The sequence below is a fragment of the Chiloscyllium punctatum genome, chromosome 2 (genome assembly GCF_047496795.1).
Source record: "Chiloscyllium punctatum isolate Juve2018m chromosome 2, sChiPun1.3, whole genome shotgun sequence".
NCBI classification, from domain to species: Eukaryota; Metazoa; Chordata; class Chondrichthyes; order Orectolobiformes; family Hemiscylliidae; genus Chiloscyllium; species Chiloscyllium punctatum.
Genome location: NC_092740.1, coordinates 117,413,422 through 117,557,600, shown reverse-complemented (window position 1 = coordinate 117,557,600; position 144,179 = coordinate 117,413,422). Strand labels below are relative to the sequence as shown.

Below are 144,179 nucleotides of genomic sequence, written 5' to 3'. Positions count from 1 at the left end.
AAGGGTGTTGTCTGGTGTGGAAGGTGCTAGCTATGAAGAGAAGTTGTGTAGGTTAGGATTGTTTTCATTAGAAGAAAGAAGATTAAGGGAGAACTTGATTGAGGTCTACAAAATCATGAAGGGTATAGACAGGGTGGATAGAGACAAGCTTTTTCCCAGGATGAGAAGAGAAAAGTTCAAGGGGGGAATACATGTGGAAAGGACATTACACAAAGGGTGGTAGGTGCCTGGAATGTGTTGCCAGCAGAGGGAGTAGAGGCAGACATGGTAGATTAATTTAAGGTACATCTGGACAGATGTATGGGGAGCAGAGAGATACAGATCCTAAGGAATTAGGTAATAGGTTTAGACAGTGAATTTGGATCGGCACAGGATCAAGGTAAAAACAATGACTGCAGATGCTGGAAACCGGGGCCTGTTCCTGGGCCGTAAATTTTCTTTGATCTTTGTTCTAACAAGCTGCACATGGACAGAATCCTAGAAACCACCAGAGACAGATCACCAGATTTCACCTTTAATCAGGTAATAGATAAGTGAGGTCACAGGCTTATAATTACTTACTTGAAGTTAATAAAGTTTGAATTATTGTTTCAGTGTTAGATTGTTTGTGAGATTTCTTAATAAGTAGCTGAATTAAAGGTAACTTATAATGACTTACCCACAACAGAAGTCCATGCATTTATAAAAAAACAGAACTGCCAGATATCCTGATGGAATAATTACTTTGCACTGAAGAGGCATTTTTTTAAAAAATGGATTAATCTGTTGTGTTAGGCTGCAAATTATAATCATCGAATGTTTCCATGAAAATTCCACTCAATGTGCTTCTTGGACAGTGTGCTACACTTTTCAAAATAATTTGTTGCTTTAAAAAAAGGTGACTTTATTCAAAACTATAAATAAAGTAATTTTAATTAAACACTGTTGTGGTTCTGTTCGCTGAGCTGGGAATTTGTGTAGCAGATGTTTCGTCCCCTGTCTAGGTGACATCCTCAGTGCTTGGGAGCCTCCTGTGAAGCACCTCTGTGATCTTTCCTCCAGCATTTATAGTGGTTTGTATCTGCCGCTTCCGGTTGTCAATTCCAGCTGTCTGCTGCAGTGGCCGGTATATTGGGTCGATATATCGATACCCAGCATGAGAAAAACCAATGTAGTGTACAAAATCCCATGCAAGGACTGCACAAAACACTACATAGGACAAACAGGAAGACAGCTAACTGTCCACATCCATGAACACCAACTAGCCACGAAACGACATGACCAGCTATCCTTAGTAGCCACACACACAGACGACAAGCAACATGAGTTTGACTGGGACAACACTACTATTATAGGACAAGCCAAACAGAGAACAGCCAGAGAATTCCTAGAGGCATGGCACTCATCCACAGATTCAATCAATAAGCACATCGATCTGGACCCAATATACCGACCACTGCAGCGGACAGCTGGAACTGACAACCGGAAGCGGCAGGTACAAATCACTATAAATGCCAGAGGAAACATCACAGAAGCACTTCACAGGAGGCTCCCAAGCACTGAGGATGTCACCTAGGCAGGGGACGAAACGTCTGCAACACAAATTCCCAGCTCGGCGAACAGAACCACAACAACTTGCACCTAAGGTACAAATCTTCTCCCAAACTTTAATTAAACACTATATCAAAACATTACAGACTCAAAAAATTCCATAATAGATTTAACAACTAATGAAATATTATTAATGAGTAAATAGTGCTTTTTGAAAAGCTTGCTCACCTTCATTGATTTATAACCAGTTCTGAAGATGAGTTATATTGGACTTGAAATGTTAAGTTTGTTTCTGTGTCCACAGATACTGCCACACCAGCTGAATTTCTCCAGCATTTTCTTTCCAACATACACAAAATTGTGCTTTTATTTGAAAAGATTTTGTGTTGTTATGGGCACTACTGCTGCTACAATGACTGATGATAAAACAAGTAAATATAGATGTCAACAAATGATAATGTATTTGCATTCAAGTTTCAGCCCTGCCATCCTACTACGGACAGAAGGTTTATTTTTTCTTCCTTATTATGTCTGGATGCAGTCCGGGGATCCATAGCTGGCTTAGAAGGAGTCTGTTCCTTAGTGAAGCCTGTTGGCTTTGGAATTTTACCAAGATAACCTCAAGGTTTCTTTTGTGGCTGAAGGGCCCAGTCATGCTGAGTGTGTCCTGGCCAGATGCAGGATCACCCTGTTTGTTTGAAATCCCACTGGGTTTGGGATTTCGGATAGGGTGAACATGGAGGGACCAGATATGCACTCCCAAATCATGAGAGCTCATGGAGAGAAACTCTCCGATATTGACACTTCACAGATTTTTGGTAAAATTTAGCCCCACTGCATTGGTGTTACATAGCTTTTCCAAGAACTCAGAATGATGTACATCTTGGTAAAACATTCGTCAGTAAACTGAAGAGTATAATTCTACTTTGTAGGTTGTACTTTGTACAGATAGTGAAGGCAAGTGTGCCAGATTACTGACAGCCGGTTTAACGACGAAGTGTCTGACTTTGGTGTCATAAAGGAGAGGAAGCTATCATTTAGATGAATAGGATGAGTCAGTAACAAATTGCAGGCCAAGTTTTCACTCTTTGATCAAGCAAGATCAAAAGCAAGCTTTTCATGTTTATTTGGCTTCTCATTTGTGAATCTAAATTCCTTTCAAAATCAAGATTTTAAGTGAGCATTGACATCAGGGACATGTATTAGATTGAAGCCAAGATAGGATTTATAGCACATTGTCCGTTGTATGACCTGTTTACTCAGCTAAAGGGAACGTCCTCTTGATTAAGTTCCTCTACATTACAGCAAAAGGTCTGTTATGCAGTAAACAAACACTAGATTTCAGAAATTTCATACCTGAAACTAGATCAGCAACTCTCAATGAAAGTTAAATTATTTCTCTGGCAAAATACATTGAATATTGGATAGTTACATGTGGGTAAATGTTAATTTCTTCAGTGAGAAAGGTGGTTACATTTTAAACATTCCATCTGATGAAGAAGCAGCGCTCCGAAAGGTAGTGCTTCCAATTACATGTTGTACTATAACCTGGTGTTGTGTGATTTTTAACTTCGTACACTCCAGTCCAACACCAGCATCTCCAAATCATGATTAGCATTTTTAAGCAGACTGGGCACTACAGTTTAGGAAGGATATATTCACCTTGAGGAAGTGCAATGCAGATTGACTAGAATGACACTTGAACACCAAAGATTAAATTATATGTCGGGTAGATGAAGGCAAACTATTGTAGTTAGTTGTGCTGCCTGGGACACAAAAGCATAAAACTATAGGCAGACCTTCCAGGAATGAAATGAATAAACTCTATTACACAAGAAGTGATAAAAGTTTGGCACTAACCTTTTATCAATGATACAGGAAAGGTATTCTCATGATGAAATACTAACTCTTTCTCAGTGCATTTGCCAGGTGATCGACTGAGTTTTTCCAACATCTTTTTTAGATTTACAGAAACTGCAATAAAAGTTTTGAAATGCATTCTGCAAATAAAAGTTGATGCTAAATCAATTTGTATGTTTTAAGTCTGAGATTGCTAATGCTTTAGATGCAAATAAAATCGATATGATATTATGAAATTATGCCTCCTTTGTAATAAGATTGGGTCAAATGAAGAATAGGAAATATGCAAGATGCAGATATGTGAACGTTAAGCAAGATTTAATGAATGTAATACTGTACCTTATGCAATAGACAGCAGCACATGGCATATCTAAGAGCTTAAAATCTCGGACCCCATGTTGGGGCGGACTGACTAAATGAATCACTCGACACTCAGAGTCAGCATTCTGAATCAAAGAGTTTATTGATGTTACACCAATAAGAAGAAACCTCTGGGAGTCCAGAAACTTCTTCAAAGAACAAAGAAAAGGCAGAAACTTTCATACATTTCTTTGAGCCTGCTGTTAACAATGACAAACTAATTGTGTTATTAATTGATTACATACATATCCAATCAGGTTAATCACATGACTACACAGTCAATACTAGACAAATTTATGAACAACACTAGATCTTCCCACGATCTCATGATATTTACCAGACACCCTGATCACTTATCCTTGGGCTTTCAAAATATATCTAATTCAACCACATTCCAATACTGATGATTTCTACTTCTGTTATTCAACCCTCCCCACCAGCAGAATGGGGACTTCTCCTTACTGTCTAGAGCTGTCTGTTCAAAGGAATTCAGTTAAACCCCTTAACGTTAGTTTCTTGGTTGCATTCAGAATTTATAGGCATGTACAGTGTGTAGTTACAATTGCCTAATGAGTCTTAATTATTGTGGGACTTTTTCTAATCTTTATCAAACTTTGAACTAGCTGTTAAAAAGAGCTTCTATTAAGGTTTTACAAGGATATTTTTTCCTCATTATCTAAAGCTGACAGTCTACAGAAATCCAATTAAAACCCTTGTTGTGGTACATCAAAACCATTTTATATTTACTTGTGTATGTAAATGTGTACATAATTACAATCAATTAAAAGGTCTTAACTAACGCGAGTCAAACTTTTCCCCTTCTATCCCATATCAAACAGCAAACTTGAAATTAGCATGAAGGAAGGACTTCTTCTATTGGTGCTTCCCTATCAAAAATATCTCAGTGCAAGCAATAACTACATTTTTGCTTCTTCTTAATAAGACCATATTGTGTGATTTCTATGAGAAACCTATCTGGTCATTATGAGTACGAAGACCATGATTCTGACTGCAAATTACTGCTTCCGCTAATAATGTTTTTCAGCCAATTTATGTCAACTAAAAACCACAGCAACCATTTTAAGTTAACTGAGAACTATGGACAGCCCTAACACTTAAAGAGGAGAAGGAAGAATAAAAGTTTAAAAAATGAGGGAAATGTTTATGTCTGGAGAGGAGTGTTAAATCATTGTTCCATACTTTCAGAATGACAGTGGTCCTTTTATTAAATTTAGTGCTCGCATTGATTTCATTTTTTGACCTAATACCCCAATTCCATTTTAACTCTCAGCATCATGCTATGACCGATAACATGCTCTATTAAGTATCTTAGTATCCAATAATACTACACCTCCCTGTAGTATTTCACCCTATCCCTTTTAAGATTCAAGATTTCACCATCAATCTCAATGGGCTCTGCCTAAGCAAATTTTTAGACCTGTATGAATTTTTCCCAAACTTTAAGCAGTTTTTATAAAATTCTCTTTCTGTTAACTATTCATCTGAACTTCTGCCAGTAGCTCACCAATGTTTGAGAGCAATTCTCAGATATTTTCATTTCTCTTCAATACTTATAAATAGTCACTGCAATTGTTTGGTTCTCATAAGATGTTCCTTAGCAGTTTCTGATGCTTCCTTTTTCGATTTGTTCTTGCTGTGTGCAATCACAATCCTGCTTTTCATTTAGAAATACTATTTGTTCAAACTGGAATTCCTCACTTTTTAATTATGAAGTTATTTATTCTTTAACAGCCCCTTGTCAAAAGGAAGAATTTCTAATTGCAATACTTCTGTGCTAATGTTGTTTTCAAAAAGTGTAGGATGATCAAGGACCTCATTTTCTGTCAAATTGTTACTAACAGGGGCATTTATATTACCATATATTCATTCCACAAAGAAGGTCTGTGGGTCTATCATGTCCTCTTCTAATTGATCATCTTCATGCCTGGTGTACTTCAACTTTGCTGGATCTAGACATCCTTCCAAAAAATGAATGGTTTACAAAATCCAACTGTGGTCCGAGGGATGGAGAGTCCTTCGTTACGCTGAATGACGAAGATCCAAAGCAATGCAAGCATTTTGATTTTAGCAACAATGATGATTAGAAATGGCATACAAGCATGTCAGTGATCTCTCTCCCATCTTGGCAAAGAGTAGCAGTTATCTGTTTTCATAAGCTAACTTGAATAGATTTTTGTCAATGAAGCTGAATATTAGATGGTTGAAGAAGCTTATGATCCATCTATGGTGTGAAATCTGAAAGAACAAGCAAAGCAGCCATTGACTCCAAAACAAGCTGTATTTCCTTGCTGTTAACCATGATGTTGACAACCAGTATTTGCCTTGGGAGCCTATGGAATCAATGGAACTGAAATTTTGTAGAGTGTTGTTCTACTTGCATACTAATACTCCTCATCTAGTGGACCTCTTAAAATTGTGTACCAATAATCCTCATCTAGTGGGGTTGTTATATCTGTGTACCAATAATCCATTTCTAGTGCGTCTGTTTTATCTATGCACCAGTAATCCTCATCTAGTTCATGTCTGCTACATCTGTGCAGCAGTAATCCTCTTCTGTTGTGTGGTTGTGTTGCTCAAAAATAATTCATTCTGTGCCCTGACATCCTCCCAAATGCCTGAACACTTGCAGGATGTTGTAATCTATTTTGTTACATTTTTTGTGCTGCTAAAACTGTTTGAACTGATCTCTCCCCTGACACTTATGACCCTCTGCTACACTGGACAAAGCTCTTGCTAATGGGTTTCTTTAAATTGGATGTGATGTTTTCACTCGCATGTTTCCTGCTTGCAGACTTACTGGATATCTTTCGATCTCTGTAAAGTCTCAGATCTGCAATCATCTATTACTCACTGTTACTGACTAATATTGTCGCCATCTGCAGTCTCAACCAGGAACGTTCGATATGTTGTGACAGTTCTATTTTGCTAATTTCACCAAATGTCAGTTTGCTACCCCCTGAGTTTGTTGCCCTGTATGTGATGGTATTTCCTGTGCCTGTTGTCATTGTTCTATGTGGCAGAAGTTGCATGCTTTTGAAGTTGCTATTGAAGGAGCCTTGCAAGTTTCTGCTGTGCATCTCGTAAATGTACACACTGCAATCATGGTGTACCCATGGTGGAGGGAGTAAATGTTTAATGTGACAGATGAGTGCCACTCATACAGCCTGCTTCATCTTGCATGATTTTTATCTTCTTGATTGTTCATCCAGGCAAATGGATAGTGTTCCAACTCCCTCCTGACTTGTGATAGGTAGATCATGGTGACAATTGGAGACAATATTTTTGGAGAAACATTGATTAAAGATGCTCAGAGCTGCTGACTTGCTGTGCAGTTTAAATGGTTAACTAGGTACTGCCCACAGTGAAAGCGAATTTGTGTCAGTGTTTCTGTTATAAAATAGCAGCACAGATGAGTAAAATACCTTAATGGTCATGTTTGGATTTCTTGTTCAAGGCTTAAAACCTAGACAAGGAGAAATGAAATCAGTGTTAATTTCGTAATATTCTTTAGTTAGAAATCAATTCTTGAAAAGACACAAAAGGATTGGTTATAAGTTGATTTGTCTCCAGCAAACGGCTTTCCAGGCAGGTTCTTCTGATTTCAAGAATGAAGAAGGATCCCTCCAAGGATAATTTCTCTTTAATTGGATGGAAATTTTCAGTGACACATTAAGAACACTAAGGTGGCAAATAACTGAGTGAGTCAGCACGATTAGACTTTCCAAAGATCAATGCTAAAGGATGTAAAGTGTATTTGTGCTGCTCTGAGTGTCTCAGAGAATTACAAATCAATGAACACTGGCCATAGCATAATCAATTATGCAGGGTCACCACAAGGCCAGCTGTCTCAGCTTTATCCCTGAGCTTTCTTAGTCTTTGTCACAGAGGAATAGAGTAAGAAAGGAATCATCATCTATGCATTGCATTTTGAGCAACCAAAAATAAATGATTGGCACTTAATTTGCTAAATAGTTTTCTTGATTCCCTCAAGTTTTAATGTGTTTTTATTGTACTTAACTGGAGGAGTTAATAATCAGGCAACAGGGCACCTGCAAGCTTAGTTAAGGATAGAATCACCATTTTATTCCCTTCACCAAAGATGCCTAAGAATTAAGAAAGAGGACTGGTTAACAGAGAAGGAAATAATTGAATTAGGGTTAAATTTCACAGAAGCTGCATACAACATATAACACAAAAGCACAAAAGTAGATCATTGGGCCCCAATAGTTGACTCTACTTTATTACAGAAAAAGAATTTAAAAGACTGAAATAAAGATTGGGTTAAGAAGAATTTACCAGTTGTAGAAATAAGACTCCACAGATTTTCCTGTTCCCTTTCTAGGCTGAGGTTCCGATGCAGCATTGAAGGAGCACAAACTGATCATTACAAGTGACCTGATCTTGTTTAATATTGGCCCTAATTTACTGTAGTGAACTTAATCAACAAGTACAAATGTGCAAGCTTCATAAAATCCATGGAACAGTTGAGGGAAAGCTTCCATTTTTTGTGAGGCTATGGCTTAAATCATCCAGTAACAGGATGTCTGGAGGAGAGGGATCTGGATTTATATATGCTAAGATCATTGAAAATGACAGGTCAGATAAAGAAAGCAGTTAATATTGCTTAGTTTATCCTGGGTTTTATTAATGTAGGTATAGAGTAAAGAACGAGTAGGTTACTTTAAATGTGTATCTTACACTAGTCAGACCTCAGCTTGAGTATTCTGTACAGTTCTAGACACCGCACAACAGGAAGGATATGTATACGTTGAAAAGATTGCAGAGAGGTTGACAAAAAATGGTTGCAGGGATGAGAGAAACTTCAATTATGTGAATAGATTGAAGAAGTTGGAAGTGTATTCCTCAGAGAGAAGAAGGCTAAGAGGGGGTCTGATGGAGGTTTCCAAGCTCACGTAGAAGGCAGGTAGAATATTTCAGGAGAAAACACACCCACTCAAAGAAGAATCGAGAATAAGAGGACACAGATTTAAAGTGATTTGAAAAAGAATCAAATACTGAGTGAGGAAAACATTGTTTACACAAGCTCTTCAAGTCTGGAATGCACTGCATGAAAGTGTTGTGGAGACAGGGTCAATCAGAACATGCAAGAGAATATTAGGTGATTATTTATACAGAAAAAAAATGTACTATTCCATGTGAGAAAAATAGAAGAATGGCATTTGAAAAGTCGGTGCAAACATGATGAGCCAAATGACCTTCTACCACACCATAACACCAAAGTAATAATTCTATGAAAATTTAACTTGCTGTTATATTCCAAGCAAATTGTAGACCATTTGTTGCCAGTCCATGCTATTATAATGTCCAGCAATGCGGCACTGCCTTAATGATGTCTTTGAACTAAGCAGTGTGTTCAGTCATCTCAGAACTAGTTCATCGCCATCCTTCATCTTTTATTTCATCCTGACAAAGACATATTACAATCATTCCTATGGAAAGAAAAAAGGGGTAAATGCATTAAAGCTGGTTCTGGTTAGGTCAAAGAGACTCAATGCACTCAGTCTTCATCATATAAAGGCTGCTTAGAAAAAGAAAATACTGCAAAAAGGTTTTGTGAATTAATACTGTGTGTGTCATGAAGGATTGGCAAGATGCACAGAGACTAAGGGCAGCACGTTGCCTACCAATCAGACCAAAGGTGACAATACTTATGTGTAACCTATTCACCTACATGTTGGTATTGTATCGAAAGTGATTAGGATAAGACTGCAAGGAAGAATTACTTACGATGTGCAATGCAATTTTTTACCTGAACAAATCATTCCATCTGAGACCCATATTAACTTGGAAGGAAGAATTATGATGCCTGGACACACCAATACCTACATCCTTGAGATTATAAACAGTTAATAAACTTATATCAAATTATATATTTTTTGTTTTCAATGTTGGCTGTCACTCAATGAGATAAATGCTTATATATTAGTCAGAAGGTACTGGCTTCATGGCCCAGTCTCAAAACATGAGCATCAATTTTTGGCTGAGACAGTAGCATAGTGATAATAAGAAAACATTTAGATGCACAGATTAATTCCCTGGGGAAAACAGTTTACATTCCACAATGATAAATTCAATTAATTAAGTTTGGGATATAAAGTTATTAGTTAACATCAATAATGGTGACTATCATAGATGTTTATGTTAAAAAAATCATTTAGTTGATTGCTATGCTTTAAGGAAGGAAATCTGCTTTCCTTACCTGGTCTGGTCTGCATATGACACCATATCTACAGAAATGTGGTTGGTTCATAAATGACCTCTGAAGTTGCCTATCACTCAATTAATTTATTAGGAATTGTGAATGGTATCAAATGTTGGCCTTTGCAGTGACAACCCATGAAAGAACAAAGGAGAAAAATAGTTCTTGGAAATATGGTGATTTATTAATGACACATCCCATCACTAACATACATTTTTGCTGGCAGATTTAATTAATATAGGGATACAGCATGGATTCAAAGAAAACCTCATGCTTAACCTCCCTTTGTTTTTAAAAACTTGCCAGATTCGCATATGGATTGCTCATTAAACACTTTGTAGAAAGTTAGAACTTATAATTATTAGTTAAGTATCCTTTCATTAGCATGGTAATTGTTAATGAAATGTCAATCAATTTTCCAGGCCAAGAAGGGAACAATGAGATACTGAATTTCATTTCTGTGGATAATTAGCCATTGTCAGACATTCAAATTTTACAACTTTACATTTGTTGCATAACTTTTATTTCATTTTCAGCCCTCTTTTTGTCTATTCTTTCTTTCAATCTCTTCTGTATCTTTATGATTTGACTGTACTTCATGAGTCCCTCCTCCCCAAGCATCTCTATATTTCTTTTTATTTCATTGTAAATCTTAAAATATCAATGTTTAAAGGGATGGACTGTTGCTCACATCATTCACCCAGCTCCCAGATGCTCCTAGATCATCCATTATCAGCTCGTACCACCAGAAAACCATATCACAAAATTATATTTGGTGTGAGGAAAGGGATCTAATGACATAGCAACAAGTGGCCCATTCCTGCCAATGTGTCTCAGGATTAAAGTCAAGGCTTATGGACAATGAAACAGAAGGGGTGTGGGGTGCTGGGTGTAGTTTAGAAATGACTTTTCCCTTATTTCATTTTGTGTGATATTGAAATGGCAAGTAGGAAAACATTACAGAATTAAACAAATTCTTCTGGTCATTTATCATTCATCCAACAGGCAATTGTCTCTTGATACATGCTGGCGTCAATTAATAATGGAACATTTGTCTTCATTAAAAATAACCCTTTCCTAAAGAGAAATAAAATCTATGGATTTAATAATCTGAGTTTCTCACAAAGTACCTTTCTGTTGGATCGATTAGAGAAAAATAGTATATGACATTAATTTTCTCAACTGATAGACAATGAATGATTATCTTGGCTGGGATTTATGAAAGTGGTATGCAGCCTTGCCACTTTCAGTATATAAGACAATTTTCAGAACAAATACTGAAGATTCACTATCTGTAGCAAAAGAAAATGCATGACAAATTACAGTCAAAAAGTGCTGGAAAAGCATAGCAGGTCAGGCAGCATCCAAGAAGCAGGAAAATCAACATTTCGGGCATAACCCCTTCATCAGGAATGTGCATACTCCGATGCTGTGTTTTTCCGGTATCACACTTTTTGACTCTGATCTCCAGCTTCTGCAGTCCTCACTTTCTCAGAGTCACTGTAAATTGCAGTTAAGTGGGATTGGTGACCAAAAGATACTCCTGAGGGATTCGGTTGTAATAATCATGACAGCAAACTGATTACTTAACGTGGTTGCTGAAATGGGAGTGTTTTGATTTTGGCCACTCAGTCTCATCCAGCTTTGTCATTAGCTGCATGTAGATCTCCTGAACTGGTCTCTTAGGTCATACCCAGCATTTCAATTTAGATTGGTGGATCTGACATAAGGCTGAATTCTGATCCTGACGCTGTGCCTGAATATTTTCACCCTTGTGACATGCAAATATAAGAATTATGAGTCGGAGTATGTTATTCGGACCCACCAATCTGTACTTCCATTCAATACTGATAGTGAATGATCTGATTGTAACTCAACTGTACACACTCATATACCCCCAATAACCACTACCCCTTCTTGTTAATCAAGAATCTATCCACTTCTGCCTTTAAAATATTCAAGACCCTGCTTCCACTGTTCTCTGGAGAAGAGGTTCTGAACACTCTCAACCCTCTAAACGAAATGAATCCTCCTCATCTGTATCTTAAATGGAATACTCTTGATTTTTAAAGAGTGGCTCTTGGTTTCAAGCACTATAATAAAGGAGATTCTTTTAGCATCCAACCATTTAATTCTCTTCAGGTCTTTTATATCTTAAAAATAGCAATGCTGTGTTTACAAATGTAAATCCACAAATTGGATGAATTTGGACCCTTCCCACATTGTCTCAGTGAGTAATTTTTGAATCATGTTACACTCCAGAGACTTGAAGACAAAATCTAGGATGACCTTTGAATCTGGTACTGAGGAAATGTTACATTATTGGAAGTGTATCTTTCAGGTATGACATTAAGATAAACTCTCATTTTCTCTCTAAGGTGGCTAGAAAAAATTCTAAGACAGTGTGAAAGGTGAAGTAATCAGGAAATTCTCCCTGGTGACCTGACCATTAGTCACAGGAAATAATTTATCTGGTTGTTATTGCAAGATGTTTTGCAGCCTTCCTTTGTGAAAACTGGCTGATGTATTTCCTGCATTACAGTAGTGCTAACATTTCAATCTACTTACTTGGCTATAAAATGCTTTAGGAAATCTTGAGATGATTTTATAAGTCACTATTTAAATATAATTGATTTAATTTTCAATTGCCACACACCTTAAGAGTCAACTTGAATTTTCCACTAACTTCCCACATTTCTTGGGAACGTGGAGATCATTGTCCATTCTGCCTGTTCAAGGATATCAAATGGATCAAGGCTCCCGATGTCCTTGGATGTCTTTTCTAGTCTGGATGCCAGAACTTCACAATGAATCTCAATGACGGAAATTGGCTCAGAGCTGGACCGCTTCAAAAGATCTTCTTTTGTTCAATAATCACACTTCTGACAACTTGATAAAGTGAGTCTGGTGAATATTCTTCCTGTCTGCTTTCATTAAAAATTCTTTCACAGAGACATATAAATGAGGATTTTGTGTTTATAAAACCAGATGGGATAGCAATAGTTTTTTTTGTTGTTTCCTTTATTCTCTTTAACATTTTTATTGATGCAAAACATGACCTTGAGAGATTAAAATTTTAGGCAATTTCAGTCTAACTCAAAAGAATGGATTCAGATTCATTTTATATTTACTAAAGATCATTGAATATAAATTGATATTTGGAAATTACAAAATTGAACACAATTTCAGATCTTTGTGTTTGAAACAGATTAATATTACTTTTTTTGTTTTATATCAATTAGATTACTTCAGTTTGAAAGTCTTTTCCCTTCTTGACGGTTCCATTATGTCCCATTTTTGCAATCTCTTATGACACTACAGCCTTCATTAAATATTTCTGCGTTGCCAGTTCTGGACTCGTAGCATTCCTGATTTTAATTGCTTCACCATTGCCAACCCTTAGATGCCTAGTTATTAAGTTCTGGTATCCCTCCTTCTGTCTGTGTACCATATTTTCCTTCTTTACCATGGTCCTAAAATCATGCCATTTCAACCAAACTGTTGATAATTGGCTTTACGTGGCTCAGAGTCAACTTAATGCTCTTCTCAATCATCTTTTGACATTTTATTATATTAAAAGTGTTATATATCTGCAAGTTGTTATTGCTATGAACATGATCTAGTTGACCTCAGCTACCAATGAATAATGTACACTTTGTCTTTTTCTGTGTTTTGTGGATGGTATTTTATTTTATTTATCTTCACGTGTATTTTATTTATCTTCACAGACTAGTATCTTGTCTTTAGCATTGAACTCAAAAAATCTCCATCTTAACATCAAATATTCATTTACCTCCATTACTTATATTTTGATGCATGAAATCAAATAGAGATGTGGGTTTCACAGGGCCAGGAATGGTTGCTTGATGTTCCAGGGTTTAGAACGTTTAAAAAGAACAGGGAGGGTGGAAAAAGAGGAGGGGGTGTAGCATTGCTAATCAGAGAGTGCATCACAGATACAGAAATGGACGTTGTTGAGGAAGGTTTGTCTACTGAGTCAGTATGAGTGGAAGTTAGGAACAGCAATAGAACAGCCACCACATTGGGGGTATTCTACAGACCCCCTAATAGCAGTAAAGAGATTGAAGATTTCATAGGCAGGCAGATTCTGGAAAAATGCAAAAGTAGCAGGGTTGTTGTTATGGGTGATTTCAACTTTCCTAATATCGACTGGAACTTCCTCAGTGTAGATGATTTGAATGGAGCCAATTTTGTCAGGTGTGTTCAGGAGGGTTTCCTTACTCCGTATGTCAACAGACTGACAAGGGGAGAGGCCATTTTGGATTTGGTGCTCAGCAACAAGCCAAGACAGGTGTCAGATCTTGCGGTAGGAGAGCACTTTGGTGGCAGTGATCACAACTGCCTCACATTTAGCATATTTTATTTTATTTTATTGGAAAGTGAAACCTTGGAAAGTGAAATGACCAATTACTGAAGGAAGATATTCAATTGGGGAAAAGGAAATTATGATGCCATCAGGCAGGAGTTGGGAAGTATAGACTGGGAGCAATTGTTCCACAGAAAGGGCACAGCAGACATGTGGAGACTATTTAAGGAGCAGTTGTTGCGAGTGATGCACAAATTTGTTCCTCTGAGGCAGGTAAGAAGGGGTAGGATTAATGAACCTTGGATGACGAGAACAGAGGAACTTCTCGTCAAAAGGAAGAAGGCAGCTTATGTAAGGTGGAGGAAGCAAGGATCTAGCACAGCTTTAGAGGATTACAGGCTTGCTAGAAAGGAGCTCAGAAATGGACTAAGGAGAGCCAGGAGGGGTACGAGAAAGGCTTGGCAAGAAGGATTAGGGAGAACCCAAAGGCGTTTTATTCATATGTGAGGAATAAGAAGGTAGGGAGAAGGTAGGACCGATCAGGGATAGCGGAAGGAACTTGTGCATGGAGTCTGACCAGATAGGGGAAGTCCTAAATGAGTTTTTTGCTTCGGTTTTCACCAAGGAAAGGGAACTTGTTATAAATAAAAATTTAGAGGAGCTGGGATACAGTCTTGATCAGATCAAGATTGATGAAGTTGATGTGCTAGAAATTTTGGAAAACATTAAGATTGATAAGTCCCCAGGGCCAGACCAGATTTATCCTAGGCTGCTCCGGGAAGTGAGAAAGGAGGTTGCTAAGCCGCTGGAAGGATATTTGCCTCCTCACTCTCCACAGGAGCCGTACCGGAGGATTGGAAGGAGGCGAATGTTGTTCCTCTTTTCAAAAAATGTAATAGGGAAATCATTGTCAATTACAGACCAGTCAGTCTTATGTCTGTGGTCAGCAAAGTTTTGGAAAGAATTCTGAGGGATAGGCTTTATGACTATTTGGCAAAGCATAGCATGATTAAAGGCAGTCAGCATGGCTTTGTGAGGGCCAGGTCATGCCTCACAAATCTTATTGAGTTCTTTGAGGAGGTGTCAAGACAGGTTGATGATGGTCGAGCAGTGGATGTGATGTATATGGACTTCAGCAAGGCATTTGATAGGGTTCCCATGGTAGGCTCATTCATTAAGTCAGGAAGTATAGGTTACAGGGAGATTTGGCTATCTGGATTCAGAATTGGCTGACTGACAGAAGGCAGAGAGTGGTTGTAGATGGAAAGTATTCTGCATGGAGGACAGTGTTGAATGGGGTCCACAGGGCTCTGTATTTGGGCCTCTGCTCTTTGTAGTTTTTATAAATAAGTTGGATGAGGAGGTTGAGGGGTGGGTTAGCAAATTTGCAGATGACACAAAGGTTGGAGGTGTCGTCGATATTATAGAGGGCTACTGCAGGCTGCAGCGTGACATAGACAGAATGCGGAGCTGGGCTGAGAAATGGCAGATAGAATTCATCCTGGATAAATGCAAAGTGATGCATTTTGGAAGGTCGAACGTGAACGCTGAATATAGAATTAAAGACAGGATTCTTGACAGTGTGGAGGAACAGAGGGATCTGGGTGTGCAAGGACATAAATCCCTCAAAGTTGCCACCGAAGTGGATAGGGTTGTTAAGAAAGCATATGGTGTTTTGGTTTTCATCAACAGGGGGATAGAGTTTAAGAGCCATGAGGTTTTGCTACAGCTCTACAAGACCCTGGTGAGGCCACACTTGGAATATTGTGTCTAGTTCTGGTCGCCCTACTATAGGAAAGATACAGACGCTTTAGAGAGGGTGCAAAGAAGGTTTACCAGGATCTTGCCTGGACTGGAGGGCTTGCCTTATGAAGAAAGGTTGAATAGGCTTGGACTTTTCTCTCTAGAGAGAAGGAGGAAGAGAGGAGACCTGGTAGAGGTGTACAAAATAATGAGTGGAATAGATAGAGTCAATAGCCAGAGACTTTTCCCCAGGGCAGGATTGACTGGTACGAGAAGTCATAGTTTGAAGATATTAGGAGGAAGGTATAAAGGAGACGTCAGAGATAGGTTTCTTACACAGAGAGTTGTGAATGCATGGATTGCATTGCCAGTGGTGGTGGTGGAAGCAGAGTCATTGGGGACATTTAAGTGACTGCTGGACATGCACATGGATAGCAGTGAGTTGAGGGGTACATAGTTTGTTACTATATCTTACATTAGGATTAAATTTTGGCATAACATCATGGGCCAAAGGGCCTATTCTGTGCTGTACTTTTCTATGTTCTATGTTCTAAATGCTTTGACATGTCCATTATTCCAAGATGTGATTCCAAGAGTGATGTCCTGCTACAATCTCTTCATACTTGTGTCTTTCTTGAAACACAGTATTAATAGCTTTTTTTTTGGCTTTGTCCAGAAGGATTTTGAGCAAGGATATGAGGATATGATTGGTTCCTTAAAATTTGCCTTGGTGCATCATCATCTTTCTATGAATTGGTTGATTAGCTGTGGTTGGCATGACATTTGAAATCGACTTGAATTTAAAGTTGATTTTCTAACATCTGGAAGTTTTGTCAAGATCTTTTCTGTCATCATCAGAGACCTGAAAATGTCATTCTTATTAACTCTTCAGCGCCGACAAATTGTGGTTTTACTGCTCATCATTATCTGCTGATCCATAAAGTAAAGATTGACTGTTCTTCAAGTCAATGAAGTTCTGATGGAATGCCAATGAAGTGCAAATCCACGGTTAGGTTTTTGCATTCTATTTCATTGTTCATTAAAATGCTGGTGTAAGAATCTGTATTGCGTAAAAATGTTTTCTTTCTATGGTTTTGTGAGCTCCTTCACTTTTATAAAAATGTTGTTACCTCTTTAAGAATTGTATGTTTCCTTTTATGCTGATTTAAAAAGAAAACTGGAAAGCAATTGAAGTCTTGACAGTGATAAGGTATAAAAATTGTTTGTTTGATTTTTTTAAGCATCATTTTCCTCTAGGAACAGGTTGGAGGTATTCTTTCTGGATGAGATAAAAATCTCATTTTATTTAATTGGATTAGCAGCCACTTATATTTGCTTTTCTTCTTGAAGAAAATGAGTGAAAAGGAGTACACACCGTACGTCAGTACAGGTTTGCAGCCTTCAGTTTTAATTGTATCAATTTAGATTTGGTTGTAGTTGTAACTTCATCCTGAAATTGGGCACATTATGGATGATTGTGTGAGAAAAGAAAAACACTTCTCACAACTGACAGTTTGCTGTCAAATTTTTAAGCCTTTAGCATCCACTTACTTCCATAGACTAATCCTCATGGTTAGCTTTGAGGGCCCACTTACTACCATCATAATGCAGTTTGTGGTTTGTTCTTATTGTGATGATGCTGCTCATTTAACAAGGTTATGTTGCCCTTGGCATTTTTCTTTCAGACAAGTTGTAAAAGCAGCGATTGGGAAAGGTCTAGATTGGAAGGGTTTTAGGACCAGTTTGATTATAGTGAACAGATACTGCCTCAAGCAAAAGGCTTTCAAGCTTTTTAAAAAACCTGTACAATGAACGGGGAGTAGCCAGTTTTCTCAGCTCAGTTTTACTCCGATTTGGTTTGACTTTTAGCGACGTGACTGTTCACTGAAAACAGAAGAAAGTGAGGACTGCAAATGTTGGATGTTAGAGTCAAGAGTGTGGTGCTGGAAAAAGTACAGCAGGTCAGGCAGTATCCGAGTAGCAGGAGAATCGACATTTTGGGCATAAGCCCTCCATCAGGAATGATAAAGGGCTTATGCCTGAAACATTTATTCTCCTGCTCATTGGATGCTGCCTGACCTGCTGTGCCTTTACAGCACGACACACTCAACTGTTCACTGAAAGCAGTCAGTCAATTGTGAAGCTGCTGGAAGCAAAAAAGCAGTCCATGCTGATCCTCCTCCCTCTGACATCTCTCCTGTATGACCGTGTGTTTGATTTTACCTTTTGTGCCAAGGGGTGTTTATGGGGATTGTTACAATTATTTGGAACAATTATTTGGAACAGCAGTATTAAATTGGGTTAATCTATTGGGTTATCTGATAGGTTAAATTATTCTATATGCTGCTCTCTTTTGTTTGTATTTCATTCAGTAATTTTGTAAATAAATTCTGTTTTGTTTAAAACAAAATGGTTTGACCAGCTGCATCCCTCCTGGAATATCCACAATACATCTGTTTAAAATAACTAGCAAAGTTAGGGTCCGGGCTACTTTCTTGAAAAGTTTTGAGGGGACATGGCCTGGTCCATAACAAATATAGGGGTCTATGTGGGATTTGTTCGGTAATGCTAAATTATGTGTAGGTTTGTTGAAGTCAAATGCTGCGAGTGGCAGGTGTTAATGTCTTTTGTTCTGGATGTTGAAACCAGTGCTTGGGATAGCAATGGCTCCTTCAATCACCAAGAGTTTTCTGGGGGTGGAAGAAATGACTTTGAGTGTTTTACAAAAGGTGATAAAGGCCAAGCTGCTGGAATTAGCAGACAAACTGGAGTTGGAGCTGCCTCCTTCTGTGAGGAAAAGAGATATAATTACAGCAATAGCTCAGCATTTAAATTTACTGGAAACACCATCAGAATCTTTGGAGATGGCTAAGATTCAATTGAAAACGAGCAGCTTGAGTTCGAGGCAAAAGAGAAGGAAAGGGCAACCGAAACGAAACAGCTTGAATTACAATTAAAAGCAGAGAGAGGAAAGGAAGACAGAGAGGGAATTTGAACTTCAGAAATTGGCACTGAGATGGAAAAGTCAGTTTAAAAAGATGGAGACGAAGGCTGAAGCTAAGCTTAGTGAGGAAGAGAGCGAGATTGAGCAAACCCATGGCAGCCAAAGGCCTGATAAGAAAATGTTTAAATATATTCAAGCATTGCCTAAATTTGACGAGAAGGATGTTGAAGCCTTTTTCATCTAATATGAAAAGGTGGCTAAACAAATGTGGCCAGTAACTATTTGGGGTTTGTTGATCCAAACAAATTTTGTAGGTAGAGCTAGTGAGGTATTTGCATTACTATCAGAGGAAATATCTGAGCGGACGAGGAGGTGAAGAAATCCATTTTAAGTGCATATGAACTCTGCCTGCATTCCTGATGAAGGGCTTTTGCTCGAAACGTCGATTTTACTGCTCCTCAGATGCTGTTTGAACTGCTGTGCTTTTCCAGCACCTCTAATCCAGAACCAGAAGCCACAGACAACATTTCAGGAATCTAAGGAGGGGCCTTGGTTGAACCTACATTGAGTTTGAAAGGATCAAACAAAGTAATTTTGATAGGTGTATAAGGGCATTGAAAATAGAACAAACCTATTACGCTCTTAGAGAGATGATTATTTTGGAAGAGTTCAAAAATTCACTTCCTGAAGTAGTGAGAACTCATGTGGAAGAGCAGAGAGTTAAAACAGCAAGATTAGCAACTGAAATGGCTGATGATTATGAGTTGGTCCATAAATCAAACATTGGCTTCCAACATCAATTTCAGTCCATGAGGGATAGACATTAGGGAAAAGAGAAATCCTCACATGGAAAGGGAAAAGTAGATCTCGGTGAAGATCATATAGATAACTTACCACAGGGTGAAAAGGACACCCTTGAAGGGGAAAGAAGTTAAAAAGCTCTGGTGTTTTCACTGCAATAAAGTAGGCCACATGAAATCACAGTGTTGATGGGTTAGGAAAAGTACTGGGAAGCTAGATGTCGATAAACAGGATAAGCCAGTGAATTTTGTTAGTGTGGTAATGGAAAGCAGAGTGGAGGCTAGAAAGCTGCACCAGAATGTGCAAGCTGGTTGGAGGTTGGTTAAGGAGGAAGTGCCAGATCTTCATAAACCATATACTTGCAGAGGTAAAGTTTACTCGCATAGGTCAGAGCAGCAGGTAAAGAGATAGCAATAGTAACTGATACAGCATCCTCTTAATCTATTCCATTGAACGATGAGGAGTTATATACCACTGAAGGACTATTGCCAGAAAAAGTGCTAGTAAAGGGAATTCACGGCGAGACATAAAGTGCTCAATTATGCAGAGTGAGGTGAGAGTGTTAAGTGAAGAATGGAGAATTTGTGGTTGGAGTATTGGTCAAACTCTCAGCTCCAGGAATACAATTTGTCCTTGCTAACAATATAGCTGGTCCACAGGTAGGAGTGCTGCCTACTGTGATTGAAAAGCCAGCAGAAACTCAGGCAACTGAACTATTGCAGGACACATATGCTGGGACCTTTCCTGACTGTGTGGTACTGGGATCACAAAGTCACCAGCTGAAACGGGAGAGATCAAAGAGTATAGTAAGAAAAATGAAGTGAAATTAGCAGAGACCCTATTTGACCAAAGGTTGAAACAAACCCGGAGCAGATTGATGACAAAGCAAACATCTTTAGCTCAGATCAATTAACTAAGTTATAGCAGAAAGCTGAAAATTTAAAGTGATTGTATAAAAAAGGCATACGGGAAAAAAATCAAAATATATCCCTGAATGCTATCTTAAAAATAATGTCCGAATGAGGAAATGGAGACATCATATATTTAAGCAGATGAGCAATGCTAGTGGGTTAAAGAAAGGAGATGAACTATTTGATAAGGATTCCAAAATCTCACAGAGTGTGTCATGTTAATATGCTCAAAATGTATTTTGACAGGGTAGGAAAGCCAGAAGAGACTGTTATTAGTTACACCACAGAGTGAAGAAGCAAGTTCAGCCAATTCTGAACTGGATATTCCTCAAATTAAATTGGACAATGAGGAGGTTGTCAAGAATTCAGGTAAATTATTGAGTTACCTTCCAGAGGAAATTGAAATGACCTAAAATTACAATCACATGGGGAGGTATGTGGAAATAAGCCAGGAAGTACTAACCTAACTATGCATGATGTAGATACAGGAGATGCTGTTCTAATTAAGCAACACTCTATAGGCATAACACTCTAAAGTTGGCAGAGGTTCAAAGGAGCTTGAACGCATGCTCAAAGATGTCATAATTGCAGTGAGTTCATTTCTGGATTTCCCAATTGTGTAGTTTACATTGATCATCGGGTGAATTTTAGTCACACATGGAAGGAACATTTGCAATATTTATCAGACATGTTCAATCGATTTTGGGAGGCAGGCCTGGTGATAAACCTGGCTAAGATTCACCTTTCAAGACCATGTTATTGGACACGGACAAATCGCTCCACCAGGTGCAAAAACAAAGGTAGTTGGGGGGGGTTCCCTTATCACTGACAACAAGATCAGTACTATGATTCTTGGGACTGAATGCATTTGCAGAAAATTCATACCAAATTTTAGCAGTGCGGCTGCTTCACTCACCCGAATTGCTAATGAAAGGCAAGAAGTTATAATGGACAGCAAACTGTCAGAAAGTATCTCACAGCCTGAAAGCTGTGTTAACCACTGCCCCCGTATTGGCCACACCTAATTGCACAAAGCCATTGAAGGTGGCTATCGATGTGAGTGATGTGGGTGTCTGTGCTGTGCTCTTACAGGAAGACGACAAGAAAATAGAAGGACCTATCGGGTATTTCTCCAGGAAATTGAACATTCACCAGCAGAAATATTCGAGATTCGAGAAGGAGACTTTCAGCTTGGTGTTGGCGTTACAACATTTCAAAGTTTATGTTACCAGTAATGTACCTGAGACAATCATATGCACTGATCATGACTTACTGAAATTTGTGGAGAAATTTAAGGACAAAAATGCCATACTGCTTAGATGGAGCTTATTGTTGCAGCCATTCAATTTGAAAGTTGTACAGGTGGCAGGAGGAGAAAATGTGATTGCTGGTGCATTGTAAAGTCTTGAATGAGAAAAGGAGGCATTCGGTGACAGGAGTAAAACAGACTGATACAAAATGTAGTAGTACATGTTTTCATGATTATTGTCAGTAGACAATAGACAATCGACAATATGTGCAGGACTAGGCCATTCTGCCCTTTGAGCCAGCACCACCATTCATTATGATCATGGCTGATCATCCTCAATCAGTATCCTGTTCCTGCTTTGTCCCCATAACCCTTGATTCCACGATCCTTAAGAGCTCTATCCAACTCTTTCTTGAAAGTATCCAGAGACTTGGCCTCCACAGCCTTCTGGGGCAGAGCATTCCATGCACCCACCACTCGCTGGGTGAAGAAGTTTCTCCTCAACTCTGTCCTAAGTGGCCTACCTCTTATTTTTAAGCTGTGTCCTCTGGTTTGGGACTCACCCATCAGCGAAAACATACTTCCTGCCTCCAGAATATCCAATCTTTTAATAATCTTATACGTCTCAATCAGATCCCCTCTCAGCCTTTTAAACTCATGCATATATAAGCCCAGTCGTTCCAATTTTTCAGCGTAAGATAGTCCCGTCATTCCAGGAATTGACCTCGTGAACCTACGCTGCACTCCCTCAATAGCCAGAATGTCTTTCCTCAAATTTGGAGACCAAAACTGCGCACAATACTCCAGGTGCAGTCTCACTAGGGCCTTGTGCAGCTTCAGAAGGGCCTCTTTGCTTCTATACTCAATTCCTCTTGTTATGAAGGCCAGCATGCTATTAGCTTACTTCACTGCCTGCTGTACCTGCATGCTTCCTTTCATTGACTGATGTACACAAGAACACCTAGATCTCGTTGTACTGCCCCTTTACCTAACTTCACTCCATTTAGGTAGTAATCTGCCTTCCTGTTCTTGCCACTAAAGTGGATAACCACACATTTATCCACATTAAACTGCATTTGCTATGCATCAGTCCACTCACCTAGCCTGTCCAGGTCATCCTGTATTCTCCTAACATCCTCCTAACATTTCACCCTGCCACCCAGCTTTGTGTCATCAGCAAATTTGTTAATATTACTTTTAATACCTTCATCTATATCATTAATGTGTAATGTGTATGGTTGTTGTCGTGTACTAACAAGTTAAGGTGAAGGGGTTTTAAAATGAAGCCATCTTTGGATATTGATTTTTTTGTATAAGAGGGGAAGATGTAATGATGCTGCTCCTTTAATGTATTTATACTGACCATAGTTTTTTTTTCAGAGAGGTCGTAGAGACATGGATTCACAAAAGCCTAAAGTTGAAAGGCTTTAGGGCCAATTTCATTATAGATAACAGATACTGCCTCAGACAAAAGGCTTTCAAGTTTAAAAGAAAACTTGCACAATGAAAGGGGGGGTAGCCAGTTCTCCCAGCTCAGCTTTCTTTCTGGTTTAGAACAGAGCAGTTATAGACCCCTCGGCCCTCAATGTTGCACTGACCTGTGGAACCAATCTGAAGCCCATCTAACCTACACTATTCCATTTTCGTTCATATGACTATCCAAAGACCATTTAAATGCCCTTAAGGTTGGCGAGTCTACTACTGTTGCAGGCAATTCCCCTACTATACTCTGAGTAAAGAAACTACCTCTGACATCTGTCCTATATCTATCAGCCCTCAGTTTAAAGCTTTGTCCCTCGTGCTCGCCATAACCATCTGAGGAAAAAGGCTCTCACTGTCCACCCTATCTAACCCTCTGATTATCTTACATATATCAATTAAGTCACCTCTCAACCTTCTTCTCTTCAAATCTCAAGTCCCTCAGCCTTTCCTCGTAAGACCTTCCCTCCATGCCAGGCAACATTCCAATAAATCTTCTCTGAGCCCTTTCCAAAGCTTCCACATCCTTCCCATAATGCGGTGACCAGAACTGTATGCAATACTTCAAGTGTGGCCACACCAGAGTTTTGTACAGCTGCAGCATGACCTCATGGTTGTGAAACTCAATCCCTCCGTTAATAAAAGCTAACACACTGCATGCCTTCTTAACAACCCTATTGACCTGAGTGGCAACTTTCAAAGATCTATGTACATGGACACTGAGGTCTCTCTGATCATCTACACTACCAAGAACCTTACCATTAACCAAGTGTTCTTTATTCCTGTTGCTCCTTCCAAAGTGAATTACCTCATACTTTTCCACATTAAACTCCATTTACCATGTCTCAGCCCAGCTCTGCAGCTTATCTATATCCCTCTGTGACCTACAACCGTCTTTGGCACTATCCACAACTCTACCAACCTTAGTGTCATCCGCAAATTTACTAACACATCCCTCTACATGCTCATCCAAGTCATTTATAAACCTGGCAAACATCAGTGGACCCAAAGCAGATCCTTGCTGTACACCTCTAGTAACTGAACTCCAGAATAAACATTTCCCATCAACCACCACCCTCTGTCTTTGTTCAGCTCTCCAATTTCTAATCCAAACAGCTAAATCATCCTCAGTGTCATGCCTCCATATTTTGTGCATAGCCTACCATGCGAAACCTTATCAAACGCCTTACTAAAATCCATATACATCACATCAACTGTTTTATCCTTATCCACCTATTCGGTCACCTTCTCAAAGAACTCAATAACGTTTGTGAGGCACAACCTACCTTTTAGAAAATCGTGTTGACTATCCCTAATCAACTTATTCCTTTCTAGATGATTTTGAATCCTATCTCTTATAGCCTTTTCCAACACTTTATCTACACCAAAGTAAGGCCCCCAGAACTATAATTTCCAGAGTTGTCTCTACTCCCCTTCTTGAACAAGGAGACAACATTTGCTATCCTCCAGTCTTCTGGTACTTTTCCTGTAGACAATGGCAAAATGAAGATCAAAAACAAAGTTTCAGCAATCTCCTCCTTGGCTTCCCAGAGGATCCTGGGAAAAGTCTTATAAGGCCCAGGGGACTTATGTATTTTTACACTTGCGAGAATTCCAACACCTCCTCCTTATGAATCTCAAAATTCTCTCGCCGAGTAGCCTGTATTTCAATATTCTCCTCAACAACATTTTCTTTTTCCACCTTGATTGGCCCTAATCTTACTCTAGCCATTCTTTTATACCTGATATACCGATAGAAAGCTTCAGAGTTTTCCTTGATCCTATCTGCCAACAACTTCTCATGTCCCCTCTTGGCTCTTCTTAACTCTTTCTTTAGTTCTTTTCTGGCTAACGTGTAACGCTCAAGCACCCCAACAGAACCTTCACATCTCATCCTAACATAAGCCGCCTTCTTCCTCTTGACAAGAGATTCAACTTTCTTAGTAAACAATGGCTCCCGCACTCAACAACTTCCTCCTTGCCTGACAGGTACATACTTATCAAGGACAATTAGTAGCTGTTCCTTGAATGAACTCCACATTTCAATTGTGCCCATCCTCTGCAGTTTCCTTCCCCATCCAATGCATCCTAAATCTTGCCTCATCGCATCGTAATTACCTTTTTCACAGCTATAACTCTTGCGCTGTGGTATATACCTATCCCATTCAATCGCTAGAATAAACATAACCAAATTGTGGTCACTATCACTAAAGTGCACACCTACCTCCAAGTCTAACACCTGGCCATGTTCATTACCCAGTACAAAGTCAAATTTAATTTGGTTTGGTTTTTAACAGTCTGGCTGTTCACTGAAAACAGTCAGTCAATTATGAAGCTGCTGGAACCAAAGAATCAGGTCCATGCTGATCCTCCCACTCTCTGACATCTTTCCTGTAAGATCCTGTGCTGGATTTTACCTTTCGTGCTAAGGGGTGTTTATGAGGATTGTGACAAGTATTTGGAACAGCAACGTTAAGCTGGGATAATCTGCTGGGTTTTCAAATAGGTTAAGTTATTTTACACTCTGTTCTCTTTTGTTTCTATTTCATTCGGTCGCCTTGTAAATAAATTGTTTAAAACCAAGTGGTTTGACCAGCCGCATCACTCCTAGAATATCTGCATTACACATGCTTAACATAACTAGCAAAGTGAGGGTCTGGGCTACTTTCTTGAAATGTTTTGAGGGGGCTTGGCCTGGTTCAAAGCATTATGTTATGTATAATATATACTACAGGTAGTTAGGTTTTTTCAGATATCTCGAAGTTTATAACAACATTAACTGTTCACATGGCTATAATATCAAAGCTATACACACAAAGTTTAGATTATGTGCTTGCTGATGTTACTCTACATTGCACAAACACAACAAAATGGCTGCACTGATTCCATTACACACTGAGAGTGACTGAAGACAAATCAAGTTCTTTTATACTGGAATGTCACAGGTTATGATGTGATGTAAGGACCTTAACGATTAAAGCCTGTATAATCTGGAATCTATGCCATTATATACCAATGGAAAGGCCTGCCTTGCTAAAGTTGCACCCAATGTAACCTGGCCAGATCATCTCAGCCATCACCATTCATACTTGGATCTCTACTTCTGAGCAATGTAGAGAACTCAACCTTGATATTGAATAGTATTACTATTGCTGATTCCCATACTATGAACATCCTGTGGTTTACCATTGACCAGAAATTGAACTGGACAAGACATTAAAATAGCAAGATACAAGATTAGGTTAGGGCATGGGAATTCTGCTGGTGAGTAAATGAACTCTTGACTCCACAGAGCCTGTCTACAATCTACAAGGCACCAGTCAGGAGTGTGATGGAATGCTTCGCACTTACCTGCAATGACACAGTTTCAAAAGCACTCAAGAAGCTTGACACCATCCATTGCTTGAATATTTTTTACTTCCCTTCACCACCGATACAATGTGGCAGCATTTTATACCATCTATAAGATAAATTACATTATAGCAACTCTCCAAGACAGCACTCCCAAACCTGTGACCTCTACTGCTTAGACACCATCATTTATAAGTTCTGCTCCAAGCCTGACTTCATAGAACAGAAAAACAACAACATTCTCTCATCTTGTTATGTCAAAATCCCAGAACTCCCTTCCAAATTGCAGCCTGAGTGCTCTATATATCTAGGACTACAGTGGTTCAATAAGACAGGTTCAGCATTATTGTCTCCAGGGCAATTACACTTGGGCAATGCATATAAACTGAGGTAGCAACATATACACCCCAGGAACAAATAATACAAAAAAGGTTGCAATCCCTTAATATATTTAATGCCTCAAGATACCTATTTTCTTTAACAAGGCAAATACATGATCAAAAGAAGGCAGTGATGCATAGTATCAACAGTGGAATTATGATTCAGGGATGAAGATAAAGGATCCAGGTATGACAATGCTTTCAGTTTAAAAATATTATTTTGTCCTTGGTTTTTTTTAAAGCGAGGTCAGCAAATTATTCCTGACTGACTTTTTCTGTGAAGTCTCTTTGGATGTTGTTCCCTCCTGCCTGCAAGAATCTGTGTTTCAATCTACCTGTTTGCCAATGTTTAAGAACAAAGAACAAAGAAAATTTGCAGCCCAGGAACAGGCCCTTTGGCCCTCCAAGCCTGAGCTGATCCAAATGTATTGTCTAAACCTGTCGGTCAATTCCTAAGTATTTGTATCCCTCTACTCCCCATCTACTCATGCATCTGTCCAGATGCATCTTAAATGAATCTACCATGCCTGCCTCTAACACTTCTGCTGGCAACGCGTTTCCAAGGGCCACCACCCTCTGTATGAAGTACTTGCCACGTGTATTCCCCCTTAAACCTTCCACCTCTCACCTTGAAAGCATGACCTCTCGTTATTGAATCCTTCACCCTGGGAAAAAGCTTGTCCCTATCCACCCTGTCTATACCCTTTATGATTTTGTAAACCTCAATTAGGTCCCCCCTCAACCTCCTTTTTTCTAGTGAAAATAAACCTAACCTCAACCTCTCTTCATAGCTAGCACCTTCCATACCAGGCAACATCCTTGTAAACCTTCTCTGCACCCTCTCCAAAGCATCCACATCCTTTTGGTAATGTGGCGACTAGAACTGTACACAGTATTCTAAATGCAGCCGAACCAATGTCTTGTACAATTTTAACATGACTTGCCAGCTCTTATACTCAATACCCCAACGAAGGCAAGCATACTATATGCCTTCTTGACCACTGTGAAGTTATGGGATGTTATGGATTGGAACAGCTCCTTCTTTAAGTTACTGTATCAGGTCAGTTAAGCATTCCAATACTTAAGTTATTCTAAATTACGTTCTCTTTTGTTTCTAGATAATCCAAGATAGAGGACAGAAACATTTCTGGCTGTAACAGCTGCTCCTTTTTTGAGGTATTTTAGGTGTTGGAGGTGATTTAATCGAATTCCAGGAGCAGCAATTACTGTTTAATATGATGTTGCATTGTTTTGGAACTTTGGGGGAAAAAAATCAAAACAACAGAAGTTTTAAAAGGGAGAGGAATAGACAAAGGAAGCACAGGGTGAGATCAGTGCAGGAGAGAGAGAGAGAGAGAGAGAGAGAGAGAGAGAAAGAAACCCACATTGTTATGACACAGCAGTGAACCTGCGCAGTTACTGCCTTTGCTGTTTGAATTCATGTATCGCTGGACATCGGAGTGTATCTGGGAAAATTAACAACTAATCTTGTGAAATTCACAACTAATCTTGGAGGAACCTGTTTGGGAGAGGTCACAGCACAGAAACAGAGAAGTGAATATTTAAGTGTGGCCTTACAGTTTGCCATAGTGAGCAGAGTGGGTTCTTTCTTGATTATATGCTTTATTGAAATATGTCACTTGATTAATCTTAAAATATAAGCCATAACTATTAATTTAACCTGGAGCAGATTTTGTAAATGGGGTTATTTTCTGGGTATCTAGATTGTGAAGGAGCAAAAATGGCCTTTAATCAAGTGATATGCTCTTGTGGTCAGATGTGGGAGTTTAGGGAGAGTTGATGGGTTACTGAGGATTATATTTGGATGTGAATCATATCAGATCTAATAGATAGATTGGAGAGAAGTTAGAGGCAATGAGGAATTTACAAGAGCAAGGGGATGTGATGGATGGTAGTTATAGGAAGGGGGAAAAGTCGCAGATACAGTCACACAGATGAGTTAACTCCAGGAAAGGTAAGAGAGGTAGGCAGATAGTGAAGGAGTCTTCTGTGGCCATTTGAAACAAGTATGCTGTTTTTGAAACTGTAGGGAGTGATGGATTCTCAGGGGAGCATAGCATGAACAGCCAAGTTTCTGGTATTGAGACTGGCTCTAAAGCAATGAGGGGTACATTGGGTTCCAAGAGATCGAATGTGTTCGGGGACTCTCTCGTCCAAGGTACAGCAGTTTCTGTAGCCAGCAGTGAAAAATCAGAATGGTGTGTTGCCTCCCTGGTGCCAGGATCAAGGATGTCTCAGAGAGGGTGAAGAATGTCCTCAAGGTGGAGAGGGCAAGCAGGCAGTCATTGTCCACATTGGAACCAACAACATAGGAAGGGAAAAGGTTGAGATTCTGAAGGGAGATTACAGAGAATTTTTTTTTAGATTGCCTACAGTGTGGAAACAGGCCATTTGGCCCAACAAGTCCACATCGACCCTCTGAAGAGTAACCCACCCAGACCCATTTCCCTCTGACTAATGTACCTAACACTACGGGCAATTTAGCATGGCTAATTCAGCTAACCTGCATATCTTTGGACAGAAATTTAAAAGGGAGGTCCTCGAGAATAGTAATATCTGAATTACTCCCTGTGCTATGAGCTAGTGAGGGCAGAAATAGGAGGATAGAGCAGATGAATGCATGGCTGAGGACCTGGTGCATGGGAGAAAGATTCACATTTTTGGATCATTGGAAGTTCTTTTGGGTAGAGGAGATCTGTACAAGAAGGACAGATTGCACCTAAATTAGAAGGGAACTAATATACTGGCAGGGAGATACCGTTAGAGCTGTTCGGGAGGATTTAAACCAGTAAGGTGGTAGGGGAGGGGGTGTGTGGTTGTGACCCAGGGAGATAGTGATGAAAGAGATCAATCTGAGACTGGTACAGTTGAGAACAGAAGCAAGTCAAACAGTCAGGACAGGCAGGGACAAAGCAGAGAATGAGATAGGACTGATAAATTAAACTGCATTTATATCAATGCAGGAGGCCTAACAGGGAAGGCAGATGAACTCAGGGCATGGTTAGGAACATGGGATATCACAACAATTACAGAAACATGGCTCAGGGATGGACAGGTCTGGCAGCTTAATGTTCCAGGATACAAATGCTCAGGAATGACAGAAAGGGAGGCAAGAAAGGAGGGGGCATGGCATTTTTGGTAAGACATAGCATTACAGCTGAACTGAGGGAGGATATTCCTGGAAATACATCCAGGGAAGTTATTTGGATGGAACTGAGAAATAAGAAAGGGATGAACACCTTTTCAGGATTGTATTATAAACCTCCTAAAAGTCAGAAGGAAATTGAGAAACAAATTTGTAAAGAGATCTCAGTCATCTGTAAGAATAATAGGATGGTTGTGGTAGGAGATTTTAAATTTCCAAACATAGACATAGATGGAGAGGAATTTGTTAAGTGTGTACAAGAAAATTTTCTAATTCAGTATGTGGATGTGCCTACTAGAGAAGGTTCAAAACTTAACCTACTCTTGGGAAATAAGTAAGGGCAGGTGACTGAGTGTCAGTAGGGGGGCATTTTGGGGCCAGCGACCATAATTCTATTAGTTTTAAAGTAGTGATGGAAAAGGATAGACCAGATCTAAAAGTTGAAGTTCTAAATGGGAGAAAGGCCAAATTTGATCGTATTAGGCAAGAACTTTCAAAAGCTGATTGGGGGCAGATGTTCGCAGGTAAAGGGATGACTGGAAAATGAGAAGCCTTCAGAAATGAGATAACGAGAGTCCAGAGAAAGTATATAGGTTGAAAGAAAAGGGCTGGTAGGTAGAGGAAATGCTGGATGATGAAAGAAGTTGAGGGTTTGGTTAAGAAAACAAAGGAAGCATATGTCAGGTATAGACAAGATAGATCGGGTGAAACCTGAGAAGAGTATAAAATCAGGAGGGCAAAAAGGGGACATGAGATAGCTTTGACAAATGGAGTTAAGGAAAATCCAAAGGGTTTTTACAAATACATGAAGGACAAAAGGGTAACTAGGGAGAGAATAGGGCCCCTCAACTATCAGCAAGGCAGCCTTTGTGTGGAGCTGTAGGAAATGGGGAAGATACTAAATGAGTACTTTGCATCAGTATTTACTGTGGAAAAGTATGTGGAAGATATAGAAAGTAGGGAAATAGACAGTGACATCTTGAAAAATGCCCATATTACAGAGGAAGAAGTGCTGGATGCCTTGAAACTCATAAAAGTGGATAAATCCCTAGGACCTGATCAGGTGTACCCTAGAACTCTGTGGGAACCTAGGGAAGTGATTGCTGGGTCTCTTACTGAGATATTTGTATCATTGATAGTCACAAGTGAGGTACCAGAAAACTGGAGGTTGGCTAACATGATGCCACTGTTTAAGAAAGGTGGTAAGGACAAGCTGTTGCAGGGAATCCTGAGGGACAGAATGTACATGTACTTGGAAAGGCAAGGACTGATTAGGGATAGTCAGCATGGCTTTGTGCGTGGGAAATCATGTCTCACAAACTCGATTGAGTTTTTTGAAGAAGTAACAAAGAGGATTGATGAGTGCAGAGTGGTAGACGTAATCCATATGGACTTCAGTAAGGCTTTTGACAAGGTACCCAATGGAAGACTGGTTAGCAAGGTTAGATCTCATGGAATACAGGGAGAACTAGCCATTTGGATGCAGAACTGGCTCAAAGGGAAAAGACATAGGGTGGTGGTGGAGGGTTGTTATTTTAGACTAGAGGCCTGTGACCAGTGGAGTACCACAAGGATCGGTGCTGGGTCCTCTACTTTCCATCATTATATAAGTGATTTGGATGTGACCATAAGAGGTGCAGTTAGTAAGTTTGCAGATAACACCAAAATTGGAGGTGTAGTGGACAGGGAAGAAGGTTACCTCAGATTTCAACAGGATCTTGATCAGATGGGTCAATGGGCTGAGAAGTGGCAGATGGAGTTTAATTCAAATAAATGCAAGGTGCTGCATTTTGGGAAAGCAAATCTTAGCAGGACTTAAACACTTAGTGGTAAGGTCCTAGGGAGTGTTGCTGAACAAAGTGTGCAGGTTCATAGCTCCTTGAAAGTGTAGTCGCAGGTAGATAGGATAGTGAAGAAGGCGTTTGGTATGCTTTCCTTTATTGGTCAGAGTATTGAGTACAGGAGTTGTGAGGTCATGTTGCAGCTGTACACGACATTGGTTAGGCCACTGCAATTCTGGCCTCCTTCCTTTTGGAAAAATGTTGCGAAACTTGAAAGGGTTCAGAAAAGATTTACAAGGATGTTGCCAGGGTTGGAGGATTTCAGCTATAAGGAAAGGCTGAACAGGGTGGGGCTGTTTTTCCTGGAGCGTCGGAGGGTAAGGGGTGACCTTATGGAGGTTTATAAAATCATGAGGGGCATGGACAGGATAAATAGACAAAATCATTTCCCTGGAATCGGGGAATCCAGAACTGGAGGGCATAGGTTAAGGGTGAGAGGGGAAAGAGAGTGGAACGTCTATAGATTGAGCTGCCAGAAGCAGTGGCAGAAGCTAGTACAATTTGCAACATTTGAAAGGCATCTGGATGGGTATATGAATAGGAAGGGTTTCAAAGGATATGGGCTAGGTGTTGGCTGGTGGGACTAGATTCGGTTGGGATATTTGGTCGGCATGGACAAGTTGAACCAAAGGGTTACCATGCTGTAGTCTCTATGACTCTAGATCTATAATGTTTAAATTAATTCTGTTTTGCTTAAAGCCAAGTGGTTTGACCAGCTGCATCACACCTGGAATATCTACCTCACATCTGTCTTTAAAATAAGAAAAAAGTTCGGGGTCAAGACTGCTTTCTTCAAATATTTTTGAGGGGGTTTTTTCTGGTCCAAATTCAGGGACATGGGTTTCAATCTCACCACAGCAGAACTTATGCAATTTGAATTCAATAAATCAATTTGGAATTAAAGGCAATTCTGACAATGATGGCAAACACCTTCTCAATTTTTATAAAACCCATCTGATTCATGGATGCCCTTTAAAGAAGAAAAATTGGTGCTCCCACCAGGTCTGACCTACATACGATACCGAATCCACAGCAATGTCGTTGATTCTTAACATCATACTGGAATTGCTTCACAATAGGTATATAACCACTACAAAGTCTGATGAAAGGAATAAAGCCAGACATATCACCCAGCATCCACAAAGGCATTGGATACAACAATGACATGTGCAGCTTGATTGACCCTAAAAGGTTCTCCTTACTTAAGATCTTGGGACTTATGTCCAAACTGGGAAAGCTGTCGTAAAGCAATACAGCATGGAAGCAGACCCTTCAGGCAACTCATCCATGCTGACCAGATATCCTAAATAAATCTAGTACCATTTTCCAGCATTTGTCCCATAATCCTGCTAAACTCTTCTTATTCATATACCCTCCAGGTGCCTTTTAAATGTCATAATTGTACCACCCTCCACCACTTCCTCTGGCAGCTCATTCCATATGCACACCAACTTCTGTGTGAAAAAGTTGCCTGTTAGGTCTGTTTTAAATCTTTCCCCTCTCACCTTAAGCCTGTGCCTTCAAAGTTTGGAATCCCCTACCATGGGGAAATGACCTTGGCTATTCGCCCTATGAATGCCCCTAATGTTTTTATAAATCTCTATAAGGTCACCCCTCAGCCTCCGACACTCCAGGGAAAACAGCCCAAGCCTGTTCATCCTCTCCCTATAGCTCAAATCCTCCAACCCTGGCAACACCCTTATCAGTCTTTCCTGAGCTCTTTCAAGTTTCACAATATCCTTTCTATAGCAGGGAGACCAGAATTGAACATAATATTCCAAAAGTGGCCAGTACAGCCACAGCATAACCTCCCAAATCCTATAGTCAATGCAATGACCAATAAAGGCAAACATACCAAATGCGTTTTTCATATCCTGTCTACCTGTGACTCCACTTTTAAGGAACTATGAACCTGCACTCCAAGGTCTCTTTGTTCAGCAATGCATCCCGGGACCTTATTATTAAGTATATAAGTCCCACCCTCATCTGCTTCCCAAAATGCAGCACTTCATATTTATCTAAATTAAAATTTATTTCCCACTCCTTGGCTAATTGGTCCAAGTGATCAAGGGCCCATTGTAGTCCGAGGTAACCTCCTTCACTGTCCACTATTCCCACAGACTAGTCAAGTAGCAGCCTGATATACTCATTCTCACAGATCCAAGCATTACTGTTAAGGTCCTAGATGCCTCCATCAAAATCTCTGCATAAGTCCATGTAACCAACTCCATGTGATAGCAGAGTGTTATATAGTCAGGAAAGTGTTGCTGTTGAAGTCCTCAGCATTGACTCTGGACCCCATGAAGTATTATGCCATCAGGTCAGACAAAGATAAGGATATCTTCTGCTAATTATTAGCTCTTGCTCCCTTTCAGTTGATGAATCAATACTCCTCCATATTGAACAAACCAATTTAATAACCTTCTCTCATAACTGTTAAGTCTATGATGATAGTTTCCACTAATTAACTTATATCTCAATTTGCTTTTGAATTAATTTCTCATAAATCTCTTACCAGAACAACCTTCTCCAAAGTACAGAATTAGTTACCATAGCTACTCGTTCTGGTGTCCATGAATTATAATATTTTAAATAGATGAAATATTTGTCTCTTCCTTAAAGTTGCACCTAACTGTGTGAAAAAATCTACAGAGTTGTTGTGCAAGAAATAAATGAGTTTATCATGAAGCTGTTTGCTCTTTCTGCAGAGAGCTGCTTCTAAGAAAATTGATGCAAACCACTTCAAAAGCAAAGATTTTACTTTGCATAACCATACCTCATTTTCTGTGATAAAATCATCGAACAGCAAGAACACAGAAGGAGGCTATGCAGCACATTGTGTCCATGCAAGAATTCCTCTGCACAAGCAAGTCCTCTATCGCCACATGTTTTATCCCCCGTGGTAAAGAATATGTTCCATTTTTTTTTACTCTTTCCTCTCTTTTGAAGGACTGAATCTATCTTTCTCTTTCATATGCTCAGGTAATACATTGCAAATCCTATCTATCTCTGATATTAAGAAAACTTCAGTTGCTTTAAATTATTTCCTCTGCTTTTCGATGCATCTGCCAACAAAGATAATTTCTCTTTACCTTCTTAGTACAGACCATTCATGATTTTGAACACTTACATCAAATATCCTCTTCAACATTTTTCTCCCCAAAGAGAATGGTTTCACTTCTTCAAGCTAAGTTATTACTACGAGCCCCTTATGTCAAGAATTAGTGCCATCACATACTTATTAAAGTATGGTTACTAATGAGAATCATTTCACATAAATATATCCAGCTCCAGACTGAAAACAAAAAATTCTGCAAATCACAGTGGGTCAAGCAGTATCCATGGAGAGAGAGCAAGCTAATGTTTTGTGTCTCAATGAAGTTTTATCATCAGCTCTGATGAAGAGTCATGTAGACCTGAACTGTAAAATTAGTTTGCTGTCCCTCCAGGGATGCTGCCTAACTCGCCATGATTTCCAGCATTTTTTGTTTTCAGTACAGATTCCAATATCTGCATCAATTTGCTCCTACAATCAGATTCAAATGTGATTTGGTCTGGTAAAGAATATGTTCCATTTTTATTCTGATCACTTTCTTTTGAGGAGAAGACGGGAGAAAAGAAAAAAATTGGTCACCTGATGCATTTGACAGAAAGTTAGTCACTGTTGTAGTGTAGAAAAATGTCGTACACTACCAGGAGACTGAAAGATCTACATTTTGATGTGGGTATGTAATACATAGCAGAATTAATCAATAATCTTTTGATGGCTGCAAACTCCTCGTAAAATTAAAACTTACTTAAAAGAAAATAATGATTTCAGATGACCAAGTTAAGCAATATCACTTTTCAATAAGTAATTTATTTTCAAACCTGGCTTAAAGAACCTTTTGATAGCTGAAGTGCCTCTCCTGAGTGAATAACCATGCACTTAACATTCTAATCAGCTTGATAAAGAAATCAGTCGAGTGCTCTCCTCAACTAACCTTTATTATGATGACAGACTTTTTTTTCTTGTTCAGGAATTGAAGAGGTAATTTAATCCGACCTTTAAAAAGTAACCATGAGTAAATGTGTTATATTGCTTAAGCATTGCTTTGGGATGATTAAGTCCTCTAGATGACATTCCAGAAGATTTAGTTAATCATTTGGTTATTATAATAAAATTATCATTATAATTAAAGTATTGAGGGGGTACTGCAACTGTCAAAGGTGGTTTGTTTTAGATGAGATGTTACACTAAGGCCCCATCTACCTATTCAAATGAATATGAAAAGTCTAATGGCACCATTTTGAAGAAAACTGAGGGAGATGTCCTCAGTGTTCTGGTCAATATTCATCCGTCAATCAACATGACAAAGACAAATTATCTGACCTTTATCACAATCATGTTTGTGGTAGTTTGTTGTGTCCAAAATTAGCTGAAGCATTTTCTCCATTAAAAGTGTGACGACACTAACACTGTGAAATATTTCAAAAGCTGTAAATGGCGTTCAGACTTTTGGCAGTTGGAGAAAGCACTATGGAAGTGTATGCCTTTTTTTTAGTCTCGACACCTCCCGCCTTTCAACCTCCTGACATTATCAATGGCCTAGTTTTAGTGTGCTATTTAAAGGAGAACAGGTAGTACAGAAGCAGAGGTAAAAGGAGAAAAATCTAGACTTCATGGTCCAATAGTTGAATGTGCAGCCACCAAGACAAGGTCTAAGGAAGTTGAGGGTGCACAAGGAATTATAATTGGAACATAGAATCATTGGGTTTAGGAGAAGCGTCAGGCCAGTTAGCATGAAAAAATCAATTTTGCTTAATGTAAGGATTAACCTACCTTCACACAACAGATTTGTCTCATGAATTACAACAGTAAAAATACACGCAATCCAACAGTTACAGTTAAAAATACCATAAACACTTTGCACCTGATCAGAATGATCTTGATTCCTTCAGAGAGGTCCTCCAGTAGTCATTACATGTGTTTTAGGATTTCAAAAACTCTACATCACCACACAATATTAGCGTTGAGAATGATATACAAATTTCCTACAGTTTTCACAGTAGGAGGCAGATGACAATTGTTTCCTTTCCAAAACAAAAATGGCCAATACTTTGCAAGCCAATTGTCGTCATTTAGAGATGAAAATCTGTCCAAAGAGGACCTACCTCAGTTTCAAGTTCTCATTGATGTACATGGCTCATGATGGGAATTGAATTGAATTTTGGAAATAGTTTCCCAATCTCCCATTGCACTGGATATGATTGAACCATGACAATTGCCAAGACAATCAGACTATTTCTTTTGTTGCCATCAAATGGCATTTCTTATATTTTCAATATCTGCTTTCTTCCTGCCCTGCCACTAAAACTTACTCCAGACATTGCAATAACTATATAGATCTCAAAAGCCTAAGATATTACATTTCCTTACTGATTCCAGTCCTTGTGCCTGTAGTTCACTACTCTTGTCTTTTCATAATATTCTATTTTTGCAAATTCAACTTTCGCATTATTCTAGCTTCTGAGACATCTTCTTGTAATCTGAAAAAAAGCAAGCTTGACAGATCAAACAATCTTTTTTATATTAGTGTCTTAAACTCTTATTCAAATTGCTTTTCAAGCTGATAATCATAATTGAAAAAAATACAGAATACACAATAATCAGTGCATATCCTGAACAAATGTGAAAGTATAAATTCCACATCAAAAACAATCCAGTGGAAGCAATAAATAATTCATTCATTTTATTGTCTCTGCCTTGCTTTCAACATTGTTGTTCTATCACAATTTGAATTATATCACTGGTTAAGTTGCTGAATTGTGGGAAAACTATAATTTAGTTTACTCATGGGAAAGTATATGAGTAATTGAATTTTTCTACTTTAAAACATGAGACCATGAGTTAGACATTCTTCCTTGTGCAATGTAAAAACTGCATCTTTTATTAATTTTTTTTTGTATTTTCAATTGTGGGCTGAAATTTGGAAAGGATTGTTTTAAAAAAAGGATTATTGCACTTTTAAAAAGGAAGTTACGAAAAGTCATTGGAAGTGGTATATATTCCATTGCTTTGTTCAAGCCTTGATCCATTTATATAGTTAAATCAGATAAATTTTGTGAACTTTAACAAAATCCTTAACTTTTGTGACAATTCCAGGAATAGTGGGGTTTGACTTCCTGCACACTAACCCAGTAAGGCTTGACAACAAAAGGGGTGATAAAGAAAGACTTGAATACATATAGCATCTTCTAAACTATAGGACATTAAAAAAGCTTTTTCCTGGCTAAGGAAATTCTTTTGAAGTGTTCATACTTGCGCACATCAAGCTTCCACAATCAGCAATTTAGTAATTATTAGATAATGCATATTTTGTGATGGTTTTGGGATAAATAAAACGAAGATGTTTACTTTGAAATAGTAACAATGGATTGCTCGGTTCCAGCTGAGAAGTCAGATGCAGCATCAGTTTAACATCTCATCCAAAGACAGCACTTTTAACACTTCTGTTGTTCTGCACCATGGTAGATTTCAGAACTGAAAGTGGGATTGAATTGTTCTGCCACAGAAAGAAACATGTTTCTAACTTATCCTTAGCTTAAACCTCTGTGAGCAGATTGTTAATTTTAAATCTCTGTCCATTTGCTTTCCATTGAAATAAAACTAAGAACTGTGAGTGCTGGAGGTGTGAAAGAGAAACGGAAATTGCTGAAGGATGTCAGAACTTTTGACGAAGAGTTTTAAAACATTAATTTTGCTTTCTCTCCACAGATGCTGCCAGATCTGCTGAGTTTCTCCAGCAATTTCTGTTTTAGTTTTTCTTTCCATTGGATTCAACTGAGGTAAAACTTGAGAGAGATGTAAAACAATCCCTCAATCATTATCATCCATTTTGTACTATCTTAGGAAATTAAGAGCTACCTACGTTTGTGCACATCAGTTTATGCAGTGAAACTGGTTACCATTCTGCAGCTGAAGAGTTTGAAATATCTTGACATTCAATTGTGAAGAATGAAATTCATCTTATTTTATTTTAATATTTATCTAGCCAGTGAAAATCTGTTGGTTCTATTCTGAATTTTGGAGCAAGATCAAAACCAAGGGAAAATATTCATTGCATTTCTGCATTGGTTTACTTTTTTTTTTATTTTTTTATTTTTTTTTAATTCAATTTCCACCACCAGGAAGATATGAAAAACACCCAAGTGGCCAGTGACAAGCACTGCCCTTCAAACCACAGGGCAATGCTGTGTGAGCAAAACAGTGAAGGGGAGGGTAGGGACTAAATCAAAATAGAGTTGGAGGGAGAAATGACGCACTCCACTCCCTGCGGCGTGCATTGGTTTATATGAGATTATGATTTTGATTCACCATGTTTGCTGCAAATTAGTTTACTTTGAAGTTTATGAGAGGCAAACCAGTAAGCATGGATGTAGAAGGAAAATGTTATATTGATAGTCACAACTAGATTTGGCTGTCAATTATGAGTTTGTCACCAATCCTTTCTGCATTCTACCTGGTTACCATTCTCTTGGGTAGTTTAGAAACAAACTACATGATGATTTGATTTATTCAGCTTTCCAATTCTAAAGACATTGAATTTTGAAGTTGTTTTGCTTTAGCAGCTAATATTGTGCTTCAAAGCACTGGACATTTCTGAAAGGTCTAGGCTTAAGCATTGAAGGAATTGTTTTTGTTTTCTAACCCATCCTCCTATACAGAGCTTTAGGATACTTTTCAGTCAGTCTAATAGGCCTTTGAGAAAGGAATACTACATACATGAAGAACTTCAATAATTATGGATCACTAAGACAATAGAGTTATCAGTGATCCTTTGTTACATTATAACCAGAAAAAAAGAGACAGAGGAGATGAGATGCAGGACATTAGCTTCTTTGGCAGCCTTCGTTGGCAATGCATTCTAATATCTGTCTTTGAGATAGAAATGCAATCTGGTAGCATTGTGCTTCCCGGCTTGTCGTGGTCAAGTGGCACTGACTGAGAGTTGTCATCCTGCAAGCAGTCCGAATAAATGAAAAACAGGCCAGACATGTTGTCTTGACAGCTTGAAACATGATGTCAGAGTGGAACCGAGATTAAGTCTTGAAGAGCTGTAAAAATAGAGGAAAATGTTCAGAGTTATGAAAGTTGCCGCAAACAACTCAAAAATCCTGAAAACGAACAACAAAGAAATTCTGGGTTAGACAATGGCTTCGGGCCTTGGATAGAGGTGAAGGAGGAGGTGTGGGCACAGGTTTTCCAGTTCCTGCGGTGGCAGGGGAAAGTGCCAGGATTGGAGGGTGGGTTGTAGGGGGGCGTGGACCTGACCAGGTAGTCACGGAGGGAACGGTCTTTGCGGAAGGCGGAAAAGGGGTGGGGAGGGAAATATATCCCTGGTGGTGGGGTCTGTTTGGAGGGGGCGGAAATCTCACCTCTATCCAAGGCCCTAAAGGAGCCTTCCACATCCATCAACATTTTATTTGCACATCCACTAATATCATTTATTATATCCGTTGCTCCCGATGCGGTCTCCTCTACATTGGGGAGACTGGGCGCCTCCTAGCAGAGCGCTTTAGGGAACATCTCCGGGACACCCACTCAATCAACCACACCACCCCGTGGCCCAACATTTCAACTCCCCTTCCCACTCTGCCGAGGACATGGAGGTCCTGGGCCTCCTTCACCACCGCTCCCTCACCACCAGACACCTGGAGGAAGAACGCCTCATCTTCCGCCTCGGAACACTTCAACCCCAGGGCATCAATGTGGACTTCAACAGTTTCCTCATTTCCCCTTCCTCCACCTCACCCTAGGTCTAAACTTCCAGCTCAGCACTGTCCCCATGACTTGTCCGGACTTGTCCTACCTGCCTATCTCCTTTTCCACCTATCCACTCCACCCTCTCCTCCCTGACCTATCACCTTCATCCCCTCCCCACTCACCCATTATACTCTATGCTACTTTCTCCCCACCCCCATCTCTCCATGCTTCAGGCTCACTGCCTTTATTCCTGATGAAGGGCTTTTGCCTGAAACGTCGATTTCGAAGCTACTTGGATGCTGCCTGAACTGCTGTGCTCTTCCAGCACCACTAATCCAGAATCTGGTTTCCAGCATCTGCAGTAATTGTTTTTACCTCGTTGATTTACACTGATGTGGACAAACTGACTTCAATGGCTGTAATGGCATTTCTGACATTTTGACGTGCAACAGTGTCCCACACTTCACAAGTAATGTTAAGCCACTTCATTAATGACTGGGAAATCCAATACCATATATCATCTCCACACTCCAAAATGGAAAGATGAGTTTAGCAGTGAAAATTGACAAAAGAATCACCAATCAGTCAAGCAAATGGACATATACAATCAAACCTTGAGTGGAGAAACTCAACTATGAAGGCATATGGCACAGTCTGGTACAAAGACTAATGTTACTGGAGTGATTGGAATGAGGTTCAGGTGGATCTCATTGACTGTGAGATCTCTGATTGGAGTCATTATCCTGGGTCAATCAGGGTGCCTTGGCTGTCAGGGAACAGGAGATTCAGACAGCCTCCTTAATATTGGGACTGGCTGTCAGCTGTCTGGTCAGAACCCATATACTGTGCACATGTAATAAAGGGTGACTTGGTGACAGGATAACAACCTCTGTGATGTTACTTCAGTCATGCTGCATACAAATTACTCTTCTAGTACTTCCAAGTCCCTGTCTGCAAAGTGGGATGCCAATTTTCCCTTATCTGCCATTACCTGAACTATGCAGGACTGCTCTGTGCTACCATCATTTAATTTGCTGTACCATTTCATTTTACATATGGAACCAGCATCACAGCTTCCAGAATATCCCAGCAGTAGCAGATACTTCCTGCTCTGACAATGGGAGAATCTGACCAGCAGTGAATGGGCAGGACACCATAGGAGCATGTTACCTAGTTAATAAAGTGATTTTGAGAAGATATTTTCATTTCTGTTTTTCAGCAGCAGCAGCAACTCGAAGGGTGGGAGCTTGCACCAGGGACCTGCTGGGAGAGGTGAGCAAACCAGCAGGGATGGCAGTACAGGGAGAGCAATGTTCTTCCTGCATGATGTTTGAGGTGAGGGACGCCATTAGTGTCCCATCCAAGTACATCTGCAGGAAGTGCACCCAACTCTCACTCCTCCAAGACGGTGTTAGGGAACTGTAGTGGGAGCTGGATAAACTTCAGATCATTCGGGAGGCAGAGGTTGTGATAGATGAGAGTTACAGGGAAGTAGTCATTCCTAGGCATGAAGAAAGCTGGGTGACTGTTCGAAGGGGGAAAAGACAGTCAGTGGAGGGATCCCCTGTGGTCGTTCTCCTGAAAAACATGCATACTGTTTTGGATACTGTTGAGGGGGACAACTTACCAGGGGTTTGCAGTGGGGCCCAGATCTCTGGCACAGAGCCTGTCCCTGTTGCACAGAAGGGAAGGAGGGAAAGAAGGACAGTGTCAGTCATTGGAGACTCGATAGTTAGAGGCTCAGATAGAAGGTTTGAAGGGAACAAACTAGACTCGCAGCTGGTGTGTTGCCTCCCAGGTGCCAGGGTCCATGATGTCTCAGATCGTATCTTTGTGGTCCTGAATGGAGAGGGTGACCAGCCTCAAGTCATTGTCCATGCAAGTACCAACGACATTGGTAGAAAGAGGGATAGGGATGTAAGGCAGGATTTCAGGGAGCTAGGGTAGAAGCTGAGTGTTAGAACAAACAGAATTGTTATCTCTGGTTTGTTGCCTGTGCTATGTGATAGCGAGGCAAGGAATAGGGAGAGATATCAGCTGAATACGTGGCTGAAAGGATGGTGCTGGAGGGAGGGTTTCAGGTTCTTGGAAAATTGGGGCTCATTCTGGGGAAGGTGGGACTTGTACAAATAGGATGGTCTTCTTCACTTGAACCAGATTTGTACTAATATCCTGGGTGGGAAATTTGCTGGTACTATTCGGGTTTAAACTAGCTCAGCAGGGGGATGGGAACCGGAGGTGTAGTTGCAGTGCACAAGAGGATGACAGTAGGAAGGACAGGGACAGGATTTCAGGATCACAGGAATGCGCCAGCAGACAGCAAAATGGTTTCAAGTATGTCTACTTCAATGCCAATAGTATCTGAAATAAAGTAGGTGAAATGCAGGGGATGCAGACAATGGAAATGTGGAGCTGGTTTAAGGAACAGATATTGCGTGTCCTTGATAGGTATGACCCTGTCACGGGGGGAGAAAGTGATAAGGTAAGGGAACTGTGGTTTACAACAGAAATTGCATCTCTTGTTACGAAGAAGAAGGAGGCTTATGTGTTACTGAGGCAAGATGGTTCAGATGAAGCGATGGAAAGTTCCAGATCAGCTAGGAATGATTTAAAGAGAGAGTTAAGAAGAGCAAAGAGAGGACACAAGCAGTCTTTAGCAAATAGAATAAAGGAGAACCCTATAGCTTTCTATAGGTATGTGAGGAATAAAAGGATGATTATGGTAGGAATAGGGCCAATCAAAGACAGAAGTGGGAAGTTGAGTGTGGACCCTGTGGAGATCGGAGAGGTGCTAAGTGAACATTTCTCATCGGTTTTCACTCAGGAAAAGGAGAATGTTGTAGAGGAGAAGAATGAGGCACGAGATATTAGACTAGATAGGATCAAGGTTAGTTACAAACACGTGTTATCAATTCTAAAAGGAGTGAAAGTAGACAAGTCCCCTGGTCTGGATGGGATTTATCCGAGGATTCTCTGGGAAGCTAGGGAGGAGATAGCAGAGCCTTTGTCTTTGATATTTGAGTCGTCATTGACTACAGGTTTGGTACCAGAGGACTGGAGGATTGCAAACGTTGTGCCCTTGTTCAAGAAGGGCAGTAGAGATGACCCAGGTAATTATAGAGCAGTGAGCCTTAGTTCTGTTGTAGGAAAGGTTTTAGAAAGGATTATAAGAGATAAGAGTTATCATCACCCAGCAAACAACAATTTGATTTCAAATAGTCAACATGGTTTCACCAAGGGCAGGTCGTGTCTCACAAACCTTCTTGAGTTTTTTGAGAAGGTGACCAAGCATGTAGATGAGGGTAGGGAAGTTGACATGGTATACATGGACTTCAGTAAAGCCTTTGATAAGGTTCCACATGGTAGGCTGTTGGAGAAAATGCAGAGGCATGGGATTGAGGGTGATTTAGCAGTTTGGATTAGAAACTGGCTTTCTGAAAGAAGGCAGTTAGTGGTCTTTGATGGAAAGTATTCAGCCTGGAGTCCGGTTACTAGTGGTGTGCCACAAGGATCTATTTTGGGACCACTGATGTTTGTCATTTTTATAAATGACTTAGACGCAGGCATAGGTGGATGGATTAGTAAATTTGCAGATGACACTAAAGTCAGTAGCTTCATGGACAGTGTGGAAGAATGTTATAGGTTGCAGGGGGACTTGGATAAACTGCAGAATTGGGCCGAGAGGTGGCAAATGGAGTTCAATGCATCTCAATGTGAGGTGATGCACTTTGGGAAGAATAACAGGTAGGCAGAGTACTGGGTCAATGGAAAGATTCTTGGTAGTGTAGATGGGCAGAGGTTCTTGGAGTCCATGTACATAGATCCCTGAAAGTTGCCACCCAGGTTGATAGTGCTGTAAAGCTGGCATACAGTGTGTTAGGTTTCATTCGTAGAGGGATTGAGTTCTGGAGCTGCAATATCATGCTGTAACTATACAAAACGCTAGTGCAGCCACACTTGGAATATTGCGTACAGTTCTGGTCCCTATATTTCGGGAAGGATGTGGGAGCATTGGAAAAGGTGCAGAGGAGATTTACCAGGATGTTGCCTGGTCTGGAGGGAACGTCTTATGAGGAAAGGCTGAGAGACTTGAACCTGTTCTCATTGGCAAGAAGAAGGCTAAGAGGGGATTTGATAGAGACATACAAGATGATCAGAGGATTAGATAAGGTAGACAGTGAAAGTCTTTTTCCTAGGATGATGATTTTAGCGTGTACGAGGGGGCATAACTACAAATTGAGGAGTGATAGATTTAAGACAGACGTCAGAGGCAGGTTCTTTACGCAGAGAGTGGTAAGGGCATGGAATGCACTACCTGTTAATGTAGTCAATTCAGCCACATTAGGGAGATTTAAACAATCCTTAGATAAGCACATGGATGATTTTGGGATAGTGTAGGGGGATGACCTGAGAATAGTTCACAGGTCAGTGCAACATCGAGGGCTGAAGGGCCTGTTCTGCGCTGTATTGTTCTATGTTCTATGTTCTAAAATTCACCAGGCCTCATGGAGAGAAATTATCCATGAAATGCGATGAAAATAACACCTAAGTAATTTCTGGTAAAATTTGCCCAATTGTGTATAAAGCACATGCATGGTCTGATGAGAATAACCAACTGAAACTGCATGAGAAGAGGCACCTGTGATGCTGGTGCCATATGTAAAAGGAAATGGTACATCAAATGAAATGCTAGTAGCCCAGAGCAACCCTGTATAGTTCGGGTAATGGCAGATAAGGGATTATAGATGTTTTGTAACACAAATTTACATAATAGCGCATAATTTCTTTTTGACTTTTGAATGAAAAGCGAGATTTTGGGATAGAAATACTTACTGTTACAATATGACTTCTGGGATACTGATTGACCTGTAGAATGAGTCACTAACAGTGTAATACCATATTGCAGCCAACTTCAATTAAGTCACAGGACAGGCTAGCCGTGTTGGCTCAGGAGCTCAAGAAAAACCCATACTGTTGCCAAGCAGAACACGGTCAACATGATAAGACCACTATTTGCAAGTTCCTGTCCAAGTCCAGACTATCTTTGTACACTGAATTCCTGGTTTCACTGAACTTATACTTGGCTTGAAATTAAAATTCCAGACAATATATGGATTACAGAGACATCCTTCCATTTATATAGTATTTTCAATGACCACCACACATCACAAAATGCTCTACATCCCCAATTAAGTACCACTTAATTCTAAGGAACTTCTGTAATGTAGCAGATGCAGTCATCAATGTATACTCAGCAAACTCCCACAAGCATAATGTGATAATAAACAACTATTCTATTCTTGTGGTAATGGGATAAATATTTGCCACAGATAACTCTTCCGCTCTTCTTCAAAATAGTTCCAGGAAATTTATAACATCCCCTAAAAGGACAGAGCGGTCCATGATTTAAAGTTATACCCAAAAGAAGGCACCTCCCTCAAAAGCAATTCATTTTGGAATAGGACTTATATTTGAACCCTGTGATTCTAAGGTGAATTTGACAAAACATAAAAATGAAAATAAAAGTTGACATAATACATAGCCTAAAAATTTGGTCAAAATATGTTTTTCTCACAACACCAGGTTATAGTCCAACAGGTTTAATTGGGAGCACACCAGCTTTCGGAGTGACCCTCCTTCATCAGGTGATAGTGGAGGGCTCAATTGTAACACAGAATTTATAGCAAAAATTTACAGTGTGATGTAACTGAAATTATACATTGAAAAATTGATTGTCTGTTAAGCCTTTCATCTGTTAGAATACAGTGATAGTTTCACTTCTTTCATGTGTAAATCACAAAACCTTTTTTTTAAAAGTTGCATTCTCGGGTTAGCTGTTAACAATGGTGATAGCTAGACAATATGTTGAAGGTGTTAGCCTCCTGTGTTCTCTGTCTATGCCATGTTGTTTAGATTGATTCTAATCTAAAAAGTGAGATAACAGAGTTTTACATAAATTCATGCAGTTTTTGAGTTCAGAGTTCTACGTGAATGCATGCAGCTTTTGAGCAAAGTACAATGTAACTCTGCAATTTCAAATTCACCACACAAAATATATGTGTGCATATGGGTCTTTGTCTCTCTGTCTGTGTGTGTGTCTGTCTGGGGTGTGGGTTGTGAGTGTGAGAAAGTGTGTGTGTGTGTGTGTGTGTGTGTGTGTGTGCGTGTGTGTGTAGTGAGTGAAGAGTGTCTTCAGTCTGTGTGGGTGTGCATGCATGAGTGTGGGAGTGTGTGTGTCTATAAGGGTGCGTGTGGGTGTCTGTGTGCGTGTCTGTGTGTACCTGTGTCCATGTGTCTGCTGCCTGTCCCGAAGTCCACCTTGGAGGATGGTCACCCAAAGGTCCGAGGCTGAATGTCTTGGACCACTGAAGTGTTCCCCAACTGGGAGGGAACCCTCCTGTCTGTTGATTGTTGTGCGGTGCCCATTCATCCGTTGTCATAGCCTTTGCTCGGTTTCCCCAATGTACCATGCCTCCGGGCATCCTTGCCTGCACATGGTGTGCTTCCAATTAAACCTGTTGGACTATAACCTGGTGTTGTGTGATTTTTAACTTTGTACACTCCAGTCCAACACCGGCATCTCCAAATTATGTTTTTCTCAACTGGCACAGACTGATGTCATGCCTCTTGATTTTTTATTCAAATGAAACCCTCAAATAAAATCTGATTTTTTGAAATGAGGCCAATGGAACACAATTTTTGTATATTATAATGACATTGTCAGATTTGAATCTTTGTCTTTTTTAATCATGCATGTAATGATGTCCCAAATCACTCCCTACTCCTTACAGTAACAATATTTGTGGCAATGGCTGTGTTGCCAAGTTAGAGAGCAAGATGCTTATTTTAGTTTTATCCTCCACACTACATTCACCTCATTGTCATCCTTCATAGATTTGTCATCAGACACTTTATTTTGCTTAATGATTCACTGGACTATCACATTGCATTCGATAGATATCACATCGAAAGGACTACATCTTCATAAAGAAAATTAGACTTAATACAAATAATTTGGGGATTTTTTGAAGAAAAACACATTCGAATCATCCAAAAAGTTTCTGCAAATACATATTACACTTTCAGAAAGTATTTGATGTTGTCTGCAAGTGAGGCATAAGGGATCTTTCTTGCTGAGTTCCAGAGAAGAGGACATGACCAGAAAAGTGAACAATAAGCTAGTCACATCAATTAAGACATATTTGGAAACTGAATGTTAAAACTTTGCCCAGCTTGAAAGGTTGGCGTTTGAAACTGGAATCCCATTATTTGACTGCAGAATATCACATAGCACAAGCCAATGCTTGGAAGAATGCACTGATAATCAAGCTTCATATTCCTCAAGCCATGGTAAATGTATCTGAATCCAATGAAATCATAGAAATCAATTTAGCTGACTAACTGTAATTTGGAACCAAAAGTAAGCCATGCTAGGTTTCTTCATGAGCAGGAAAAGTAACTACTTACTATGAACACTTGGTACTTCAACAAACTGAAAAAAAAAGATGGATTACTAATTACTCAAGTACCACTATTAAACTTAATCTATACCTTGTTTGTCCCAAATATATACTAATGCACAAATAACAAGTAAGGCAGTCAGGTTAAGACAAATGCCGTGGGTAGTGAAAAATCTATAGTCAGTGGAAACACACTTCCAGATCACTAGTCTGGACCACAAGCACAAAATAAGTTGTTCTCAGTATGTTGACTTTTATTGTTAATAATACAATGTTGCCTGCAAAACTGTAGACAATCTTTAATTCACTTGCAATTTGGCTGGATCCAGTGTCTTGCATTTTCTTTTGTCTAAGAGTGCTTTTATAAGTGTCTCTGAATGTAGTTTTTCCTACTTTTTTGACAGAGACTGGGAGACAGCATTCAACAAAAGCAGGAACAGAAAGATATTGCTGTAACTGGCTCTTTGAAGTTTTTAATTACATTCCACCCACAGGGTCCATTTTAAGTTTTACCAGACCAGTCAAAAAGCAGTTACTGAGCTGAGATCTCCTGACCTTACAACATATGGTGCCAATTTGCCTTGACTCACTGTATCAAAAATGTAATGATATCTCACATTGATCAACTTTTTTTTTCAAGTTGCAAACTGACTCCTTGTACAATGAAACAAGTATTCTATCTTCTCATTCCTTGGTCCTCAGACCAAAATAAAAGGATGTCATCTTTACACACAAAAGGAAATAAAAGTTCTGCAGATTGCAATCCATTGCACTCCAATACAAACTTATCCAGACAAAACTGGGAAATGTTCCTCAAAACTGTCTGATGAGCTTGTCTTCTCATTACACAAGATGCAAGATCAAAAACACCCATTCAAGATATGACAACACATGTTTCCATCTAATACCCTGGGAGGGGAATGAGGGGAATAAATTTTAAAAATATATATGCCTTTAGTTATCTCTTGATTTGAGTTGATGTAAACTCTGGCCCATGCATTTCTGCTAAGGGTCTTCATGTGACTGATCAGGCAAATTTTTGACTACACAAAAAACAATCAAACTGCAGATGCTGGAAATCTGAGACAAAAACAGAAATCGCTAGAAAACCTTATGAGATCTGGTACATTCGTGGAAAGAAAGCAGACTCAACATTTTGCATCCAGTGATCCTTCTGGAAGAAAGACACCTGAACCTAAAACATTGACTATATTTTCTCTCTGCAGTTATTGCCAGACCTGACATTTCTTGACTAATAGGTATTTGGACTCATGAGGTCAATGTCCGATCAGGTAGTGGGATTGGATGTGCAGAATTCTCTTCCTTTACTTTCCTGCCTTCTTTATTGTGCAGTCTGTATTACCACAAAGACGTTGTGACTCAAAGCTGGGTGAATCTACTTGGACAAGTTATCCATTCAACCCCTCCTCACTTGATGATGACATGAAATAATGAAGGAAAATGGCACGCAAAATTAATTATTCCCGTCCTCCAATGGACACAACTATCACATGCTATGAGATCCAAGGAGGAGTCAGCTGTGGGTTTACAAAGGGACAGAATCAGAAAGATTGCATTATGACAAAATCAGGACTTATGTAAATGTTTTCAGTAATTTTGAAAGTGATAGGCATGAGGTAGAATTGAGTGGAAATCCAAAAGCAATATATTTGATTTGATTTAAGCTGCATTGTCATGTGTACTCAAGTACAGAAGTACAGGAGAACAGTGAAAAGTGTATAATGTCACCATACACAGCACCATCCTTGGTATGAAGCTAACTAGGTATAAAACTTAGGTAATAGTGGTAACAAATAAACAAAGTTAAAAGTAAAGCATCATCATTGTTCTCAGTATAAGTAGAAAACTAAAGAAATAAAGTTAAATGTTAGCATTACAATCCTTTGTAGTATTAAGTGGAAAAATAATGGAATAAAGATCAAAGTTCAACAGTCTTTCTTAAATGAACTCCTTGCCAGGGCTCAATCTCCTCTGCTTTGGCCAGCCCTCTGGGAAGCCTTGGATTTCCAGCTCTCGACACCACAGATGCTGGGGGACCTCCTCATTGACACTTTGTACCTACTCTGACCACGTTAAGCTCAGGCCCACAGACACTTCCATGCTCCAGATCACAAGCCAACACTGCTCAGGAGCCATGGCCGCTGCTACACTTCCCGTGAAGCCATCGCCATTGCTGCCTCTTCCCAGAACTCCAGAAGGCGAATACAAAAACGACTAGCAGGAGACAGGAGACAAAAAAAAATCCAGCAGGACTGGAGTAGATAGGCTTACAGTGCCGGTGCCGCCATCTTGAATTGCTTGCTTGCTCTCTCTCCTCCGTGCTGCCAGGTTCCCTCACTCTCACTGCCACTGCCTTAAAAGGCCTTAAAAAGGAAGGAGAACAAAAGTGAAAGGAAAAATAAAAGAGAAAAATGAAAACAAAGAAAGCAGATGGAGGTAGACAAGCCCCAGACCAGAAGCTCAAAGGCAGTGCTGCTAACACATTGCCATCATCTTGTACATTCAATAGAACTATAAAGTACCATTGCAGCTATAATTTAAAATTGGCAATAATAATGATAAACAAACATTAACATGAGTCAGATCATTAATTTAGTCTAGTTGTCGACTGATTCATTTAAAACATACTGAGCATTTTCCAGCTCTACAGTCAGCAATAATTTCTGCTCATATATGGGTTAATTTACTCAAGCAATTACACTGTTGGTTTGAGGTATAATTTAGATTAAGTTGTGATGGATCAAGAGGTAAGAATGTGCATTGGTTTATGGTATGTAGCTACGTGCTTTAAAATTGGAGACTCATAATTGCTTAGGTTCATTGCATGACAAGTAGTGAAAGATGCAAAGCGTGCTCAAGTGATAGAATTGTGAATTGTGGTGTGAATTGCTTGCATTAGTATTCTGAGATACCACTTCATGTCTTCTGAATCTATACTGGAAACAGTTTTTATTAAGCTAACATGAAGAAAAACAATGCATCTACATAGCACCTTTCATCACTGTATGCTATATAGCCAATGATATATTTGAAGTCTCGATATGAGCTTGAACCCACAGCTTTCTTTCAAAGGGGAAAAAGTGTTTGCAGATGTGGCTCAAATCAAGTTAATAGTCTCAGTCACCTCTTTGCATTGAATTTTAAGAGTAAACATGAGGTCTGTCTTCCAGGGAAAAAGGAAAAATCTGATTATGAGTTACAGGGGAGGCAATGACTGAGTGGTTGAATTGCTAGACTTTAAATCCAGAGATTCAGCACATGTTCTGGGGACCTGAGTTTGAATCCTTTCCTGTCAGTGGTAGAATTTGAATTCACTTAAAGCAGTTGGAATTATGAATCTAATCATGAACATGAAAGCATTGTTGATTATCAGAAAAGCTCACCTTGTTCACTTACGTCCCTTAGAGAAGAAAACTGGTCTGGTGTGTATGTGGCTCCAGAACCACTGCAATGTCGTTGCCTCTTAACAGTAATTAAAAATGGGCAAACAAGGTCACCTCTCAACCTCATAAGGTCCAGTGAAAAAAGGTTCCAGCCTATACAACATATTTTTCCAACTCAAATCCTCCATTCCTGGGAACATTCTGGTAAATCTTCTCTGAACCCTATCCTTTCTATTACAGAGCAACCGGAATTGCACACAGTACTCCAGAAGAGACCTCACCAACATCCTGTACAACCTCAACATGATAGAGTCATAGAGGCATAGAGATGTACAGCATGGAAACAGACCCTTCAGTCCAACCCGTCCATGCCAACCAGATATCCCAACCCAATCTAGTCTCACCTGCCAGCACCCGGCCCATATCCCTCCAAACCCTTCATATTCATATACCCATCCGAATGCCTCTTAAATGTTGCAATTGTACCAGCCTCCACCACATCCTCTGGCAGCTCATTCCATAAATGTACCACCCTCTGTGTGAAAAAGTTGTCCCTTAGGTCTCTTTTATATCTTTCCCCTCTCACCCCAAACCTATGCCCTCTAGTTCTGGACTCCCCGATCCCAGGGAAAAGACTTTGTCTATTTATCCTATCCATGCCCCTCATAATTTTGTAAACCTCTATAAGATTACCCCTCAGCCTCCAACGTTCCAGGGAAAACAGCCCCATCCTAATCAGCCTTTCCCTGTAGCTCAGATCCTCCAACCCTGGCAACATCCTTGTAAATCTTTTCGGAATCCTTTCAACTTTCACAACGCCTTTCCGATAGGAAGGAGACCAGATTTTCAAGCAATATTCCAATGTCCTGTACAGCCGCAACATGACCTCCCAACTCCTGTACTCAATACTCTGACCAATAAAGGAAAGCATACCAAACGCCTTCTTCACTATCCTATCTACCTCCGCCTCCAACTTTCAAGGAGCTATGAACCTGCACTCCAAGGTCTCTTTGTTCAGCAACCCTCCCTAGGGCCTGACCATTAAGTGTATAAGTCCTGCTAAGATTTGCTTTCCCAAAATGCAGCACCTCGCATATTTATCTGAATTAAACTCCATCTGCCACTTCTCAGCTCATTGACCTATCTGGTCCAGATCCTGTTGTAATCTGAGGTAACCCTCTTCGCTGTCCACTACACCTCCAATTTTGGTGTCATCTGCAAACTTACTAACTATACCTCTTATGCTCGCATTCAAATCATTTATGTAAATGACAAAAAGTAGAGGGCCCAGCACCGATCCTTGTGGCACTCCACTGGTCATAGGCCTCCAGTCTGAAAATCAGCCCTCCACCACCACCTTCTGTCTTCTACCTTTGAGCCAGTTCTGTATCCAAATGGCTAGTTCTCCCTGTATTCCATGAGATCTAACCTTGCTAATCAGTCTCCCTTGGGGAACCTTGTCGAATGCCTTACTGAAGTTCATATAGATCACATCTACTGCTCTGCCCTCATCAATCTTCTTTGTTATTTCTTCAAAAAACTCAATCAAGTTTGTGAGACATGATTTCCCATGCACAAAGCCATGTTGACTAGCCCAAATCAGTCCTTGCCTTTCCAAATACATGTACATCCTGTCCTCAGGATTCCCTCCAACAACTTGCCCACCACCGAGGTCAGGCTCACCAGTCTATAGTTCCCTGGCTTGTCTTTACCACTCTTCTTCATCAGTGGCACCACGTTTGCCAACCTCCAGTCTTCCAGCACCTCACCTGTGACTATCGATGATACAAATATCTCAGCAAGAGGCCCAGCATCACTTCTCTAGCTTCCCACAGAGTTCTCAGGTACACCTGATCAGGTCCTGGGGATTTATCCACCTTTAACTGTTTCAAGGCATCCAGCACTTCCTCCTCTATAATCTGGACATTTTGCAAGATGTCACCATCTATTTTCTTATGGTCTATATCTTCCATACCCTTTTCCACAGTAAATACTGATGCAAAATATTCATTTAGTATCTGCCCCATTTTCTGTGGCTCCACACAAAGGCTGCCTTGCTGATCTTTGAGGGGCCCTATTCTCTCCCTAATTACCCTTTTATCCTTAATATATTTGTAAAAACCTTTTGGATTCTCCATAATTCTATTTGCCAATGCTATCTCATGTCCCCGTTTTGCTCTCCTGATTTCCCTCTTAAGTATACTCCTACTTTCTTTATACTCTTCTAAGGATTCATTCAATCTATCCTGTCTGTACCTGACATATGCTTTCTTCTTTTTCTTAACCAAACCCTCAATTTCTTTAATTATCTAGCATTCCCTATACCTATCAGCCTTCCCTTTCACCCTGACAGAAATATACTTTCTCTGGATTCTTGTTATCTCATTTCTGAAGGCTTCCCATTTTCCAGTCGTCCCTTTACCTGCGAACATCTGCCTCCAATCAGCTTTTGAAAGGTCTTGCCTAATACTGTCAAAATTGGCCTTTCTCCAATTTAGAACTTCAACTTTTAGATCTGGTCTATTCTTTTCCATCACTATTTTAAATTATGGTCGCTGGCCCCAAAATGCTCCCCCACTGACACCTCAGTCACCTGCCCTGCCTTATTTCCCAAGAGTAGGTCATGTTTTGCACCTTCTCTAGTAAGTATATCCATATACTGAATCAGAAAATTGTGTTGTACATACTTAAGAAATTCCTCTCCATCTAAACCTTTAACACTATGGCACTCCCAGTCGATGTTTGGAAAGTTAAAATCCCCTACCATAATTACCCTATTACTCTTACAGATAGCTGAGATCTCCTTACAAATTTGTTTCTCAATTTCCCTCTGACTATTGGGGCATCTATAATACAAGCCCAATAAGGTGATCATCCCTTTCTTATTTCTCAGTTTCACCCAATTAACTTCCCTGGATGTATTTCCAGGAATATCATCCCTCAGCACAGCTGTAAAGCTATCCCTTATCAAAAATGCCACTCCCCCTTCTCTCTTGCCTCCCTTTCTATCCTTCCTGTAGCATTTGTATCCTGGAACATTAAGCTGCCAGTCCTACCCATCCCTGAGACATGTTTCCGTAATTGCTATGGTATCCCAGTTCCATGTTCCTAACCATGCCCTGAGTTCATCTGCCTTCCCTGTTAGGCCCCTTGCATTGAAATGAACGCAGTTGAATTTATTAGTCCTACTTTGTCCCAACTCCTCTGCTCAAAGGTCTGTGAAATGTAGCTGGCACATGTACATTGTGTGAATGGGCATACATTGCTAGAAATGGCCTGTTGATGGGACTAGTATTTTATCCAGGCAGCACCACAAATAGCAATGACCATTGCTGAGGCTACAACACAAGGGAGATTGCCATTGCACCTCATCAAACATTGGGCCTAATCCATGGTGGGGAATTCATTGAGCAACAATGCATGTTACAGCTCATGCCCTGTTGAAGGTTTTGAACTCCCCATGATTGAAGGACTCTGAACTGAAACTGCAGGGAGACGATGGTGGTGTAGTTGGAGATCTTCCCATGCTTTCCTGATATGGGTAAAATGCTAACATAGATGAAAATTGTTTCTTAAAGGGTCATTTGGCAGCTGGACATGCAATTGGGACACTACCTTTCACTGGTGACATACTCATAGTGACAGCAAAATGTTGCCCTCTATAATACAAGTTGTGTGATTTACATATATTTAATATCATCTCTTTGAAGAAGGTTGCCTAAGATTACAAAGAGATTTTGTTCAATTCAATCAATGACCTGAGAAGTGGAAGATTGCGTTTAATTTGGATAAATGTGATGTATTGCATTTTGGTAAAACAAAGTAGGGCATGACTTATACAAAGAAGGGCAGGAATTATACAGGTCCCTGGGTAGCATTGTAGAACAAAGGGATCTAAGGGTTCAGATACATAATTCTTTGAAATTTATGTCATGGGTAGACAGGGTGGTTACGAAGACATTTAGCATGCTTGCCTTCATTGCACAGACCTTTGAGTACAGGAGTTAGGAATTCATGTTGAGATTGGTGCAGTCTCTTCTGGAGTACTGTGTGCAATTTTGGTTGCCTTTTAATAGGAAGGATATTATAAAATGGAGAGGGTTCAGAAAAGATTTACCAGAATGTATCCAGGAAAGGAGAGTTCGAGTTGGAAAAATACTTTGCAGACCGGGACTTTTTTTCACTGGACCGTAGGAGATTGAGGGGTGACCTCATTGAGGTTTATAAAATCATGAGGGGCAATAGATAAGGTGAATAGCAAAGATCCTTTCCACAAGGTATGGGAGTTCAAAACCAGGAGACATATGTTTTAAGGTGAGAGGAGGAAATTTAAAAAGGACATATGGAGCAATGGTTTTACACAGAGAGTGCTCCATATGTGGAATAAACTGACAAAGGAAGTGGTGGATGCAGGTACAATTACAACTGTAAAGGTTTGGAGGGACATGGGCAAGTGGGACTAGTTTAGTTTGGGAACAGGCTGGCATGGATTAGTTGGACTGCAGGGTCTGTTTCCATGTTGTATGACTCTGTGGCTCTATTTTAGAGGGTAAAAACAATGACTGCAGATGCTGGGAACCAGATTTTGGATTAGTGGTGCTGGAAGAGCACAGCAGTTCAGGCAGTATCTGAGGAGTAGCAAAATCGACGTTTTGGGCAAAAGCCCTTCATCAGGAATAAAGGCAGAGAGCCTGAAGCGTGGAGAGATAAGCTAGAGGAGGGTGGGGGTAGGGAGAAAGTAGCATAGAGTACAATAGGTGAGTGGGGGAGGGGATGAAGGTGATAGGTCAGGGAGGATTGGATTAGAGTTTGCATTTTGAGGTAGTGGTGTGGGTGTGTGTGTTGGTCTGTTTGTATGAGGTGATTTAGTGATTAACTTGTCAATATTTCTGTAGCCATGTTTTGTTTTGTATGATCAGTATGAGAGATAGAGTCCCTTGGGTGATCATGCAAAGTATTTGCCTTTGGAGACATTCATAAGCGGACAGAATAAACATTGAGGAGAATTAGCTTGCTTTCACTTTCGAATGAACAAGATTTTTTTTCTGGGAAGAAAAGCCATAGCTTGTAAAGCTTTTGTTTTTATATTCCCAGATATCCTATTTGAGGTAGATGTTTGAAACAGTTTCACTTATAGAAAGGAGTTAGTTCAGAAAAGTTAGAAAATCGATAATTCAGTGTAAAGCTTTTAATTGGTAGCTACAGACGAGAAGTGTTGGAAGGGATTATTTGAAGCTGAGGATGTGTAAATTCAGCTGTATGAATAATCAGGGATGAAGATTCCAAACTCTCATGACTAAGAATTAAAAGAGACAGTTAAGTCAAGCTCACAAATATGATAAAGAAGTGAATTAATTCTCTCTAGTGTTTGAATACAGTAACAGGATGGTATTAGGTTAAGTGGGATCATACTTTAATTGCATGCTTTGAAATCTTTCAAATAGTATTATATAAATATCTTGGTTTATTCTATTTTATCTTCTTTTTTATTGTAATATGTCTTGTATTGTTAAAACTAGATCATCAGTATTGTATACTCGTGTTTAAGTGAAAGACTATTTTGTTAAACAGAACAGAAAAAAAAGAAGCTCCATCAAGCCAGATTTCAGCCTGTGATCTGACTTGTCCAGTAATGACATTCAATGGACCATAACACCTCCAATCCTAATATCTCCCCAAACCATTTTGACAATCCTCCTATTTCCCAGGCTATTGCCACAGACTGTGAAAATTCATAGCTTGTGTTTGCTTTGACTCTAAGAGAGGTGAGAAGTGTTCTTTATGACTGCATGGACTAAAAGTATCGGACGCATGGTTCAGGGTAGAGTTCAGATAGGATGTTATATTCATTTTCATCAAAGATGTGTGTGGCAATTCACAAAATGGATGATCTAAGTTATTGAACTTCTGTTTTTAAATAACTGTGCTAAAGCTATATGATGCATCTACAGGTGGATGCTGGAAATCTGAAATACTAACAGTAGGTCAAGCAGCATCTGTGGACAGTGACTGTTTTGGGTTGGTAGCCTTATATCAGAAATGGAAAATGTTAAAATGTATGAAAATAGATTCAAATTATTACTGAACATTGGCTGCTTAAAGTGTTGGACTTTTTTAAAAAGGGAGTTTTTGACAGGAACAGAGTACATTCAGTGATGCATAAACTAAAATTAATTTGTATCACTGTAAGGCCACATAACATTAGTGTAGTTCAGAGACAGACCCCTCTACAGAGACAATGAACATTGATTTAGCAGAGAACACACACCAAGTGCTGATGTGAACAACTTTTTTTCCTTTCTCTCAAGATTGGGAGCCTTATCTGATAACCAGCCTTGCTGCAAACAGAGAATTTTAAAGGAAACTTTCAACTGAGCAGCAGTAATTCCAAGAAAATGAGATCTAACAACATTAAATTAAAACAAAGAACTGTAATTGTTGGAGATTTGAAACAAGCAAAATCAAAAATTGCTGGCAAAGCCTATCTTGTCTAGCAGGATCTGTGAAGAGAAAAACAGATTTAACATTTTGAGTCCAATGACTCTTCATCAGAAGTGAAAACAGCTAGGAAATGGTGGTGTTAATGTGGATGGGGTGAGGGAAGGTGAAGAGTAAGAGGAATGAATAAAGACAGTACACAGAGTGTGAGAGAAATAAAGAAAGCAGATAAAGAGATTGGTAACTATCAATCAGGGAAGAAAAGATGAATGGGTGATAACAGGGGCAATGAGTCATAAACTACAATTAGCTTTGGGGAGTGGATGTGTGTGAATGAGAGACAGAGACAGAGAAAGAGAGTATGTGTGTGTGTGTATGTGTGAGTGAGAGAGAGAGAGAAAAACGAGTGAAAAAGAAGAAAGTCAGTTTACATCACCCCATCTGGCTGTATGTTTAATAGGATTTAAGCAATATGACGTGCTAGATTTTGAAAAGGCAAATCAGGGCTGGACTCATTCATTTAAAGGTAAGGCCCTGTTGCTGAACAAAGAGACCTTGGAGTTCAGCTTCATAGTTTCTTGAAAGTGGAGTCTCAGATAGACAGGATAGTGAAGCAGGCATTTAGTATGCTTGCCTTGATTGGCAGTGCATTGAGTATAGGGTTTGGGAGGTCATGTTACAGCTGTACAGGATCTTGGTGAGGCCACTTTTGGAAAACTGTGTTCCATTCTGGTTTCCCTGCTGCAGGCATGATGTTGTGAAACTTGATAGGATGCAGAAAAAATTTACATGGATGTTGACAGGTTTAAGGTGAGTGGGGAAAGATTTAAAAGGGTGCAACTTTTTTTACGTAGAGGAAAATTATGGTATTAATGTGGCAGTAGGTGAGGAGTGAGATGGGCAGTGCTCAGACAGCAAGAGACAAAAAAAGGAAACAGATAGAGGGAAGAAAAAGTGATTAGGGGGTAATAGGAGCTATGAGATGTCCAACCAAGGAGAAATTTCTCCAGTCAAAATCCAACCCAACCAGTTTTATAGAGTGCTCGTAGTTAAAGAGAGTTATATGACTCCTGCAGCAGCAGCAGCACAGAAAATGAGGTGCAGACCACAGCAGTGTGCAGAATTCCTAGCCATCAAAAATCTGTAATAGTCTTCTAGCTTCAAGCTTTTGAAAACACACAGGAGTCTTTCAGTCATCAAACTACTGACCTTCCAAAACTACAGATGGCCTTAGTGTGGCGTATCAAATTGTACATAATTAGATCACAACACAATGACTTGCAAATATTTACCTGCTTGACAAAGACTGAAGCCAAGTAGGGGACACAGAGAAGCAGGTTGAATTCTCCCTGAGGGAGGTGAAAAGTTCATGACAAGCATTGACTCCCAGATGGTGCAGAACCGCAGCATGAAATCTTGTGTGGATTGATCAAGATAAAAGGCAAGAAACGATGTTTTAAATTGGTTATTGAAGAGATATGTCAATTCTTTCCCATGTTGTGTGATGGTTGTGTGAGAAACAAAGCCCACTCACTTCAATAATTTCAGTCCGAGACAAGATCTGAATCAGTAGTGCCATTTATTTTACACTTGCAAGTGGGTGTGCTGTCCAGTGTCTAAAAAGGCAGCGGACATACACACACTAAATTCAATTCATACATAACATTTATATGATTTGATGTCTATTGTTTTACACTGCTCCCTCCCCTGCTTACATCATCCACTTCCCTAAGACCGGCCCCCATTACCCCTGTTTGCCTCTTGCCTTATCCGGCCTTGTCTGTGATAAAATGCTTATTTCTGGTCTCACAAGGCTGTTTGACCTTACCCTGCTATAGGTCATTGTTAGGCATATCCCTTCTTCATCATTATCTACCCCCTTCATCTGTGCCTTTCCCGAGGCCGTTCTGATCCCTATGACCCTTTTAATTGGGGTTTGTTCCTGTGTTTTTGTAAAAGTGGGAAGCACATGTTTATATTTACTGTTTGTACAGGCGTATCTAGCTTAACTTCATCCCCTCACAACATCTTATCTATTTGTCCACCGTGCCTACTATTGTTCATTGGCACATTTCATTCTGACATACAATTTTAGCTAATACAAAAACAATTATATATTTCCTCCACATCGTTTCCATTCTTGTTGACTCAGCTCTTGACTAAAACAATTACCCACTGGTGTGAGTTCACCTCCTTTGTAAAATGGAATTGCAGAAGTAACACTAATCCACCTATATCCCACAGTTGTGAAAGGGAATTCACAGAATACCCTCTATTCAACTTTGGGGCTCAATTGACATTAAAGTCAGAGTATATGTTCAGATCAATGTTCCACTTTGCTACAATGGAAGGAGCCTTGTGTGAGTCCTTTCCAATTAATATTCTTTTACATATTAAACAGAGCCAGTTTTGTAGCTTTCAATCATCCTTTATGCACCAGCTAAGAAAAAGATGGAAGTTGGTTCATTACCCAGTTTGACAGACTTCAACAATAAAGTGCCACATCTCGGATTGCAGGAAGATATTGGTCATCTCCCATATTTCTTTGAAGAATTGCAATAGATGTGTGAGCAAACTGCATAAAACGTTTAACTGATGCAACATGAATTTACAGATTATAATTCGTTTTTTTTGGGGAGTGGAAGGAAAGGATACTGCCACAAAGAAGTTGCCTTATTTGCTGCACTCTGTTTCTAATACCAACAATGAAGGTACCTTAACTTTCTCTTTTGAGGAGCCCAACTCATTGTTGAAAAAGGAAAGGAAACAAAACCTGCTTATTCCATTGAATCTGACAACATATAGCAACTGTTGCAGGCAGTAAAAGGAAACCAACCCAGGGTAACATATATTTGCAGTAAAACCATCAAACGTCTGCAATGGTCTCCTAGCTTTAAGCTGTTGAAAACACTGGAGTTTTTCAGTCATCAAACTACTGATCTTCCAAAACTACAGATGGCCTTGGTGAAGTTTTATCTTGGTGTATCAAATTGTACGTAGTTAGATCACAACACAATGACTTGCAAATATCTACCTGCTTGACAAAGACTGCAGCCAAAGTACGCTCAACTACTGGTGATCACAATAATGTGAAAACATGTTTTCATTTTCTGTCTATCCTATTCTCCAACAGATCCACTTCAAGAAAGTGTCTGGCGCTGAGGTTGCTACTTCAAGTAGGTTTTCAGGTCAATGTACTGCCCAGGAATTTCCTATTGATCCTGAATTGGTACCTTATTTTGTTGTTCATGATTGCATAACACTAATTTCTCAGAGAGTCCCAGAGAGGTCATTTTCCACACACTAGCAGCTTCCGGCCTTCATAGTTGACAACATGAAGTCATTATCTACAGAAAGAAAATGTTCTAACCTGGCAGAATGATGTTCATTTTACCATTTTTTTTACAGAACTGTGTTTCAGATTTGCCCTTGATACTTCTCTTCCAAAATAAGGTTCATCCCTAGATCTGAGACCAAAGCAGAGGATAAACAGAATTTCAGTTTCTTGTCCTCCATTTTAAGATATTGTGATCTATTAAGGCTTGGAATTTCTCGGTGATTAGTCTTCACCACTGCTGCATCCAAATCTTCATAAGGACTAGAACCAGCCACCTCCAGTAGCTACCATTTCACTCCACTAATCCACCAAGGAAATAGTAACCCACAATATTCCTATAAATCCTTCAAGAGAACCAAAATTGTGGTTGGAAATAAGTCCTTTAAGCAAAAGAGATTTGTGGCTAAAAATCAAAAAGATTTAAGAAGTGGCATCATGAAAGATCTAGCAGGGAGGGGTGTGTCGGGAGAGTTAAGGAGAATTAGACCTTATTTGAAACATAGCTACTGAGCATTGGAAAATGAGCCTGTGTTTAGTGGTATCTAAAGCTAGAGCCTGGGTTTTTCAGGCTCAAGATACAAAGTCCTTGCTTCCTATCCACTACATAGTAATGTTCAATAAAACCTGGTAACGATCACTCAGGTGATTGTCATCCTCATCTTATAACATCAAATGCCCTTTCATCGACTGTCTACATTTGCATGTAAAAGCTGACTTTTCCAGATAAACACAAATTAAAATGACCTCGACAGAGTTTGAACCAGAGTACATGTTGTTGCTTATCTAAACTCGTGTGCTCTATGCAATCATTCAGTAATGCAAGGTGTTGTAAAAGCCTAATACAACAATATTTCTTAAATACCAATGGTCAAATGACAAAGGAAAATAACAATGAAAAGTTCAATTTGCTACTTAAATTTTACTATTTAAAGTTTACATGAAAACACAGTATGCCTGAAGCATTTTAACTTATGTGCAAAAATAATAGTTGATTTCTGACATGAGTTAAAAATAAAGTAAAATTTAAAATTTATTCCAGGACAACTTTTTATTCCTTCAGTAATCAATGCAGCTATTGACTCTAACAAGCACATTCCAGTCTTGGTGTGGCAAGTCAGAAATTAAGCTAACGTGATTATTTGGGTCAATCCAACAGTGTGTGGGCGCAGTCTCCACACTGCCTGTATTAGTCTAAGGAGACTTGCCTTGTCTCACACTTGATGTGGAGTGGTTCTCCTTAAGCTATATAACTATTTGTCTCTCTCCAATGAGCTTTCATAGATTACAGATAATTACCAATTACCTTCGGTAAGTAAGTTTGGTTAATCTGAACAAAAGAAAACCCAAGTCAGTCTGTAGCACCAATATAAGACACTGGACATTTAGTTTACTTTTCAGTCTTCTCATAATACCATAGCAATAGGAAACACCATCCGTGTCACTGAGCCTGTTCGGCCATTAAATTAAATCCTAGCTATTCTATATCTTAACACTACCTCTATGCAGTGGATCTGCAACCCTTATTACAATTGTCTAACAAAAGCAGTTGAATGTAACTGCTGAAGTTTTCAAAAGAGTTCCAGAATTCTACTGTTCTTTGTTTGGGTGGATGTTTTCTGACATCAGGCAGAATCTTATAGGGGTCTGAACAACATTGGCTTTGGAGGCAGAATCAGACAAGATTCAATCGACTCCAATCCACATACAGGATACTGCACCTTGAGGTGCACCAGCAAGTATCATTGTAATGCTGCAGCAAGGACACAGTCCACTCAAGGATACATATCCAGTTCACAGATTGGACCAGGCTGCATCTGCTGTCTCTTTGCTTACTGTCAAAGTGCATACTCACTATGACCCTATCTGGATTCTGACAGCATCCATGCCTTACATTGCTTTGCCTTTACTTTTTGCACTTTTCCCCTTCAGCCAGAGATATCTGCTTCGTATTACTTCAATCTTGCCTTGTATTTAGTGCAGATACAAAAATAGGAAGATTGCAATGGTTATAAGCAGCTCAAAGAGGTAACAGACTTAACTAAAGGGGTCCTGGCACAATAAGTCAACAGCAGCATCCATTACCAATCCCAGGATCTTGTAAACAATTGATTAGACACTTGGACTGGTCACAGACAGGGTGCTCTCCCCATAAGCAGTGAAGAGTTGAATTCATCAAATCCCTACAGTGTAGAAGCAGGCCATTCGGCCTATTGAGTCTAAACTGATCTTCTGAAGAGCATCAGGCCATTCCCTGACTCTATCCCTGTAGCTCTGCATTTCCATAAGGTAACCCAACTAGCCAGCACATCCCTGGACACTATGGGCAATTTAGCACAGCCAGTCCACCTACCCTGCACATCTTTAGACTGTAGGAGGAAACCCATGCAGACACAGGGAAAATGTGCAAACTCCACACAAACAGTCCACAGGCTCCGTGGTGCTGTGAGGCAGCAGTGCCACCTTTTTGCCACCAATCTTGATTTTCTTCCGTATTCTGTGCTGCTTTACTCCTACAATGAAAGAAAGAAAGGTATTATGAGAGATAGAAATAGATGGCACAGCTTTTATTTGTGATACAAGTGGATGGGTGCAAGATGTTTTGAATGAGTGAGTAGGCAGCACTGAGTACATGCAGGGTTACTTTTGACAGAGAGTGAGGGAGGATGTTGCAGGCAGTAGAAAGAATTGTTGGTCATGGGCCTTGGCAGGAGGTAGGCCCTATTGGAGAGACAGAGTGATTGTGAGGTCAGAGAGTCAAAGAGTTGTACGGCATGAAAACAGACCCTTTGGTCCAACTCATCCATGCTGACAAGATATAGAACATAGAACATAGAACATAGAACAATACAGCACAGAACAGGCCCTTCAGCCCACGATGTTGTGCCGAACTTCTATCCTAGATTAAGCACCCATCCATGTACCTATCCAAATGCCGCTTAAAGGTCGCCAATGAATCTGACTCTACCACTCCCACGGGCAGCGCATTCCATGCCCCCACCACTCTCTGGGTAAAGAACCCACCCCTGACATCTCCCCTATACCTTCCACCCTTCACCTTAAATTTATGTCCCCTTGTAACACTCTGTTGTACCCGGGGAAAAAGTTTCTGACTGTCTACTCTATCTATTCCTCTGATCATCTTATAAACCTCTATCAAGTCACCCCTCATCCTTCGCCGTTCCAACGAGAAAAGGCCGAGAACTCTCAACCTATCCTCGTACGACCTACTCTCCATTCCAGGCAACATCCTGGTAAATCTTCTCTGCACCCTCTCCAAAGCTTCCACATCTTTCCTAAAGTGAGGCGACCAGAACTGCACACAGTACTCCAAATGTGGCCTAACCAAAGTCCTGTACAGCTGCAACATCACCTCACGACTCTTGAATTCAATCCCTCTGCTAATGAACGATAATACTCCATAGGCCTTCTTACAAACTCTATCCACCTGAGTGGCAACCTTCAAAGATCTATGTACATAGACCCCAAGATCCCTCTGTTCCTCCACCTGACCAAGAACCCTACCATTAACCCTGTATTCCGCATTCTTATTTGTTCTTCCAAAATGGACAACCTCACACTTGGCAGGGTTGAACTCCATCTGCCACTCCTCAGCCCAGCTCTGCATCATATCTAAGTCCCTCTGCAGCCGACAACAGCCCTCCTCACTGTCCACAACTCCACCTATCTTTGTATCATCTGCAAATTTACTGACCCACCCTTCGACTCCCTCATCTAAGTCATTAATAAAAATTACAAACAGCAGAGGACCCAGAACTGATCCCTGCGGAACTCCACTTGTAACTGGATTCCATGCTGAATATTTACCATCTACCACCACTCTCTGACTTCGACCGGTTAGCCAGTTTTCTATCCAATTGGCCAAATTTCCCTCTATCCCATGCCTCCTGACTTTCCGCATAAGCCTACCATGGGGAACCTTATCAAATGCCTTACTAAAATCCATGTACACTACATCCACTGCTCTACCCTCATCCACATGCTTGGTCACCTCCTCGAAGAATTCAATAAGACTTGTAAGGCAAGACCTACCCTTCACAAATCCGTGCTGGCTGTCCCTAATCTAGCCCCATTTACCAGCATTTGGCCCATATCCTTCTAAATCCTTCCTAAGCATACATCTATCCAGATGCCTTTTAAATGTTGTAATTTTATTTGAAAGTAAACAGCAGGATCAGTCAACTGGGAAGGGTCACTGCCGAGTCAGACAGCTGCGGAGATTTATTTCTCTGCTTCTTTTAACCTCCCATGTAGTTGCTACTTGCTCTCTCTTCCTCTGTTTTGATCCCCTTTTTCCAACATTCCAAAACCATGCGACAGCTTATAAAACAGTAGTTACTGCTCCAAAAATTTGGGGAAATCACCTCCAACACTGAAAATACCTCAAAAAAAGAAGCAGCTCTTATAAGCATATGTTTTGCCCGTCCTCCATCTTTGTTTACCCAGAATCCTTTCCAGTATTAGAGAGAACATTGTGGCACTTACGCTGGCAGAGTGGAGAAGATCATTGACATTTTTCCTACATTGCTGTGCATTCCTCAAAATGCCTGAGACTGATCTGTGTGGCAACCTCAGACTAGGCTGGCGTGGCAGGGAACACTTCTGCTGCACAAGTGGCAAGCAATGCTTGCATCTAACAAGGCAGAGGTTAAACAATTATCCTCGATATTCAACAGCATTACCCCTGTTTAGTTGCCTACATTAATGTCCTATGGAATTCCATTGACAACAAATTTAATTGGATCAACACAGATCTATACTTGTCTACAAGATGCTGAGTAATTTGCAAAAAATATCTCACCTCATGACTTTCCAAAGAATGCATACATCTACCAGTGACAATTCAGGTCTGTGGTGATATACTCACTGATTATTCAGTTGGGTGCAACTCCAAATTCACTCAAAAATGTCACCACCATCCGAGAAAAGTAGCCTGCTTCATTGGTAACCCACCCACCATCTTGAGCATTCACACTCCCCATTACCGACACAGTGTAGCTGCAGTGTGCACCTTCTGCAAAATGCACAGCAATCAAGGCTTCTTCAACAGCACCTTTTAAACCTGTGACTCCTACCACTTAGAGGGATAAGGCAAACAGCCATTTGGAAATATAACTGCTTCCAATTTTCCCTCAACATCACATGGAATCCTTATTTACAAATATGCAATGTTTCCTTTTCATCACTGTATCATAATCCCTATCAACACTGTGGAATCATAGACATCGAAAAATATGGTACTGAAAAAACACAGCCAGTCAGGCAGCATCCGAGGAGCAGGAGAATTGACGTTTCAAGCATAAGCTTTTCATCAGGAATGTTGATTCTCCTGCTCCTCGGATGCTGCCTGACCAGCTGTGCATTTCCAGCACCACATTCTTTGACTCTGATCTCTAGCATCTGCAGTCCTCACTTTCTCCCACAGTGGATAGACGTCTGCAATTCACCCCCACATTCTCAAGTGCAATTCACAATTATGTCCAATTATGTGAATGAAAGAAACTGAATAGCCCTTATTCTTCTACACTGAGATGAACAGAAAACAAGTGCTTTCAATCTCATGATTTAACCCCTCAGACCCCATAACATTCTGGTAGTTTGATGTCTGCCCAGCTTTTTTTTAGGAAGTTGAAATCATTTCTGACTTGCAGCACTGGGCTTTGAGTGATTCTGGTTGTATGCTCATATTATCTTCTCCGCTGTTCTGTTTCAGTGCTGAAGGGTCAGTTATGCTTGAGTCCATTCAATAGATTTCCTTTTAGTGAAGTACATTTTGTACAATATTACCAGAATATGTGATTTAGGCCATTGGTTCACAATTTTTGTTTGGTTGAAGAACCTCTTTTCAAATGAACTATTAATCAATGATCTCCCAACTAAATTACAATATCATAAATTATGAAAGGGCTGCATACAAGAAGAGTGTAAATATTGTTAAAGTATCAAAACAAAGCGCAGAGTTATCATTCAGAAAGGTGTGCCTATATCTTGTGAAGTGTGTCAATCTTTCATGTTCTGTTTTCCTGACTTCAATGTTATCACCTAGCTCTCAACAACTCCTCATATTTCAAAACATATTCACATTGTGGATGGATTTTTTGGATCAAGCACACTTTCTCAAGTCAAAGAGCTGTACAGCATGGAAATGGACCCTTCAGTCCAACTCATCCATGCAGACCAGATATCCTAAATAGATTTGATTTGATTTGGAAGAATTTGGCCCATATCCCTCTAAACCCTTCCTATTCATACACCCATCCGGATGCCTTTTAAATTTTGTTATTATACCAGCTTCCACCACTTCATTCCATACGTGCACCACCCTCTGTGTGAAAAGCTTGTCTCTTAGGTCCCTTTTAAATCTTTCTGCTCTCACCTTCAACTTATGCCCTCTAGTTTTGGACTCCCCTACCCTGTGGAAAATTCCTTGGCTATTCATCCTCTCCATGCCCCTCATGAATTCATAAACTTCGGTAAGGTCACACCTCAGGCTCCAGGGAAAACAGCCCCAGCCAGTAGCTCAAACCCACCAACCCTGGCAAAAAGCTTGTAAATCTTTTCTGAATCCTTTCAAGTTTCACAACATCCTTCCTAGAGCAGGGAGATCAAAATCATGTTAAAAACAAATATTAATTTATTTTATGGACAATTATTTACATAAAATGACACATCTTTCTCAATTATAATTCACTTTGAATGAATGGTGAGGGATATGTATTGTCAGGCTGAATTGATGTTGGTTGTTGTACATTGTCAAATTTACATACATTTTGTATCTGTATCAGGCCTCTACCAGCAAGCAGTTCAACATGTCATGGTCTTCACCATGGGTAGGACAAGGAGAAAAATGATACTAGTGGTTTTATTTTTCTTTATATCGCATGGCTTGCCAGGAATCTCTCCCACTCCTACCTGTTGCCATTAGCATGCATTGGTAGGAAATGCATATTAATACTTATCCTGTTTGGTTGCGTTGGAAGCCACATTCCTTGGCCATTAAGCCTTGGAATCAAAACAAAGCTTCTGGCTCAGAGTCCACTGAAAGAACTGTCAGAATTTTTTTTCGAGGAGCATCTAAAGGTAGAAAGAGCTAAACAGGATAAAAAGTTTGCAGAAGCAATTCCAGCGCTTAGGGCCTAACTAGTTGAGACATAGCCACCAGTGATGCAACAATTGAAATCAGGCATAAAGTTGAAAATTTTAGCAGAATATCTCTTCAGCTCTGTTTCCCAAGTACAAATATACTGTTACAATAAAATTCAAATTGATTTGACATCAATAAATATTTCTGCTGTAGGCTGCTGCATAAACAGGTCTAAAATATGTGGAGCACTTCTGCATCAAGACAGCCTCAGGTAATTTGCACTCTTCTTGTCATCTCCTGTATGTTTCAGTTTCAGTAGTGTCTTACATGATGCATTTGTCTGTTTCAGGTCATTTAATGTACCTTTCTGGTCCATCATTTGTATTGCCAGCTCCGAACAAGCATTATGAAGTTCCTGGGGTAACTAGTTCATGAATCAGAATTCCCAACACAGACCTTACATCAAGATTTGTGCATGGAGGTCACTGCTCTCCACAGCCTCTTAAAATTAATGAATGGTGAATCATGTGGAGTATACTGATGCCCATGTCTTACTTCCTGATCTGCACTCCCATTGCGCAAAGTTCATTGTTAATTCATAATAGTGATGTCATTATGCCTGAGCACATTGTATCAAATTTAGGCAATTGCTCCTGTTTAAGCAAAGAACAATAGTCCAGAACTTGCTCAAAGTATAAATTAATCTGAAATGTTATTGATGTGCAAAACAGTTGGTGTGATGGGGAATCTGTATCTCGCAAATTTTAAGTAACCACAATAATGAGTTGATTGCCGTTTGATCTCACTCAATATTAGTTTAATGAAAACAGCATCTCATTTGTTGTTGGATATGTTAAAATGTTAACATAAAGAAAAAAGTATTTTTCTTTTTATTCTGACTGTTTTTTCTCCCAATTTGAAACTTATCTTCCTTCCTCTCTAGATTGTTTCTGTACTTGATTAGTTCATCCACTCTTATTGACCACCATTTTCACACATCTATTTTGTGATACTTGCATCTCACTAACATTGAGGACTAACTGTTTTTTCCATTGATTCTAGATGGACTGTCGCTGTTGTGGCACCATGTCAGGTCATACTTTCCACAGCAGTATGGGGAAAAGAATAGACAGAAAATACTGTGAGGTGTCCTTTCCAACAAATTTGGGGCCATTATTTACATGCCTGGTTGGAACGTATCATGCATGATCATATACAAATAAAAAGTAAGCAAAAGTTAGCAACTACTTCTTAATGTTGATTATGTTTCAATTCAGGGGCTTAATTTTACTCTGTAGTTTTCCAGCTTCCTTTCAGAACTAATTTATATATTTCGTCTTTTCCAGAAGCCAGTTAGAAGCTCTTATTACTTATACTATTGGATCACCCTTATTGTTTGCATTCTAGCATTGTATACTTAAAAAAACTATCTTTCCAAAGTAAGGGTAAGATCATTAGGGCATCCTGTTTCACATGCAGATTGCCAACTTCCAAAGTACTGTTGAAGTTTTCAAGAATACAGCTTGTTAATCATTCATTGAATGGTAATTCTTTGTTCCTGCTGGAACAATTACATCAAAGATGTGCAGTAATATCCCTCAGTGGGTTAGGAAATAGAAAATGCATAAATCCAGGGATGACTTCCAAAGATTGTTCTATCTCTCCATGCTATATGAAAGCAGCCTCAGAACACATTGACATTAGCACATAAAGTAATGTCCTTCACATTCAAAAGGAATATATTTAAGTGAACCTTTCCAGGAACTGGAAAACATTTTGAAAGGAAATTGCAGCCTTGAATGAAGTTAGTAACTTTATTCTTCCAATCATTTCATATCACCCCAAGAAAGCAGAAGCAAGCTAAAATATTTGTAGTCTGTGCTGTGATTGTAATGAGGTCAGCCAGGTGGACCTCATAGAACATGAGTTCCCTGGCTGGGGCTGTAAAGCTGGTCCAACCAGGAGGCCAGACTGATAGATACAAACAGGAGAGTCAGATATCCTGTTCACTCTGACAACTGGCTCTGGGGGAGCTGGATCAGTGTCAAGGACTGTCCATGAATAAATAAAGGATAACTTGGTGATGGGATACCAGTCTCTGTGGAGTTATTTCAGTGGCAATAAGAGAAAAGCATACACCTGAAGAAAGTCACTTCCAACAATCATCTTTGAGCTGGGTAACCATTTCTGGCATTATGCCGTTTTTAGGAAGCTTGACTCATTCGATCTTGCCATCAAAGACTGGGTCCAGTATGTAGAAAGAATGTGTTACTTTTTTCCGGGGAAATGACATTTGTCCAGATGAAAATTAACAAGTCATTCTCCTGACAGCTTGTGGACCCACAACCTTTTTGGTTATTAGGAGCCATCCTTTCCCTGAAGTACCAGATGTGGAAACCTCTCAATAGTTGACAGATTTAGTTAAGGAATATCATATAGTTATAGTTAAGGATTATTAAGGCAGCTAGGAGTCATTAACGAGAAGTTCATTAAGGGGAACTTAGAGTACTTGGACATAGTCCTTGGATATTCTCCTAGCTGGGTCTATGCCTTAAAAGGAAAGAAAATGTGTGTTCCCTGCACCCCAGGTGATCTACTTGGGCTGAAGAGTTGACAAGATCGGGTTACACCCATTTGTTGTTAAGGTGAGGGTGATCAAAGATGCCCTGGCTCCCACATCTGTGCTAGAGCTTAGGTCTTTCATGGGCCTCTATTCTGGCACCTTTGCATCAATTCTTAAAAAAGGTTCAGCCTTGGAAATGTCACATAGCCAAGCCTTCAGTGAAGTGAAGAAACAGCTATTATGCTCTGAGATGTTGGTACACAATGATCCAAAGTGAGATCTGGTGTTGATTTATGATGCCTCCCTACATGGCATTGGGGTAGTATTAGCTCATAGGTAGCACAATAGAGAGGAACGCCCAATAACATGTGCATCCTGGACTTTGGCTAATGCAGAGTGTAAATCTGCCCAAATGGAGAAGGAAAGTTTGGTGGCCATATTTGGAGTAAGGCAATTCCAGCCATACATTTATGGTCATAAATTTGGAATAATAAAAGACCACAAACCCCTACTAGATCTACTTAAAGAGAATAAAGTAGTGTCATCTGTCATCTCAGGCCGAATTCAGTACTGGTCTCTAATACTAAGTGGGTATAATTACAAGTTGGAATACTGTAATGGTTTCAAATGTTCTGGATATATTTCCAGCCACAGCTTACGACATCAGATTGTGGACAATGTCCTGGCTAAACTGCAACAGCTGGTGGTGATGGGTGAAACCAAAGAATCATCACAACCAGAATTGAAACCATTTTGACCTGGAGAGACTAGATCACAGCAGAGGATGACATGTTTTTATGGTGAGTAAAAGTAATTGTCATGAGCAAAGGTCACCGCCAGATACTGGCTAAACTCCACCAGGGTGATACAAGGGTTTCCAGAATGAAAATGTTTGCAAAAAGTTATGTTCAGTGGCCAAGATTGGATGCTGACATGGTTGTGTTGGTGGTACAATGCCCTGAGTGCCAACAAGGACAAAAATTACTGCCAGCAGCTCCCCAACATTCATGGGAACCCTGGACCCAGTTACACGTTGACAATGCAGGTCCTCTCAAGGTCTGGACTGTTCTTAGTCATTGTGGGCAACCACTCAAAGTGGCTGGACATGCATATGGTTCATTCATGAAATACAGGGAAGCTGACAGAAAAACCGTGCACATCTTTGGTATTATAAGGACACCTGGAGGTGTTGGTCATAGACAACGATTTATTGTTTACCAATGGCCCATTGACTTATGTATTCCCTAAATTTGAATGATTTTTGATATATAAGGATCTTCCAATGGTGTAGCAGAAAGAACAGTCCAGACTTTGAAGACAGACCTAAATACACAGCATGGATTACCAAGTCGTCCCAATTCTTATGTGATTATAGGAACAGGTCTCATGCAACTACAAAGGTAGGTCCAGCAAAATTGCTGATGGGGAGAAGACTCTGGACCAGATTAATTCTAATCTTCCTGAACCAGGGGGAGAGAGTGAAATAGCAGACACAAGACTCCACTAAGCGAGAGACAGTTCACTTCAGGAAATGAAGTTTGCTTTAGGAACCACAGGAATGGCTCTGCATAGGTAAGAGGTATGGTTGATATAAGGTCAGGTCCAGTGATGTTTAAAGTTCAGGTAGGTGTGGTGGTCCTGAACAAGCATGTGGACTATATGAAAGCTGCAAACTCTCAAACGGTGCAGGAGCAAAACATGCCCAGCTCCTTGGCAGCCTTTCTGACTGTTCCGGAACCCATAGGTTATCCGTGTCAGTCAAGCGATGAAAATAACTTAGAATCTGAGATGAACACAAGTGGATGTCACAGCCTCAGTGCCTTTGCCAACTGAAGAAGAGGATGAATTTCTTCTGAGATGCTCCAAGTGCAAGAGAAACTGGACCCAGCGCGAAAATGCCGAAGAGACGCTACAAGGAAAAATACAGGGTTATATCCCCAGACCCAGAGGGAGAGGGATGTAGTGATGGTAATGAGATCAGCCAGCGGACCTTATAGAGGTCACTGATTGGAGCTATTAATCTGGTCCAATAAAGGATTTTTTGCGGACAAATGAAAACAGGAGAGTCAGAAATCCTATTCACTCTGACAGCTGCTCTGAGGGAGCTGGTTTAGTGTCAAGGACTCTCCAAATATAAATAGAGGTTGACTTGGTGTTGTGATTCCAGCCTCTGTGAAGTTATTTCAGTCTCTTGCAGGTGCTTCATGGTTTTCTGCATCAACTAGTTCAAACAGGCAGATCCAATTGTACAACTGTACTTTCTGTGTATGAATACAATGAGATTCTTATTGCTCTCTATGTAAGCATTTCAACTGTCTATGGCTGAGTAATTTTATTGGAAGCATTATTCTCAGTTAAACTGTGCTTCTTTCAAGATCATCATTGCTGACAGATTTTTATTGAAATGGAACTTGTTTTTTGCATCGTCCCTACAATTATGTGTTTATCTTCATTCTGAGGCTGAAATTTATATTGCTTCTCAAAGTGTCAATTGTACCCTTCTCTTCAAACAGCATATAGGAGACTGGGGTGCATGAATGGCTCAGTGGTTAGCACTATTGCCTCACAGCACCAGGAACCTGGGCTCGATTCTAGCCTCGGGCAACTGTCAATGTGGTGTTTGCACATTCTCCCCGTGTCTGTCTCGGTTTCCTCCCACAATCCAAAGACATGCAGATTAGTTGAATTGGCTGTGCTAAATTGCCCTTAGTGCTCAGCGATGTGTAGCTTAGGTGCATTGGTTAGTGATTAAATAAAATGTATGGGAATAGGTCTGAGTGGGCTACTCTTTGGAAGGTCAGTGTGGACTTGTTGGGCCAAATGGCCTGTTTCCACTCAATAGGAAGTCTATGATTAAACAGGCCTGATAGTTGACTTATCTTGAAGTAAACCCATGTTGCTTTACATGATCACTGTGTGTAGTAAGCATTACCAGCACTCTGGCTACATGTATCAGCAGGGACCATAGTATGTCAATGTTATCTTTTTTTGTCTTGTTGTAACCTGGTGAGGTGAGGAAAATCAACTCTTTTCAACCTCCATGGTTGGCCATTGAAAAAATTTAATTAGCATTTTTTTAACATTCAAACTTTGTCTTACCAGGACATCATCTGGTATGGGACATACAGTTACAAAACATGTTAAGTTAATATTTCTGCAATATTCAAGGCTAGTGTGGCTCTGTAGCACTGAAATAGTCACTTCAGGAGTTCCTATCTTTGGCTTCAATGTGGGTTCTTTGTGTTTTGAAAGGGTTGTGACAGTGGCTATGACTTTACTGAGCTGTCATCTCCATTGATTGCTGCACCACACTAACCTTGATGACTACTAGAATGGTTCTTTCCTTAACTCAAAGTCTTCTGATCAGGTCTGTTTGCCTGAGTCTTCCCAGTTTTTGGTTCTGGATTTAAAGACTTTCAAGCTTCTTTGGATTGTTCCCACCTTTTTCATTTTGTGCTCAACATCTTTCACGGTTCTGCCCTTGATCTTCAGAATCTTCCTACTTTGCTGATGGATCTTTTGGAGAATGGTTTGACTTCAGATCCTGGCTCTGGATACTTCCCTCAATGTGGCCATGCTTTATCCAAACTCTAGCATTCTGAGATTTCTTTTCTTTGCTATCTCTGGGCTGTATGTACACATAAGTTCCAAGAGGCTGCTGGAATATATTAGGTTTCTGCTCCTCTTGGTCTCTAACATCCCATGTTTTCCCTTATCATTAACTAAGATTCTCTCACTATCATCAGTACTGAAAACTCTAATTTGCATATACACATTACAGGATACTGAATGGAGTTGTATAATGTCTAAAACCTGCCTCTTTTACGTATCTCTTATCTCTGTATGCCGATCCCTTCAGATGAAATGACAGTAGGAACATAAGATAGATAGATAGTTAGTTACATATTCCAATACACTACTTTATGGAGTCATTTGAGTAATAATTCTGTACCTCACACTGTCAGCAATGGCTGAAATTGGTAGGTAGTGAGAACTATGGTTTTCAGACATGGCATGCTTCTGATGGAAATAAATGAAATGGTTAGCATCAGCAGGCAGTCAAGTGATCCTCCAGTGATATGATCAGTGAGCAATGGGAAGAATGAGCTGTGAAGATCAGTGCTAAGCATTGCTCCAAGAATATGGATGCAGTACAGGAAGAAACGCAATAATTTGTTATAAATGCTCAAGATGTGCAATTTCATCTTCAAATAACATATTCAGCCAATTGCACCACTAGCCTCATCTTTACAATTATGAGATGTATAATATCATTATCTTTTGAAACTGTGTCATGGAGTCATAGAGATGTCCCACCTGCCAGCACCCGGCCCATATCCCTCCAAACTCTTCCTATTCATATACCCTTCCAAATGCCTCTTAAGTGTTGCAATTATACCAGCCTCCACCACTTCCTCTAGCAGCTCATTCCAAACACGTACCACCCCGTGGGTCTCTTTTATATCTTTCCCCTCTCATCCTAAATCTATGCCCTCTAGTTCTGGACTCCCCAACCCCAGGGAAAAGACTTTGCCTATTTACCCTATCCATGCCCCTCATAGTTTTGTAAACCTCTATAAGGTCATCCCCTCAGCCTCCGACGCTCCAGGGAAAACAGCTCAGCCTCTCCTTATAGCTCAAATCCTCCAACCCTGGCAACATCCTTGTAAATCTTTTCTGAACCCTTTCAAGTTTCACAACATCTTTCTGATAGGAAGGAGACCAGAATTGCATGCAATATTCCAACGTGGCCCAACCAATGCCCTGTACAGCTGCAACATGACCTCCCAACCCCTGTACTCAATACTCTGACCAATAAAGGAAAGCATACCAAACGCCTTCTTCACTATCCTATCTACCTGCGACTCCACTTTCAAGGAGCTATGAACCTGCACTCCAAGGTCTCTTTGTTTAGCCACACTCCCTAGGACCTTACCATTAAATGTATAAGTCCTGCTAAGATTTGCTTTCCCAAAATGCAGCACCTCACATTTATCTGAATTAAACTCCATCTGCCACTTCTCAGCCCATTGGCCCATCTGGTCAAGATCCTGTTGTAATCTGAGGTAACTCTCTTCACTGTGCACTATAACTCAAATTTTAGTGTCATCTGCAAACTTACTAACTGTACCTCTTATGCTCCTTAAATGTAAAATTACGAATGACATTTGACTTGTTCTGATTGCCTGACACCAGGGTTATGTGAGTTGTCAGAGATGAAAGGGGATCCAGATAGTTTCACTGGAAAAAAGAAGCAAGATACTTAGAGACAACGGCAACAGATTTGTATCCTACCAGACAATGGACTAATTGTTCAAAATTCAAGAAAATTGTTGAGGATAATGTTTTATTTTTAAAAATCTTTATTTCCAGCAATATTTTTATTTTTGAAATAAAGCAAGAAGATTTGGAATCTGAAGAATGGCTAATTAGTATCTGTGCCAGAGAGCTGGGCTTTGTGGAAAAAAAATTGTATAGATGAAACAAATGTGATATCATCTCAAAGGCTTTCCTTTAAATATCACTGAATATCACAGACAGTTGGGTGAAGCTGATAGGGTCCAGAAAAGACAGAGTAGCCACATCCTGAATGGTTTAATTGTTTGCTGACCTAGAATATGGGTGGAAACTGTGCTCAGATTGAAAATCAAAGTGAATTACAATGATGCTGAAAGATTTGCCTGGTTTCAGTTTAAGTGTTAAGTCTCCAGGAATACTTTTACAATCAAGGCAAGATCTGGGTTTAACCTTTCAAAACTAAGGAAGGAACAAAACTAAAGTAAATCCTCACAGCCATTTTCAAAGAATCCCTACAGTGTGGAAGCAGGCCATTTGGCCCATCGAGTCCACACTGACCCTCCCACCTAGACCCACATCTAACCTTGTAACCCTTCATTCCCCATGGCTAAACCACCTAGCCTACACACTATGGTCAATTTAGCAAGATCAATCCACCTAACCTGCATATCTTTGGACTGTGGGAGAAATCCATGCAAACATGCTGAGAAGGTGCAAACTTCACACAGGAAGTCACCCAAGGCTGGAATCGAACCTGGGTCTGTGAGGCAGCGGTGCTAAACACTGAGCCACAACGCCCTGGAAAGACTTTAGACTGATTTCAAGAAATTCGAATGTCTATGTCAAGTACAGTGTCGTTTTTAGCTCAAAAGTGTACTTCTTTTGCAATTTTGTCAACAATAAGAAGACAGTATATGTCTTATGATTTGAAGTATGCTTACCAATAAGCATAATGCTTAATCATAATAGCTTTCAGTCTTTTGTTACAATAAATGTCTTAAAATGTGAAACCTTGCTGCATCTTTCTCTCAAACATTATCTGCAAGTTTGAACTTTAAAAAAATTGTTTGTGCACTCCATAGAGATTGTTGCACAATCTGCTCTTTTATTCTCCATACCCTCATTTGTTATTAACCAACAATCTCGAAAAAGGAATGCTAAATCCAAGCAATCATTAGTTTCCTATCACCTTGACACACATAGCATTGTTACAAGCTTCTCAATCACAATGTCCAGCTCATGCTCACTGGCATCTTTTCAAACCATGACAAGCACATCATTTAATTACAATACAGGAAATTTATCTCTTCTGCCTCAAAAGTGAGATGATAACGTTCAAGGCTCTTAACCTTTCCTTCACCTTCACCATACCCCAAAACTTGTACCTTTCTCTGGAGCACTCCCAGCCAGGGGAGGAAAAAAAAGAAGCCAGTGAAGGTGAAATGATTCCATCACTAGGTTGTTAACTCCCCAGCAATCAACTCAGAGACAGACATTACACGTATTTTACAGATTTGGGATAGTGGATGGACTGAAGTGCAGTCGAACACTGAGCACCAATGGGTACGAGAAGGGCAGTTGAATGGTATTTGCACAGGTACTACCTTGCTGGATAGTGAGGCCACACAATAAACTCAAGTTGAGAGAACTAGACTGAGGTCCCTAAAGTAGGAGGATACCTGGGTGTCTTGGAGTGGAATCCTGGGAGCAGATGTGGTGGAGGTGGAGGAATTGGGACTATGGAATTACATCTTTGCAGGAGGGTGGGTGAAAGGGGGTGTAGTCAAAGTAGTTGTGGGAGTCAGGGTTTGAAATGGATGTCAGTGGCTAGTCGGTTTCCAGAGATGGAGATGGAGAAGTCCAGGAAGGGAAGAGGCAGCACTGATGCAGTTGTCATATAGCGGAGGAAGAGGTATGGAATTGTGCCAGTGTAGTTGTGGAAGAGGGATTGTTCCATGAATCCTACAAAGAAGCAGGCATAGCTCGGGCTCATGAGCATCCTCATGGTCATCACTTTGGTTTGTAGGAAGTGGAAGGAATCAAAAGAAAAATTGTTGAGGGTGAGGATCAGTTCTGCCAGGTGGATGAGTGTGTTTGTGGGGGGGGTTCCTGGTTGGGCCTACAGGAGAGGAAGAAACAGCGGGCTTTTAGGCCCTCCATATGGGGGTACAAGTGTAAAGGGCCTGTACATTGCTGGTGAAGATGAGGCGCTGGGGGCCAGGGAATTGAAAGTTTTGGAAGAGGTGGAGGGCATAGGTTGTATCTCGAATGTAAGGGGTAGTTCCTGAACCAAAGGGAAAAGAACAGTGTCAAGGTAGGAGGAGATGAGTTCAGTAGGGCAGGAGCAGACAGAGACAATGGGTCAACTGGAGCAATAGGGTTTATGGATTTTGGGTAGGAGATAGAAAAAGGCAGTGCAGGATTGGGGAACTATTAGGTTGAAGGCTGTAGATGAAAGATCTCCTGAAATGATGAGATTGTTGATGGCCTGGGAGATGATGGCTTGGTGATCAGAGGTGGGGTCATAGTTGAGGGTATGGTAGGAGGCAGTGTTAGAAATTTGGTATCAGGCCTCAGGGATGTAAAGACCAATTCACCATACTACCATCGCACCCCTCTTATCAGCTGGTTTAATAGTGAAGGTGGAGTTGGAGCGGAGGGCTGCGTGTTCCAATAGGAAGAGGTTGGTGTGAGACAGGTGGTACAATTAATGTCGTGGCGGCAGTTTGAGATGAAGGAGTTGAGTGAGGGTAGGAGGCCAGGAGGGGGTGTCCAGGAGGATGGAGTTTGCCGGAGGCGGGAGAAGGGGTCGTCACAGGGTGGGTTGGATTCCCTTTCAAAGAAATAGGTGCAGTAGAGGAAGTGGTGAAGAAAGAGCTCAACATCGTGATGTGTGTGGAATTCATTTACATATGGGTGCAGGGGAATGAGGGCGAGCCCTTTGCTGAGGACTGACCATTGGTGCATTTCTCATTGAAGTTGTTTGCATTTATCTTTACCACTGTTTCCAATTTTAAGGAGGCTGTGTAGGACCTAGAACAATGAATGAAACTAAATCAACTCAAAAAATCCAATTGAACAGCAGCCCAACCTAAAGTGAGTCAGTGTTGTGGCACAGCATGTGGATGCCATTAAATTCCTGTGCCATAGAATAACAGAACAAGGCTATAATATATAATTTTCAACATACAATTGGCTTGCATGTTGGGGTTTATATTTTCTTAAATATTAGAGTGCATCTTTTTTATAAATATTAAGTCTAACAGAGCATCTAGTGGTGTGCAGTAGGGAATTTCATCACAGGATCAGCAGTGCAAAGGCAGACTCAGCACTTGGTATGTAGGTATCTTTTGCGCAAACTAATGACAGGGAGAGTGGACACTCAGCACTTGGGCATTGAACGGGGTCATAAGTCCCAGAATTGTGCTGCAAAAGAGCATGGTGGGGTGGGGGATGGAGGGTGGGGGGTAGCTGGCAAAACTGTTAATATAACTTAGCAACCATTAGTTCAAAGGGAGATCTGCAAACAGCAAGATTGTCAGCTTTTAGGCTCAATAGCAATGAGGGTCAACACCCTCTGCAGGGTAAATGGAAATCCACACCTCAGAAGGGTGGCAGAACAAAGAGGTGCAGGAAGGCAATGAAGGTCATCCTCTTAACAATGTATCTACCGCATCATAGGGAGTTAAATAGAGCTGTTCCAAAGGCCCTGTGCCCAATAAAGTCTGCAATTCTCCAGGCAGCTAGCACTATGACTTTGAACTTCTTTAAAGGATCAGTGGAGGACTTTGGAACATCTCTAGCATCATGTATAATACCAGATAATGTTGTGATAAGTATTTTGTTAGTGACATTATCTGAGAGTCTTTGAGCATGTTTAACACTAGGATCGATACATTTTGAATCCTATAGGAATCAATGGATATTGGGGGAGGAAGTAAAGAGAAGTTAAGGCCTGTGATTGCATTGAGAGAGCCATATAGTCCACTCCTGCTCCTATTTCCTAGGTTTTTAAATGGGGACTGGGGAGTAAAGTGGGTTTGAGATTGAGTAGTAGCTATTAATGAACAGTGCAGCTGGAGTGGAGGGGCCAAATCATCTATTTCGATTTGTATGCTATGTTCTGGTGCTGAAATATGAACTGTATTACTTTCAGAGAAAATGTGATCTTAATCATTAACTGCCTTAGGGAAAGGTTAGATAAGTGGTATAGAGTGGAGGACATTTCATCTTTTTATTTCTCTTTTTTCTTTTCTTCATCTTCTGATGTCATGGGGAAGCCAGAGCAGTGTTGGCGTGGACTTGGCTGCAGCAGTAGCGGTGCCTGGAGTCAGGACTCCTAGATGTGGTAGGTCCAAAGACTTAGGTGTTGGTGGGTCTTTGGCTGCAGCAGTGACAGTGCCAGGAGCTGTGGAATGCCTGAAGTGAGGACCCTTTGCGAAGTTGTCATTGTTTTGCCTGAAGCAGGGAATTCTTGAGGCCCAGGACAGTTTACAGAAGTCCTGGGGCTATGTTTGAAGATCCCTTGTACAGAAGATGCACTCTATTTATGCAATTTCTTTTTATTCTTTTTGTAATTCAAAATGACACAGGCTTATGGTGATTAAACACTTTTCACTGTATCTTTCCAGATATATGTGACAATAGATAACTCATTGACTATATGTAGAAAGAAACTGATTGACAGGTTAAATGTATTTTATTCTTTAAATTGTGTTTTAGCTTAATATTTAATCCAGACACAAAGTAAGATCATTGTAATGTTAAAGGTCAATAAAACAGATGATATTTGACAGGCACATAGTCAAACACCTGATACTGATCTAACTGGTGACTCCATTTGAATAACACACAGCAAACACTGTTACAATATTGTGATGGCAGATTTAGCAGCTGAATAAATATTAGATCCAACAGGAGCTCAACAATGATTTCCTGCTCATACAACAGGAAAAAACAAATTGTTTAAAAAAACACAAAAATTAAAAGGAAAGCCAATTATTAAAATTCAAATTAGCCTATTAGTTTCTTTTGGTGCATTCATTATCCAGCCTAGCTTATGGTGTGTTGGCAATGCTATTGGTTATATTAGTTTATAATTTCTGTCAGCCCAAGAGTTTTTAGTGATGTCTTCGGTCCTCTAATTCTGGCCTCTTGAGCATCACCTGTTTTCAATTGCTCTACTTTTAGTAACTGTGCCTTTCTGTCGCTAAAGCCAGTTCCCAATTACATATCGTTCTGCTATAACACAACAGTTGTGTTGCTCTGCAACCTTGCGCTGTAAAAAATTGCACTGTAAACGATTGCTAATAGAAAATTGCTAGACCCATTCTGTAGAAAGTATGTGTTATCCAAACAATGTCCACAATTCATTAATCACGTTATAGCCAATTCATGCTGATGAAATGCACGTTAAATTAGAATGACCTGTACCTGTAAGTTGTGTTGTTTTGCCAACAGTTTCAGGCTCATTTTTCCATTTGTTTGTGACCTGTAAAAATTAGTTTTTAAGGGTAAAATTCAATACTCCTAGTGCAAAAGCCATGCTTGAAAGGAAGACTGAGTTAGGACAATTGGCACTGTGGAGTTTGCATTCTCTGTACATTTGAAGGTCACTCATTCCAAAAGCAGAGAAGTCCCCCACATTATCCAGTATTCAGGTCTGTGTACATCAATCCAGACTCAGCTGGTTGAACATTATTGGCAGATAATGATTCGCCTGTCCAGTAGCAGGATGTGACCTGCCTAGGTAATGCTTTATTTTAGTTTGTTGAGATGTGCTCTGTTTCTGTCACACAATTCAGAGAACAAACATAAAAAGGAACAAAACAAAATGATACCCAGACATCAGCAGCTTGTTATCATTTTTTCAGGAGTCGGTAGCACCTAATGAATGCAGGACTCCTCACGTTTTCGATACTGGCTTCCATTATCAGAAACAAGATTCTTCCATCTTCTGCAGTTTTTTGATGGTTCATTTCACAGTTGACCCACTGTGGACTATATCTCCACACAACTCAAGAAGACATTAAACGCATGTTACATCTTTATTCTATGCCAACTCTTTACCAAATATTATCACTGCTCTGCTTTCTTCATTCTATATGCAGCATGCACACAATCGATGCTGCCCTTAAGCCCAGTGCATTGCTAAACTCTCCTACTAAAACAAAACTTATGATAGTTTTCTTGCATTGAATTAGAGCTCAGTGTCTCCCTCTTATTACAAATTGCTAATCTGACTGTAGGTTAATAATATCTTTGTATGGTGAATCAGTAACGGTTACTTGGCTTATTGCAAATGCATACTCTGTCTCACATCCTGTTATGTATCAGAATATTTGCATAAATCTGGCTCACTTCTAATACCTTACTTGTTGCATCCTGTACAAACTGATTGCCACATTTAATCAAAACTCAACAATGACTATAACTCAAAAAGAAAATTTGTTGAGCAAGAAGCATTTTGTAATGTATGATGGTACGAAATGTAATTTGTTCCTTTCATCTTTCTTAGACCAGTAAAGAGCAACATACTTGGAGTTAGTTAAACAATCAGAACACATCTAGATTCAGCAAAATAACAGGTAGTAGACAGCAACAGTTGGTAAGAATTAAATGTATTCTCAAAATGTTGATCAGATATTGCTTTATTCCATCATCTTCTTATAAGAAAGTTATCCCTTTCTAACAACTTATACAATTGTAATGCAATGTTTTTGGTGGTACATTTTGTCCCACATTTGAAATATCTGCCATTTCCCCTGTGTAGACTTTGCTACATTGATTGATAATATCTTCACGAGCATCTTCCCACATTCCCCAGGTTCAGTGCTTACCATTTCCACTTTCTGTAAAATTCTGTCTTCTACTTTAAACTTCATTTCTTACAAGAAAAATAACCTTATTCCAAACCAGGGTTTTGTTCTCTTTCACTGAAAATGAGCTATTTCCTCTGTGATATATCACTAACACTTCAATCATTCTCTCTCTGTCTCTGTCTCTGACTCTCTCTCTCTCTTCTTTCTTTCTCTCTCTCCCCATCTCCCTCCTCTTGGGACTGTATTTAGATATTACTTTTTTGACCAACCTTTAATCACCTGTCCTAATATATGTTTATGTAACTCAGTGTAAAACTTAGTGAGATAACATTCCTATGAAATATCTTGGGACACTTTTCTACATTAAAAGTGCTAAATGAATGTAAGTAGTAGCTGCTGCTTCCATTTCTCCTTCCTGTCTGAACACAAGAAGGCAAAACATTCATTTATCTCCTCCTATGTTGCAGTACAGAGGGTCCAGGTTGAGAAACTAAGGAGAGAGGAGAGCATGCTGAGGTAGATGGGGGAAGGCTGTGTATGTACTTGGGAAGGGGATCTTTCAAAGGGCTGAGGAGACTAGTAAGGGAAATGCCTCTCAACCGTCCATAACCAACCCACACATTTTATGCAGGCGTCTCTTATCAGAGGTTAAGTGACTGCAGCAGTGGATGATGTTCTTATGGGGTCATTAATTGTCCACCCATGGTTGTAACTCATCTTACTGGTGGGAAAGCTACCTGCTGCCTACCGTCCTCCCCACCACCCCACCCTCCACTTCCACCTCTCTACTCCCCTCCCCACTTTAGTATAATTGCAGTGTAGGCATGGGCTGATTGATATGTAGTTGGCAAGCCATCCGTTAGATTTTATATGCCGATGTACCTTCACAAACCTCTAATAGAAGAGTGTATAATCCAGGCCATAGAATTGCTCAGCGCAGGAAGCTATTTGGTTCATTGGTCCTGTACTGACCATCTAAAAGAGCTAACAAAAATCTCAATATCCTGCTCTTTCCCTTAACTCTGAGATTTAACTGCTTTTCAAGTACATATAAAATTGCATCTAGAAGTTTGTTAGACACTTTTCTTTGCGCCACCCTTTCAGGTTATATATTCCAGACTATATCAACTCAGGAAGTAACAAATGACTCCTTTGGTATTTCAGAGCTTGCATATCACTGGAGAAAAAGACATGCTGCCAAAGTTTTTAATTTTTTACACATCAGGACAAATGCAATAATATCAAATTACTAAGAAAATAACTGCATGAGGAGATGATGCTGAATAGTTGACTCTGATTTTTCAAGACATTGACAATCACTCCAGATTTTAAACAAAAAAAAACATAATCTGATCGGTTGAGGCACTGATATCAACAGTGAATAGTTTTTTTTCAAGATGTGATTTAATTGAAAAGCCACAATGACATGATATGGTGTTTTTGTTTGCAAAGGACAAGGGCCCTGCAAATTAATATACCTAGCTTCTAGTAGAACTCAGAGAGTCAGATTGAGAGACATACTGGCCATTTAAAATGCTTATTAATGTAATTCTTCTCATTCATACTTATTCAGGAAGCGCTGTCCAGTCACAGAATCACTTTGACCATTTGGCATTACCTCTAAGATTTGTAATCATGCACTGGTTCAATACAGTCCATTAATCACAATGGGTGATAAGCTGAAACTTACTTCTGAAGAGCATTGTGGTTTTATTGACTCAACATGGAGTGCAGTGGTTCAAAAAGTCAGCTCACCACCACCTTTGCAAAAGTAATTAGGGATCATCAATAAATGCTGGCTTTGCCAGCAGCAACAAGATGACATTAAAAAAACTCCCAACCAGAAAACAATTTATCACCATTACTCGATATTTTCTGTCTTTTAGACAAATTAATAAGCAGGCCGCTGTCATTTCCTTATGGAATTGCATTTACTAAAAAATCTTTTGTTTATACATATTTATGACAAATTGCTTTTTAAAATTTCTTTAGAGAAGTAAGGTTTATGTGAAATACCACTTTCTTTCTCCCTTTTACCTTTCATTCAGATAGTTTTCTTACATTCTTACTGTGATTACACAGACTTTTCAAATGCTTCGTTACAGAGCAACCTGACGAGTTATTGAGAAAGCTAACACAAATGGCACACAAATGTTATAAACAAGAACTGAGATCACTCCTGAATAGGAAGAAATATGAAATATTATAATTATCTGATCATTCCCAGTGATACAACCAAAATAATTACTCTGGTTTAGATTACCTTTAAAAAAGCTCTTCTGAGAATGTGGAAATAATTAGTCGAAATGCATTGTAATTTCACTATCCTAGCAACAAAAAGAACAAATCATTTAAATTGCTAGTTACCAACCAGACAGCAAGGGATCTGTATATTCTTTCCTGTAACTATTTTCCCCTGCCTCTGTGTCAAAGTCGATGAACTACATTGAAGATTTATGGTTTTAATACCACCCACATTGGGAGACACCGAAGCTTCTCAAGTTTTGATATAGTTTTTTGAAGTCTGTCTCTTAAATACTGATAAATAGCTCTTTACTGAAGCAATTGGGTTCTCATTAGGATGTGATCCACAGACACCAGTAGCTCACTGGCATCTCATCTGAGTGATCATTATTCACTGACTGTGTATTAATTATTCATCCAGGACTTGAATTGTGTGCAAGTCCAACTCTGTTCTCAGCTCAACCTGTTTAAATATGGTCACTTCATAGCATGACATTGGTCAATGGATAGTACTTAGAAGAAGGCCTCTTTCTGAACCCCTCTTGCTATTTTCCACCCAGTCTCCAACAACATTGGACACAGAGTCTAATTAATGCTGCGTAGGGCATTAAGGTGAACACTGTCCTGGCTGTTGTGGATCGTTCACGCTGAGCACCAAAGCCTCAAAAGATGACCTGCAAATTCAAATGTTAGCTGCCAACACATGGATAAAGAATACTAACATTTGTCCAATAAAACTGGTCAGCTGATAAACCTCATCTGCATCAATGAAGTGCAACTCATGGTTGTTAGAGCTCTTATAGAGACCTATAACTTGTAAAAAGAGATTAATTTTCCAGTAACTAAGTAGTCATTTCCCAAATTGTGTGTTTTTTTTACTGTAACAAGCAAACTGATACCAACGTTAAGTAAGCATTACTTAGTAAGACAGCAAAAGTGAGGACTGCAGATGCTGGAAACCAGAGTTTAGATCAGAGTGGTGCTGGAAAGGTACAGCAGGTTAGGCAGCATCCGAGGAGCAGGAAAATCGAAGGACTCTTACATAGTAAGAAGTACGTTTAACTCCAGAAAATACATTCCTTATCTCCTTCTTAATTTTTTATCTTACAATGTTTACATTTTATCAATTGGAATAGTTAGGAAGGAATACTGAGTATTCAAAGATTTTTGAATAAAGTCTGAATTATTAAATATTAAGGAACTACATACAGTTTTACAAAAGGATGACTAACTCTTGATAAAGCCTTAATGCTCTTGCTGTGACTCTCTCTTTCATGTTATCGTTTACATTTTCAGAGTGGGAGGTATTTCTTACACTGTTGTCATGACCACAGCTCATAAGTCTAGATCATGTATGGACATATTAAGTGCTTAAATTCCCATATGTATCGTGTTCTTAAAAAAAGAGGACGAATAAAGCCAAAATGACTGTGGTTGGTAAGGGCTGTCTCCAAAGAAATTCTAGAATGTCATACCTGTAGGTGTCAAAGATGCTTGAAAGGGAGAACTAAACTCTATTCTCCTATGGGTATCTTAGGCTATGGACATGATGGTTAAAAGGAGAAACAGTGGTGTGAACAAGAGACGTGTCTGCATGTTTCCCTTTAGAGACAGGGATTAAAAGCAAGCTTTGATGCTGGTTTCTGTGTGTTAGTGGCCTGAAATCCTAGTGTGATATGAAGATCACAGCTTCATGAAGAGCTATTAAACACTCTAGCGCCACAGTTAATGAAAGGGAAAAGACTTTCTCAATTTGATTGCTGCAATCCAATCAAAAGGAACCACGACAAAGGAACTTCAATCAACCTCCAAAGACAATAATCTTAAAATTGCCTGTTCAAAGTCAAAGCATTAGCAGACACAACACTACCAGTAACATTCACACTACATGCTCAACTATCTATTCTTTACTCAAAACATCAGAGATCAATCCACGTATTTTTTAACACGTTTTGGGCTCACATTTTATTTCTAACTTGAGTGTATGTGCATTGCAATATCTTTTCTCATATTTACTACGTACTAAACTCTCTTGTTATCTCAAGGGAGTCAGATTAAGTGCACTTCTGTTAAATACATAAATTCATTCAGTCTGCAAGAGAGGTATCTGCAAAGGAGGGGAAAGTTAAACTTGTTGTAACCAATTGAGGGGACAGGTGAATAAAGCCCAGAATTGGTGCAGAACATCACTAAGCCTATCATGTCTGCACTGGTTCTATTATTAATGCAAATTGCCTTTCCCCCATCTCCCTGCACATCATTACTATTCAAAATAAAATATCCAATGCTTTATTGAATGTCTCAATTAAACTTGCCTCCACCACACTTTTCCATCGTGCATGCCATACCCTAAGTTTTCTCATTGGAAAAAAGGACTTCTCACATCATCCTTGTTTCATTTGCATTTCGTCTCAATCTATGCTCACTCATTGTCTTTTTCCAATATGTGGAATGAGCTTCACCCTATCTACTCTGTATTCAGTCCGGTCATCATTTTGAAAACTTCAGTATCAGGTCTCCTCTCAGGCTTCTTCGTTCCAGGGGAAATCCAGTCTCAACTTATCCTTTTAGCTTATGTTTCTCAGACCTGGAACCATTCTAGTAAAAACAAATACCAATATGGCACCAGAGTAGCAGTGCATTCATGAGTGCTCCTGTCCTGAGCTCACCTGCTCTGTTTGCTTTTAAATTTTCTTTCTACTTTTGTTATTTTCTTTTCTCACTTTAATCTACTTTAATCTGCATCTAATAGAGGACAGCAGCGAAATTTCACTGAGGGGCATTCTGGGAGAAGTTGGCTCTGTCACCACTGCAGATCAGCAGAGTGAGGAAGAACTCCTCTTTCTACTGGAGATAAGCAGGAGGAACACCATCCAATACAGGACAGCAGAGAGACTTCGCTGAGGAGCATTCTGGGAGAAGTTGGGTTTCATTCGCCCTTCACAGAGGAGCTGGATTGTGATAACCCATTTGAAAAATGCCCACATGCTAGCAGCAGATGTCCTGACCTTTCTAGGAAGATACATGCAGCTTGAAGGAAACAGCACCAATGTCATGGACGCCTTTGATATCTGGACCATCAGGCAGCAGTTCAAAGTGACCCAGAAGGTGGACACCAGAGGGAACATCCTCCACCCACCCTCCAGCTTTGTGATTGCGAGACAGCTTCAAGTGTACTGAACCTGTGACTTATCTGGCCAATATCAAAGCAGACCTCCTGTTTCTGTAAGAGTGCAGGATACCACACCTATAGGAGATGGCCAAGCTAATAGTCCAATGGGCCTTCGATTTGGTTAGGAGGAAATGATAGCTGTTCCTGCCACCTGAGTATTCTGCCTCGCAGAGACAATTTCACTATCGCCAAGGTTAAGGAGATGATGGGCTGATGCCTCCTCATAACAGACATTACATACAGAAATGTACCCCTGAGATTAATTAATGTGTACGCCCTGGTGATGATGAGTGAGGGACTGGCCTTCCTGTAGCAGCTTCCACTGTTGCTGGTGACATCCAGGCTGGTTATTCTGCCAGAAGACTTCAATGCATCATTGATGCAGATGCACAAACCGGAGGGGCTGACAACAAACTGGACTCCACATCTAGATTCCTGTTGAAAATGGTTAAAGCTGCACAATGTCTTCAGCTCCCCTACAGATGGACTGCAGCGTAGATACACCTGGTCACAGTCAGACAGTGCATCCACTCAAGGATAGATTTCATGTTTGCGTCCTGCACATTCTCTGTCAGATCCACCGACGTCAAGCTGGCGTTCTTCTCTGATCACTGCCTCCTGCTGGCCAGCTGTCAGGTAGAGGACAACCAGTGGGCTGGCAAGGGAACATGGAAGCTGAATGTGAAATTGTTGACCCCAGAAAACATTGAGGAACTCATAAGAGATTACACAGATTGGAGAACTATGAAGCTTCTCTTTGAGCATGGCCACATTTGTGTGTGGCTGCATCAAACTGTGCTTAGACCCTCAGTATGCAAACACCAAGTGCTGCTATGCACTGAGGTTCTACCTGTCCCTGGTGTTGTGAAGGATGGGGCTGGCCTTGCCACCACGGAATGCTTCGAGTAGTTGGACTGTTCTGCATCACCTACTCTGCATCAAAAAATTTGCAAAGTAAAGCACCTTTGACCACAGGTCCATCAGGAAGTGGTCAGCATCCTCAAAGCATCCTCGAGATCCTAAGGGAAAAGAAGAGTGTGGACCCTAAGCAGACTCTCAATCTTATTTGTCAGAATGCCTCATCACCAGAACTCTCCAACAAGCACCAAGATATTGCTTGGCTGGTGGTGAGAAGGGGAGTACCTATGAGATCCATTATGCACGGCTGGTCAGTCTGCCCAAAACATGTTGGTCTTCCAGAACAAGGGGTTTACCCTAGCCAAGTGTTGTAGACTGGCACATTCCAAGTTTGAGAACAATGATTAGATTAGATTACATTACATTACAGTGTGGAAACAGGCACTTCGGCCCAACAAGTCCACACCGACCCGCCAAAGCACAACCCACCCATACCCCTACATTTACCCGTTACCTAACACTACGGGCAATTTAGCATGGCCAATTCACCTGACCTACACATCTTTGGACTGTGGGAGGAAACCAGAGCACCCGGAGGAAACCCACGCAGATATGGGGAGGACGTGCAAACTCCACACAGTCAGTCCCCTGAGGCGGGAATTGAACCCGGGTCTCCAGCGCTGTGAGGCAGCAGTGCTAACCACTGTGCCACCGTGCCGCCCAATGAATGCTTGGAGTAGCTGCCACCAAGGCACGGTGGGAAAGACCACTGTCTGAGGTCTTCCTGCTGATGTTAGGTGGGGGCCCATTTAGTTATCGGACCCTGGTACTGCATCAAATATACATAAATATTAGTATTGTGTCTGTAAGAGAGGTCTTTGGTTTTTTGAATAGAGTCAAAGTTCAAAGTTTTGTTTATTTACTTGATATTCAATTGTACAGAACCAAACTGTATTTGCGACAATAATTCTGGCAGAAATCGACTCAGTCACCATTACCAGCAGAGTGAGAAAGAACCCCTTCTCACCCCTCGGTGATGAGGGGAGAAAGAGCATCCAATAGAAGATGGCAGAGACACTTCACTGAGGAGCATTCTGGGAGAAGTTGGTGACAATCTATATACGCAAAAAGATATTTTAGGAAAAAAAGTACACTGTTTGGAAAGGAAGCAATTCTGGGAGACGTCAGCTCGATCTGAAATACAGAGTTATACAGCTTGGAAACAGACCCTTTGGTCCAACTCATCTCCGTCAACTATGTTCCCAAATTAAACTAGTCCTATCTGCCTGTGTTTTGCCTATATCCCTTTCAACTGTTCCTTTTCATGTACTTATCTAAATGTCTTTTAAACATTGTAACTGTACCTGCATCCATCACTTCAGCTGGCAGTTCATTCCATTCCATAACCACTCTCTGTGTAAAAATATTGCCCCTCATGTCCTTTTTAAATCTTTCTCCTCACACCTGAAAAATATGACCCCGAGTTTTGAACTCCACCACCTTAGGGAAAAGATCTTTGCCATTCACCTTACCTATACCCTTCATGATTTTATAAATCTCTGTAAGGTCACTTCTCAACTTCCAATACTCCAGCGAAAAAAGTCACAGTCTCTCCACCCTATTTTGTATCTCAAACCCTCTATTCCTGGTGACAGCCTAATAAATCTTTTCTGAACCATCTGCAGGTTAATAATTTCCTTTCCGTAACAGGGTGATCAGAACTGCACACAGTACTCCAGAAGAGGCCTCACCAATATCCTGTAAAACCTCAACAAGATGTTCCAACTCCTGTAGTCAAAGGTCTGAGCAAAGAAGGTAAGAGTGCTAAACATCTTCTTAAGTATTCTTCTTAACCTACCTGTGAATCAAATTTCAAAGAATTAAGTTCCTGAATGCCAAGGTCACTGTCTTCTAGCCAGGGCCCTACTGTTAATTGTTTAAGTCCTGTCCTTGTTCATTTGTACCAAAATGCAATACCTCGCATTTATCCAAATTAAACTTCATATCCCACTCCTCAGCCCACTGACCCAATTGATTAAGAGCTCTTTGTAATCTTAGAAAGCCATCTTCACTGTCCATTGTATCACCAATTTTGATGTTATCCGCAAACTTACTAACCATGCTTCCTACTAACCATGTTATCCACAAACTTACTAACTATGCCTCATCTAAATCATTTATATCAATGACAAACAAAAGTGGACGCAGTACTGATCCCTGAGGAACACCGCTGGTCACTGGCCTCCATCCAGAAAACAACCCTCCACCATAACTCTCCGTCTCCTACCATAAAGGCAATTTTGTATCCAATTGACAGGTTCACCCTGAATTGCAAGTGATCTAACTTTACTGAGCAATCTATCATGTGGAACCCTATCAAAGGCTTTACTAAAGTCCAAGTAGATAATGTCTACTGCTCTGCCCTCATCAATCCTTTTGGTTACTTTCTCCAAAAACTTAATCAAGTTTGTGAGACATGATTTTCCTTGCACAAAACCACGATGACTATCTCTAATCATTCCTTATCTCTCAAAATGCATGCAAATCCTATCTTTCAGAATCAACTCCAACAATGTATCCACCACTGATGTCAGACTTACAGATCTGTAGTTTCAAGGCTTCTCATTACAGCTTTTCTTTAAAAAAGGCACAACGTTAGCTCTCCTCCAGTTTTCTAGCACCTTGCCCATAGTTATAGACGATCTAAATATTTCTGCTGTTTACACTGCAATTACCTCCCTAACTTCCCACAACATCCTGCGATACATTTGATCAGGTACTGGGAACAATAAAAAAATCAGAAAAAAAAATCCTACTTGACGAGTATCATCAATCCTTTCAGACACTAAAACAAGCATCTCAAGGATAAGGTTGGGAAATATATCAAGAAGAAATTTCAGAGGATCAAAGGCACATCAACTTACACTGGTATCTTACCCATTACGACCCACAGTTCCCATTATCATTGCTGTGGATGCCTCTGCCTCAGGTATTGACACAGATTATTATTAAGAGTGGCAGTAAAACTACAGAAATCTATGTATTATAGATGTTGAGCATTATCTGCAATAGAAACTCAATATGTCATTATTGAAAAGGAACCAATTTTAATTATGTGGCCCTGTGAGAAATGTTTGAATTATACACTGAGTCTCGTGATCCTTACAGAGATTGATCATAAACTGTTTTCCTCACTGATAGATCTAAAAAAAGCATTGGCAAAAGTTCCTCCAGGCACACAATTCTTCAGTCTTCACCTCATGAACTTTCCATGCAAGATCAAGTACAAGCAGGGGAAATTACTGATGCAAGCAAATTCTGCTCCAGAGTAACTGTTGACAACCTTCTACCAGGAGATAAAGAATTTGATGGCGAACTCAATTCATGTGATCAGGCAACAAGAATTTTGTGACAAACAATACAAATTTTAAAAAAAGCCTCACCAGACGCTGACATTATACAGAAGATTGGTCAGAAAAGAAACCAGATGGTCAAAGTTTGTGAGAAGATTTGTAGCTCGGGTGCTCGTTGTTGTGGTTCTGTTCGCCGAGTTGGGATTTGTGTTGCAGACGTTTCATCCTCTGTCTAGGTGACATCCTCCTCGGTATATTGGGTCCAGGACAAACAGGACACTACATAGGACAAACAGGAAGACAGCTAACGATCCGCATCCATGAACAACAACTAGCCACGAAACGACACGACCAGCTATCCTTAGTAGCCACACACGCAGATGACAAGCAACATGAATTCGACTGGGACAACACTACTATTATAGGACAAGCCAAACAGAGAACAGCCAGGGAATTCCTAGAGGCATGGCACTCATCCACATCAATAAGCACATTGACCTGGACCCAGTGTACTGACCACTGCAATGGACAGCTAGAACTGACAACCGGAAATGGCAGATTCAAACCACTATAAATACCGGAGAAAACATCACAGAAGCGCTTCACAGGAGGCTTCCAAGCACTGAGGATGTCACCTAGACAGGGGACGAAACATCTGCAACACAAATTCCCAGTTCAGTGAACAGAACCACAACAGAAACCAGATGTCTTAATTGTGAAAACCTATTTCAAATGCAGACAACATTTTGCAAGTATTGATGACTTAAAATGCCAGACTTCTACCCTTCCATCAGTATGAATCAATATCTTTGGCAAAATACATGAGGGACACCTGAGTTTGACCAAATGTAGAGTTCAACCTTCAAAATGGTGACTAAGAATCACTAAATAGATACAAGGTGTCAGAACTGATTGTTAGATAAGTGCCATACATAGTCAAGAATGAAGAGAACCATTGATTCCCATTGCCTTTCTGACCAGACCATGGGAACAGCAAAGAATGTTTGTGTTACTTAATAGTGATGGACAATTTCTGCTGATGGATTGAAAGAAAGCAATTATTCGCTACTACTATTGAAGCAGTTAGCACGAAATATGGAATATTTGCCATTCGTGGATTCCCAGATGTGGTTACATCTGATAACAGACTACAATTCATTAGTGAGATAGTTAAGAAATGTGCAATCAGTTTAGCATCACTAGTTCACAGCAAAATCCTCAGTTGAATAGGAAATTGAACATTGAGTCCAACAGTGAAGAGCCTCTTAAAGAAGGATACAGACTCTTTCACCTTGTCTACTAACTTACTGCTCCACTGGACTCCAATGAATCTTCTTACTGTCATAAGTATTAATGGAAAGAAAACTGAAACATTTGAAGCAATTAACTCAACAAATGAGTTCCATGGATTTCAAAAATAAAATTGTCAGGAAGAATGTTACGACACGGGGTAAACCCTTCTGCTAATTTAAACCAGCCACACAGCAAAGTTCACCTCATGCCATAATCTGTTAAAGTTCAAGATGGAAAGAACTATCCCAGAGGTCATTTTAACAATTTTATCCTTTAAGTCCAACAGAAAATATTAAAGCCAACAACTATTTACTACTCCGTTCTCTTAAACCTATCTTTTACCACCCACTCTACAATACTAGTCTGATAAAAATCCCAATTAAGATTTACAAAAAAAAACACATTTTAAAACCAGTCAGCTTTGCCGATTCCCCTTTGCAGATTTTCCTCTGTATATTCTCTCTAGGTTGGCCTCAAAGTTGTGCTGCACAGAATCCCCACAGATAGGTACATTTCAAAGAGCTCTTCAGCTAGCAGTCTACATTTTTTGGTCTTTGGCAGTTCTCCCCCTAACTGTTCAAAATGTCTGGTTTTATCACCAAAAACATGGGATTGTTTCATTGGTTTTAATATAGTCAAAGTACTAAATTCAAATTTGACTGGATTTTATCATCTTGGGGCATAATGTAAACTGATTGGCCAAATTTGAATTTGTTTTTGTAACATGGCAACCCATCTGCTGCTATTTGTTTCGACCAAGTGTTATATTGTTACCTTGTTCTGGACTCTCTGTGCTTTGTCAGTCCTTGCTAGCTTTTCAACAGTCTTAAAGGTACAGTACACCTCTACTCCTTGAAAACAAGAGCAAAAGCTACTTGTACTGCAAGCAACTCGAAAGAGACATTTTATTTTCAAATCCTTGGAACAGGCCAAATGGTGTGGATCAAGCATTTCAACAAGGACAGTGTGATCGTGCAACACATACCAAAACAACAACTATTGTACCTCATTGACTTATCAGAAGGAATGGTATGTCAGAATCACAGATATCCTGTCTCACTACAGGAGAATGACCCATCACTACTGCAACAAGATGAACTAAAACATCAAGAGACTGTATAGTCACAATTATATCCAAAATGGAATCAGCAGCTAAACGTTTAAGTGACTTTTTTTCATTGTTACTTGCATTTAGCTAATATGGCAATATGAATGTACTCTTCAGTTCAGACTAATGTCTTAAAAAACATAGAACATACAACAATACAGCGCAGAACAAGCCCTTCAGCCCTCAATGTTGCACCGACCTGTGAGCTAATCTAAGCCCAACCCCTGACACTATCCCATCATCATCCATTTGCTTAACCAAGGACTGTTTAAATGCCCCTAATGTGGCTGAGTTAGCTACCTTGGCAGGCAGGACATTCTATGCCTTACCACTCTCTGAGTAAAGAACCTGCTTATGACATCTGCCTTAAAACTATCATCCCTCAAATTGCAGCTATGCCCCCTCATATAAGTTGACATCATCATCCTAGGCAAAAAGACTCTCATTGTCCACCCTATCTAATCCTCTGATCATCTTGCATGTCACTATCAAATCCCCTCTTAACCTCCTTCTCTCCAATGAGAACAGACCCAAGTCCTCAATCTTTCCTCATAAGACCTTCCCTCCAGGCCAGGCAACATCCTGGTAAATCTCCTCTGCACCTTTTCCAATGCTTCTACATTGGTCCTGTAATGGGGCAACCAGAACTGTACACAATATTTCAAACATAGCCACACTAGCATTTTGTACAGGTACAGCATGACAGCATGGCTCTGGAACTCAATCCCTCTACCAATAAAACCTAACAAACTGTATGCCTTCTTAACAGTACTATCAGCCTGGGTGGCAACTTTCAGGGATCTATATACATGGACACCAAGATCCCTCTGCACATCCACACTACCAACAATCTTTCCATTAACCCAGTATTCTGCCTTCCTGTTATTATTCCCAAATTGAATCACCTCAAACTTATCTGCATTGAACTCCATTTGCCACCTCCCAGTTCAGTACTGCAGTTTAACTAAGTCCACCTGCAACCTGCAATATTCTTCCACACTGTTCACGAATCCACCAACTTTAGCATCATCTGCAAATTTACTAACCCATCTACCTATGTCTGCGCCCAAGTCATTTATAAACAAATGATAAGTAACAGTAATCCCAAAACAGATCCTTGTGGCACACCACTAATAACTGGACTCCAGGCTGAATACTTTCCATCAGCCACCACTCATTGCCTTCTTACAGAAAGCCAGTTTCTAATCCAGACTGCTAAATCACCCTCAATCCCATGTCTCTGCATTTTCTCCAACAGCCTACCATGCGGAACATTATCAATGGCTTTACTGAAGTTCATGTACACCATGTCAACTGCCCTACCTTCATCTACATGTTTGGTCACCTTCTCAAAAAATCCAATGAGGTTTGTGAGATAAGTCCTGCCCTTGACGAAACCATGTTAACTATCTCCAAGCAAATTGTTGCTTGCTGGATGATTATAAATCCTATCTCTTATAATCCTTTCCAAAACTTTTCCTATAACAGACGTAAGGCTCACTGGTCTATAATTTTCCTGAGTCAAATCTACTGCCCTTCTTGAACAAGGACACAACATTTGCAATCCTCCAGTCCTCTGGTACTAAATCTGCAGACAATGATGACTCAAAGATTAAGGCCAAAAGCTCCACCATCTCCTCCCGAACTTCCCAGCGTATCCTTGGATAAACCCCATCCAACCCAGGGGACTTATCGACTTTCACAACTTCTAGAATTGATAACATCTCTTCCTTACTAACCTCAGTCATTTCTAGTCTAATAGCCTGTATCTCTGTGTTCTCCTCTACAATATTCTCCTTTTCCTGAGTGAAAACAGATGAGAAATATTCATTTAGCACTTCTCTAATCTCCACAGAGTCCACACACAGCTTCCCACTTCTGTTTTTGACTGGCCCTATTCCTACCCTAGTCATTCTTTTATTTCTCACGTACTTCTAGAAAGCATTCAGGTTCTCCTTTATTCTGCCTGCTAAATACTGCTCATGTCTCCTGCTTGCTCTTCTTAACTCTCTCTTTAAATCCTTCCGATTAAACTCTCTATTGCCTCATCTGAACCATCTCGTCTCAACATCACATAAACCTCCTTCTTCCACTTAACAAAAGATACAATTTCTTTAGTAAACCACGGTTCGCTTACCTTATCACTTCCTCCCTGCCTGACAGGGACATACCTATCATGGACATGCAATATCTGTTCCTTAAACGAGCTCTACATTTCGATTGTCCCCTTCCCCTGCATTTTGTTACTCCATTCTATGCCTCCTAGGTCTTGCCTAATCGCATTATAATTGTCCTTCGCCTACAAGAGACAATCATGTATCTTGTATGTAATGTAACTGGCTATTAAATAATATATTTTTCTAAAAAAATATTTAATATTAATCAATGTTGAGTATTTCTACTGATAAAAACACTTGTGATTCTCATTGCCATGGTGATGGCTAGGGTTAGGGTTAATTCTGAAGAAAAGTCACTGGACTCAAAATATTAACACTGCTTTCTCTCCAAAGATGCTGCTAGATCCATTGATTTTCTTCAGCAATTTCTGTTTTACTTTCAGATATTGGTTTACCTTGTTCTCTGAAAATAATCTGAATATCACTATGCTTCTGTCAGGATCCAGGAGAGTGAGCGAAGGGACAAGCATTTTGGTTCATCTTGCAGCAATGCAGATCTGAACTCGCATTTAGGTTATAAATGCAAAATTTAGCATGGCTTAAGGCAAGACTGGAGGATTTGCTTAGCATTAGCAAAAGGGTGAGGATTTAAGAAAACTGACATTCTGGAAGATAGTCCCAAAGTGAAGAATTTCCAGACTAGGAAAGGAAATGATGGCAAATAAATACTCAAGCTAAGAATGATTTATGGACTAATTCTGGACTAATTAAATGTTCTCATGAAAGACAATATAACACATATCTGGTAGTGGATGTCTTGTGTTATAAATTCTATGTTGCAGCTTTGGTGCAAGTTGCTTTTGAAATTAGTGCTTACTAATTAGTGCCTTTGATGTGTTCACTCAAGAAAATATTTAAAAATGTGAAGTATACCTACATCATCCATTCAGCTATTAACCAAAGGTTTAAATTTCTTTTCAAGTAATTATTGGTCCCTATGTGGATCATAATAAAGTTAATATAAAATTTAAGAACAAATTACTGTATATGCTGGTATCTGTGCTGAAAACAGCAAATGCTGGGAATCACAGTGGGGTCAGGCATCATCCAAGGAAAGACAGCAAGCTAACATTTCGAGTCTAGATGACTCTTCAGCAGAGCTCTTCACCAGCATTTTCTGTTTTTAGTCCATCTAATATTTTCTGTCCACTGTTTTAGTGTAAGTGTTAATCAAGTCAAGGGTAATAGTGGACAAAGGAATGGCACACTTAAAATTTGTCTGCAAATTTAAGCAAAAATAATTTTGTTGTTTTATTTGTAATACAGAAAAATGCTGTGAAAAACGATGTGGGAGATGAAGGCCAACACTAAGAATGTCAATCAGTGAAAAACATAGTTCAGTCCATAACAATGGGACATCTATGAAGAGAGCTGATGGTGTAGTGATGGTCTTTATCATTCCTATGAATGACTGTCTTTATCATCTCAGATTACTTAACAGTACAGAAGCCAACATCACTGTTCCTCTAGGAACCATTGATGTGAGTAAAGTTACATTGAATTCAACATAAATGTTCCATTGCAATTCTTAAATATTGCTTTAATGTAGTTGTGAAGCTTTGAAGATATAGGCCCAAACTTTGAAATGATAGTGTCAGTGAGATTATTGTAATTTACCATTATTAATGGGAAAAACTGACAGAAATCTTCTGTCATCTGTACATATGGAGTGAAGTGTATACATCTCTAGAAAGTACAGTCAGAAATAATCTGGCTCTTTATAAGATGAACATTACATTTTTCACAAATGGAATAGACATAGAAAACAGTATAGAATATGGTATCAACTAGAACCAATTGCCCACTACTCTCACTGATAAAATAATTATTGTTAAACAGTAGAAGCTATGTTTTTGGTAACACCTTAAGCCACCTGTCCCCCTGAGTGCTTGCCTACCATCTACAAGGGTATGATAGAATGGTCTTTTCTTGTCTTGATAATTGCAGCTCAAAAACACTCATGAAGCATGACACTCTCTTAAACAAAAAACCCATTTGATGGACACCTCATCCACCACCTTTGACAGTTGCACTTTTCAGCCTGGACACTCATTAACAGATGTGGTGTCCTATACCCAAAGGATTGTAGTGGTCAAAGAAGCCTCTTCACCACTTTCCCTCAGGCAATTAGGGATAGGCAACTATTACTGATCCAGCTAGGGACACTCATATCCTGTGAATAAATTTTAGAAAAAATTATGCTTACCTTTCTGCCGCTTTTGACAGGTTGATCACATCATCATCCTCCAAAATCTTTCCACTGTAATAAAGCTGGTCAGAATCTTTGCATTCCATTGTTATCCATCAATTCATACCCAGACACTCACTTGCAATCGATTGTCTTGTTAGTTTCTTGCCATTACCTCTGGTGCATTCCAAGCATCCACCTTTAGCCCCCTTCTTTTTTCTTGCTTGCCTGATCCCCTCAGTGACATCTTCTAAAGGACCAGCATTTGAATTCACATGGTTCTGATAATATTGCAATCTACCTCACCAGAATCTGTCTTCACTTCCCTACCGTCATCAACTTATCAGATACCTAGCCGAGAGGAGCAGAAATTTCATTCACTTAAATGTTGGGAAGACAGAAGCCATGGTTCTAGATCTGACAGTCAACAATGGAGCAGGAGCCTACTTTGCAACGTGGAACCTGCAACGTGATGCTGAGAACCTTCCTGATGATACTCTGGCAGACTCTCTCTATGGTGTGGATCCTTCAGTGAGTTAAGTTTGGGCAGCATGGTGGCTCAGTGGTTAGCACTGCAGCCTCAAAGCGCTAGGGAACTGGGTTCAATTCTACCCTTGGGTGACTGTCTGTGTGAAGTTTGCATATTCTCCCCATGTGTGGATGGGTTTCCTCCAGGTGCTCCGGTTTCCTCCCATGCGCACATTAAATGGATTGACCTTGCTAAATTCCACAATGTGTCCAGGAATGTGTAAGCTAGACCAATTAGCCTGGGAAATGCAGGGTTACAGGGTAGAGGTGTGTGTCTGGGTGGGATATTCTTTGGAGAGTGGATGTGGACTTGATGGGCTGAATGGACTGTTTCCACAATGTAGAGATTCTATTCTATGACGTCAGGGGGCTCAATGGTGTGATGCAATTGCAGCCAAACATTGTCGTCTTTTACCTCACAAACTGAGAACACACACCCACAAAGTCTGCTGTCAGTTCATTGACAGTTACTATTTCAGTAGCATTTCTATAATTTAATTTTTATCATGGCTCCTGGACTCTGCCATTAATTCCCACAAGGCTCACCACTGCTAGCATCCCTCTAGACACTGTTTGCCCAACATCCCAGCATTGTTCACATTCTTCCCAACAATACTCAACACCCCAACACAGCCAGCACCTAATATTGCTCATCCCAAATATTGAAACATAGAAAATAGGAGAAGGAGTAGGCTTTTCAGCCACCTGAGTTTGCTCCATCCTTCAATCTGATCATGGCCAGAAAATACCAACACCCAACACTGCTCATGTCCTCATGCTGTCTCTCCTTGACACTGTTTCTCTCCCAACCCCCTGACACTACTCCCCTCAACAGTGCCAATCCACGACTGCCTCCATGGCACTGCCCATTCCTTGACACTGCACACCCACCGACACTGCAGAGATTCATGCAATACCTGAAGAAATCAGAGGAAATTTGGCTGGCCACCTGCAACCCTGCTCATCCTAACATTGTTCCCTTGGTACTGACAATCCCTGATACTGACCTTCCCCAATACTGACCACTTCCTGTCATTACTCACCCCTGCAACACTACTCTCCGGTGATACTGTTGCCACTATGATACGGAAATCCCTGACCCTGCCTGTCCTGAACTCTGCTCCCCACAACATTGCTCATCAGACCCTGGCACTGTTCACATCAACACTGCTCCCTCCTCAACCTATCACCCCACCGAGACACATTCCCCTGCCTGCCCTGTTAAGAAAATGTCTCTTTACGTTCACCTGATTGGGACTTGAGTGGAGATCGTACACACTAAAGCTGTGACTCCTGTTCCTTCTATAGGCCTTTCTGCTGCCATCTCCTTTTCTGAGCAGTTATAGAAATTATTTGCAAAAGCTGTTATTCTACTTATTCTGTGGTTTTAAAGACTGTCGACTACACACTACTATCTTTTTAAAAAATTTTCTTTCCAATTAATTCAGTGCAGGAATGTGAGCATTGCTGGGTTTCCCCAGTGTTTATTGGCATCTTTAGTTGACCTAAAAGAGGTGGTGGTGAGCTGCCCCTTTGAATGTTATTAAAAGTCACACAACACCAGGTTATAGTCCACATTTCATTTGGAAGCACTAGCGTTCGGAGTGCTGCTCCTTCATCAGGTAGCTATGCTCCAAAAGCTGGTGCTTCCAAATAAACCTGTTGGACTATAACTTGATGATGTGTGATTTTAACTTTATCCACCCAGTCCAACACCGGCTCTTCCACATCTTTTGAACTGCTATAGCCCAAATGATGCCAAGTATACCCACAGTGCCATCAGGGAGGAAGTTCCAGGATGGTAACCTAACAACACCTAAGGAATATTGATCAAAGTCAGGATGGTGTGTTACATGGAGGGGAACTTTGTTTTTGTTAAACCATGTCAATGTCTTTAAAAGTCCATAAAAGGTTCTAACTTGTGTTTTCTTTAATGTGCTTAAAAGTTCCTAAATCATGTTACCTCACTCATCTACCTTTCAGTTAGAAACAAACTTTAACAGAAGTGTCCTGGTGTCATGGGGACATGGTTTGTATCATCAGGCATTTGCAGCTTCTACTATCAGCAAACTCTGGCACAGCCAGCAGTTAATAATCTCTCTCTCAAACCACACCACCACATGTTTCTGTCTGTTCAATGGCAGACGACATTGTTTCACCACCAGCTGCAAAATCCAGCTCCATATCTCCTGATGTTGTCCGATGGCTTATTTTATTATGTAATCTTACATAAACTGGAAACAGGAATAGCACCTGTGTCCCATCAAGATGCTCCAGTAAGTCTCCAGGGTTTGATTCCAATGGTGATGCAAAGAAACTTAAGCAGTTGCTATTGCGACTTGTGTGTAAATGGCCAAACCCACATTAAAGATCAGGGCGTTTAAAACATTGGTTTGTTACACTACAGGAAATGGGACAGAGAGTGAGACACATTCAGTTGCACTTATAGAGAGCAAGCATGAGCATGATGGGTCAAATAGTCCACTTCTGTCCTGTAACCATTTATTGATTTGATAAACAGTCTCATGGTAGGTTACTATGTTTGAATTCGTGCTGCTGGAAGAGCACAGCAGTTCAGGCAGCATCCAAGGAGCTTCGAAATCGACGTTTTGGGCGCAGGTTTTACAGGGTGGGTGCGGTGGCAGGGGAAAGTGCTAGGATGGGAGGATGGGTTGTAGGAGGGCGTGGACCTGACCAGGTCTCCTCTACATTGGGGAAACTGGGTGCCTCCTAGCAGAGCGCTTTAGGGAACATCTCCAGGACACCCGCACCAATCAACCACACCACCCCGTGGCCCAACATTTCAGCTCCCCCTCCCACTCTGCCGAGGACATGGAGGTCCTGGGCCTCCTTCACCGCCGCTCCCTCACCACCAGACACCTGGAGGAAGAACACCTCATCTTCCGCCCCGGAACACTTCAACTCCAGGGCATCAATGTGGACTTCAACAGTTTCCTCATTTCCCATTCCCCCACCTCACCCTAGTTCTAAACTTCCAGCTCAGCACAGTCCCCATGACTTGTCCGGACTTGTCCTACCTGCCTACCTCCTTTTCCACCTATCCACTCCACCCTCTCCTCCCTGACCTATCACCTTCATCCCCTCCCCCACTCACCCATTGTACTCTATGCTACTTTCTCCCCACCCCCATCCTCCTCTAGCTTATCTCTCCATGCTTCAGGCTCACTGCCTTTATTCCTGATGAAGGACTTTTGCTCGAAACATCGATTTCGAAGCTCCTTGGATGCTGCCTGAACTGCTGTGCTCTTCCAGCAGCACTAATCCAAAATCTGATTTCCAGCATCTGCAGTCATTGTTTTTACTATGTTTGAATTCCAAGCACAGTGTACAGTGTCTATTTCTATGCAAGTCAGGCCCAAAGCAAATTATTATGATATCAGAATAGATATTTACTGGCTAGCAGGTATCTATGCTTCATCTTTATCATCTTTCAATGGAACTAAGTAAGAAATCAGGGTTATTCAGCTTTCTATCCCCACATTGCGAATCCTCCAGTTCTGATCCATTGGTTTTGATGTATCAAAGTCTATAATAGTATTAAATGCACAGCATATTAACCAAGGGCCATTAATCAAAGTCAAAAGGATGAAAAAATAAAAGTGCCATTGATAGTCACCTTATTTCCTGTTTCAAACCCATTAATTGCACACGAAAACAGAATTGCTGTGAATATTTGTTTCTCTTACCTGCTGATTTTTAACATTCCTTTAATCTCCATGCATAAATATTGTTTACTTTGCAGGCAGGGATGATGAGGTATGAAATTCTCTTGTTTCATTTAGTGAAAAGGATCACAGTTGAACATCAACATTATTGCAGTGCTGAGGTTAAAAGAATCCACAAAGGCCCAGCAAGTTTATCTTTTTTTTTAGAAAAGGCTTTCAATATTTTTACTACATTTGGTGGGAAATCTTTGACAAGGTGGATATTGACAGAGATTTGAGTAAGACACCGTGAATTTAGAGTTGTCACATTGGGCTGAATTCTGCCAGAAATCAGCTAAGTGTCAATATTGATGAGTTTAATCAAGGGCTTTTCTCCATGATCCCTCGTGGTTTTCTCATACTTTTCTCTACAACTCACATCAATTAGCGATGCACCACACCTCTATGGAGCACTACTTGTGCTACCTCCCCTTTCACCAGTGGTAGAAGTTCTCACCATTCCCATGACATCTTGTGATTTCCAGTGCTGGCGCTATTTTAAAACCCAGCTGTATCCCAGATCAATCACTGCCAGTCACAAATAGTCCTTCACAATTCATGTAGTGGAGGGAGAATCAAAAAGAAACACTTCCAGTCCAGGGATGTGCAGGCTAGGTGGGTTAGCCTTGCTTAATGCAAAGTTATAGGTATAGGGTGTGGAGGTGGTTCTGGGTAGAATGGTCTTTGGAGGGTCGGTGCAGACTCAATGGCCTAAATGGCCTCTTCCACCACTGTAGGGATTCTACGATTCTATGATTCTATGACATCTGAGTGCCCATAGATGAAATGGGACTTAATTGCACTTGCAAGTGTACATTTGTAAATGTTTTGCAATTTAAGGACTAAGCTACACAAATTATTTGTCCTTCGCATCATCCCATCTTTTAACTCTGTCTAAGGGAACGCTAAAAATCACAAAACACCAGGTTATAGTCCAACGTGTTTATTTGGAAGCATGTTGAGGCTCTGCCTCTTTGTCAGGTGGTTGTGTAACATGACCATACGACACAGAATATATAACAAAAGGGTTGCAGTATCATGCTGTAATGATATATTAAACAACTTTAGTTAAAAATCACACAACACTGGGTTATAGTTCATAAACAAATTTAGATTAAGTCTTACATCTTTTAGAATGGGGTATGGTGATTTAGGTTCTTTAATGTGTAAATCCCAGAATTAAATTCTCAAGGTGGTGGCAGCTTATCTAATAGTAGATCTCATTTCAGACAATACTTTAAATGTGTGAAGGCAAAGTCTGTACCAATGTTGAGTCAATTCTATTCGTAAAGTGGGGTTTCCAGAAACTTACATGGATTTATGCAGTTTTTGAGCAAAATGAATTGTAGTTCTGCAAATATAAATTCACCCCATAAACTTTTATGTGTGTGCATGCAGGAGAGACAGACTGGGTGTGTGTATGTGAGTGTGTGCATGTGAAAGAGTGTGTGTGTGTAAGCTTGGTCAAGTATGTGTATGGGTGTGATGGGGTATAAGCCTATGAGGGGGTGCATGCATAAGTGTAAGTCCGGGGGGGGGGGGGGGGGTCGCATGTGTGTATGTATGAGAGAGAGCTTGAATATAGAGAGGGTCTGCTTGAGTGTGCATGTGTGTGCATGTGTGAGAGAGAGAGAGAGTATGTGTGGTGCAGTGGAGTCACCGGCAGTGTGACATGAATCCAAGGTTCTAGTTGAGACCTTCCCCATGTGTATCCAAATTGGCTATCAGCTTCTGCTCGGCCACTCTACATTGTTGCTTGTCCCAAAATTCACCTTGAAGGATGGTCATCTGGAGGTCCAAGGCCGAATGTCCCATTGAAGTGTTCCCTGACTGGGAGGAAATGGTCCTGTCTGGTGTTCGTTGTGCGGTGTTCATTCATCTGTTGTCGGAGCATCAGTCACACCAATGTATCAAGCCTCAGGGCATCCCTGCCTGCAGTGCATGATATTGACAATGTTGGCTGAGTCACATGAGTACCTGCCATGTACATGGTGGGTGCTGTCTGCAACATGTACTGGGTAACGAGCCTGGCCAGGTGTTAGATTTGGAAGTAGGTGAGCACTTTGGAGACAGGGATCACAATTCTGTCAGGTTTACTTTAGTGATGGAAAGGGATAGGTGTACTCCACTGAGCAAGAGTTACAGTTGGGGGAAAGGAAATTATGATGCAATTAAGAAAGATTTAGGAAGCGTAGAATGGGGAAGGAAACTGCAGGGGATGAGCACATTAAAAATGTGGAAAATATTCAAGGAAAAGCTCCAGTGTGTCCTAGATAAGTATGTACCTGTCAGGCAGGGAGGAAGGTATAGAACGCGTGAGCCGTGGTTTACTAATGATGTGGAATCACTGGTCAAGAAGAAGAAGGCAGCTTATGTTAGGACAAAATGTGAAAACTCAGTTACATCGCTTGAGGGTTACAAGGAAGTCAGGAAAGACCTAAAAAGAAAGCTCAGAAGAGCCAGGAGGAGATATGAGAAGTTGTTGGCGGATAGGATCAGGGTTGACCCTAAGGCTTTCCATAGGTATGTCAGGAATAAAAGAATGACGAGAGTTAAATTAGGGCCTATCAAGGATAATAGTGGGAAGTTGTGTGTGGAGTCAGAGGAGATGGGGGAAGCACTAAGTAAATATCTTTTGACAGTGTTCACTATAGAAAATGAAAATGTTGGCGAGGAAGATACAGAGATACTTGCATCTAGACTAGAAGAGATTGAGGTTCACAAGGAAGAGGTATTAGAAATACTGCAGATTGTGAAAATAGACAAGTCCCCTGGGCCGGATGGGATCTATCTGAGGATCCTCTGGGAAGCATGGGAAGAGATTGCCGAGCCTTTGGCATTGATCTTCAAATCATCATTGTCTACAGGAATAGTGCCTGAGGACTGGAGAATAGCAAATGTGATTCCCTTGTTCAAAAAGGGTAGTAGAAACACCCTTGGTAATTACAGGCCAGTGAATCTCACTTCAGTTGTTGGTAAAGTATTGGAAAAGGTTATAAGAGATAGGATTTATAACCATCTAGAAAAGAATAATTTGATCAGGGACAGTCAGCACGGTTTTGTGAAGGGTAGGTCATGCCTAACGAATCTTATTGGCGTTTTTGACAAAATGACCAAACAGGTAGATGAGAGTAAACTGGTTGATGTGGTGTATATGGATTTCAGCAAGGCGTTCGATAAGGTTCCCCACAGTAGGCTATTATACAAAATGCAGAGGAATGGGATTATGGGAGACATAGCAGTTTGGATCAGTAATTGGCTTGCTGAAAGAAAACAGAGGGTTGTAGTTGATGGAACATGTTCATCTTGGTGTCCAGTTACTAGCGGCATACCGCAAGGGTCGGTGTTGGGTCCACTGCTGTTCGTCATTTTTATAAATGACCTGGGTGAGGGCTTAGAAGGGTGGGTTAGTAAATTTGCAGATGATACTAAGGTCGGTGGAGTTGTGCATAGTGACGAAGGATGTAGTAGGTTGCAGAGAGACATAGATAGGATGCAGAGCTGGGCTGAGAGGTGGCAAATGGAGTTTAATGTGGACAAGTGTGAAGTGATACACTTTGGACTGAGTAATCAGAATGCAAAGTACTGGGCTAATGGTAGAATTCTTGGGAATGCAGATGAGCAGAGAGATCTCAGTGTCCATGTACACAGATCCCTGAAAGTTGCCACCGAGATTGACAGGGGTGTTAAGAAGGTATACAGTGTTTTGGCCTTTATTAATAGAGGGATTGAATTCCGAAATCAGGAGGTTATGCTGCAGCTGTACAAAGCTCTGGTAGGGCCACACTTGGAGTATTGTGTACAGTTCTGGTCACCGCATTATAAGAAGGATGCAGAAGCTTTGGAAAGGGTGCAGAGGAGATATACTAGGATGTTGCCTGGTATGGAAGGAATGTCTTACAAGGAAAGGCTGAGGGCCTTGAGGCTGTTCTTGTTAAGAGAGAAGGTGGTTGAGAGGTGACTTAATAGAGACATACAAGATAATCACAGGGTTAGATAGGGTGGACAGGGAGAGCCTTTTTCCAAGTATGGGGATGGCAAACATGAGGGGACACAACTTTAAAGTGAGGGGAGATAGGTATAAGACAGATGTCAGAGGTAGTTTCTTTACTCAGAGAGTAGTAAGGGTATGGAATGCTTTGCCTGCAACGGTAGTAGATTCGTCAAGTTTAAGTGCATTTAAGTCATCATTGGACAGGCATATGGACATACATGGAATAGTGTAGGTGGGCTTCAGATTAGTATGACAGGGCAGCGCAATATCGAGGGCTGAAGGGCCTGTACTGCGCTGTAATGTTCTATGTTCTATGCAATGATGGCATCTGTGTCGATGCTCTGACACGTCTTGCAGCGGCTGCCCATTATATGGTGTTGTGATCAATGTTGTCTGAAGCCTGGGCAATTTTGTGTAAAATTTGATCTGTTTGAGGTTTGAGGGCATGCTATTCTTCCCACGATGTGCAGAGTAGGCCAATACCTTCTTATTACTAAATGTTCGATGATCACATACTGGAAAACCATTTTAAAAATTGAAAGGTTTCACTTTTATTCCAAAGTAGCAAAAGAAAGTAAAAAGAACACAAACAGAAGTTGTATTTGCCTCTGGGAACAGACAAGATTGCTTGCATCTTTCAGCCACACAAGTTTACACTCAGTGAATGATCACAGCGCCCAGCTAACATTTACTGGAACTGGGTGTAAATTAAGCTCTGACTGGCTTGAAGTGCCTGACCTTCTGTGTTCCATCATGCAGAAGATGAAGTTTCTGCTGCTCAATGACTTCAGCAACCTCTCCAGAGGACTGCTGTTGCTCTCCCAGCTCTTCAGATTCCAGGACTGTTCCAGTACAGTAGTGAAAGGGACACTGCTCTCCCAACACTACTCATGCAATGACACTGCCCCACTCAACACTGTTCCCCAAACCCCACCATTGCTCACAACCAACCATCCCCAGATTAATGCAAGCATTGGAACGTCATTTTCTGTAGGGACCTATCTTCAATTCCACAAGGAATTAGTCGAAGAATAAGCTGTATTATCTCTATGCTTGGTGTCAGTAAGGGGATTGAGTAATGGAGTCATCAGCCATTTCCTCAGAGGGTAGCTCTTGTTCCTCACTAACCATCCTTGTGAGGTATCCAACTCTTGACAGTTTACAATCCTCCTCCACTTCGGCCTTCACAACTTCTCTTCTCTCCCATAACAACAATAGTGTCCCACTCATTCTCACTTACCATACAATCAGCATCAATATTCAATGGATCATTTGCCACAATTTCTGCCAATTCTAGCAGATTGGCACCACCAGATACATTTTCCCTCCACTCCCTTATCAGCCTTCTACAGGGACTGTTCTCTCTATGAGACCCTCGTCACTCCTCCTCTCCTCCCAACACCTTCCCACAGCTGCTACAGCACCTTCCCATGCAATCATAGAAGGTGTAACACCTGCCTGATTACTTTCTCCTGCCTCACTCTCCAAGGGCCTAGACACTCCTGTGTGAACACCTGCACCCCTTGCAGCAATTCGCCTTCACCTAACCTGTCTCCAGTCAGCCCTGCCTCAGCTGAGGGCCACATTCTCTCAGAATTGCAAAGGACCCACTCTGTACTACATCCTCAGGAGAATTCATACTCTCAACAAACAGTATTTCAATTCCATCTCAAACATCAAAAACTGTAAGTACAACAAACTTTTATCCACCCACCTCCATAACCAGCGCTCCTCAAACATTCCAGAAGATTCCCCTGGCCTCGGAAACGCCATTAGCCATGCGGCTGACGCAGCTACCACCCCCACGCTGAGTGATGATGTCACTTCCGCCTACATCATGGCCACTCCCACAGCCAATTCCGGCCCTCACATCATCGCTGATGCCACACGCTCAGTGACTTCCGCCACTCCTACTGCCATGATCACCTCCACTTCCGCCTCCACCAGCGCCACTCACCTGCATTCTGCTGACACGCCCCCCACAGACCCCACTGTCACTATCCCCACCCCCCAGAACCCCAAGGGCAACATTACCCCAGCTCATGCCTCCACCCCCATTCCCCCCACCATCACACCCACTCCAGGTACTGGCTCCGACCCCACTCCCAGCGCCACACCCGCACCAGATCCCAGCTCCCGGCCCTGCCGGGTTTTCACCATCCCTCCAGACCTCCCACTCACTGAGGATGAACGATCAGTCCTTAGCAAAGGACTCACCTTCATCCCCCTTCGTCCACGTATCAATGAATTTAATACACGACGTGACATCGAACAATTCTTCCGTCGCCTCCGCCTCCGAGCTTACTTTCACAATCAGGACTCCCGCCCACCTTCTGAGGACCCCTTCGTCCACCTCCAACACACTGCATCCACCTGGACACCCCGCACTGGCCTATTACCTGCCCTCGACCTCTTCATTTCCAACTGCCGCCGGGACATTAACCGCCTCAACCTGTCGTCCCCCCTCCCCCACTCCAACCTCTCACCCTCACAACGCGCAGCCCTCCAATCCCTCTGCTCCAATCCCAACTTCACCATCAAGCCAGCGGATAAAGGGGCGCAGTGGTAGTCTGGCGCACTGACCTCTACACCGCTGAAGCCAAACGCCAACTCGAGGACACCTCTTCCTACTGCTCCCTCGACCATGACCCCACCCCCCATCACCAAACCATCATCTCCCAGACCATACAGAACCTCATCACCTCAGGAGATCTCCCACCCACAGCTTCCAACCTCATAGTCCGGGAACCCCGCACTGCCCGGTTCTACCTCCTTCCCAAGATCCACAAGCCTGACCACCCTGGCCGACCCATTGTCTCAGCATGTTCCTGCCCCACTGAACTCATCTCTACCTACCTTGACACTGTCCTATCCCCCCTAGACCAGGAACTCCCCACATACGTTCGAGAAACCACCCACGCCCTCCACCTCCTCCAAGACTTCCATTTCCCCGGCCCCCAACGCCTTATCTTCACCATGGATATCCAATCCCTCTACACCTCCATTCGCCATGACCAGGGCCTCCAAGCCCTCCGTTTTTTCCTCTCCAGACGTCCCCAACAGTACCCTTCCACTGACACTCTCATTCGTTTGGCCGAACTGGTCCTCACCCTTAACAATTTCTCCTTTGAATCCTCCCACTTCCTCCAGACCAAAGGCGTAGCCATGGGCACACATATGGGCCCCAGCTATGCCTGTCTCTTTGTTGGCTATGTAGAACAGTTGATCTTCTGTAAATACACCAGCACCACTCCCCACCTCTTCCTCCGCTACATTGATGACTGCATTGGCGCCACCTCGTGCTCCCGCGAGGAGGTTGAGCAATTCATCAACTTCACCAACACATTCCACCCTGACCTTAAATTTACCTGGACTATCTCTGACACCTCGCTCCCCTTCCTGGACCTCTCCATCTCCATTAGTGACAACCGACTTGACACTGACATTTTTTACAAACCCACCGACTCCCATAGCTACCTGGATTACACCTCTTCCCACCCTATCTCTTGCAAAAATGCCATCCCGTATTCCTAATTTCTCCGCCTCCGCCGTAGGAGGACCAGTTCCACCATAGGACACACCAAATGGCCTCCTTCTTTAGAGACCGCAATTTCCCTTCCCACGTGGTTAAAGATGCCCTCCAACGCATCTCGTCCACATCCCGCACCTCTGCCCTCAGACCCCGCCCCTCCAACCGTAACAAGGACAGAACGCCCCTGGTGCTCACCTTCCACCCTACATTCCTTCGCATCAACCAAATCATCCACCGACATTTCCGCCACCTCCAAAAAGACCCCACCACCAGGGATATATTTCCCTCCCCACCCCTTTCCGCCTTCCGCAAAGACCGTTCCGTCCGTGACTACCTGGTCAGGTCCACACCCCCCTACGACCCACCCTCCCATTCTGGCACTTTCCCCTGCCACCGCAGGAACTGTAAAACCTGTGCCCACACCTCCTCCCTCACCTCTATCCAAGGCCCTAAAGGAGCCTTCCACATCCATCAAAGTTTCACCTGCACATCCACAAATATCATTTATTGTATCTGTTGCTCCCGATGTGGTCTCCTCTACATTGGGGAGACTGGGCGCCTCCTAGCAGAGCGCTTTAGGGAACATCTCCGAGACACCCGCACCAATCAACCAAACCGCCCCGTGGCCCAACATTTCAACTCCCCCTCCCACTCTGCCAAGGACATGGAGGTACTGGGCCTCCTTCACCGCCACTCCATCACCACCAGACGCCTGGAGGAAGAACGCCTCATCTTCCGCCTCGGAACACTTCAACCCCAGGGCATCAATGTGGACTTCAACAGCTTCCTCATTTCGCCTTCCCCCACCTCAGCCTAGTTTCAAACTTCCAGCTCAGTTACTGTCTCCTTGACTTGTCCGACCTGCCTATCTTCTTTTCCACCTATCCACTCCACCCTCTCCTCCTTGACCTATCACCTTCATCTCCTCCCCCACTCACCCATTGTACTCTATGATACTCTCTCCCCACCCCCACCCTCCTCTAGCTTATCTCTCCATGCTTCAGGCTCACTGCCTTTATTCCTGATGAAGGGCTTTTGCCCGAAACGTCGATTTCGCTGCTCGTAGGATGCTGCCTGAACTGCTGTGCTCTTCCAGCACCACTAATCCAGTCTTCACTCAATCTGGTCTACTATATTCTCTGTCCACAATGTGATCTCCTCTACATTGGGGAAATGAAGTGCAGATTGGATGATCACCTTGCAGAATACCTATGTTAAGTCTGAAAAAATGATTCTGAGCATCTGGATACCTGCCACTTCAACACACCATAGTGTTCCCTGGCCAATCATCTCTGTCTCAGGATTGCTGCTGTGCTCCAGCAAATCTCAGCATAATCTGGAAGAACAGCACCTCATGTTCCATTTGGGATCCCTGCAACCTTCAGGACTCAATATTGAGTTCAATGATCTTAGGGTCTGAGTAACTTCTTCCATGCCCTTCTTTCAGTCTCCACACCCCAGACCTTGTCATCACCTTGTCATGGGTTGCTACTGCAGCCAATACATTTTTAGATACTCAGTCTCCACTCGAAGCTTTTGATTCAACCAGACTGACCCTTACCCATTCATTTTTCTGTCCAACTGTTTTTTTTCTCTCTCTCTGGGTTCTATCTCCACCCATTGATTACTCCTCACCCCCTCTCCTTCTCCATCTTCTACATATATATCAAGCTTTTCCCAGCTTCAATCAGTTATGAAGAAAGGCCAGTGGATCAGAAACTTTAACACTGCTCTCTCTCCAAAGGTGTTACCAGAACTGTTGTGTTACTCTAGCAATTTTTGTTTTGATTTGGATTTCTAGCATCTACAGATCTTTGGATTTTCTTTGTTTAAGCTCCCTAGTATTTTGGCAAAGTAGATGTGGAATGGTTGTTTCTGCTTCTAGGGGAGTACAGAAACGAAGGCATAATTTCAGAATAAGAAAACAGAGAACTTAGAACATAGAACAGTACAGCACAGTGTTTGGCCCTTTGGCCCTTGGTGCTTTGCTGATCTTTTATCCTTCTCGAAGATGAGACAAACCTACATACCCTCCATTGTACTATCTTCCATGTGCTTATCCAAGAGTCGCTTAAATGTCCCTAATGTATCTGACTCTACTACCACTGCTGGCAGTGCATTCCTCGCACCCACTACTCTATGTGTAAAGAACCTGCCTCTGACATCTCCCATAAACCTTCCTCCAATCACCTTAAAATTATGGCCCCTCGTGATAGACATTTCCATCATCGGGAAAGGTATTTGGCTATCCATTCTTGATGTAAATAGCATGGGTTCATATAAGGAATAGCTGAATGAACACACAAGGAGAAAAAATTTCTGACAGTTCTGATAGAACTAAATGGGAAATGCAGAAAGGAATTTATGTGGAGCATAAATAGTATTGTGTATCAGTTGGGTTTCTATTCTGTCGATTTTATCAAAATCTAAACAACTCAATCTCTGAGAACTGACTCCAAGGCATATATTACATCATATTTGTGTCACTGAAATTTGTGAGCAAACAGCGGATTGATAATACTGAAATATTTCCATTTTGGTCATTTTGTATCTGTGGAAAAAAAACTATACTGTATAAAGAACTGTCAGAGTAGTGCTTCTCTAATTTTGTCTCAAATAAATATGAGACAATTTGAGACTACCCCACCACAAATTTCAATTTTTTTGGTACAATGATTGCAATATTAAAAGCAAAATAGAGTTTGGGTTGTAATGTTGACAGGTGCTCATTTCAAAATGGATTTTGCCAAACACATTGTGAAACAGAATGGATTTTCACCCGATTCTTTTAGGCTTGGTCTAGATGTATGCAGAAGAGGAAATTGACCAATGAAAAATACAGCATCACCAGTTTCAACTATTTAAAAGTTTCCAAGCAGATCACGGGCTGGAATTTTAACGTGAAACTGACTAGCTTCTGCTAGTGCTAAGATGCTATTACATCTAAATAATTTGGGTGAAATGTTCACTTTGGGTCCAATTAGCAATCAGAGCAAATGTCATGCAAAATTGTGCTCGTTCTTAGTGCTTTTCTCCTTCAGTTTCCTTTCAAACTTACTTGCATACCAGAGAGCACAAAACCTTCCAGGCCTTTACCAGGTCTAATTAGTTCAAGACAAGCTGCTTTCCTCCTGGGAGATGGTTGCAGGAAAATCGACAGCCAACTCCATTTCCTACCCATGCAATTGCCTTTATAAATGCTAACAGAACCATCATTTATTAAGTTGTGATTGTAAATAATAACCAATGATAGATTATCAGGACATATACCTGTCAATTATTAACATGTTAACACGTAATATTATACATCAGCTGAAGCATTCCACTGTCTGTGTGACTGATCTGCTGACTGCGTATTCTCAGATTTCATATTGACTTGAATTTTAATAAAAAGGTATTCTAAGGAATCATGAAAGCTGTATCTCTTGAGAAGCAGTTGGACTATAAATGAACCAAACAGTCTTTTGTCGTTAGTTGCATCAATTCCAGAGAGAATAAACAGACTTTTCCCATGAAAGGAGTTTGATCATTAATGGGTCAAGTATTAAAAAGAGGTAAAAACAATGACTGCAGATGCTGGAAACCAGATTCTGGATTAGTAGTGCTGGAAGAGCATAGCAGTTCAGGCAGCATCCAAGTAGCTTCGAAATCGACGTTTCGGGCAAAAGCCCTTCATCAGGAATAAAGGCAGTGAGCCTGAAGCGTGGAGAGATAAGCTAGAGGAAGGTGGGGGGGGGGGGGGCACCACAGAACACACCAGATGAGAGACCGCAAATTCCCTTCCCACGTGGTTAAAGATGCCCTTCAACGCATCTCGTCCACATCCTGCACCTCCGCCCTCAGACCCCACCCCTCCAACCGTAACAAGGACAGAACGCCCCTGGTGCTCACCTTCCACCCTACAAACCTTCGCATAAACCAAATCATCCACCGACATTTCCGCCACCTCCAAACAGACCCCACCACCAGGGATATATTTCCCTCCCCATCCTTTTCCGCCTTCCGCAAAGACCGTTCCCTCCGTGACTACCTGGTCAGGTCCACACCCCCAAACAACCCACCCTCCAATCCTGGCACTTTCCCCTGCCACCGCAGGAACTATAAAACCTGCGCCCACACCTCCTCCCTCACCTCTATCCAGGGCCCTGAAGGAGCCTTCCACATCCATCAAAGTTTTACTTGCACATCCACTAATATCATTTATTGTATCTGTTGCTCCCGATGCGGTCTCCTCTACATTGGGGAGACTGGGCGCCTCCTAGCAGAGCGCTTTAGGGAACATCTCCGGGACACCCGCACCCATCAACCAAACCGCCCCGTGGCCCAACATTTCAACTCCCCCTCCCTCTCTGTCGAAGACATGGAGGTCCTGGGCCTCCTTCACCGCCGCTCCCTCACCACCAGACGCCTGGAGGAAGAACGCCTCATCTTCCGCCTCGGAACACTTCAACCCCAGGGCATCAATGTAGACTTCAACAGTTTCCTCATTTCCCCTTCCCCCACCTCACCCTAGTTCTAAACTTCCAGCTCAGTAACTGTCCCCATGACTTGTCCGGACTTGTCCTACCTGCCTATCTTCTTTTCCACCTATCCACTCCACCCTCTCCTCCTTGACCTATCACCTTCATCCCCTCCCCCACTCACCCATTGTACTCTCTGCTACTTTCTCCCCACCCCCACCCTCCTCTAGCTTATCTCTCCACGCATCAGGCTCAATGCCTTTATTCCTGATGAAGGGCTTTTGCCTGAAACGTCGATTTCGCTGCTCGTTGGATGCTGCCTGAACTGCTGTGCTCTTCCAGCACCACTAATCCAAGTATTAAAAAGAGCCCATTAAGATTGGAAGTGTAATTTGACAGACATTAGACTACAACACCCATTGAAGTCAAATAGGTATTGTCATTACACTTTAGTTAAACATGAATTTTAAGGTCATCGACTTCACTGGCAAGTTAACATGTATTGGCCATCTCCACTTGTTCTGGAGAAAGGAATGGTGAGCTGTCTCTTATTTCACATCAGTCCGTGTGCAGCCAATAATAGGTTCCAGGGTTTTGATTGAGAGACGATGAAAGGGTGATGATGTATGTCCAAGGCAGGATAATGTGCGACTTGGTAAAGAGTTTGCAAGCGAAGGCATTCCTACGTAGCCAGTTGTTCTTGTAACATTCTTTAATTCACCATTAACAAAGCAATCATATGACAAGGATTGGTAAAGTAAAATGTTGCTTTATAGCACAGCTCTCAGTAATGCATTATACTGTTAAGAGAGCTACATGACATCAAAACATGTGACAGTCTTGTATCGGAACTCTCCATCTCTCTGTACATTCAGCTACCATTCAGTAAGCAGGTAGTCTACAAGTAAGCAGATGGCTAAACTTAGTCAGCCTGTTGACTATCAATGGAAAATAATAATAACATACATAAAATATACAATGTAGAAGATAGAACAGTACAGCGCAGTATAGGCCTTTCGGTCCTTGATGTTGTGCTGACTTTCTATCCTACTCTAAGGTCAGACTAGCCTACATACCTTACATTGTAATAACCTCCTTGTGCCTATTCAAGAGTCGCTTAAATGTCCCTAATGTATTTGACTCTACTACCACTGATGGCAGTGCATGCCACGCACCCAAAACTCTCTGTGTTAAGAAACTACCTCTGACATCTCCCATTAGCTCAAAGTTATGCTCCCTTGTGATAGACATTTCTACCATGGGAAAACGTCTCTGGATACCCACTCTATCTATGCCTCTCAGCATCTTGTGTAGCCCTATCAAGTAACCTCTTATCCTTCTTCTCTCTAATGAGAAAAGCCCAAACTCCCTCAACCTTTCTTCATAAGGCATGCCCTCCAGTCCAGGCAGCATCCTAATAAATCTCCTCTTCACCCTCTCTAAAGCTTCCACATCCTTCCTATAATAAGTGACCAGAACTGAACACAATATTCCAAATGTGGTCCAACCAGGGTTTTATAGAGCTGCTGCATAACTTTGCAGCTTTTAAACTCATTCCCAATGCTAATGAAAGCCAACACACCATATGCCTTTTTAACAGCCATATCAACTTACGTGACAGCTTTGACTATCTATGGATGTGGACCCCAAGATCCCTCTGTTCCTCCACACTGCCAAGAACCCTGCCTTTAATCCTGTATTCTGATTCGACCTTCCAAAGTGAATCACTTCATACTTTTCCAGGTTGAATTCCATCAGCCACTTATCAGCCAGGTTCCGCGTCCTGTCTATGTCTCATCACAACTTACAACAGCCCTCCACACTATCCACAACTCCGCCAACCTTTGTGTCATCAGCAAACTTACTAACCCACCCTTCTACTTCCTCATCCAAGTCATTTATAAAAACCACAAAGAGGAGAGATCCCAGAACCAATCTCCGAAGAATACCACTGGTCGCTGAGCTCCAGGCTGAATACATTCCATCTACCACCACTCTCTGTCTTCTATGGGCCAGCCAATTCTGTATCCAGATAGACAGGTTTCCCTGTATCCTTACTTTCTGAATGAGCCTACCATATGGAACCTTATCAAACACCTTGCTAAAATCCATGTATACCACATCCACTGTTCTACCTTCATCAACGTGTTTTGTCACATCCTCAAAGAATTCAATAAGGCATGACTTGCCTCTCACAAAACCATGCTGACTCTCTCCAATCATACTACAGCTATCCAAATAATCATAAGTTCTGTCTCTCAGAATCCTCTCCAATATTTTGCACACCACAGACATAAGATTGACTGGCCTGTAATTCCTAGGTTTATACCTATTCCTTTTCTTGACAAACGAAATAAAGAAAGTGATAAAATCTACATTAATCCTGTGTAGTTGCAGGGTTCCACGGTGGAAGATGAGGCGTTCTTCCTCCTGTGGCGATGCAAAACTCCCAGGACCTGCATGTCCTTGGCAGAGTGGGAGGGGGAGTTGAAGTGTTCAGACATGGGGTGGTGGGATTGGTTGTTGCAGGTGTCTAAGAGATTTTCTCTGAAATGATCCAAAGTTGGCATCCTGTCTTCCTGATGTAGAGGAGACCACATCGGGTGCAACAGATACAGTTGATGACATTGGTGGAGGTACAGGCAAATTTCTGTTGGATGTGGAAGAATCCTTTGGGGCCTTGGAAGGAGGTGAGTGAGGAGGTGCGAGCGCAGGTTTTGCACTTCTTGTGGTGTCAGGGGAAGCTGCTGCGAGTGGGGCATAGGCTCATGGGGGTTTGGGGATCAGATGAGGGAGACACGGAGGGAATGGTCTCTCCAGGACACTGATAGGTTTAGGGAGGGAAATATGTCTGTAATGGTGGGGTCTGTTTGGAGATGGAGGAAGTGGTAGAGGATGATGTGATGTATACAGAGGTTGGTGGGGTGGAAGGTGAATGTAGAACCGGGGGGGTTCTGTCCTTGTTGCATTGGAAGGGGTGGGGTTTAAGACTGGAGGTGTGGGATGTGGGGGAGATCTGCTGGAGGGCGTCATCAACCACGTGAAAGGGGAAATTGCGATCTTTGAAGAAGGAGGCCATCCGGGATTTTCTAAGGTGAAATTGAGTCAACCTGGGAACAGACACAGCTGAGGCGGAGGGTGGGAGGAGGTGTAATCTAGGTATCTGTGGGAATCATTGGATTTGTGGTAGATGTCCATGGTTAGGCGGTCAGCGGAGATGGAGATGGAGAGGTCCAGGAAAGGGATGGAGGTGTCCAAGATGGTCGAGATGAATTTCAGGTCAGAGTGAAAGGTGTTAGTGAAGTTGATGAACTGTTCAACCTCCTCGTGGGAGCAGTCATCAATGTAGCAGAGAAAGAAGGTGGAGGATGGTGCTGGTGTAGCTGCAGAAGATGGACTGTTCCACGTACTCGACAAAGAGGCAGGCATAGCTGGCTCCCATGCGGGTGATCGTGGCTACCCCTTTGGTTTGGAGGAAGTGGGAGGATTGGAAGGAGAAGTTGTTAAAGGTGAGGGCCAGTTCAGCCAGGCAGATGAGAGCATCAGTGAAAGGGTACTGGTTGGGATGGTGTGAGAAGAAGAAATGGAGGGCTTGGTGGCCTTCATCAAGGTGGATTGATGGATACAAGGACTGGATCTCCATGGTGAAAATGAGGCATTGGACATCATGGAATTGAAAGTCCTGGAGGAGGTGGAGGGTGTGGATGGTGTCCCAAACATAGGTGGGGTGTTCCTGGTCTAAGGGGGACAGGATGGTGTCAAGATATGCAGAGAGGAGTTCAGTGGGACAGGAGCAGGTGGAAACAATGGGTCGATCTGGGAAGTCAAGTTTGTGGATCTTCATCAGGACGTAGAACTGGGCAGTGCGGGGTTCGCAAACGATGAGGTTGGAGGCTGTGGATGGGAGATCCCCAGAGGTAATGAGGTTGTAGGAGGCTTGGGAGATGCTGGTTTGTTGGTGGGAGGTGAAGTCATGGTCAAGGGTTCAGTAGGAGGAGGAGTCTGTGAGTTGACACCTGGCTTCAGTGATGTCGAGGTTGGAGTGCCAAACTACCACTGCACCTCTCTTATCTGCGAGTTTAATGGTGAGGTTGGGGTTGGAGCAGAGGGAGAGGAGGGCTGCATGTTGTGAAGGTGGGAGGGTAGAGTGGGAGAGGGGGTTGGACAGATTGAGGGGGTCAATGTCACGGCGGCAGTTAGAAATGAAGAAATCAAGAGCAGGTAACAGGCCAGTATGAGCTGTCCAGGTGGTTGGGATATGTTGGAGGTGGGAAGAAGGGGTCTGCGGTGGGTGGGTAGGAGTCATGATTGAAAAAATGGGCTGAGAGGTAGAGACGGTGGAAGAAATGTTCAAGGTCACTTCCACCATCTCTTCCACCGCCGGAACTCAGTCGACAACATCGCTGCTATGTGCGCATTACATCATTTCCGCCCCCGTCCTGTACACCCCACATCCGTCCCCATGACGAGCGTCACTCCCATTAGTGACATCACTCCTGACCCTATAGCTACACCCACTCAAGTGGCAATCTCCTCTCCCATACCCAGCTCCAGCCCCACAACAGATCCTAGCTCCCAACCCTGCTGTTGTCTTTACTATTCACCCAGACCTTCCACTCACTGAGGATGAATGCTCTGTTCTTAGCAAAGGCCTCAACCTCTTCCCCGTATGCTCCCAGGTTAATGAGTTTGACATGCATTGACTCTGATCTCCAGCATCAGCAGTACTCACTTTCTCCAGATCGAATTCACGTGCCCACCTATCCCCGTGTCTGTGTCCACTCCTGTTGAGTCTTCGCTCTGCCTATTCACAAGGTAAGTATTTAAATGGGAAATTTACCTTCCCAGCAGCCCCCCGGTCCTCACTCTCACTGCTCCCGCTGCTGCTGCAAAATGGAGCCTGAGTATGGTTATAAGTGAGAGTGTATATGCAAGTGATATTTGTGCTGCATAAGTGTCAGGCAATAACTATCACCAACAAAAGAAAATTTGACTATTGCCCATTGACATTCAATAGCATCACTATTATTGAATCCCCATTATCAACATCTTGGAGATACCAATGACCAAAACTGAATTAGTCATTAAACTGCTGTGGCTACAAGAGCAGGTCAGAGGCTAGGGATCCCACAGTGAATAACTCAACCCTTAACTCCCCAAACCCTATACACCATCTCCCAGGTGCACATAGGAGTGGGGTGGAATATTTCCCATTTGCCTGAATGAATGCAGCTTCAACAACAGTCAAGAAGCATGACACCATCCAGGATACAGCAAGCCACTTGAGTGACATCACATCCACAAACATTCACCAATGTTCAATAGCGGTAATTTGTTCCATCAATAAGATGCATTGCAGGAACTAATGAAGACTCCTTTGCCAAGACCTTTTATACCAATGGCCACTACCTATTGAGAAAGGCAGGGTGAGCAGATACATGGGAATAACTGCACCTACAATTTCCCTTTTGTGAGGCAAATTAAAGCTACCACTTGTGGAACAGTTGCTGGTCCATTAACCATGATATTCAGTATGTTTTTTAGTTCCTTAACAAATTGCATGTGGCGGTAGTCCACAGTGTGCTAATACACTTTTCAAAGACAGGAACAGGAAGTGGATTATTCAACACATCACCGCCTCTCTTCACCACATTAAATCTAATTGGTTTTACAGAAATCATTATTCATGAATTAAAGTCCATGATCATTAAACATTATGTCTTGCCAAGATTGTTGGGATAGGTATGTTGCATCTATGTGCTACTCTAGGCAATTGTTTGCCCTCACTGGCAGTCGTATTTGGGAGAAAAATCCTAAACAGTGATTTCATCACATACTTAGCATACGAGTGCATGCACATGATTTTTTTAGAAAGGAGAGAAATAATAGAAAATGATGATTGACAAGCAAGCTGACAGTTATCCCAACTTGAACTAGGACCAAAAAAAAATCAGAATTCAAGATCGTACAAATACATGGGTTCATTGAATGATATTATGATATTGTTATATGATGTTAACACAAACAATGGTTAAATCCTATAAGGAAACAGCTGACATATCAGAGTTTTCCATGACTGACTGGCCATCATAAGAGATGATGACTCTGACATTGAAAGTGTCATATTCCATCACAACTAGACTTCCTTAAAGTATGTTTGCAGTTAGCCAGACAACTGTGCTTGTAATATGACACAACAAGTTTTTTTTATCAACTGTAACCTCTGAGTCAAATATTCTGATTAATCAAGACGTCCACATAATCAAAGTAAAAACATGTTTTAAGTAGTAGAAATATAAAGCAGGGGGTATACATGTGACTGTTGTACTTTATTTACAGCATAAATCACTTAAATAATAATGCAACTATGCCTTAAATAAAACTTACCAGTAGAAAGCCTGTTCAAGAAAGGATCAAGGCAAAAGATGGAAAATTATAGGCCAATCAGCTTAACCTCGGTTGTTGGTAAAATTCTAGAATCCATCATTAAGGATGAGGTTTCTAAATTCTTGGAAGAGCAGAGTCTGATTAGAACAAGTCAACATGGATTTAGTAAAGGGAGGTCATGCCTGACAAACCTGTTGGAATTTTTTGAAGAGGTAACAAGTAGGTTAGACCAGGGAAACCCAGTGGATGTGGTCTATCTAGACTTTCAAAAGGCCTTTGATAAGGTGCCACACGAGAGGCTGCTGAGCAAGGTGAGGGCCCATGGTGTTCAAGGTGAGCTGCTGGGATGGATTGAGGATTGGCTGTCTAACAGAAAGCAGAGAGTTGGGATAAAAGGTTCTTTTTCAGAATGGCAGCCGGTGACGAGCGGTGTCCCGCAGGGTTCGATGCTGGGGCCACAGCTGTTCGCATTATATATTAATGATTTGGATGAGGAAACCGGGGGCATTCTAGCGAAGTTTGCCGATGATACGAAGTTAGGTGGACAGGCAGGTAGTACTGAGGAAGTGGGGAGGCTACAGAAGGATCTAGACAGGTTGGGAGAGTGGTCCAGGAAATGGCTGATGGAATTTAACGTGAGCAAGTGCGAGGTCTTGCACTTTGGCAAAAAGAATAAAAGCATGGACTACTTTCTAAATGGTGAGAAAATTAATAAAGCCAAAGCACAAAGGGATCTGGGAGTGCTAGTCGAGGATTCTCTAAAGGTAAACATGCAGGTTAAGTCTGTGATTAAGAAAGCGAATACAATGTTGTCACTTATCTCAAGAGGGTTGGAATATAAAAGCAGAGATGTACTACTAAGACTTTATAAAGCTCTGGTTAGGCCCCATTTGGAGTACTGTGTCCAGTTTTGGTCCCCACACCTCAGGAAGGACATACTGGCACTGGAATGTGTCCAGCGGAGATTCACACGGATGATCCCTGGAATGACAGGTCTAGCATATGAGGAACGGCTGAGGATACTGGGATTGTATTTGTTGGAGTTTAGAAGATTAAGGGGAGATCTAATAGAGACGTACAAAATAATACATGGCTTTGAAAAGGTGGATGCTAGGAAATTGTTTCCGTTAGACGAGGAGACTAGGACCCGTGGACACAGCCTTAGAATTAGAGGGGGTCATTTCAGAACAGAAATGCGGAGACATTTCTTCAGCCAGAGAGTGGTGGGCCTGTGGAATTCATTGCCACGGAGTGCAGTGGAAGCCGGGACGCTAAATGTCTTCAAGGCCGAGATTGATAGGTTCTTGTTGTCTAGAGGAATTAAGGGCTACGGGGAGAATGCTGGTAAGTGGAGCTGAAATGCGCATCAGCCATGATTGAATGGCGGAGTGGACTCGATGGGCCGAATGGCCTTACTTCCACTCCTATGTCTTCGGGTCTTATGGTCACCTGTAACTTCAACTGACTACTTCGATATAGCAGAGACTGCGCTAATACAGTAAACTTCTGGTATTTCAGGGATATGCTTTGTGCCAGTTTATTGAGAGGTTGGTTAATAAGGTGCCAGTTAAAACAAAGATTGCTGTAGAAGAACTTTGTCAAAATTTTATCAAGTCTGAGGTTCAAATTAATATACACAGTAAGTTGCTAATCACTTTCCAGATATTGATCTCAATAATACCCAACTCTCTCTGTGGTGTATGTTAGAAGGGACATCATTTTGAAAGCTGCAAGAATCACATTAAATAATGTGTTTCTTTTTTATTTAAAGCTATGATATATACAGACAACTCTAACCGGGAGTCTAATTGCACATCAACTACTGCTGCAGTACTCAGAGTACAGAACGATGAGATTACTGCAGCACATCATGTCTTGGGAGGAGTGAAGTATACCAGTCTAAGATAATGATTTGGAGGAGCCAGTGTTAGATTGGAGTGGACAAAGTTAAAAATCACACAACACCATATTATAGTCCAACAGGTTTATTTGGAAACACGAGCTTTCAAAACTCTGCTCCTTCATTAGGTGGTTGTGGAGCAGGACCGGAAGTTCTGGGATTTACATATAACAAACCAAAACTAGCAAAACCATTCTAAAAGATGAAAGACATAATCTAAGTTTGTTTAATATATTTCAGCTGCATAACAGTGTAACCTTTTCCTATAAATTCTGTGTCTTATGGGCCTGCTCCACATCCACCTGATAAAGGAGCAGTGCTTCGAAAGTGCTTCCAAATAAACCTGTTAGATTATACCTTGATGTTATGTGATTTTTAACTTAGTCTAAGATAAATTTAGTTCATAGCATGTGTATGTCATACTACTCCTAGCTCACTTTTGGAGCAAATCCTATTGGAATTGGTATAGACTACCTTAGTGAGTAGCTGCAGGACATCTTACTGTTTGGACACTGCAGGCACAATATTCCAAACATGTAGGGAGTGAATGTTTATATTGGTGTATGCTCATTGAGTGGTTTTGTTTCACTGGACAGAACTTCCTGTCATTGGAGCTGTATTCCTGCCAGCAACAATAGATTATTCAGACATGCTCTTGACTTGTACCATGTAAGATGAGAAAGACACCTTAGCATTTCAGCAGTAGAACCTCTTCTTTTTTATTTATTCAATTTTGTGAGATATGAGAGTCACTGGCTGGCCAGCATTTATTGCCCACCCCTAGTTACCCTTGAGAAGGTGGTAGCAAGCTGCATTCTTGAATTGCTACAGTCTACCTGCTATGAGTTGACCCATAATATCATTAGAGAGGGAATTCCAGGATTTTAACTCTGCAACAGTAACAGAATGGTGATATATTTCCAACTGAGGATGATGAGTGGCTTGGAGGGGAACTTGAAGGTAGTGGTGTTCTCATGTATCTGCTGCTCATGTCCTTCTAGATTGAAGTAGTCTTGGGTTTGTAAGGTGCTGACCAAGGATCTTTGATGATTTTTTTTTCCTGTACATCTTGTTAAAAGTACACATTGCTGCTACTGAGTGTCAGTGTGGAGGGAGTGGATGTTTGTGGATGCTTGTAGAAAATTCAACTTTTACTTGTCTCAACCTTTCTGATCAACATGAGCTGATGCACAGGGAGTCAGTGACATTTATACTGTTGAATACCATAATGAGACGTTTGATATTATCTGAGTAGTGTTCAATAATCAATGAACGTCCCCACTTCTGACCTTGTAATGGCAAAGGTTAGTGATTAAGCAGTAGAAGGTAGTTGGACCTTTGACAGTGTCCTGAGGGATGCTTGGAACAGCAATCAGGGTCATAGATAATTGGCATGCAACAAATACAACCTTTTTGTTTTGTGCTGAATGTAACTGCAGCCATTTGAGAAGTTTCACCCAATCCTTATGGCTTTCAGTTTGACTAAAGCTCCTTAACAGCACACTCAGCTAACTGACAACCTTCCTGGAAGAGCAATAAGTTTTACTCAGATGTGATAATTTTGATTCTTTTTTTTATGATAGTCAAGAATGATCTTTTCTTAACTCTCTATAGTCCGAGGTCAATTAAACTGTTGATATGAAGACTGTGGTTGAGATAAATAACATCAACACAACTCAGGAACCCAACAAAGACATTCTGTTTTTAATGCAATTTCACAGGAAGAAGAAATTCATTTTGACTACTTGTCACAATTTGATTCAATTGAAATCTTATAAGAGAAACAAAGACGTGGACATAGGCAAATCTGTGAATAATACAGCTGCAGTAAGAAGTTTTAAGGATGTTGGCTCCAAGTGTTAAAGATCATCGTAGCATTGGTATTAAATAGAACAAATTACAAGTGCCTCAGGTTTGGATTTGAAAAGAAAGGAGAATACATAATGCAGTGAAGTAATTATGGATCTGAAGCAGTTGTGCCTGGAGAGGGGATGATAAGAGTAAATTATTAAGTTTTGATGTATAGGAAATATTGACATGTCCCTCATATTGACGTATCTTCCTTGAGATACAAGGGTAATTTAGCTTCAACAAATAGGAGTGACAATATGAGGAGATTGATTCATTTGAAAGACTATATCTTGCCTGATAGATAACCCAATTTGCCTAGCCAAAACAATCAGAAAAGTGAATTTTGCAGCATGGTAAAGAAGTATTATTAAAAATAAACATTTTTTTATTAATCTATAGAAAATTATAAGTGTAACTGAAATCAGGTAAGTCTCACAATAAAGACTGAGGAGAACTTACCTGGTGTTAAATTTTTATTTTCAGGATTTTACTTTTGTGTTCCTGAGTAATTTTCTCTCATTTCCAAGTAATTCCTGCCTCACGTTCCATAACTTAAGGATCGTTTTGAATATTGGCAGAGGTTCAATACAATAGTAGAGAGTCATCTCATCTTACGCACCCCATCTGACTTCTGTTTGGCTTTAAGGAAAATCATGCAGGGTGCAAAATAAGTAGTCGCCTTGGAAATATTATACCCTTATGAAGGTTAACAGTGACCTTGTTGCATCTCCTAGTCAAGTAGGTTTCCCATACTTTTGAAAACATCACAGACTCCTTGCAAAACTGTGATCAATGGGAATTGGGGGCAAAACTTTCAGTTGGTTGGAGTCCTTTCTGGCACATAGGAATATAGTTGTAGTTGACGGAAGTCTGTCATCTCAGGTCCAGGACATCTCTGCAGGAGTTCCTCAGGGTAGTGTCCTGAGTCCAACCATCCTCAACTGTTTCATCAATGAACTTCCTACCGTCATTATATCAGAACTGGGATGTCAATGACGATTTCACAAAGTTCAGCACCATTTGGAACTCCTCAGATAATGCAACAATCCATGTTTAAATGCAAGATCTGGATATTATCCAGGCTTTGGCTGAGAAATGGTAAATAACATTTATGCCACACAAATGGCAGGGAATGACCATCTCCAATAAGAGACAATCTAACCACTGTCCTTTGACATTCAATTATGTTACCATCAGTGAATCCCCGACTATCAATATCCTTGGGGTTACCATTGTCCAGAAGCTGAACTGAACTCATCATATAAATACAATGGCTACTAGAGCAGGTCAGAGGCTCAGAATTCCTCAGCAAATAATTTGTTTCTTGACTCCACAAAAGCCTGTCCACTATGCACAAATCAGGAGTGTGATGGAATGCTCCCCATTGGCATGGATGCTTGCAGCTCCAGCAACACTCATGGAGCTTGACACTATCCAGAACAGAGCAGCTGTTGATTGTCACCACATCCACTTGATTGTCACCACATCCACCAGCACTCACTTCCTTCACCACCAACCAGCCAACCAGCCAAAGAATCTCACTCTGTAATTCTATGATTTCACCCATAACAACACGTATAATGCAATGGGAAAAAATGTCTTGAACCAGATCTTTGCTGTCGTAGTAATGTCAACTGTTGATAGTTAGACTAGCTCTAGCATGTGCAGATTGTAAGATCTTCATGTTACTGAAGTTACAAACTGAAAATGGCATAGCTGGGAAAACTAGGTATCTAGGACTTGACAATGCTGAATCTCCTTAACTAATTATGATTGAAGGGGTAGGACAAAGAAGGACTAAAGAATAATGAAGTAAGATGGTAATTTCAATGTCAAATGTTTTGACAAACTCCAATGATTAGAACTTGTAAAAATGAAACTCTACATCTTTATTAATTAATCTTCAATACCAGAAAGGTTGATGAGCAGAAATTAACATGTAACACCTCGCTAAAAGGGTACTTAGACTAAAATGTGCAAGGCTTATATTTTGGGGGCAAGAATATTTCATATTCAGACTGCAATGACACTAAGAAAATACAATAGCTTCATACAATTTAATGTATTTCATTGGTGGGACAGACAGAAAGATGTTGTTGTACGTGAAGCAAACAGCAGGGTTGAGCATCTTGGAAAGAAACTTTGGATGGAGACTGATGCTTGCTGGTTTTTGCAAGTTTGAATATCCTCTGTTGGCATTCCTTCTTAGAAGGTCACATTTATAAGTATCTCCTGAGAACTATGGGTTGGACATTACTGTACTGCCCCCTGACATTGAACAGCCTATTGACTAAGAGATTCAAGAGCTTTGCAGGAATTACAACAACTTCAGTGATGGACATATGGAGCTGCACATCAACTGGCATTCAGAAGAATGAGGTGAAAAAGTAGGCAGAGAAAATAAACAATTTCTCTCAAATTGCTTTGATTAACTAAAACTGGCATTCACACAGACATTTCCAGAAGTGTTCACTGCCTTGTTAGATGTGTGATGAATGATAATTACAGCCTGAGTTTTCAGACCATTCACTTAATTGCTTGACAATAAATATTGTGCTTACCCAAGCGTTCAATACTGTGACATTTATCACATTCTCCACAATAAACATTGCAATTAATAGCAATAAGGAAATTCTCATAGCTTCTCATAATTCTGTGGTGTACAAAGCAGGGGATTTGTTATAGCAGTGACTTACTCTAGTCCATCATTGCTTAAGTTAAGGGATCAGGATTTGGGAGACGTTAAACAATAACCAAAGTGAAAGATCTGAATGATGAAGACTTTGGTTTACTAACATTTCTCAAGTCCAAACTGCAATGAGGGCAGGAATTAGATTTTAAAAGAAAAGAAAATCAACAAAATGGGTTAATGAGCAGGGATTTGTATTCTATCCACTCTGTTATAACGGTTCCTGCTTTCTGATAATTGGGTTAGTTCTTTGTTTAGATGCCTCTGGCACCTTTATTTTTGCTGTACTATTCTTGAATACTACAATTCTAAGATCTGGAATGTACAAATGTCAAATAAATGGATGTAGAAAAGAAAGCAACAAAAACACTTGTCTAAAACACATATGAAATGCCTGACCTGATTTTTTTGCCAGCATCAGATAAATATTTAAATAAACTCTTTGATGTGCAATTTTCTTCAGTACCATTACATATACATCACACACAACAATTAAGCGTAGATGAACAGAGATTCACTCTTGTTCTATTAAAATCGATTGAAGTACATCATGTCGAAATTATTGATTATTTTTGTTAGCTGACGAACTCTGCTAAACCACTAAGGGATTTGTTGATAGATTATGATTATTTAATATGATTTCCCTTCAGATTAGACTGCACGAGCTCCAGGGTCTAGTCCACTTCATTGAACAGCATGTTCATATCCTTACCTTGCTTCAAATAATATTATTAATAAAGTTCACTTTTACCTATTCTGTGACATTGGTTGAAGTCCATAGATTGAACAATTTGGGTTAAAGATTGCACAGTGATCTCTGTGCTATGTACCCTTACTACCTGAAAGTGCTAATTCATCAGAATGTGACAAAGATTAATAACAGACTTGATGGACATCGGTCAATGGAACACTTTTATATTAGATCTGGTGTTAGTTATGCAGTGTGAAAAGAGCAAAGCCAGGCCATACAGTGAAGTTGTAGTATTCAATTCCTCAGAAAATGAAAATCTAACTTCCATTCCCTAAAGGTGATTTCCAGTGAGGTTAGATGCAGTCCATCTGAAATTACTGAGAGTTTACTAGAACATACCTCTTGGTGATATTGGAACAATAAATATTTCACTTTTAATATTTAATGGTGCAAATAACATTCTGGAGGTTAATGGACGAGTTTTAACTAAGATTTCCCATCATTTATTATTTCCTTCAAGGAATTCTGACCACTAAGCGCTTCTGACTGAAATAAAAAACCAGGGGAGCAGCACAGCCTCATATTAATGGCTTAACTGGTAAACTAAAGCAATTTAAAATTGGTTATAGAGTTACGCAGCATGGAAACAAACCATTTGGTCCAACCTGTCCATGCCAACCAGATATCCTACACCAATCTAGTCCCAATGCCAGCATTTAGCCCACATCCTTCTAAACCCTTCCTATTCAGTGTAAGATCGAGCAAAACTCCTTATTATATAAAACACTGGATAAGACCCTGGACTTTTCTAATATTTAAAATATCGTCACAAAATCATAAGCACAGGCTGCAAAAAATACACACAGAGCCAATTGATTTCAGCCTGGGACTTTTGTTCAGCCTGGAATTTCAATTTACACCTCCACTCTAAGAGAACAATCAGCCAAACCTAACACTGCCGACCGAACACACGGCTAAACCGACATAGACTGTATGGGGCCTACACAGATTCTAAATGTTCAAATTCAATCAAAGCACATTCAAACATATTCTTAACTATCAGGAAGCCAAATAACTTCAAAGGGAACATCAGAAACACAATGGACAACACAGATTTGGTGCAAAGATAAGGGTCTCACAATCAATATAATTGCAAGATTCAAACTCAACCGAAACCACTACTCCCCAGCAGCAATCCCACAGCAATCCCCAGGAGGCATTCCAAAGAGCTAACCCAGAGAGTATTCTAAAGGCAGCAATCTCTGGGAGCAATTCTGTTCTGTTCTGAACTGGGGAACCAACAGCAACTGGCCACAACTAGCAGATAGAAGAGTTGACGAACTCTGGAAAACCACAATTCCCAACATACACCATAAGGCCTCAGACACATTCTAAGTTGAAAGCTGGGCCCACAAACCCAGCAGAAAGTAAGGAAAACCAAGTACATACTCGTTGGATCCCCTGAGCATCCTACTGCATCAGCAGATTCAATCCAGAGTGAAAGCCTTCGCAGTCTGAACTCTTCACTAAGGCACCGGGTAAGGCAAATGGTAACAGCCACCTGTATTACAAGGTTGTGTTTTCCTCAGTGGTGAGCTCAAACTTCCGAGACCCCAAAGTTTCTGACTTAGTTAGCAGGGAGGGGAAGGTCGATAGTGAGAGTACATGGGACCTCAATGATAGGAAGTCTGATTAAAGTTTCGAAATTAAAAACTGCTAGGTTCTAATAGCGTTTAATGTGTGTTTAATTTAATAGTGTATTTAATTATAGTCCTCTGTAAAATTGCTTGTGTTAATTGTACTGTTTAGTGCTTTTCCCTGAATTTCTTGCATTATACTTAGCATTTGTAATTAAATAAATGCAGAGATCCTTTTGTTCTGAAACACCGTGTCTACTGCCATCCTCATTTCACATTCCTGAAGTAAGTCCAGCGTCTAAACCCAGGGATCTGGGGGTGATTCGAAACTGCTGAAAGCAGCGAATTACTGATTGCAAACCAGAACCCTACATCATGTACCCATCTAGATGTCTTTTAAAATGTTGTAATTGTTACCAGTCCCCACCACTTCCTCTGGCAGCTCATTTCACACACACACAAACCTCTGCATGAAAAAGTTGTCCCTTGAGTCCCTTTTAAATCTTTTCCCTCTGACCTTACACCTTTGCCCCTAAGTTTTGAACTCCCCTATGCTGGGAAAATGACCTTGGCTATTCACCCTGTCCTTGCCCCTCGTGATTTTATAAATCTCACAAGGTCACCCCTCAGCCTCTGATGCTTCAGGAAGAAACACCCCTGGTCTCTCCCTATAGTTCAATCCCTCCATCCTCGCAACATCCTTGTAAATCTTTTCTGAACCCTTTCAACTTTAACTATATCTTTCATATAGCAGGGTGACCTAGATTGAACACAGTATTCTAAAAGTGCAACAGCTGCAACACAACATCCCAACTCCTGTACTCAATGCACTGATCAATGAAGGCAACCATTCCAAATGCCTTCCTTGCCACTCTGTTCATCTGTGACTCCACTTGCAAGAAACTATGCACCTGTACCTCTAGGTCTATATGTTCGTCAACACTTCCCAGGGTCCTATCATTAACTGTTTAAGTACTGCCCTGGTTTGCCTTATCAAAATACAGCACCTCACATTTATCTAAATTAAACTCCATTGGCCACTCCTCAGGCCATGGGCCCATCTGATTAAGGTCCCGTTGTACTCTAAGATAATCATCTTCGCTGTCCACTACAGGATTTAAGACAAAAAGAAAAGCATTACATTTTTAAAAACTTAGCAAATAAAGCAACAAAAATCTCAAATGTTCTTTGCCACTGTGGATACATGCTTATTGCAGTTTAACATCATAAATTCCATTGTCTATATACAATTGCATGATAATTGGCAGTCACTCATTGTCCTTCCAATTATTTCACTATGCAAGATCTTTGTCATCTGCTCGTCAATGCTGCATCTTACAATCATTACTGTTAAGACATCCTTTCTGTGGCTTCCCCTCCTACAATTTCTCTCTTCAGTATCTGACTAATTTTATTCCACGGTGAAGCTTCAACAGCAATTGCTTTGCCCAGGAGAGAAAGGGGATTACCTCCCCTATTTTCAACTTCTTCTCATTGGTTGCAACAAATACTTTGATTTATTATGTGGCACACGGCTATCACACTTAAGTGAAAGTGATGGTGTTGTGATATTGTGACTGCACCAGCTATGCGAAGACCCAAGTAACACTCTGGGAATTCTTCCATTTTCGATCGTGTAATTTCAAAAATACAGAAGAATCTGGCATTAAAATTTGAATGATGACCATAGAACCATTGTCCATTGTTATAAAAACCTACCTGGTTCACCAACCCCATTTGCAAAGGAAACCTGTCATCCTTACCTGGACTGGCCTTGATATGACACCAAATGTACTTACTGTCAACTGCCGTTAGCCAAGCAAGTCATTTAATTAATTTAACCACTAAAAAGTCTCAACTAGGAATGAAACCAGATGAACAATCAAGTTTCAACCAAGGGATTGGAATTGACGTTGGCAAACCCTCTTCCTTATCAACTACTGGGGACTTGCACCAAAATAGCGAGAGCTGCCTCACAGACTAGTCTTCCTCTGGAATCACACCTTACCAACACCTGACACCACCGGAGGAGAAAACACATTATAATACAATGAAGGAGAAGTTGACCCATCTGGTCCACCACCAACTCATCACAGGAGGAGATAGTCCATAAAAGAGCAAAGTGAGCTTGTACAGCTGGGGAGGTTGTGGATTCTTAACCCTCCAAGTAGAGATTCCTGGCCATCTCAGGATATGGCTGGCTACAGCCCTGTGGGATTGCAAATAAATCCATGTTCTGCATGCCTCTGATACTTACCCATTAACATTTGCTCATTCATTGTAGACTGTAAATGTTCGTTGCTTGTGCACCCTCCAATGCAAGCCGGTCTTTCCAGAATATCCAGCCTGTGTATCAGAAAGATGCCGGAATAGCATTGCTGGGAATGCCAGCTGTTGACTATCAATGTCCACAAATGAAGGATGTGCATGACTGGTGCTCGTTGATCATGCCCTGGATGCCATTTTGTCATGGAGTCATAAAGTCATACATCATGGAAACAGACTCTTCAGTACAAGCCAACAATGTTCTCAAAGTATTCTCGTCCCACTTTCCTGTATTTGACATATATCGCTCCGAACCTTTCCTATTCATCTACTTATCCAAAATGTCTTTTAAACATTGGAACTGTACCTGTGTCCACCACTTCCTCTGGCAGTTCATTCCACACACAAACCACCTCTTGTGTAATAATGTCACCTGTCATGTTCTTTTCAAAACTTTCTCCTCTCACCCTAAAAATACACCCCTTACTCTTGGGGGGTATTTCTACTACTTCTTCTGTTATCTCTTGGCATCCTCTAAAATGACCTCAGAGGTTACAGAGTTACCAGGGAAATTTTAAAAAGAAATTGTATGTGACATGGTGGAAGAACAGTAGCTTTGAAGAGCAATTGATTATTTGATTCCAAACAGTATAAACAATGCTAGGCAAGGTAATACCAGAGGAGAAAGTGAGGACTGCAGATGCTGGAGATCAGAGCTGAAAAATGTGTTGCTGGAAAAGCACAGCAGGTCAGGCAGCATCCAAGGAGCAGGAGAATCGACGTTTCGGGCATAAGCCTGAAGAAGGGCATAAGCCTGAAACGTCGATTTTTCTGCTCCTTGAATGCTGCCTGACCTGCTGCGCTTTTCAAAGTAATACCAGATCCATTCTCTGATCACTTACTAGGATTCTATCCTAGCTTTATGACAAACAGCTTTCCTTCTATACAAACATAGTTGACACCTACATACAGCAAGGTTCAAACTTGATGGTATTGAAGGAAAGTAAGGTGTAGTGAACCAGGTGACACCCTTTGATTGTTTGAATCATTTTTGTCAATGTATCCATAGAATATAAGATCATGAGACCATATGAATAGAATCAGGAGTAGGCCATCCAGCTTCTCAAGCCTGCAATATCCTTCAATGTAATCATGGTTGATCCAACATTCCTATCTACTTTCCAGCATTTTCCCCTTAGCTTTGATTCCACTACTCATCAAGAATGCATCTATCTCAACCTTAAATAAACACAAGGATTTTGCTCCCACATCTCTCTGTGGCAAGGAATTCTAAAGAGTCACAACACTCAGAAATTAGGTTCTCCTTCATTTCAGTGTTAAATTGGTACCCCCAATCATCCTGGTGCACCTTCTCTGAACTACCTTGAATGAAAAATGTTTCCTTACATGAATATACATTTGGTAAGATAGAAAGCTGTATAGTAATGAAGTGTTGTGCTCTCAATAAGATGTTTAACAAGGAATAATTCCTCATAAATCTCAACTTACCACTCTCAAGCAAGGAGTTCGCCTGGTCACATTTGAAAATCTTAAATAATGGAATGAATTGCTCCTGACTTGGGGATGGACTTTGGACTTTTCATCTTTCCATAGACCTCTTCCCTTAGGCCCCTGTAAGATTTCACTCATGTTTGTTCAATTTGCTGATGACACAAAGATAAATAAGAAAGTAAAGCAGACATGGGGGTTATGAGGGGATATGGGCAAAAATCTGGCAAATGGAGTATAACATGGAAAATGTGCAACTGACCAACTGTAAAAAAAGAAAACATGTGGTCGATGTAGGGAGAGATTGCACAGTCCTGAGATGCAGAACAATGTGGGTGCCTCAGTGAATGAATTGTGATTGGTTAGTATGGTGTTGCAGCAAGTAATTTAAAAAGCTAGTAGATTGTTACTGTTTAATGCAAGAGTCTTGAATCTATTAGTAAGAAAGCTATGCTTCAGTAACGTGGGACATTGGTAAGACCACATCTGGAGTACAGTCAAGATTAAAATGGTGCTGGAAAAGCACAGCAGGTCAGACAGCATCCAAGGAGCAGGAAAAATTGATGTTTCGGGCAAAACCCCTTCATCAGGAATGAGGCCTGATACGTTGATTTTCCTGCTTTTGCCTGAAAGATCAATTTTCCTGCTCCTCGGATGCTGCCTGATCTGCTGTGTTTTTTCCAGCACCATTCTAATCTTGACTCTAATCTCCAGCATCTGCAGTACCCACTTCTGCGACATCTGGAGCACAGATTGTTGCATTAATTGAGTACACTATTAGTCTCTTTATTTAAGCAAGGAAGTAGATGTGCTAGAAACAGTTCAGAGAATGTTTACGAGATGTATACCTGGAATGGGTAAAGTATCTTATGAGAAAGGATTGGAGGGATTAGGCTTCTATGCACTAGAGCTTAGCAATGTAAGAGATGACTTGAAGCATATAAAGCCTGAGAGATCTTGACAAACTGGATGCAGTAAGAATGTTTCCTTTTATTGGAGAATCTAGAACCAGGGATTATTATTTTAGAATAAGCTGCTGCCATTTAAAACAGACAAAAGGAGTTTATTTTTCTCTCAGAGGGTTGTGAACATTTGGACTCTTCTCCAAAGGTGGTGAAATCAGTATGATAAAGGCAAGGGTACATTAAGAGTCTTGATAAGCAAAGGTACGAAAGTAATCAGAGACGGGGGTGGGGAGCGGGGTCAGCGGGGGGAGTGTGGTGAAAATGCAGAACAATCAAATAATCAAATCATCCATGACCTTACCCAGTAATAGACCAGGCTTGAAGCGTCAAGTGGCCTTTTCCCGTTCCTCATTTGTATGTTTATCAAGTCATATCGCATCCTTTTCCATCACCTCTCCTCTGCTGGGTGTGGCGATGATTCTCTTACTAGTGTTATGTACTTGTAAGGATAATGAAACCTCAGTTGCCTGAATGCAATTTGCATTTAAAGTTTCTTTACCTTTTGCACTGACATTGGGGAATTGCACAGAAAAGTCAGCACAACTGAGCAGACTCCAAGCCTAATCCACTGTTTTTCCCGCAACAAATATTTTCTGACCTGCTGAGCAATTTCTGCTTTATTACAACTCTTCATAATACTGGAATTAGTCCCCTGAAGTTTGAGATTATGAAATGTTTCTTTCTGTGGAGAAACTTTGTTCTGTACTCCCAGTAGACCGGGATAAGGAATTCATGGTACTTTTCGGCTCACAAGGTTCAAAAAGCCTTCCAGAATAATCCTGTTATTCAGACCTTGATAATTGTCGGTGAAAACTAGGTATTAGAGCAGTGCTGACATGTGCGAAAATTCACAGCAAGGATTGAATTAAACAGTCTAAATGAAGAATTCCGTTAGGGATTTACATTCAAACCCAGGTTTTATGTCTGTTGTCTTGTGTAAGCTTAAAACTTGTCTGATATCCACTGACCCACTTAAGGAAATTGTCATTGGTTGGCTTGACGACAAGAGTCACACAAAGCCTTAAAGCCATTAAAGCTTAATGCACCAAGAGACGTCAGCTACATGACACACATTCACTGTACTATGGACAATTACGTTTTAATTATATCACTACAATTATCAGCATTGCAATGTTTAACATCAATAATTACAGTGGAAGTAGCTATTACTTATTTTATTTATCTTTCTATATACTCAATCAGACTTTAGGGTCCTCACCAATTAAAATGATCATTCAAAGAATGCGAGTGCTAATATAAGCTAAAAAGCAAAACAGTTCACCGTATGCATTAACATCATGTCTTAACCATTATTTATAGAATCTTATTGGTTAGGTGTAGGTTAGTTTAATTGCACAGAACTAGCTGCGTATATGAACCAGTCTTCATCAGCCCTAAGTGTAAGAGTGACCAGAACTAAATACCATTAATTGCAACTCCCATTATTTTCCAGTGGCTAAACACCTGCTATTTTATCTTCCTCATTTTCATCATCCAGGGCTCCACATGCTTCTTTTGGATGAGAAAATGTTTGGCATGTACATGTGGTATATTGTGCTTGCTAATAAATTACATTGTTAAGATTAAACATAGGTAGATGCTTACTTTGCAGGACATCATTCCCTCAGCACAGTTCTGAGCTTCCAAGAGCCTGAGATTTGATTTCTCTACTCCATTCCTACTCTGTTTTCTTGATCTCTGAACTCCTACAGCACTCATATGAAAACCGAAATGACTGAAATATTTAAAATCCTTGGGATCTTGACAAGCTAAATGTGGAAAGGATGCTTCTTATTGTAGGAGAATCTAGAATAAGGGTTCACTGCTTCAAAATAAGGGGTTGCCTATTTATGGCAGAGATTAGGAGATCTTCTTTTCTCACATCGGATCACAAATCTGTGAAACACTTTTTCAAAAATCGATGGGAACAGAATCCATGCATATTATTAAGAAAACAGTGGAAGGTAAATTTTTGATAAACAGAAGAGGTGATAGCATATTGGGGGCGGAAAAATCTGATTTGCCACAATGTTCTGGAACGGCAGAGTAGGCTCAATGGGAAGAGTAATCTACTTCTTCCCCCAATCTGTTTTTCTATGTTCATAAGTAGTTGAAAAATGAGGCAATATTCTTAACAGTAACTTAGATTTTTAATTGCAAAGCTATCATCACTTTCATGTAGCTTCGAATTAGCTGGAGCATCCACTGGTTCGGATGATTTCAATTATGTATGAATTTGGATTTAATGAACCATATTTTGGTACCTTACTGCCTGTCAGTCTCTTTTTCTTTCCTCACTTTCTCTAAGTCATATTAAAGATCTTCTAAAAATCTTGTGATTCTTCTGATAGTAATTCCACAAATGTATTCCTTACTTTCAAGGGTTTCTGAAAATTATTTCATGGGTTGTGGCCAAGGCCAGTATTTAGAACAAAGAGAGTCATAGAGTCATGCAGCACAGAAACAGACTCAGTAGTTCAGTTTATCTATGTCAACTAGGTTTCCCAAATTAAACTAGTCCTAATTTATCCTGCGTTTGGCACATATCCCTCTAAATCTTACCTATCCGTGTACCTGTCCAAATGTCTTTAAAATGTAGCAACTGTATCTACATCTACCACTTCCTCTGGCTATTCATTCCATCTATACATTACCCTCTGTGTGAAAACGTTGCCCCTCAGGTTCCTTTTAAATCTTTCTCTTCTCACCTTAAACCTGTGCCCTTCAGTTTTGAACTCCCCTACCTGAAGGAAAAGACTTTTACCATTCACCTTTTCTAAGCCCTTCATGATTTTATAAGGTCGCCCCTGAAAGGTCACCCCTCAGTCTCCTACACTCCAGGTAAAAAAGTCTCAGCCTATCCAGCCTCGCCTTATAACTCAAGCCATCCATTTCCAGTAACATTCTTGCAAATCTTTTCTGCACCTTTTTCAATTTAATAAGATCCTTCCTACAAAAGGGTGACTAGAACTGTATGTAATACTTGAAAAAGGCGGCACGGTGACTCAGTGGTTAACACTGCTACCTCACAGTGCCAGGGACCCGGTTTTGATTCCTGTCTCAGGTGACTGTCTGTGCAGAGTTTGCACATTCTCCACGGATCTGCGTGGGTTTCCTCCGGATGCTCCAGCTTCGTCCCACAATCCAAAAGATGTGCAGGTCAGGTGAATTGGCCATGCTAAATTGCCCATAGTGTTAGGTACATTAGTCAGGGGTAAAAGTAGGGAAGTGACTCTAGGTGGTTCCTCTTCGGAGGGTCATTGTCGACTATTTGGGCCAAAGGGCCTGTTTCCACACTGTAGACAATCTAATCTAAAAATAAGTGGCTTCATCAATATCTTGTACAGTTGTAGCACATATACATAATGGTCTGAGCAATGCAGGTAAACATGCCAAATGTCTTCTTCACCAACCTGTCTACCTGTGAAGCCACTTTTAAGGAACAATGTATCTGAATTCATCGGTGCCTCCACTTGACAACACTCCTCATTATCATACCATTAACTGTGTAAGTCTGGCTCTAATTTGTCTTACCAAAATGCAAACCTCATATTTATCTAAATTAAATTCCATCTGCCACTTCTCAGTCTATTGGCCCAACTGATCAAGATCACATTGTACTCTTAGATAACTTTTTTCACTGCTTCCTATACCATCAATTTCAATGTCATCAGCAAACTTAATAATCATGCTTCTTATATCTTCCTCCAAATCATTTATATAAATGACAAATAATAATGGCCCCAGCACCAAACACCGTGGAACACCACTGGTCACAAGCCTCTAGTTTGAGAAATAACCCTCCACCAACACCCTCTGTCTCCTACAGTCAAACCAATTTTGCATCCAATTGGTTAGCTCTCCATGGATCCCATATGATCCACCTTTACTTACTAGTCTATAATGCGGAATCTTATCAAAGGCCTTGGTAAAGTTCATGTAAACAATGTTTACCTGTCTGCCCTCATTTATCTTCTTTGTTGCATCCTCAAAAATCTTAATCATGCTGTGAGACACAGTTTCCCGCACACAAAACTATGCTGACTATTCTTAATTAGTCCTTGCCTCTCCAAATGCATGTAAATTATATCTTTCAGAATCCTTTCCAACAACTTAGCCACCACTGATGTCAAACTCACCAATCTATAGTTCCTTGGCTTTTCTTTGCAGTCTTTCTTAAATAAAGAACAAAGAACACTACAGCACAGGAAGACCCCCATCAGCCCACCAAGCTGCACTGATACATGATGCCTTTCCAAACAAAACTTCTTTTGCTTCTGCATGGCCCTTATTCCTCTATTCCCGGCCTAATCATGTATCTGTTAAGATGCCTCCTAAATGTTGCTATTGCGTCTGCTTCTAGCACCTCCTCTGGCAGCACACTTCGGGCACTTGCCACCCTCTGTATACAAACATTACCCCTCACATCTCCTTTAAACTTTACCCTTTTAACCTTAAGCCTATGTCCCCCAAGTAATTGGCATTTCTACCATGGGAAAAAAGACTCAAAGTATACATTCTATCTGTGCCTCTCATTATTTTGTGAACTTCTACCAGATTAGCCCTTAGCTCTGTGTTTAAGTGAAAACAAACCAAGTTATTCCCCCCAAACTCTCCTCACAGCTAATACCCTCCAAACCAGAAACATCCTGTTAAACTTTTTCTGCACCATCTCCAAAAGCCTCCACATCCTTCTAATAATGTGTGACCAGAATTATGCACAAAATTTCAAATATGGCCTAATTAATGCTCTATATAGTTGCAACATGACTTGCCAATTTTTATACTGTATGCTCTGATTAATGAAGGCAATCATGCCATACCTCTTCTTGACCAACTTCTCCACTAGTGTTGGCACTTTCATAGAACTGTGGACCGATTCGCCTATACATACGTTAATACTTTTACAGGTTCTGCCATTAATGAGATAGCTCTCCCCTGCATTAGATCTTCCAAACTTCATCACTTCACATTTGTCCAGTTTAAATTCCATCTGTCATTTCTCTGCTCAAGTCTCCAAATATCCTATTTCCTGCTGTATCCGCTGATAATCCTTCTCAATGTAGTGATTGTAACAAGGTCAGCTCAGTGGGCCTCATAACATATGGGTTCCCTGATTGGGGCTGTTAATCTGATCTAATCAGGGAACCCTGGCTGAAATATAATATAGGACTGTGGATATGGGCCGGATGCTGGCAGGTGGGACTAGATTGGGTTGGGATATCTGCTTGGCATGGACAAGTTGGACTGAAGGGTCTGTTCCTGTACTGTACATCTCTATGACTCCGAGCTGGCTGATCACTGCCAGTGTCCTGGAGGGAAAAGTTCTTTTGACTGGGAGGCATTGCCTTCCTTTTCTTTGTTGTTGTTGTGTTTTTGTTTTTTTCTTCTTTCACTGGGCTATATTCAGCTGCACTAGCAGCCACCACAACCACCACTGCTGCTGCTGCTCTTGCTGCAGCCTGGGCCTGCCTCTACTGCTGCAGCCTGGGCCTCACCAACACTTGGAACTTCTGCTGCCACTGCCTGGGCCTGCATCCACTGCTACCATCTGGGTCTGCCCTCATTGCTGCAGCCTAGGCCTGCATCCACAGCTAATGCCTGGGCCTGCCTTCACTGCTACTGCCTGGACCTACCTTACCTTATTGCTACTGCCTGGGCCTGCCTTCACTGGTACTGCCTGGGCCTGCCTTCACTGCTACTGCCTGGGCCTGCCTTACTGGTACTGCCTGGGCCCTCCTTCACTGGTACTGCCTGGGCCTACCTTCACTGTTACTGCCTTGGCATGCCTTCACTGCTACTGCCTGGGCCTTCATCCACTATTACTGCCTAGGCCTGCATTTATTGCTACTGCCTGGGCCCGCCTTCACTAGTGCTACCTGAAAGAGAAAGAGAAAGAAAAAGAGAGAAAAAAAGAACAAGACTGTCAGCTATCCTGTTCACTTAGTGAGCTGGCTCTGAGGGAGGTGAATCATTGTCAAAGAATATAAAAGGATGGCTTGGTAATGGGATACCATCACTGTGGAGTTACTTCAGTGATGGTGAGAGAAAAAGCACATTCCTGAAGAAATTTGCCTGCAGCAGTCAGCTCTGAGTTGGGGTAAACATTTACGGCATCAAGTGGCTATTTGGGAAACTTGACTCATTCGATCCTGCCATCGAAGACTGGGTCCAGCACATGTAGAAACAATGCATTATTTAATTCAGGCAAATGACATTGGGGCAGATAAAAAGCATCGTGAAGTCTTGTGGACCTGCAGCTTTTTCAGTTATTAAGAACCAAACTTTTCCTGAGGCACTAGACACTAAAACTTTTCAAGACTTAACAGATTTAGTTAAGGAATATTATTACACCATGCACCCTCTAATTCTGAGACACTTTCAGTTTTGCTGGACAATTTGAGAATCAGGAGAATCCATGTTAGGACTTCTGTCTAGGTTAAGACAACTGGCAGAGCATGTCACCTTTCTTTAACCCTTAATGAGACGTTGAGAGACCATTTGCTCTGTGCGATTGATGATTGAACCATGGAAAAGAACACTAGCTGAACTCTAACTGGACTTCAAACATTATCATTGCTTTATCATTGGAAAATGCAGCAAATGGATCATATGAGTTACAGGGTATTCTGATGGAAGTGGACACCATTGCTAGTCTGACTGATTTTGGGGAACACCATTTCAGTGAAGGCAAACGCATAGCCTAACTTGGGACATAAACTGAACAGAAGAACTCTAGGTCACACCACAGCAAAACCCCAAAGCAAAGCCAAGTCTCAGCTAAATAGTTAACATTTTCTTCGGAATCCAGGTGGACAAGCCATTATAGTTGCTGCCGGTACATGGACTCAAGCAAACAAGGTAGTCCCACTAGATATAAACTGAGTAAAAGAATTTTTAGGCTGTTATCCAGGAAAGTGCACACCCTGTAAAGTTCACCTACAACTGGTTTGGAACTGTTAAATTGCTTAGCCACATCCAAATCAAAACCAATCAAAATAAATATCTGGTGAAATGGTCATTTGCTTTTAATGGAAGTTGATACTGGTGCGGCCATTTCGATGATCGCAGACCCAGTCTTTTAAAAAAAATTGCTCTAAACTCCAACCCTTTGGTTAGACTGAGAACATATACTAGAGAACCTTTAGAGATTAATGGTACAACTTCAGTTCTGTTTTTTTTATGAGAAACAGCTGTTTGTAGTAAAAGGTGCAGGCCTAACATTGATGGAATAAAACTGGTTGAGAAAAATTCATCTGGATTGGCTCAACTTTTTCTCAATTAGAAAATGGCTGCATGAATGAATTTGTAATTAAATACCTGGAAGATCTTCAGGAAGGTCTAGGGTCAATCAAAGGGGCCAAGGCCAACTTGCATGTTGACCAGAAAGCAATTCCATGAGCCTGCAAGGCCCACACAGTGCTATTTATCTGATAGGCAAAAGTAGAGGCCGAACTCAGAAAACTGGAAAGGAAACCAATGATCAAACTAATCTACTTGCAGAATGGGCAGCACCAGGCATTCTGATTGTAAAGCCTGATGAGTCGGTTTGCCTTTGCAGGGATTTTAAACAAATGGTAAACCATTGTTCTCAGCTGGATGAATACCCAATGCCTCCCACAGAGGATTTATATGCAAAAGCTGGCAGGGAGACTGTCCATCAAGAAGGTGGACATGGACGACAATTGCGATTAGATGCTGATTCCCAGAAGTACATTATGATTAACATTCACAAGGCTTTGTACCATTATATAAGATAGTTGATTGGGGTAGTGTCAGCCTGTGCAATATTTCAGCAGATAATGGAGAACATTTTACAATGTCTACCCTTTAATCTAGATGATGTGCTAATAACAGGGAAAATCAATAAGGAGCACTTGGAGAACTTGTACATTGTTTTTCAATGTTTCTCCAAGGCAGGCATACACCTGATCAGGGAAACGAGTAATCAAGGATCCCTAAGTGACCTATTTGTGCTACAGAGTTACACACATTGGAAGATAAAGTGAAAGTGATCAAAGATGCCCAGATCTCAAGTCTGTACCAGAACTTAGGTCTTTCCTTGGGATGATGAAAGTTTATACATGACTGGTCTCCATCCTGGCACCTTTGCGCCAACTCTTTGAAAAGGGTCAGCCTTGGAAATGGTCATGTAGCCCCACCAAGCCATAGCTTTCAGGGAAGTGAAGAAAAGCTATCATCCTCTAACATGTTGGCGCAGTATGATCCCAAGTGAGACCAGGAATTGACATGCAATGCCTCCCAGGATGACGTTGGGGTAGTATTAGCTTATCAGTGGCA

General features: G+C 40.9%; 1 long non-coding RNA gene across 1 annotated transcript; it reads right to left on the bottom strand.

Annotated features, from left to right (window-relative positions):
• Nucleotides 1-39,444: 39,444 nt before the first annotated feature.
• On the bottom strand, nt 39,445-136,368 carry LOC140493482 (uncharacterized). The gene is made up of 3 exons (XR_011963689.1): nt 136,180-136,368; nt 134,914-135,036; nt 39,445-40,280 (listed from the first exon to the last, which is right to left on the bottom strand). It is a non-coding gene; the product is annotated as an uncharacterized lncRNA (long non-coding RNA).
• Between the last annotated feature and the right edge of the window lie 7,811 nt (nt 136,369-144,179).